This window comes from Ictidomys tridecemlineatus, chromosome 12, assembly GCF_052094955.1.
Source record: "Ictidomys tridecemlineatus isolate mIctTri1 chromosome 12, mIctTri1.hap1, whole genome shotgun sequence".
Taxonomy (NCBI): Eukaryota; Metazoa; Chordata; class Mammalia; order Rodentia; family Sciuridae; genus Ictidomys; species Ictidomys tridecemlineatus.
The window spans coordinates 28,134,062-28,278,240 of record NC_135488.1 but is presented as its reverse complement, the minus strand read 5'-3'; the positions used below and the strand labels follow the sequence as shown (position 1 = coordinate 28,278,240).

Here is a 144,179-nt window from a genome sequence, read left to right as displayed (position 1 = left end):
CCAAATTTTTTTTTTATTCACGTGATTTAAGTGGTTTAATCTAATTAGGTAAACAGCTGTTAATGATTGTTTTCAAGGGTGGTTAATAGATCTGTTTGCTTACTATTGTTTTTAAAGGTGATTAACAGATCTGTTTGTTTACTTTCACTTTTCCTTTTCATTATATTTAATAATTCTGTTCAGGATAATGTCTCTTTAACATCATTGCCAGAATTCCCATCTCCATCCCAGTGCCGGTGAAGACAAAGAAAACCAAACTACAGCTTCTATGATAGCTACCACAGTAAACTGTATAAACTGATGCATCAATGAATATAACTCAACAAGTAATGCTCAATCAAGGACTTGATTTACTTTGGGAGGAAATGGACATATTGATAGACTCCTCCGATTTGAACTGCCTGCAGAACTTGCCTGGACTATATATCAGTTGCATGCATTGTGAACTATCGTCTGGTGCAGCGAATTGTGGTACTGCTGGCATATTTTTGCTGATGGTGTCACCAGTGATGCAATTTCCTTGCCAGCGCACCCCATGTTAATTGTGGTAATGCTGACATCTTTGCTGATGGTGTCACCAGTGATGCAATTTTTCCAAAGGAGCCGTCAATTGGCTTGGTGTCGTGGCATTTCTGTATCTTCCTCCCTTCTACTAGTGATGGTCTAAAATTTGGGGGCCAACAGAGGTGAGGCAAGAACCTCACCCCCCCACTGGCACCAAGGTTAAATTTGGGGGCCAACAGAGGTGAGGCAAGAACCTCACCCCCCCACTGGTGCTTAGGCCTATCCACAAGCATGGCTGAATGCTGGACCGGTAGTCAGCGACGGGTTGATCTGATTGCAGTGGATTCAACCTAAGACAGGGGACTGACGCCTAGAGGTCAGTTCATCCGATGACGGGTAAGAACCATATGTTGAATTGGACAACCTACCAGGCACGGTCCTAAGCCACATTGCTTGTTGTTTAATTAATCAGAAGGGGGGAGATGCTGAGGGCCATTACCAAGTAGGAATGACGCATCGAAATTTCCTTGCCAAGCGTACCCCATGCTGCTTAGAGGACATTTGATGGGACATTGCATGCATGCTTTAATGAGGTGACCTTGCTCAAGGACCAAGGCAGATCCGGGTTTAGAGCTGATCAGGTTTGAGGAAGTAACCGGCTCCTTGAGTTTAAGGCGTTGCCAGTTTAAGATAATGGGTTTTAAGGAAGTTGGAAGTTGAAGATTATTGCTGGGATTAGGGTGTTCCTGCTGCTTGTTCCCATTGAGTTCTCGTGAGATAAAAATGGGATTTGGAGAGAGCCTCGTGGAGTAGGTGGTTTGTGCGGGAGACAGCAGAACGCGTTTGCCCCTGGACCTGTGTGGAGGCGGTGTGAGAGCTGGAATAAAGAATTGCTGTTTGAACCTACAAAGCTGTGAGTGCCTCGTGATTCTGGTGCCAAGCCGAGACATTGGCCTTGGCACATGACCACAGTAACTACATTATGTAGAACCACAAAAATAGAATCCTAGATACAATGAGTTATATTCTATGTATGTATAATATGCCAAAATATATTCTATCATCATGCATATCTAAAAAGAACAAATAAAAAAAACTATAGATTTATAGTCACCCACATGTACTCTGCATCACCAAACTAAAGCATGGATGGTAACACTGGATACTAGAAATCAAGAGCCTTCTCTGTGTCAGGCAGTATTCTTGATTCATTATTCACTTTGTCCTTATCTTTCAAATATCATGAGTCCTGATTGGAAGACTTCTGATCTTACAGATGAGTAAACTAAGTTTGAGGGATGACTGATTGTTCCAAGATCACTATCTATGCAGACTAAGGTTCTGACAATTAATTTGTGTGGTGTCCAATTTACTGTGTCATGTATCACAATACAAAGTCAGGATTTTATGTTTGTTTTGTTTTGTTTTGTTTTTTGTTTTTGTTTTATTTTGTACCCCCCCCCCTTGGAGGAGGAAACAAGAGGTAGAAATACAACAGGGCACCAAGAACCATCTGCATAAACTATCAATGTTAAAAACTTGATTGTGGTCATTGTTACACTGGTAAATAAGTATCTGCAAACATGACAATGTATGAATTATATGTGTATAGTTTACTGTATTTCAGTATTACCCTAATACAATTGTTTTAAATTTGAATGAAAGAAATAAATATATTCCTCAGAAAAAAACTATATATTTGGAAAGCATAGGAAAAGATGCTGAATATTATATGTCATTAAGAAATTACAGAGCAGCCACCACCATGAAGGTCAAGCTGTGCAGTTTTAGTGGGTACAAGATATACCCCATATACAGGAGTCACTATGCAAGGACTGATGGAAAGGTTTTCCAGTTTCTTAATGCAAAATATGAGTTGGCTTTCTTATCCAAGAGGAATCCTCAGCAGCTAAACTGTACTGTCCTCTACAGAAGAAAGCACAAAAAAAGCCAGTCAGAAGAAATTAAAAAGAAGAAAACCCAACCTGAAGCCAAATTTCAGAGGGCCATCACTGGTGCATTCCTTATGAATATCATGGCCAAGAGGAATCAGAAACCAGAAGTTTAAAAGGCTCAATGAAAGCAAGCTCTTAGGCTGCCAAGGAAGCAAAACAAACAAACAAACAAAAAGGCTAAGCAGGCATTTAAAAAGATGGCAATGGCTGCTGCTAAGACTCCCACAAAGGCAACACTTCAGAAAAAGACTGTGAAACCTGAGACGTTTTCTGCTCCCCAAGTTGGTGGAAAATGGTTAATTGGCAGATGAGATTTTAAAATAAAGATGTAACCCTTTTAATTGAAAAAATGTTAAAATAAGGCAATAAAGATGTATGATTTAATGCTAGCTTTGCTTTGATGTGTTTAGGACACACTACAGCGACTGAAAGTAGTGGAATCTTGCATAGATTTAATCCAAGTTTACTATTCAAATGCTCTTTTCCTGTCATTTATCTATCCATGACGGGCACATTTGTTTTTTTATTGGGTTTGACTTATACATTGGGACCCCCCTTCTCCCACCATTTGCTATTATCTGATTTGATGGTGCCAAAAATTGATAGCTGTATTAATCTCTTGCTCTCAGAAAAATAGCATCCCCCTTTCTATTTTGGCTATATATTCTGTCTCTGAAACCAGGGACACTGAATAAGAGTATATTTTACCTATTCCCAGTCCTAGTTTGTTGAGCTAGGACTTTTGAAAGAGCTGTGCCAAATAAAATAAAACTGCTCAGTAGCCTTATGATCAATAAATGTGTAATGAGATAAGAAATTATTATAATTTGTGAACAGGTTTGTACTCTATAGATGTCTTTATTATCTGCCCAACTGTGCTGAGTTGCAAGGATACAACAATGCATAAGCCATGTCTTAAACAAGCTTTCTCAAGGTAAAATTATGGTGCATGTCAACATTTTCTTCATCCCCAATTATCCAAGTTAATGGATTACTAATTTTCTTTCTTGTGCATGTAAAATTCAGGCATTATTCTAATTGTTGGGTATAATAAATAGGCTTGGGGAGAAAAAAAAGAAATTACAAATTAAACAGACTTATAAAAATTTATAAAATTTTATACCTGACAATATCAAAAGCTGTCAAAGATAGGGAACAAGAAGAACTCTCATACATTGCTGTTGAGATAGCAAAATTGGACAGCAACTCTGGAAGACAGTTTGGTAGCTTCTTAAAAATCACAATATACACTTAATATGGCCCGCTAATTGTATTTCTCAGTGTTAATTCGATGGAATTGAAAGCTATGTCCACATACAAGTGTCCACAAAACCAAGATACAAAGGTTCACAACTTCTTCACTCATGATTGCCAAGAAAAGGAAGCAGCTAAGAGAGATTTCAGTAGCCATTTACCTCTTATTAATGTAAACACTTTGATACATCCAAACACTGGAGGGTCACTCAAAAAATTTCATAAAATGAATTTACTATCAAACATGAATACACATGGAGGCATCATTAATACATATTGCCAGAAAGAATATATTGTCTAAAATGCCATATTCGTGTCATTCCAAATTTATGACATTCTGGAAAAGTCAAACATTAAAAATGGTAAACATTGCCAAGAAATCAGCCAGAGTAGATGTTAAAGAGGTGAATAACAGGAACTTTTGGCATGGTGAAGCTACTCTGAAAGATGCCATTATGATGAAAATTAACATTATTCTTTCTCAATGCTTTAAAAATTGTAAAATTTATTAATATACAACTAAATTATTGCCATTAATAATTATTTAGTACCATCACTATTGGCAAAATATTTTGATTTTGTACTTACATCAAATGTTTGTCAGTAATATACAAAAAAATATTAGTAGAAACTCTGAATAGGGAAGGCATATGGGAACATGGTCCTCTATGATTCATTTTTCTGTAAATCTACAACTCTCCTTAAAATAAAGTCTGTTCATTAAAACAATCAAAGAAGGCTTGGTGATATTTCTAGCCTCAAAAATATCTGGCCCTAGAACTGGCCCTCAACAATAATATTTGTACTGATAATTAATAATTTCCAAAAACCCCTTCTTTCTTTCTTTCTTTCTTTCTTTTTTGACATTTTTCTGCAAAGTTTTGCTGATCTTTTCCAACAAGAAATTCAAGAAAATCTATTTTTTTCTGTTTTAATTATCTTCTTAGAGAACAGTGAACATAAGCCCTTAGTGAATAAACTAGTACTTTACATTAAAAAGATGCTTATACATCAATAAAAATAATTATTTATCACTCTGCTCCACAGATAGTAAATCATAAAATACTAATAAAAAGATGTTCTAAACTTATTTTACTAAACTCATATTCATGAGAAAATTATCTGATATATTTTTTAAGTCCACCTCACTTCCAATACGCTACCTATAAAATGAGATTACTTTCTTTTTCTTACCCAATATACTTCTGGTTGAAATAAATGAAGATAGTCCAAGTAAAGGGGTTTGATGATACACATTAAGGGGCAGATAAATTGTGGGTGATATTACTGAGAAACACAGTCCTATTGATCAGATAAATAATAGGCATTTGGTGATACTGAGAGCTCCATAATCTTTCTTCATTTTTTAAAATAATACTTAACACTTCCCATGTTGATCTTCCAATTCTGAGCTATGGTAGTTACTAACACTAACCTACCAGAAACAGATAACATGGTCTGTGAGTCATATCTTTCCAGATCAAGTTCCATTATGCTCACAACAATATTTAGTAGAGTTGGACATGATCAGGGCCAGTCAGGACCTTCCCTTACATTTCTCAGACAAGGTTAACAGAGAAGAGGTTCTCATTTTGGTTTCTAGAATGGGAAATAGAAAATCCTGCATGACTGGCATCAATATTTTTTTCCACAGTTTTTAAACTACATGCTCATGGACAAGCTGGACTGTACAGTAGCTGAAGAAATTATCTTCAAGCACAGATTGGTTCATAATGACAATGTATATCTGCTAAATATTCAATATGATGAGGGTGAGAGAATGAGAAGATAGACTACAATGGAAAGGGGAAATTGAAAGAAAAACTGGCTGTCTCAGGAAGAAGGTGCTTTAACCTATCTCCATTCCCAAATGAGAAAAACCATTAGTTAAATTTCTTCCTTCCTTTCTCTCTTGTCTACTTTCTTCCTTCCTCATTTCATTGGTTATTTTCTTCTTTTTTCTCATTTTCCATCCCTTCCTTCATTTCTTTCTAAGAGAAGATGTCTCAGTTCATTCTTCATATTTACTTCTCAGAAACTAGTCATTTGGAAAATAAAGCTCTATGAGAAGCATATCCATTTATATAGGGTATCATTACTCTAAACTGTTTTCAATTGAAAGACCTGAAAATATATTGTAAGAGTATACACACTCACATGAAACATTAGTTTGGGATTTATAAAAATTTATATTCTTATACACCAAGCCATATATATCTGGGGTATAGTGAGAGGCCTTACATTGTTTTGCTAGGAACACACACACAAAAAAAAAAAAAAAAAAAGAAAAGAAAAAGAAAAAGAAACATGACAACAGAAATAAAAAACAAATTATTTTCTATCACATTACTGACTTTTCTGTAATAAAAGCAGTTTATGATAATTTAAAATTATTTTGTCTTTTCTTGAAAAATATTTAAACTTTCAAATGAATTTTTACTTATTTTTTACCCAAATACCAAAGAATGATTTTGTTCACTGAAAACTTTAAAGAAATATGTTTTTCAAAAACAATTTAAATTCATTTCATGAATGACAGCAGACTTTGGGTGTTCAAGTAAAGTAAGCATTTTCTTTTCTTTTCTTTGATGGATCTTTATTTATTCATTTATTTATATGTGGTGCTGAGAATAAAACCCAGTATCTCACACATGCTAGGCAAGTGCTCTACCACTGAGTCCCAACTTCATCCTCTACATATATACTTTTTGCTTGTATTATTGTACATAATAGTTGGGTTTGTTTTTACATAATCATAAATGCATGGGATATAATTTACTCCATGTCAGGCTCCAGTTCCTCCTCTTCTCTCCCTTCTCCTTCTCCCTATTCTCCTTCCTCTACTCTTAAAGTAAGCATTTTGTATAGAAGGTTTTTTTGGTAGTTTTAAAGAGAAAGGTAATTGGATCATCAGAGTACAACTTTGCCCCAAATATCTCAATCCATACATTGATATCAGGATGGCCAAAGCTTGGGAAAAAAAGAAAAATTTTCTTGAAGAAAACTCAAAGCCCTGGGTACCTACTTTGTACCCATGAGTCTTTCAGGCACTGAGTTACTATTCTAGATGTTAACCAGAGTTAAGGAATACTGCAGCATTATTCAAAGTGTAGCCATTTATCTGAGAAGACTTTCTGTTATTACTGAATTTATTCATGGGAAATTGTCATTTTCCTTTCTCAGTCATAGATGTGTGAAGAACAGTTTAACAAGTTCAACTTGACAGTTTCTTCTACCACAGCCTGGTTTATTAGTTTACCTTGAAATGAAGAATTTTTATTGAATTTATTAAAAATATGTGTGTAAACTATTGCCTTCTATTCTGTCCTCAGCAGCAAGAGAACTGATGGTCTATTTGCTTAACTTCATTGCTTTCTACAAAACATCTCTAGGCTTCACATTTGGATTTCCAGCTAAATTCAGCATGATGTTTATGATAGTGCTTCCCTTATTTTCCTATTTCTTAACACTGTGATCTTTTCTTATATTCTCCTACTTTACAAACACCTAAATATTTTACTATAGTAATTATCCAAATGTGTGTGCGTGCACGAAAATTGTTGATTCCACTTCTCATGGAACTTAGCTTTTAATTCAGAAGCATTTCATGATAGACATCCTGCTCCCATGGGACTCTGTCACTTTCCTTGAGTGATCCTCATGTGTTTTATTTATTTCAAAGCTTTTTACCTTTATTTCAGGAACATTATGTCAAGAGTATGAATAACATTAAATTCCATTGGAAATAAATTTGATAATATTGGAGAGTTAGATTATTAAAATATTTTACCCCATCATTTTATACTTCCATGTAGATACTCTGATAGAAATTATAGCTACTTTAAGTGTTTTTTGGATCAAAAATTTAAGATCTGGGCTAAAAACCTTGAGTAAAATACCCAAATTGGAGTCATGGCTGTGTTATTTAATGCAGTTTTACTAAGTGACCACAAAACTCTGGAGACACACACACACACACACATTTTTAAAGAAAGGAGTCTTGCAGGTGTCAGTCCTCTCCTGGCAAAAACAAAAAATGTTTAAAAATATATTGTTTTTTGACAACTAACATTTGTCAAAGCAAGCTAATGTTAGGGTAGTCATTTCTCCTCTAAAGCCTGAAGTCTTGAGTGTACTACATTGATTCTCCCAAGCCAGGTTTATCACAAGCCTAACAACTAAGATAAACCCAGTATCAGAGGAATTATCAGCCCAGTTCTACAAGAAGTTGAAAGAAGAATGAACACCAATTTTTCTAAAATTATTTTATGAAAAATAAAATAGCAAAACCTTCTAACCTCCTTCTATGAAACTATTATTAACCTGATGCAAAAACCAGATAAAGACAAATCAAGAAAAGAATATTTCAGACCAGTATTCCTGATGAACAAAAATGTAATAATTCTCATTAAAATTATGGCAAGCAACATACAAAATTATATTAAAAAGATATTACAACATGATTAGTAGGGTTTGTCCCAGTGATGCAGGGTTGGTTCAACACATGAAAATAAATAAACATTTTTCAAGTAAATAGATGTAAAGGCAAGAATCAGAAAATTATCTCAATAATTGCAGGAAAAACATTTGACTAAATACATGATCAAAACACTAGAAAACTATGTATAATAGAGATATATCTATAAAAGCTGTCTATCCTAAACACAAGGGAAACTTATTCTGAAAACAGAAAACTGGGAGAACAAAGGATTACAAACAGGAATGTGGACCCACAGCAAAACAAAAACAAAAACAAAAGAACAAAAGGGCAGGGGGCAGGGGTGTCAGAAGGACAGAAGGGGGTAGCCAGAGCAAGGAAAAGGCATAGTATTTTTTCTTCTTCTTCACATTTCTTTCAAAAACAAAAACAACACACATGCACACACAACTGTTTCTTCCCTATTAGAAACATAAATAAATAAAATAAAAGTCAGGCTGGAGGCTGCTCCCCAAGAGCCCGCTTACACAGGAGCAGCCAGGGCGCTCAGGTTTGTGCAACACAGGGAAGCATGGGCAACAGAGGTAGCTGGAGAAGGAACAGAGGCAGCATGAAGGGGGCGTCATTTGCTCAACCCGTAAGGAGCAGGGGGTCCAGCTTGTCAAAGTCCAGAGTGCCCTCTTCAAGTTCTGGGAACCCCAGGAGATATCCCTGGGGACCATGCTCTCTTCGTGTCCTGTGTCTTGGGCATCCTCAGGGAGGGGGTCGGCAGGGCCACATCCTCTTCAAGTACTGGGAGCCCAAGCCTCCCGCCACTAACCCGCCCCTCAAGAAGGGGGTCACACACACATCAAATAGAGCAGTAATCTCCAAGATATATGAAGAGCTAAACAATCTTGATGCCAAAAAAGAGACATAACCCATCAATAAATGGACTAAGGAACTGAACAGACACTTCATACAAGAAGAAATACAATTGATCAAAAAACATATAAAAAAGACCATCATTTTTAGCAATTAGAGAAATCCAAAACAAAACTATTTCAATACTTCATTTCACTAGAATGTAGTCATAATGGCAATTATCAAGAATACAAGCAATAATAGTGTTCATGAGGATATAGGAGAAAAAGTACACTCATACATTGCTGGTGGTCACATCAATGTAGAGTAGGTCATTTCACAATGTCTAAACTAGTGAACCAACCTAGCTCCCTTTAACAGAAGAATACATAAATAAAATGTGATATATATATATACACACACACATACACATATACATACACACACACACACAAATACACACACATATGTGTGTGTGGGGGTTGTGTGTGTATGGAATATTACTCAACCCTAAAAAGAATGAAATTATGCCACTTGCCAGCAAATGAATGGAAATTGAGGATACCATGCTAAGCTAAAAAACCAACAAAAAAGTTCCAAGTGCTGAATATTTTATCTGGTGTGCAGATGCTAATTCACAATCAAAGGGACTAGGGAAGATTAAATGCACTTTGGATTAGAAAGAGAAAAGAGTAGGGAGAAAAAGAGGTATGAGGTTTTGAAGGATAATGAAATGGATCAGATATTATTACCCTGCATACTTTTTTAATTACAAGACTGGTGTAATTCTACATCATGTACAACAAGAAAAACGAGAAGTTATACTCCATTTATGTATGCTGTGCCAATGCATTATACTATTATGTATAGATAATTGTAACAAATGCCAAAAAGATAGAATCAAACAAATTGCAAACTATAAAAATTAAAACACTGTTGTACTGAAATAGAAGGCAACGTACAGACCAATGCACAGAAATAAGAACAAGGATAAACCCAGAAATTTACTTCACAATCATCTTTAAGGAGGGGGTCAATAATACAGAATGGATAAAGGATAGTCTCTTTAACAAATGGTGCTGAGGACACTCTATGTCCACATGGGGAAGAAAGAAAACCAAGACTTTTCTTACACCATATCAAAACATCAAGTCAGAAAAAAAAAAAATATATATATATATATATATAACTGTGAGATGTGAGTCTGTAAAATTCCTGGAAGAAAATGCTTGGGTTTCATTTACTAATCTCTTCCCATCCTACTAAAGTGACAAATATAAACTTTACTCTGATTTGATCACTACACAGTGTTGCATGAATCAAAATATCATGCTGTACCACATAAGCAAATGAAGTTGCTATTTTTCAATCTAAATTTAAAAAAAAAGACAGAAAGAAGAGCATAAGTTTGTGAGCAAAATATAAAAGAAAACACAGAAGAAACACTTTACAACATTGCTTTAGGAAATGGTGCTTTGGCTATGACAGTAAAACGACAGAGGACAGAACCATAAACAGACTAGTATAATTTTATTAAACCAAAAGCTTCTGCACAGCACACTAATTCATGGACATGGAAATGATTTAACTGTTAGAATGATAGAAATTACTTACACATCACCTGAGAAGAGTATAAAGTCTAAAACACACACACAAAAATCCCTATGAAAACCAGTACAGGAGCTGGGCACATTGGGACATACCTTGAATACCAGTGGTTTGAGAAGCTGAGGTGGCAAGATCACAAGTTAAGAATCAGCCTCATCAAGTTAGCCAGGCACTAAGCAAGCAACTGAGTGAGATTGTATCTCTAAATTAAAAATAAATAAATAAATAAATAAAAACTCTGGGGATGTGGCTCAGTGGTTAAGTGCTGTGGATTCAATCCCTAGTGGCAAAAACAAAAGGAAACAGAGTAGTATGTTGTTTCCAAAGGAAGGTGGTTCAGGTAAAATGGGTGCTAATCTTCAATGAATATAAAAGTTTAATTGTATAAGATAAACAACTTCTAGATATTTGCAGAATACTTCTGTACTTACACTTTACAATACTATAATGTTCACTTATATATGTTTTCAGAGTACATATATCCTACTTAGTGTTCTTACTATTGTGCAAGAGAGGAATGAAGGAAGCAAGTGATGGAGGGAGGGAAGAATGTTGGAGAGAAAGGAGGAGGCAGAAGACAGAGAAAGGAGGCCTAGCCCCATGATGCTCTTCTACACAGTCAGGATTCCTTCTCAAAGTGGACCTGTCCTTTATTGAATATTGTGCTATTGCTATCATAATTTTTATTGATTATATCTTACTACTTACTTTTCATAAGTAAATTCAAAGAAGACAATGACCACAGGTATGAACACAGCACACAAATGTAACCTGCAGGTATATCGCATTTGGCCACCTCATGCATACTGAGATTTTATTCCCATCAACATAGAAGTCCAGTGGGCCAATGAAATATGGGAGCTAAGAGAAACTTGGGTACAATGTGACCATGTCCTATCCACATGTAAGTAAAAAAAGGGAAAATGATAAAACCCAGGGAGACCACACATTAATGTCCAACCAGAATTAGACTTAAATATAGAAAGAAGACAGCTTTGTTACTCAAGGTACTTCACTGTATCAGCCCATCTCTCCAGCTAAGGATAAGGGAAAATAGGGTGATCCACAGTCACTTTTCTTCCAGTTATTTCAAACTCATTAACAAACCAGGTGGACAAACTTTCACAGTTATCAAGGTGTAGTAAAAACAATTGCACTGGTTCTGTGTAACATATTCACTTCTTTGGTATTAATGAATCCAACATGTATGTACAAGCTCTACAATGTGACTTGTTAGTAAGTTTGCATTTAGAATTGATGTGGTATACTTAAAGATGAATGTTAGAAGTCTTACTAATAATTAAAAATGTTATAATAAAAAGGACAATTAAAAGACAGACAAACTGTACCATGATATATGAGTAGATCACAGAAGAAAGAAATAGATTTCTGTGGCATGATGTCAATGGCACAGGTCACCTGCTTTTAGACAGGGAGTCTAAGTTTTCATTTTGTATTGGACCTGAAAAATTACACGTTTCCCTAAAAATACCAGTAAAAAGGTGTATATTTCCCTGGAGAAAGTGCTGATTCTAGCATCTCGTAAGATAAATTAAAAATGAACATTAACATATGAAGGAGGAAGAGAAGAAAGAGTAGGAGGAGAGTCTCCCAAGGTGTCCCATATGTGGATTTCTGAAAAGTGACATAAGAACTAAGGTAAAAGATCCTGAAATAGTGAAAGTTAGAAAAATATGAGCAATAAAACAAAAACCTTTTACAATAAATTATAAGTGAAAGCAGCAAATGAGTATATATTTACTGATAAAACATAATAGACTTCATTGATAAAAAGTGATGGAAACAGACAACTCTTTTATATAGAAGAGTTCAAAACAATGCATAATAATAGCATCCCCTCCTACACGTGGAGCTTAGAATCTTTCTCATTTTATAGATGGGCAGTTTCAGTGACTTGATTGCAACAAATAATGAAGGAATAAGGAAAAAGTATTACATTCCCAAAGAATGAACCAGGCACAAATGACTTTTGACAATGGATGGACTGTAGCACTTTAAATATTTCAGTGACCATCAGGTAACCTCATCATGCTGTGACAACAAGGCATTACAAATCCATACTATTCTTTCCAAAATTATTATTACTTTTTAACAAATAACAATTTTATTTTCTCGAAGTTCTGGAGACTGGGATGCACAAGATGAAGATGCTAGCAGGTCCAGCTGTCTTGTGAAAACTTGAATACACATTCTTCTCATCAGTGCATGGAACAGTCTCCAAGACAAATCATAGGATAGGCCCCAAAATAAGTCTCAACACATGTTAAAATATCAAATTAATATCATGTAATTTTTCAGTAAAATGTAATAAAATTAGAAATTGATAACAAAAAATTATTTGGTTTATTTTTTATATATTTGTAGTTTCCAGTTTTTCACCTGCATTTGACTTCATTTTTTGCTTCCTGCAATTCTGTTGACAGTAAGTTGACATCATTAATATAAGACTTTGATTATTTGTGCCACAGTTGCCTTGAAAACATTGAAAATGGTTTAAAGATGAGCTATTTTTCCCCCACTGGCGAGAATTAACTCACCCAGTTCAAGGAAATAAAGATTTGACTTGGAATACAAACTGATATGTATAGCTTTACTTAAGATTAAATTTTATTTTATTTTTTTATTAGTTGCTCAAGACAATACAATGATCTTGACATATAACACATTTGATTCAAAAAGGGTATTAATTCTCATTTTTCCATGTGTACAGATTGCAGGATCACATTGGTTATACATCCATGTGTATACATACAGCAATCCTAGTGTCAGTTGTATTCTTCTGCCCTCCCTATGCCCCTCCCTTTTCCTCCCCTCCCATCACATCTCTCTACCCATTCTACTAGGACACTTATCTCTCTCTTTTTTTTTTCTTTCCTTCCCCCTCAAACCATCATATATGTCCATATATGTATTTTGTGAAACCATTCGGATCTCCCTCCATCTTCCATGCAATTGCCCTTCTCCCTCCCATTCCCTCCCACCTCTTTTTCTTCTTTTGTGGTAATCTTCTTTTCATGCCCTTCCTCCCTACTCTGTTTTGAGTCACCTCCCTTATATCAGAGAAGACATTCAGCATTTGTTTTTTAGGGATTGGCTAACTTCGCTTAGCACAATCTGCTCTAATGCCATCCATTTCCCTGAAAATGCAATGATTTTGTTATTTTTTAGTGCTGAGTAATATTCCATTGTGTATAAATGCCACTTTTTTTTATCCATTTATCTGTTGAAGGGCATCTAGGTTGGTTCCACAATCTAGCTATTGTGAATTGTGCTGCTATGAACATTGATGTAGCTGTGTCTCTGTAGTATGTTCTTTTTAGGTCTGTTGGGTATAGTCAGAGAAGGGGAATAGCTGGGTCAAATGGTGGTTTCATTTGTAGCTTTCCAAGGAATCTCCACTTATTTAATTAGTTTTCTTTACAGGTGATTGACAGTGACCATTTTCACAAGCAGGAAACAAACCATAAGAATACACTCTCCCTCAGTGTTGAGTGCCTACCTTTCAGTGATCAAATAGAATAATTAGTTTTAATTTGTTTTTAATTAACAAATATTTATTGCATATGTTAATGGAATTGAGCATAATAATTCCAAATGCATGGTACACAGTGATCATATCTAATTATCTATCTTCTACTTTCATCTCTTGCCCCATCATCCTTCCTACTATCCAGAAATTACTATGTGGCTTCCATATTTCTTTTAAAAAATCAACTTCAGGGTGTAGGTAGCAGACATGGTAATAGAAAAAAGATTTCTGCAGCCACAAATAAGCAATTGCAGGAATTATCTCTTTCCACATCTCAGAGATCATAAATGTTAACATCTGACTAAGTCTCCCTTTATCTCATTGTGCGTAATTAGAAAAACAATCTCCAGCTATTGCCTTCACTAAGCTGACCTTAATTTTTTCATAAATCATCCAATTGCCCTCAGTTCCCACAACCTAAAAACAGGGATTTCACTGAGATCATCATAAACCACTATGGTGCCAAATCTCAAGGTCTCTCCTTTGCCACCCTCTAGTTCACTTTCAGTGGTTTCCAGAACACAAGGTTCTGCCTTTCTTTTTAAATTCATCTCTTCAAGAAATCCATGTAATTACATTTCCCTGGTTTTCTATCTCCTTAACTGGATGCTCTCGCTTTCTGCCTTTTTCATAGACTTTTCTTCTCCATTGATAAATATAGGTTTCTCTGAGCTCTAACTCAGAAAAATGGTCCCTGTACTTCTATATATTCACCCACACCCAGGGTCATGCTCAGTCTCATGGCAGTATTTTCCAAATTCCTCTGCCTCCCAAATATTCATTTTCTTCCCAGTCCTCTCCTGTCACCTTCAGACATGTTCAATTGGATATCTAGAAGAAATCACAACATCAACACAAAAGCCTTCTTCAAGACTAGCACTCTTTTTTTGCCTCATGTTGTCTTTCTTCCCCATACAGGATTGGGTATCAGCAACTACCCTAGAGTTCTCAAGTCAAAAATTCAGCAATTGTCTTTGGTCTTTTCACCATTACACTCACCCCAAACCATCCCCAAACCTTGCTTATCTTAAAGACAATATTATAAACATATATGTATATGAGACAGAGAGATTCATATATTCAAAATTATAAATATATAAGTATATAATTATATGTATATTAAATATGTATAAAATATATAATTATAAATAAATAAATCAGGTTAAACTACTTTTATTCCTATTACCAAGTCATGCCATCATATTATATCATACATATTCTATTGGTAGTCATACCCATGGGGACAAGTTCTGCTAAATGGTCACAAATTCTCATATTAAGGAACTTAAAATCTGCTTTTGCCAAAAAAAAAAAAAAAAAAAAACACTGATTATTCACTTAGGCCTACAGATGGCCAATAAGTGAGATAAAACTTGACATCTCTGAGATATATTTATTCTATTTATTGGCTTATAATAATCACAGCATAGAAAAGAGAAAGAAATACCTGCAATATTAATAAGGACTTCTGAAACATCCCAGGCACAATAGGTGTAGGAAGAGGCCATGACTGAATTGAAACCCTTACCTCACTTCTGAATAAAATTTTTTAAAAAAATACACATGCCCAAATACACAGACACACACACACACATACACAGCACAAAAACATACATATATACACTGAGTAGTAAGTGTAATACTCCCTTCCTTACCTGGATGATTAATTTCATACATGCAATTAATGAAGATTTGTACGAAAAAAATGAAAGCTGCTTGTAAAACAAGTAGTAAAGGGCTTTCTAAATGTTTCATAACCAAGCCAACCAATAAGTAGGCAGACACTCTGGTGGACACTAGAAACCTAAATGGCTTTGCAGATGTGTAAATATTTATAATCAGTCTCATTTTATCTCTTTGTACAACAACAACAACAAAAACAAAACTACTACCACAATGTTCTACCATTTGTTCGATGGTACATGAAGCTAAAGCCTTAACAGTATTTTTACTTCATTAGATCATTCAAAATTAAACACTCTTTGGAGTTAATCTGCAAATTAAAAAAAAATAACCTCATAAAACTAAATTTTTTTTCATTTTATATCCTTTCACTTTTTGAATAAATATTATATTTATTCAAAAAGTGAAAGTATATATAATATTAAAAATAAAGCTAGATCACAAGTTAATAAGTGTATAGATATTTATCTGCTATCAAGTTAGAATGATTATTTCTCCATGAATTATGCTGTAATTGATAAAAATTAAGAAGCTTAATTTAATCTACCTCCCCATCCCTAGTACAAATTTCTCTCTAGCATTTCTGACACCTTTACCTATCATACTGTGTTCAATACTGCAAACTTCTGGAACATTTATGTAAAATGCTCCAAAAGTTTGGAACATTTTCTTAGTGGTATCTTCCAGAATGGTTCTATGAAACTCTGCACTACCATTTGCTCAGCCTAACAATTTCTTAAGATGATGAAATATTGATTCTTCATTTTTTTGTTTCACCCAAACTTGAAAAGCATCTGTTATGATTAAAATTAATATAAAGTGAATATATAAATTACTTTTCATAAATTACTAATGAAAAGTGATAGAAGCTGTCACATTTTCTAAGGTCATTAGTAATTTTAGAATTTTAAAACATGACTTTTACATATATTTCAGGTTTGTATTCCTGTTTCAATAACAAAAGTAGAAATACATGCTAAATAAGCTTAAAAACAGTCTGCATTAAACCACTGTTTTTGTAGACCTAGTTGGACAAATAAAAAACTGGGCTTAAAGAGGAGATTCCATGGGTTTTAAATTAGGGGAGAAAAAAGTGTATGCCACAATTACTTACATAATTTCAATTAAAATCTATTTAGCAAATTGTCTTAGAAATATCTTTTGTGAACATCAAAACAAAAAAGCTTCTTCTTATACTTACAAAAAAATTCTTCATAAATCTTTACATAAGTGCAGCCACTTGGCAGCAAAAATATATTTTACTCCAAGATTACATCATTTCATGATTTTTTTGAAATTATCATCCTTGACACCTTTGCATTCAGAATATTGTCTTTAGATTAAACATAACTAGTTTTTCAAAATACCAAATATTCTTGATAGCCACTTAAATATCCAAACAAAGAAAACCTGTCTACCATTATACAAATATATTGAATGTAAGATAGGCAAGAACACCTAATCACAAAGTGACGATTTTGTAATAGATTGCTACTATTAAACAAAAGTAAATAAAACTGTCATGATAAGATAAAAGAATAAATTAAAATAAGCTGTGATTACTGTTTTGTCATTAGAGAAAGGAATATCCATCATAGCTCAATAAAAATTGGAGGGAAAGCCCACAGCTTCACAAGTAAAGAACAGGCCTGATCAAATCACTACCTAAACATCTATCAAAGAATAGAACAATGGGCTGCAAAGAGAAGGCAAGTGCTTTTTTTTAAGTTCAGGGTATGCAATATACTGAAGAATAATATTACATGGGCACTGGGATAAAATAATTAAGCTATTCTCAAAACAGCTCTTTATTAAAGACTGAATTAGGACTATTAAGTGAGGATATTATTTTCAAATCATTGGTAGTCTTAATTTGATCACTTAATGTGCAAATGGTCCCAGCAAGTATAATCAAGTGTGTCTCAAACTTTAATGTTTAGAGCAAATTAAATTTTAAGGACACAGAGAAACCCAGGAAAATGTCATGCAAACATTGAGACAGAAGATGGCAATCTATATGTCAAAGAGTGCACCTCAAAGAAAATCATTCCAGCAATTACCTTGATATACAAATTCTAAAATTAGAACAAATAAATTTCTATGTAACCCCATCAGTGCATTGTCTTACATCAGCCCTGTGAAACTAATGCAGCCCATTTGGACACACATACACTGTCCCTTCCCCTGGCTGAATGAATGTACAACTGGATCACATCACCTTTAAACAGCATTGAAAGGCTGACCTACTGCAAGAAAAGACATTTCTTACTCGAATATTCTTCATGTATGAAAAAACACAGCTCCTTGCCTGATGGAGATATAGAGATTTGTGGTATGGCACACTAATACAAAATATATACTATTTTACCTCCTTAATTAATGTAACTCTTACTTCTCTTTGTGTCAAAACATTCCTGGTGAGTATGTTTGTATATAATTTTCATAAAAGAACTAGGAGGCCAATGGAATTTACTGGTACATGGGTTACCTAAGGCAGATGGCTAAAACAAAAACAGTAACATTACAAATGAAATATTCAGAGCCCAAAAAATACTGACATTGATGTGAATGTTATTTTTCTGTTATTTCTACTTGTATGTAATCTGAATATCACACCTATTCTGTTGTCAGGAGAAATAATACAGTCCAGATTAATTTGGAAAGGGCATGTAGGTCATTCAAGTGGTAAAGTTCTAAAAGTTTAGAGGATTCCCAATCATGGGTATTTGTTCTGGCATATTCTGACCAACTCCAGGTTTTTCCTGTGGAGACAATTCTCCAGAAGGCTCAGCTAACCTCAGACCACAGATATCATTGTGGGTTTTGTGGTGCACTTGCTCTTTCCACAGGAGACAGAATTAAAATGTAGCTTCTTGATGGTCTACAAGAAGCTCTGCAAAGAATTTGTCTTACATGTAGGACAGCAGTTAATCCTAACCATCATGGCTGTTTCCACAGGTGAAACTCCCACTGAAAATTTTTATACACAGATTAGAAATAGATGAATATATGCATAGGCCTCCATACATTGAATTACAGAATAAGGTCTTTGGATAATTATTTCAGTATAAAAACTAGAATCCAATATTTAAATATCCACCCTACCACACATGTCCCAATATAACCTAATTCTGCCATTGCAGGTGCCTGCAATTACTGCCCACCACTACACACACAGAGAGAAGGGGAAGGTCAAAAGACATTCCAGCTGTGATCCTAGATGAGGACGTGCCTGGATTGCTCTTCTCTGGATTGCTCTCTTATACCTGTAAATACCTCCTGATACCCTGGTGTGAAGGCTGAGACAACATGTAAATATGCTCAGGACATTTTTGTGCCTAGAACCATGGAAGGTTTGCATACATCATAAAAACATATTTTTCTCTTGTGCATCTCCATTTAAATGAGAGGAATAATGCACCCTCTCTGGAATGTGTGTGGTTGGTTACAGAGTTCTAAGTTCTATTTGGTTCTAATGCTGAATAATTGAGTCTGATTCTTCAAAGTTTCATCACCTAGGCCACTTCCTATACTAAGACCACGACAAAAGAGTGCTGAATTTTTGTTTTTTTATCTCTGTAAAAATACATAAATGGATATGGTCTTTTAGTCTCTTGGGAAGTTGTCAATACATCTTGTAAAAGAACTATAAGCCCAGTGGAGTTAACTGGTACATGGGCTACCTGGGGGTGGGAGCTAAAACAAAAACAGTAGCAACAGAAAAGAAATATTAAGTCCCCAATAAACCCTGACAATGATGAGTGCGCCCATTGGTGAAGGCTTCCAGCAGGCTCGGCAGGTTCCCTAGAGGAGACTTGGACCTGGATGGCAACATTAGAGCTTGATTTTTTTCTGAATTTCATCTGGAGGCAGAATGAAAGGATCAGAACAGAAGAGACATCAGAGAGCACAGACATGTGTACAAGCCAGCTGTCTCTGGGCTTCCTTGCTCTCATGTGAGGCATTTTTTAAGAGAAATACCTGTGGTTGTCACATGATGGCAGCATTGCACAGACCTAGGCAAACCTCTGCACTTTGTCTGGCTTCCCCCCCACCCTCACCTGGAACTTGGGCCCTGGGCACTCACCTGACTTTCCTCAAAAGTAAAAAAGAATCTGCCCAGGGGTGCATCCATAATTAAAGCTGGACACTCTGCACTTTACAAAGAAAAAAAATAGCATTATTAACTGCTCACCTCTGCCTGCTTGTTTTGATGCAAACAGAGCAGATCTGATTGAAAGCAGAGTTCTGTATCTTACTCCCCAAATATCAGGGTTGCAAAAAATTCACATATTACAGACAAGACTAATTGTAAAGAGAGGGTCAAGGGTCTCTCTCTTCAAAGAGAAAAAATATATATATTTGTCTTTCATTGTGAATTCAGGAAAACTAATTCCAGATTTTTCTAATTCTATGAATAACTCCATATATGTGCCAATAAATAAATAGCTGAACTTAATGCTAGCACAGACCCTTGGTCATGGCACCCTGATCCTCTCTGCCCTAGTTAAACCATGGGCTTCCTTGAGATTACCTGCGTCCTTGGATTCCTTCACCTGCATATCAATGCAACAGGGGTGCAGTCCCTTCTGCTCCTCTTTGCAGCATTCTGAACTTCTACCTCATTTTCAGGACTGAACACCTTTGCATACTCCACTTAGGGAGAGACTCAGGAAATTCTGGAATAAACCTAAAGACATTTCATTATCAGACAATGATGCTATCAATTTATTCCTATGTTCCTATTCGTTATTTTTAAATTTACGTTATTTTAGTTGTTCTTCTTAAGTAAATATGTCATAGAATTTATTTTGGTAAAATTAAACAATCACAGGAATTCCTATTTATGATTCATAATTTCCAGACACATGTGAAGAACTGCATTCGATCCTCAGCACCACAAAAAATAAATAAATAAAATAAATAAAGGTATTGTGTTCATTTATAATTATACTAATTTTGAATCTCATTGTTGTGGGTGGATATGATGGTGGAATTTATTTATATATTTATATATGCATACAACCTAATGTATGTTACATTCATTCTTCTGTCATTTCTATTCCTATCTATTCTATCTTTCTTGAATGCTTCTTTGGATAATCTACTGAACTTCTCCTCTTTCCCTCCCTCATTTATTGTGAATAAATGCTTTGGAAATGCCAGCAAAAACATTTCACCTATGGTTTTTTTGGATTCTCTTTTTTCACTTAGCATATAAGTCTCCATATCCATTTATTTACTGGCAATGTCATAGAGTCATTCTTCTTAATGGCGGAGTAATATTTTATTGTGTGTATATATACAACAATTTCTCTATTCATTGTCTGTTGATGGGCATCTAGCTTGGTCCCATAGCTTAGCTATTGTGAATTGGGTTGCTATAAACATTGGTGTGGCTGTGTCACTGTAGTATGCTAATATTAATTCCTTTGTATATATGCCAAAGAATGTAATAATTGGTTCAAAAATCCTAGTGTTTTTTTTTAATTTGCATACTGCATTCCACAGAGGTTACACAAATTTGAAGTCTCACCACAAGTTTTGAGTGTTTTCCTTCCCCCACATCCTCACCAAAATTTGCTTTTACTTATATTCTTGATAATTGACATCATAGTTAGTATGAGATGGTATTTAGTTTTAATTTGCATTTTTCTAATTTCTAGAGATGTTGCCTTCTCAGTGTTTTTCACTTTTGCTTCTCAGTAACAACATCCATTGTATTCTGGGAACCAGTTTTGCTTTATTTATAAAGTGGGGACAAGATTTCACTTGAAAGATTGACTGGGAAGTTTAAGGCACATGACCATGAGTCCAGGAATGACTTGTACACAGTTGTCTTGCCCATGATTATGAGAAAAAAATACATATGGGGAGAGAAGGGAAAAGGAAGAAGGGAGCAAAAAAGGAATGAAACATATTGGGGCCAAAAACCACACCTTTCCCAATGAAGTGTAGGTGAATGGAAACCAGGCCTGGTCCTCAGATCTTGGGGAGAGCGATGAGTTATTTCCCCAAAGACCAGTTCCTTAGCTAAGCCAAGCTTAGATTGGTAGCAATGTTCCCAAGATGCCCCCAGCTATGGTGTGCCATGTATCTCTGGAAGTAAAAACTTGAGGTAAGTATCTTCTTGAATTTTCAAGGTTAAATTAATGCAGCAAGCCTTTTGAGGCAATTTGGTCCAGGAGCTGAGTGTAATGCTGGCACAGACTCTTGGTCATGGCAGACATGACCCACACTACCCTTGTATTTTCTGGCCTGTAGAGGTAGCAGTCCCAACAAGGAAGGGGACCACAGCTCTAGTTTTATCCCAGTGTTAACAAGCAGCATGTCAAACTATGGCCTAACTATGGCCTTACAAAGAGCTGATGAAGGAACTCCCTGTGTGATTCTTCTGGCAAAGTGAGCAGCAAGAAGAGAGACAGAAAAACAGACACAGAAAACTGTGGCTGTGGAACATGGCAGATACTAGTGACCTTGAGTTCTCTTACAATACTGAAGAAGGAGCAAGATGTAATTGTATACCCCCTGAGGTCAGGGTCAGAGCTCAACCCCCAAGACACACAAACACATTCATTCTCATTGGAATATCTATTCTAAGCCTTAAAATTAAAAAAAAATTCTCAAGACCACATGCACTCTGCAAAATACAGTGTCATTCTTCTTGGTGTGGCACCTGCTATGAAGCAGGAGAGGTTAGGCACCTGGATGAGCTTCCTAGCATAAATTCTTAGGGACAGACGTTAAGGGCATGCAGGCCAGAGTTGGGTATCCCAGGCCACTCTGAGGCACTGAGTGGAAACAGGGATTAGACTTGGGTCATATCTTTCTATATTTGAATGCACTAGTCCAGAAGTTTACTAGGTGCACTATAGTTGTACATGAGTTGAAACATTTTGCTCAAGAAATGTAGCATTACCTAGCACAGTAGTAACTCATCACACATGCAATTAACTATTTTTTTACATATGAACATTATCTGAATTAAACAATCCATATTTTTAAACCATCATTCTTAGGTCTGCATAAGAGCCTTTAGAAGAGTTGCACCATAGATACTCAGCCATATTGCTATCTTGTATGATTAGGTTCCTTATAATTTTTAGCTATTCTAAAAATAATCTGTAAAATATAAACATTTTACTCCAAATAATAGAACAAGAAGTGAGTGTAAAGAAAGTATTCTTGGTTGGGGAATGATTTCTGTTCTCTCCCATCCCTTTACAACAAGATCACACTTTCTTGGTATTCTAGGTGTTTGGGAGAATATCTGTCCTTAAATTGTTTGGACCTCTGCTCCTTAGACTCTTTGTGTGTCTCACCCATACTCAGCTGTCTTTCTGGTGTAGTTGTACTGAGTTTGAATAGATGGGATGCATTAACCCCCTAAGGATGACCCTTAGCAAACTGAGAGAGGAGCCAGACTTAAACCCAGTTGTGAAACGGGGCTGAGCAGAAGGGAGCTAAGTGTCCAACTGTGAAAGAAAAGCCACAACCTGCCTTCTTGAAGACAAAATGACTTCATATTGATTTCTGAGACAGAGGAAATGTCCTTTATGTGCAGCCTTCTGGTTTAAGCAGTCACATGAAGCATTCTCCACCCACAGGATAAAAAGTCTTGGAGTCTTCAGGATGAGGGCAAGGTGTGGTGGGATTCTCTAGATCCTTTTGTTTTTCCAAGTTTTTTTTTTAATTTCTATTTTTATAGGATCATTAGCTACTAGGATGTCATGTGGTTCATCTGCTAGGTGAGAGAAAGTCATTATGACTACATGGCTGTTCTACAGAGACTAAACAATTTTAGAAGGAGAAGTTTTCACATTCTATCCTTAGAGAAAAGAGATCAATGTCATTTGTGATTGAAATAATCACAGTTGAATAAAAGAGAACCTTGCTCAAGGAATCAGGGGATATTGATCAAATACAGCTCTATCACAGCTGTTTGTGCAAGATAGTTAGACCAGGTCCCTGAGGAATGACTTTTTTCTCTTCACAGTGACTGGTATTTGTTCTTACTCTCAAAGGCCCTCCTTGATTTTGGGGTCGGTGGCCTCTGTGTCTTCCCCTGAAATTTGGTCTAAGACAGACATTTGTGCAGCAGGTAGGCAGAAGAAAAATGGGCAAATATGTGTATGGCCTAGCACTGCCTGGCTTCCTGGATAAACTGTGCAAACCTGGTGACTTCTTCCCAGGGCACTTAAAGCAATAATCACACTAAAGGTAAAATGGGAATTATAACATGATACAATGTTCAGGCAAAATAGTGCTAGAAGAAACCAAGGCCCCAGAATAAATTTATACACCTATAAAACTATGTGTTCAGAAACTAGGGTTGCAGTGGCCAGAACCTAGAGCCTGAGGATAAGGTGTAGAGACTTGGCCACATTTTGGGTAGGATAACATGGCATCCTGGTTTAGAGTAGCTGGTACTTCCTTAGACTTGCTCTTAGAGTGCAGAGAAAATTGCAAAAATGGAAAACTGCATGTGGAGGAGGAGCATAGGGGTCATTTGTGTTCTGGTGTGACCTGGTAACTCTAATCTTCCAAGTTGATTCTGAAGACCCTACCTCAGTTCTGGGATGATATTAAATGGTAAACAGATGGCTAGCCTTTCATTTAATACTTCTATCGAATTTTAAAACTATTTTTTTATTTGAGGCAAGCATTACTCATTTTGATTTAAAACTTCCACAAACACTTAAGGTTTTGAGGACATTTCTGTAAGTATAACAGGTAAGTTAACTTAAGAAAAATAAGTGAACAAAAAAACAATACTAATGCCAAAACTGCAAAGGTGGTGTGGGAATATATATGTGTATCAATCACTAGAAGGTATTAGTAGGCAGGAAGCCTCCCAAACTCAGGAACAAACTTACCAGTACAGGGCCTATGTGAAGTTCTATCAGGGAATCTTTATCTTTCCTGCTACCCCTCTTCCTCCTCTATGTCAATGAGAAGCTTCTTGTACTTGATAGAGACTAGCCTTGAGCTGGGAGGTCAAAACTGATTCAAAACAGTCTGGATTTGTCTTTATATTCAGGTCTACCACTTTCAAGGCCAGTGGCCTTTGACAGGAATTTTAACCCCCTCTGAGTTCTGTTTTCCTCATCTATTAAGTGGGAATGACCTGAGCCCTGAGTGCTTGAACAGTGTCATGAACTAACAGACTTCTCAGCTCCACAGTATAGACAATCGCTTCCCTGAGGATCAGAAGGGAGTCTAATGTGTTATTTGTCTCCAGTGTCTGTTTTCTTTTCTTCCAGAAATTGCTTGTGTTTTTTCCTGGGAATCTTTTTTTGAATTCCACTCCATGTGGGGTGAGTCAGACAGGTTACCCAGACCAGGAAGTCTTAGCATAAAGACCCCTGAACAAGCGGCTCTTAACCTGCCAAGTTGGTTTTAGCTGGTCTGGACATACTGTTCCAGAGACCACAAATAACTGTAGAAAGTGAGCATGGAAACCTTATTGCCCTGTAATGAAATGGGAAAATGAAATGGGAAGTGAGAAATGAAAGGACACTGATTCCTGAAATCAGCTGTGCCAAAGTCAGAACTACCTACTTTTACTTGTAAAAGAAAACAAATTTGGGGCCAGGTGCAGTAGCACATGCCTGTAATCCAAGTGGCCCTGGAGCCTGTGGAAGGAGCATCCTGAGTTCAAAGCCAGCCTCAGCAATACCACGGTATTAAGCAACTCTCTCTCTAAAAAAAAATTAAAAATAGGGCTGGGGATGTTGCTCAGTGGACAAATTAACTCTGAAAGTGTTTGTTTCTTTTACTGTATTAAACTCACATTTATAAGTGGGCATACATTTATAGCCAATAATTTGTTTTTAGTTTCAGGCAAATTCTTTACTAGTTCTGCAATGCATATTAAAACCACATCAACTGAGATACTTTTCTTGAGTGAGTAGAACAGGTAAAGCAAGGTTATTGTTTCCAGTTTCTTGAGTGTCCCATGAGCAGGGATAACTTCTGATTGGCTCTATGTACTAGTGGTTTGAATAGGCTGAACAGAATTTGTGGGTGGAGATCAGATCATTGCTTATTTCTAAACTAAGTGTCATTTATTGAGCCAAGCATTTACCAGAGCCCGCTATGCTGGAAATACTGATCCTCTGATGGAATACTTCTGGTTATCCAGTGCATAGCCTTACCATTTGTTTTGATGATTTTCTAGCATAAAACACCTCACATGCAAATCTTTATTTGAAAGTGATGAAAATGTGCATGTATCTTGTGGAGACATCTCATTCCTGCTCTCAAATACTGTGGATGATGACCATCCTAACCTCATTGGTTATTTGAACACAGAAGTGGGAACCAAAGATCTTTGCTGCACAGAAACTGGACTCAACCTTATCTCCTGGTGGTCCTAACTACTAGAGTATGAGGAAAAAAACAGCCACACAATTTAGCTTTATCTTAGCTGATCTTAGGTCTATCTTTTGGCTTTTCCTGAAAGAGCTGGAGACTACAACTCTGTAAATCTTGAAAGTGTAGCTGGAGCAAGTTTAATGTAGATCATGAGAACTTTTTAAATGTTTAGTGATATAAGGTTGGTGACTTCATATAAACTGAGACAGTAAGAAGGCCCCCCTTCAAACTCTAATTCTTGTAACTAAGTCAGAAAGATTTCAGATATTTCACTCAGAAAAGCAGGCATTAGTTTATTGAAGGGATAAACAGGGAAAGGGGACACTCTCATAGTAGATAATGGGTCTTCTGAAAGGGGAGAGAGACAGTGTGCCTTTCATGCAATCCACTTTTGTTGGGTATCCCAGAGAAGTTTCCAAAAAGTACCATCCAGGCCTACTACTTGACTTTGAACTGACAGCAGGATGACATCCAATTGTCAAGTCCCCACTGCTATGATAACTTTAGGTCACCTTGGCCAATGCAACTGATTCTCATTGGATTCTAAACCATAAATTCTTGAAAATTTTAGAGCTAGGAAAAAATATTTCTATCTCTCTGAGTTTAAGAATGTGGTACATGGAAAGAGTCACAAATGTTCCCTTCTTAAAGGTAACACAGCTTCCTCTTATGGACATTATTTTATACCTGATTTTCTCCTGCAGATAACAGTTAACTGAGGAATGTGATGTACCCTGACCACTTACGTCAGGCCGGGTTGCAGGTTAATTTCCTCATGATAGAAAAGCATGTGAGGGTCAGCACAGTGACCCCCACTTTTATAGAATTATTCCCTGAATCTCATGCTCTTCCCACGCAAATCTATCCTCTATCATTTAGCAAGAAGTAGTTTACCCTAAGTCATACTATGGTTGATCCTGCATCCCAAAGACTGGGTCCCAGACAAACATCAGTTTTACCAGAGAACTGGATAGAAATGTGAATTCTCAGGTTGCAGTTCAGCCTTATTATATGAGACTCAGACTGGCTCAAAAATTTTAATTTTAATTATCCATTCTGTTGCATGGTTGGGGCTTAGAATCTGTGCCCTGATTTAGTCTCTCCTTCAAAAACAATTTTTTTCAACACTTTACAAAATAAAAAAGTTATTATGACCTCACTAACTTACAGCTTAATGACTTGCATCCAAAATTGTATAGTTTCAGCCCTGATGAACAGACCCTGAGATTTAAGGGGCTGGGTGCATGGATCTCTACTGCTGAGATGTTCAGGGAATCCTGTTGCAATGACCCCATTAAGACCTTCAACCACAACACCCACAGCTAAGAATCAAATCCCTGTAAACATTTTAACTGTTACTTCTCTTCCAGAAATTGAAGCAATACCCAATCTCTTGTTTAAAAACTCTAAAGGGGGCTGGATTTGTGACTCAGTGGAAGTGTGTTCTCATAGCATGCATGAGGCACTGGGTTTGATCCTCAGCACCACATAGAAATAAAATTTAAATAAATTGCATCCACTTCAAACTAAAAACAAAATATTTTTAAAAATAAAAAAAAAGAATCTCTAAAGGCCGTGTTACTGCACTATAACCATGATTGGATGGACCATGGTTTTCTTAAATAACGATTCTGGATCATGATGTACAGATACCCACAGTTGCCTGATAAGACCACTAGATGATGAGCATGTTTTTTTGTTTTGCTTTGTTTTTCATTTTTGCCAAAGGAGGGCGCTCTGCAGGTGACTGGGGGCTTCTTTTGGTTGCTTCCATCATAGTCCCTGAAGTGTCCTGTGCTGAGGCAGGTTTTACTTCAGATTCTAAGAAGTTATATGAAGCTAGGGTCTTTGAATACAGTACTACTATAGTACTGTAGCTGCAAATTTATTTAGAATGGTACAGGTCCTCCTCACCATACAGGACAGGCAGACTATTTCCCCACAGACTGAAGTCCTGGTGGTGGCAGAGATATGGTCATAGGCGCTAATAATACCAATCTGGAGGAGAAAAGTAGAGACAATGTTTTCTTCTCCTGAAAAGTATAATCTGGTTTTATGAAAACCCAGAACATATGCCCTGCCTTTTTTGATGCTTTAACATGTTTATAAGGAAGGTAACTAAGAAGGTGAGAAGATATCTTGAATTTGAATCTTGGCGTACAAGCCTAGCTCTACTCCAAACTATTGTGGACTTTATCTGCTAATGTACCTCTTCTGCAACCCAAGTTTACAACAATGGTGCAACAGGAAAAGTGCCTGCACAATTCCCACAATCCAGGTGCAGTGCCCCTCCTTTCCACTCACCTCTGGCAGCCCTTTGTTCTCCCCAACTCTAAGAGGGGGAAGGCCTAACAGAAAGAAGGGGCTTCAGTGCCTCCTCATGAAAAAGATCAAGTAGTACAGGTTACAGATGTAGTTGCTCTGGCCCTTTTTAGATTTATAGATTTTTCCATTGCCCTAAGAGTGCCTTGAGTTTGTTTTAAACATATATAGAAGATGCACATAAACACATGCACTGTCACAGAGAACAGTTTTCTACAAGCAGTACAGAATAGGCATTTAGGAAGCTCCAGGGTTGGTCAGGAGATGAGGGTGTGGGAGATGATAGATAAAATGGGAAAGAGACTTCCTTGTATTTGTGCAGGAAGAAAAGATAAGACAGCATAAGTGGATTTAGGGGGTAGTATGTTATAATTTCAGTGAGCTTTAGGGGGCATGAGCCATCTCTGGTATTCTGGTTTCTGGACATGTCATGATTAGGTCAGACAAAGCTGACTTTGGATGCTGGGAGCATAATAGAAAGGATATTTGTAGTATGAAAATAATATTAGTTAATTTTCACATAAACAACTTGGGAAGATGGCTATTTCTAAGAATTAACTCTCTACAGAAGGTCATGACTGGGTGAAGTAGAGCATGCCTGGGTTTGGTGGTTCATGCCTATAAATCAAGGGATTCAGGGGACTGAAGCTGGTGGATTTTAAGTTCAGGGCCAGCTGGAATGATTTAGTGAGACCCTGGCTCACAGTGAAATTTACAAAAACACATCTAGGTATCTTCTTCCGGTATAGTAGAAAAGCTGTAGAATGCTCTTGAGTTAAATCTCCAGTACCTTCCTCTGCCCCCAACATACACACACCCATCAACACACATACACACAGTCAAAGAATTTATCCCCTTCATGGTCAGCAAAGCCCCATTGTCAAAGAAAGAGAGTCCAGGCTGTAAAAGGCTGTGGTAACACAAGTACATTCTATTTCCAGAAAAAAAAAAAGGAAATGACTCTGTAGGTCCCTCTAGAGGCTTGCTCTCTACTCCCTCAGGCAAGAACCTGTGTTTTTGATCATTTTTTTTTTTGCTTCTCTTACCCTATAGACCCTTGTGGGTGATTGCAGAGTAGCAGAACTTTTTGTTTTAATAGAGTATCTTCCAGTGAGGCATAAAGCTTGGCCAGCAGAGCAGAGAAATCTAATGCCTGTCAACAGTCTCTCCTCTGTCCTTTGATCCTCAATTTATCATCAGGTGATACCTGCCTGGGGCAAGCTCAGGATGTTTGGGACAAGGCAAACTACTAAGGTAGAGAGATGAGGACAGGGGCCTGGCTTAGAATCTCACTGGACCTTTTTTTTTCCCCCTCTGGTATAGCACCTTGGAAGGGGAAAGTGAAACACTGCACAGAAAATGGTGTAATGTGCAGGATCAGAAATCAAATGTTTTTATTGTAGATGACAAGATAATGTCCCAGGCCACCAGCTTCAGCATGGGGTTGCAGTTTCTGATCACCTGAATATGTGTGTGTGTGTGTGTGTGTGTGTGTGTGTGTGTGTGTGTGCGTACATGTGTGCACAGCTGGAAAGACTACATCCTCAATGGGGTTTCTGCTAAGGAAGAATCTTGTCTGATGTTCAAGTACAGGCATCTGGCTCAATATTGACAACTGACTTGAGACTGGTAAGGTTTGGGAAGGATGGTAGAACTCTTGGTCAGAATGTTAGTAGCACCACAATCAGGGCCAAATTAATAATTTTCCTGCCTTCAGGATTTAGGTTTCTTCTGATAATATTCTGTGTTTCTCCTTTTGCTCCTTCTTTTATTTTCTCTTTCCTCACTACTTGGAGACAATCATTGTGCTTAAAGCACTAGGGAGAAAATAATAAATTAGAAAAATACCATTTTTTTTCCAGCATGTATGATCTAACCCAGAGTTCCTGAGCCTAAGCATGGTTAAAATTAGAGACCAAAGACTTATTTTTGGCAAGGGGATTGCCAACCATGATGGTGTTTAGTAATCCTATTCCCTACCTTGAAAATAAAAAATGCCTCTAAAAGGCTCAATATCCACTGGGTGTAACCACTGCCATGGCTGAGAACTTCTGAGCAGTGAGGTATAAAGCTAAGTTCACACCTGCAGTGGAGTTTGCAAGGATGTCTCTGTGTCTTCTTGGGGTCTCTTTTATTTAGAGTTATGATCTTCCTAACTTCCTTAGCTTTGCCACATTATTGATATTTGTATGGTTTCTTTCCAGTATGAATTCTCTGGTGTTGTTCTTTTATTAAAAGCTTTGTCACCTTCTTTACATTTCTATGGGTTTTCTCCAGTGTGAATTCTCTGGTGTTGATTAAGTCATGAGTTTTTAGTCTGAATTGTGATCACTAAGTAACTATAGCTATTATCATTTTTTTAAAAAAAAAGGTTTTTAAATGTTGCAATTGTTCAGACTTATGCACAGAAAAAACCTGAGTCTGATGACCAAAAAAACTGAGTCTCTTTGTCTTTTTTTTTTTTTTTTGTACTTGGGATCAAACCAAAGTGCTCTTCAGCACTGAGCCACATCCCCAAATTTTTTTATTTAGAGTTAAGATCTTCCTAAGTAGCTTAGATTCTTGTGAAATTGCTGAGGCTGGTTCTGAAACTGTGATCCTCCATCCTCAGCCTCTCCTGCTGCTTGGATGAAAAGTGTGTAGCACAGTGCCCAGATGAAGACCGAGTCTTCCAGAATCCAGACAGAACCTGATGTACTGCAGTGGAAAAGATTTCCTCATACATTATTGACTGTTAAAAACATCGTTCCCTGGAAACAAGCACCTTGAGGAGCCGAGGATGGATTCTGGGAAAGATGTAACTATCTGAGCTTTCACAATGTGGCTTGGGACAGACATTTTTCATGGGTGAAACAACTGTACCCCTGTAAGTGTTACTGGCAGGAGGTTACTGGCTTTTCATTGACACCATTTTTAACAATTCTTATTTTTTTTTTCAAATATAACACAATCATTGATTTAAAAAGTGTGCAGGGTTGTGGTTTTCTTTTAAGAGAAAAAAGGGCAACTATGTTTCATCAGGAACTGGCTCAATGTTCTTAAAAACAGATGTCAGATATATGCAAGCAGAGCCACACATTGGTACAAAGACACACAGTGCTACCCCGGGTCTGCTACTAACTGCTATAGTATGTTTCCAGCTGGGAAATGGTAGTATGCTTTTTTCTCATATGTGCAAACTCTCTGGAGGATCAGGGGCTTAAAGTCATGGATGGAGTCTCAGGGCTTTCAGGGTCATAGACAGGCCTCCTGCTGTCTATTCAGTGTGAGAATTCACACCCACAATGATGTCTGAAGGGTGACAAAAATATCTTTTTCATGCTCTTTATGCCCATAAAATCCTGAGTAAAATTTAACTAACCTCAGAGCAAAAGACATTGACTTGCATGCTTGTCATCCAAGCAGCACAGGAGGCTGAGGCAATAGAACCACTAGTTCAAACCAAGCCTGAGTACTAAAAGTGAGGCCTTAACAACTCAGTGAAATTGTGCCTAGAAATAAATACAAACCAGGGCTAGGATGTGGCTTAGTGTTTGAGTGCCCCTGAATTAAATCTTCAGTATACCCCCAAAATAAAATAAATAAGACATTGACAAAGGAAAATGCTGTCCATCTGAGTTTATGGGAAAAACATTGATGTTATCATAGACTTCAGGCATAAGATGGTTTTATTAATATGTCAGTTTGACACAAGAGGCCTTTAAGTACAGAGATAGCTTTGGAAAAAAAAATATGATTTGAATTTAATCAATTAAAACAGAGAAACTGATGAAAGGACAAGTGAACCTGGTGAGCTCCACAGAAGGAAAAAGGGCCAAGGATACAACCATGCTGCGTGCCCACTTCCATGGGCTCCTGTGTAATGGCCAGTTGGGCAAGGGTTGGGGTTTCATGGAGTGAGCACTGCAGAGCTATCTCTGGACAATTGTAAGTTTTCTTTCCAGTATGACATTTCTGGTGACCAATGAGGTGTGATCTTACAACAAATGACTTTTACAGTCTATAGATTTGGAGAATTTTCTCAAGTATGAATGACCTATTTCTTGTTAACTCTGGAAGCACACTTAAATCTTTGCCACATTCTTAACATTGACATGGCTCTTATCCAGTATGAATATTTGGTGAATAATAATACTTTTCCTAGTAAAATAGCTTTGCCACATTCTTTGCATTTGTATGGTTTCTCCCCAGTATGAATTCTCTGGTGTTGATAAATGTGTGATCTTTGATAAAGAGCTTTGCCATATTCTTTACAATAGTATGACTTTTCCCCAGTATTAATTCTCTGGTGTCAAATAATGTATGATCTTTGGTTAAAAACTTTGCCACATTCTTTTCATTTGTATGGCTTTTCTTTTATATGAAGTCTCTGGTGTTGACTAAGGAGTGACTTTCAATGAGAAGCTTTGCGACATTATTGATATTTGTATGGTCTCTCCCCAGTATAAATTCTCTGGTGTTGAATTAGGTATAATCTTTTATTAAAAGCTTTGCCACATTCTTTACATTTGTATGTTTTTTCCAGTATGAATTTTCTGGCGTCCAGTAAGATGTGATTTTTGAATAAAAGCCTTTCCACATTATTTACATTTGTATGGCTTTTCTAGAGTATGAATTCTCTGGTGTAGAGTAAGGCTTAGTCTATAATTAAAAGCTTTGCCACATTCTTTACATTTGTATGGCATTACTCCAGTATGGATTCTCTGGTGTTCACTAAGGTGAGATTTTCGATTAAAAGCTTTGCCACATTCTGTACATTTGTATGGCTTTTCTCCAGTATGAATTCTCTGGTGTTGACTAAGGCTTACTTTATAATTAAAAGCTTTGCCACATTCTTTACATTTGTATGGCATTTCTCCAGTATGGATTCTCTGGTGTTCCCTAAGGTAAGATTTTGAATTAAAAGCTTTGCCACATTCTGTACATTTGTATGGCTTTTCCCCAGTATGGATTCTCTGGTGTTGAGTAAAGCTTGGTCTATAATTAAAAGCTTTGCCACATTCTGTACATTTGTATGGCTTTTCTCCAGTATGAATTCTCTGGTGTTGACTAAGGCTTACTCTATAATTAAAAGCTTTGCCACATTCTTTACATTTGTATGGCATTTCTCCAGTATGGATTCTCTGGTGTTCACTAAGGTGAGATTTTCGATTAAAAGCTTTGCCACATTCTGTACATTTGTATGGCTTTTCTCCAGTATGAATTCTCTGGTGTCTAGTAAGGCTTAGTTTATAATTAAAAGCTTTCCCACATTCTTTACATTTGTATGGCATTTCTCCAGTATGGATTCTCTGGTGTTCCCTAAGGTAAGATTTTGAATTAAAAGCTTTTCCACATTCTGTACATTTGTATGGCTTTTCCCCAGAATGGATTCTCTGGTGTTGAGTAAGGCCTGATTTTAGATTAAAATCTTTGCCACATTCTGTACATTTGTATGGCTTTTCTCCAGTATGAATTCTCTGGTGTTCACTAAGGTGATATTTTGAATTAAAAGCTTTGCCACATTCTTTACATTTGTATGGCTTTTCTCCAGTATGAATTCTCTGGTGTTGAGTAAGGCGTGGTTTTCGATTAAAAGCTTTGCCACATTCTGTACATTTGTATGGCTTTTCTCCAGTATGAATTCTCTGGTGTTGAGTAAGGCTTACTCTATAATTAAAAGCTTTGCCACATTCTTTACATTTGTATGGCTTTTCTCCAGTATGAATTCTCTGGTGTTGAGTAAGGCATGATTTTCGCATAAAAGCTTTGCCACATTCTGTACATTTGTATGGCTTTTCTCCAGTATGAATTCTCTGGTGTAGAGTAAGGCACGATTTTCGATTAAAAGCCTTGCCACATTCATTACATTTGTATGACATTTCTCCAGTATGAAGTCTCTGGTGTTCAGTAAGTTGTGATTTTCGATTAAAAGCTTTGGCACATTCTGTACATTTGTATGGCTTTTCTCCAGTATAAATTTTCTGGTGTTCAGTAAGGTGTGATTTTTGATTAAAACATTTCCCGATTTTCTCTCCAGTATGATTACTGTAGTGTTTAAAGATGTTTGAGCAACACTTAAAGACATTTTCACATTTCTTCAATTCGTAGGGTATATCTTCATTGTAAAGCCTATGGTTTTTAGTAATGGATGGAATTTGAGTAAAGTATTTTTCACATTCTTTACTTATGGAGGATTTATCACTGCTCTTATAAACAATTGAGGGATCTTTAAATGCTTTTACATATTTTTTAAACTTGTAGGGCTTCCCACCAAAATTAATTCTCTGGAGTTCAGGAATTCTTTTAGTTGTATTAAAAATGCTTTCAAATACCTTATATCTGTAATTTGTCTCTTGATTATGAAAGCTTGGATAAATAAATTTGGGGCATAGATTAAAAACTTTTTCACTTTTATCATTGTAAAGCTCTTTTAACTGATCACATGGGTGTTTTCTAGGATTTAAAAAAGAGTGAAATTTTAATGACTTTCACAGAATTTACATTGTTTTACACAAAATCTAATAAACCACTAATTACTTGGGGTAGAGATTGTCTCCAGGTCCTGAACAGAAATATTTGTGGATATTTACAAAATGGTGCATTTCAAATTATTCCACTTACTAACTAAAGAATGAAATTGATTACATAGAAAATTTTGTATCGTTTAAAGGAAGGGTATAATTACAAAATGCTGTGCAATTATATTTAAAAGCACACATGAGTCCTCAAATATGGCTGCCATATGTGTTGTTGTCTCTTTCCAGCTTAGCCAATCACCCATATCCCTACAGTTCCAACTTGCCTCAAACACACTATTGTTTGGTTTTAATTTGCGGGGAATCCTGCAGGCACTGGAACATAAACATGGCGCTTATGTGCCAGAGCATTTTCATTAAGCCAAAGACCAAACTGCATCTGAGCTGGGCTGCTCAATTTTCCAGCAAAAATATATATCACTGAGGATGTTGTTAAAATTCTTTCTATGTAACTAGCTCACTGAAATCAGTTAGAAAATACTTTGGATTTGTTGAAAACATATTCCTTGAGATGCACAGATGAGTAGTGCTAAGACCTGAGATTTAGTTCACTGGGGACATGTATAGGATCCAGGAAGTCTCTGGTTCTTATACTTGGAAAGTTTTTCTCATTGCATCCACAACCACAGAATGCATAGATATTTTGGGTATTCACTTGGAGTCAGGTCAAAATCTTTGTTGATATGAAAGATGAAGCAATGCATGTCAGATGGATCTACTGAACGATATCTATAAACTCTGCATGAATTTTTTTTTTTTTAAAAAGCATGGAATTTATTAGGAGAGAAAGACTGGTATCTGGGAACTCACAGTTGAAATCCAGCTAGTTTGAGACTATCCAATACATGTTATATACTACCTAGTTTTTTCTAAATTCAGCATGGCACTGGAGATGGTATCATTAGAGCCACATAGCCACAGCATCACAGAGGTGGGTGAGATTTGCCAGAATGCAAATCTACATGTCTAAAGAAAGAATTTTACTGTTAAAATTTTATTTCTACCTTTGATGTACACTCCCTTAAATAAAGAGTGGAAAAATTATCTAGTCATCTTTTCTTAGATCCTATGTGGTCTAGAGAATCTATAAGGTGCTTTACCTCTTTTATCATAAGTTATGGCCCTGTGTCATACTTCTTTATTATTTATTTCAGATATTCATTTTTTTTTCAGGTGGCTCATCACTTTCCAAGAAGGAAGTGACTCAGGTGGAATGCTTGAGGTCTCATGACATGGAGTGATTATGATAACTTGTGAGTCATAAACAGATAGTTAACTACACAAAGACTACTTCAAGTTGAATTAAAATTATAAATTTAAAAAGAAATGCCTACAATACTTACACCTTAAACATATTTAATTAATCAATAGTTCTTTTCAACAGAAAGTCCTAGTGAGGCTTATTACATCATTTCCATTTCTCCTTAATCTGAATATTTTTCTTGTCTCTAAGTAAAAATACTAAAATGATGAGACAATTTGTCTATATTGTGTAGAAAATCACCTTGTTATAACTTCATAAAACACATTAGAATATTGCAATTTTGTATTAGTGATCTGTAGACTTTTATCTAATGTGCAATCACATAGACATTATTAAAAGTTAAAGCATAACTGATTAATAAGCATTTTATTACTGTTTAGATTTTTTTCACTAAAATGCCCATTTCTATTCTAGTTTTATTTCTAAAGCTTCCAAAACTGGTTGAGTCTTTATTTTCCTGAAGGTATTTTAAAAACTCATCTTTATAATGGCCTGTAAACATTGAATGTATTTGTAGGTTGATACATGATTTTGCATTTGAAAATACTGTGCATTATAGTGGTTTTATACAAAATATTTTAAAATTACAATAATATACTTAAAAATTTGAACCAAACAAAAAGTGGCTGCCACAAGTTGAGGAGTCAGTCTTCTGAAATGTTTCTAATAATGTAACCTGATTAATTTGTAATTTTGTGTATAAATAATTTTCATTATTTTTTTCTCTTTATTAAAAATTTTCTGAACTTTCCTCTTTTTTTAATTTATATTTCTTGTTCAAAATTAAGTATATAACTCTCTTGGTATCCATACCTGCTCTTTATCAAGTTTTGCAAAAAATATTTTATTTCTTCTTCTTCTGAAAATTCTTGGTTTGGATTAGAAGTCATACCTGAAATAAATTAAAATAGCAAGTTATTCCACTTGCAACACTATGGGGAATAGACTCTGAAAATATATAAAAACTTATCAAGGTGGGGGAGGGGAATAGCCCCAGAACAGGATAATTTAAAGCAATTATTACTCAAGAAATATATAGAATTTACTATAATATGCTGACAAAAGCTGAGAGAACTTTGAAAATCATCTTTAAAGAATTTGTAGCACCACAGATGAGGACAACATTCAAACTGAGTGATATCACAATCACAGCCCTTTACTTCAACATATTTGAACTCCACCTGTGACTCAAATGTTGCAGAAAATAAATCTTTTATTTAGTTTTTTTTTTCTTTTTATCTTTTTGGGAAGTATTTTTTAGGATTAAACACAGTGATATTCTATCACTAAACTACATTCATAGACCTTTCAATGTTTATACTTTTTTTGAGACAGTTTATTACAACAATGCTAAAATTTATTTCAACCTGGCATTCCACTGCCGTAGATTCCCAATTATATGGAATTACATTTATATATCATTGCACATGACCTGTTTTTGTTTACATTGTGACTTCCAAATATTTTCCAAAATGACTATGATGATTTAGTTTAACATATTTTAAATAGAAAAATCTCAATGAAAATAATAGCTCACACAATAAAGAGTATAATCTACTCAAACAAACCAAAAGTTGAGAGTTGGAAATTTGATGTTGTTAATTATCTAAGCAATGCCCAATAACCTCTTGAACGATATTTATTAAACTAAATAAAAAATGTAAAAAATTGAAAAGAAATTCAGAAAAATAGGAACAGAAAAAGTAGAAATTATATACTAGAAATATTTATTTAAAAATGTCTCAGGCTGGGGATACATTTTAGATGGTAGATTGCTTGGCTCACATGAAAAAGGCTGGGCTTGATTCCCAACCCCCCCACTCCTCCCCAAACACAGTCTCATGAATTAAAAATTTGAGAAATAAAATATATCAAATGCTAAAATTAATTAAAAGATACAGGTAGTGTTGGACACAATCATGCATAACTTTAACCCCACCATCTTGGGAGGCTGAGACAGGAGGATCAGGAGTTCAAAGACTCAGGAATGATGAGGCACTAAGCACCTCAGTGAGAACCTGTCTCTAAGTGAAATACACAATACTGATGGTGTTGTAACTCAATGGTTGAGTGCTTCTGAGTTGAATTCTAAATAAATAAATAAATGAAAAAAGTTAATAAATTTATAATCAACTTTTAAAACTCTTTAAAAATAATTGACATCAAAAGATATAAAAAGAGAAATTTTATTTACAAAGATATTCTTTTATGATTAACAGTTGATTTCTTTGCAGAAGACGTCCAGAAAGGAATTGGGATATACAAGTATGTATGTTGAAAGAAAAAGAAAATATGAACCTACAATACTTTATCTACCAATACCATTTTTTTGAACTTTATGAAAAATACATCTTTAAAGATATGAAAATATTCAAAAATAGCTTTACTTCTTCACCAGCTGTAAGAGAAATAATCAGTGGAATATTTGCAATAAAATATTCTGCACAACAGAAATCATATAAAATTTGAAAGCTCTTGTGGAAAAGAAAAATATATACAAATACATATTTTATTACACTTTCATTGTTGTATGTAAAACATTTCATTCTACAATAGAATGTGGAAAACTAAAGCATAAAAATTATCATAAATATTTGCTAATTAGTATAAATTAGAAAAGCAGGTGTGACATCAATTACAACTCATGGCAACACATGTAAAAAAAACTGATTGTTTTAGAAAATCAATAAATTCAGATTAAAATGTAGTGCAAACTAAGTACTTTATTTTTTTCTTTAATTTTCCTTTAGTTATACATGACAGTAGAATGTATCTTCATATATCATACATTCACAAACTATAAAAATCTATTCTTTTGGTGATAAATTATGTGGAGTTACACTGGTTGTATATTCATTTAAGAATATAAGAATGTAATTTCCAATTTATTCTACTGTTTTTAGGCACTTAAATAATTACAAAGTAAATACAAAATAAACATCAAGGTTAAAAAAATAGAAAAAAGAAAATTATCACCATAAAAATGTATGAGCTACGCATTAAGGCATATTTTAATAGTAGAAAAAAATATAAGAAATCAACAAAACTTTAAAACTATAGAAGTTTTTCCTCATCACTAATTTCAATATCAATAAACAATTTGGAAAAAAAAACTAATCAAAACACAATATGACCAACAAGATTAAACTTAAAAATATGTTAACTATGTCAGATTTAAATCTACAAAAATTCTTTTTAGATATAAGGTCACAAGAAGATTAAAAACAAAAGGATAAAACAAATATTACTTTCAAAATTGTTGATAATATTTATATAAATAAGAGACAAAGTAGAATATTATATAAAAATAAATATGCCAAATCCTTAGAATACAATCATATGGAATATATATATAACTCAAATAATGATTTTCATCTACAGAAAGAAAAGACAAAATTCAACATCATAGAAATCAAAAACATAATAATAGGAGACATTAATCCCCAATTAATGCAAAGAATAAAAAATAGAATTGCATTATTACCCAAGGAATAAAAAAAAACCCTTCAAATAACATTAAAAACCATTTTGGTTTACAGAGGCAATATTCTCTGTAGTCTCTGGAATATTATTCCAAAGAAATCAGGTTAAACGCACAAAACAATTACAATATTGAAGTTGCATTCTAACATAACATAAAAACACAGAAATCAAAAGCAAAAGTGATATTTAAAATTTATGAATATGAGTTTAAAACCAAATTCAGCAATTAAGCAAGGCCCTAAGCAACTTATCTAGACAATGTAACAAAATTATATATAAAACAGCTGCCAGCCAGGCATGATAATACACACTTTTAATTCAAAAAGCTTGGGAGTCTGAGACAGCAGGATTGTGAGCTCAAATCCAGCCTCATCAAAACAAGGTGGTAAGCAACTGAAGGAGACCATGTTTCTAAATAAAATACAAAATGGGGCATGGGATGTAGCTCAGTGGGCAAGTGCCCCTAAGGTCAATCCCCAGTACCCTTCCCAAAAAAGGGGTGTAGATGTGGCTAAGAGGGTAAACACCTCTGATACAGAAAAAAAGCCTAAAGCATCCAAAGAAATCTATGAAGTCCATGTAATACCAATCAAAAAATCAATATTATTTTTGCACGTACAAAATAAGTTATTTAAACAATTCTATGGAATATTCTGTGTACATACATAACTACAAATATTAAAATAAAAAAAATGCTTCCCTATATAAATACAATAAATGTTACAATATTTAATAGAGCATTTTAACTTGAGGTTAAATGAAGAAGACATGAGTAATAAAACTAACATCACATCAATTAGCCCTCAACTTGATGGTCAAATAAAAATATATTTACAAATCTACTCTCATTAAAACAACATTCAGTAGAGACCAATGTGGCAAACCAATCAAATTACATTTTACATGACTACATGTAGGCAATTTGGAATAAAATATGAAAACTTTTAAAATTTTACAAAGATAAGAAATTGTATAATATTTATAATAATCAACTTTTAAGATAGTATATTAAGTGAAATAGTAATACCAATAAAAAAAAATACCAGGTAACTCTATGTATGAGAGAGATCTACTGTAGCCAAATATAGAAACCAAAAAGAATGGCATCAGGGATGAAAAGGTGAGACAAAGGATCACTTGTTTGGAGGAAAAAGAAACATACTTTTTATGTGACACACACATTCTAGAAAAATAAATCTTACAAAACAATTTATTTGAACACTACTGAGCAGTAAATTCAAAATATGTAAGACAGTAAGTTCAGAAAAGTTATACAGTGTACAGTTTTTATCAAAATTAAAAATTTGACAAATACATAAAAGATAAACAGAATTGGAAACATCTTTATGGTACCTTTAAAATACTAAAGTCTTACTCCTAGACAAAAGAACAGATTCATATATAGAGAGATAATGAATATGCCATTAATTCTAGCAACTTGGAAGAAAGGCTGAGGCATGGAAATAGAATTTAAGCTTCAGCCACTTAACAAGAGTCTATTGTAAACTGAAAGTCAAAAGGGCATGATGATGTAGCTCAGTATTATAAGAGTTCAATCCACTGTGTGTGTGTGTGTGTGTGTGTGTGTGTGTGTGTGTGTATGTATAAATATATAAACTTAAATACATTATATAATTAAGAACAAGAACTGAGTATAAACAATGTACTATATAAAATCATATATAAAAAGGGTTAATATTTATACATGTAAAAAAAATCATAGAAAACTTGATTGAAAATTGGAACACGGTTCACGTGCAGTTTAACTTCAACTAATGTTTACCTAAAGTGATAAATCATTATAATTTCTGTTCAATTATAACATATAGATATAGAAATAAAAACAATATCACGGATGTGAGAAAACCTAATGAACAATACTAAAGTTCTCTATAGAGTGAAACTCAAAAAATAAAAAATAAACCAAAAGAATTAGAAAAATGTAACCCACAAAATTCTGGATAATTGTATTACAATAGAAATATTTCTTTTTACTTTTTTTTGTAGTGATAGGTGGACAGAATGCATTTATTATATCTGTTTATTTTTATGTAGTCCTAATCATCAAACACAGTACCGCACACATGTGAGGAAAGCCCTCTGCCAGTAAACTACAGCCCTGGCTCTGAAAATTCTTCTTTAAACCACATTGATCAGCTATACTTACATAACCATTAGGAGCAGGTATTATGAAATGCTGCTATTTATTACATGGCAGAAAAATAATAATAAAATACATGTGCAATGTCAATTCCCTGCTTGAAAATGCTCTTCATCAGAGTGTTATCAACCTCAAATATGATCTCTGGCGCACAGCACCTGAGAATAAAAGAACTCTCTTTATAGATAAGCACAATGTTTCACTGAGCCTAAAACTGTCTACATAACAGTAGGTTTATACAATGGACTTTCTTGAGAGCTACACAAAACTCCTAACATTGCACATTACAACTTAGTATATAACTGAGAAATAAGGTGCATAATGTTGCTAAGTTGGTAACCTGCCTAGTAATAAAATGAACAATATGTAGTAGTGATGCCAATGAATTAAATTAACCTATTGATATGGGGCAGCTTGGCCTTCTTGCCATTATCCCACCTTTCCTGCCTCTTGAATCTTTTTTTTTTTTAAACAATGCTTTGTGTATTTGAATGTAGGGAGATCACTGGAGAACAAAAAAGAGCTTAAATAATTCATATGCATAATAAACACAGAGCATGCAATGCTCTTTAATTATTGCAACAGAAATAAACCTAGGCTTGAAAAAATTAATTTTTGTGTCAGATTTTAGCTTATCAATTAACATTTTTAAATGTGAATTCCTCTTTGACATTTGAACCTCTTATGTGTACTCTTTGCTTCATTGATTTCTACCCACTTTGATATATGTCTGCTGTCAATTTTCTCTTAAAATTTCAAGGTTATTTCTTTGGGGGAAAGAAAGGTGACCAAGGATAACTTACAGAGAGCAAGATGTTTTTGATGGAAAATGGAGTATGTCACATTTTGTTATTTTCTTCATAACTACAGAAGGCTTTTTAATATTTTCCTCCATATAAAAAAATAAAGAGAAAATACCCTTAAGATTCTACACAATTATTTTCCAAATCATTTTTTCGGACAAAAACACTAAAATACTTTGAAACCATTTTTATTCTCTACATTGTGAGCACTAATTAGAAATGATGATAAAGATAAAGAAAAATATTTAACACTTTCTTTTCTACAAAAACAAATGCCCAATCTTTGTCCTAAAAAACAAGAAACTAAAACGTTTTCATGCAAAATAGAAGCTGGCATAAGATACACTATACAGTTAAAAAATTAAATATTGGTTTTGAATTAGAAGTTCTGAATAAAATTTAGGCTCACCAATAAAGAGTAGGTGTCTACAGATCTCTAACATCACATCTCCATATAAAGTCTTCTGAGAAGGGTCCAGGCATTTCCATTCCTCTTCTGAAAAATCAATGACCACATCCCTTAATGTCAATGGTTCCTGAAGTAAAAATGAATAAATACACATCACATAAACCATATGATTCATGACAAAGTATTTAACTTCACAAAAATTTTAATGAGTTAAAAGAGAAGGTTTTCACATATGGTAGTGATGTCAACCGTTCAATAAGATACTTTTTTTATGGTGCTGGGGATTGAACCCAGGGCCTTGTGCATAAAATGGAAGCACTCTACCAACTGAGCTATAACCCCAGTGCCAATAATTTGTTATAAGCAGTAAAATTGGTGGATAAATTTGGTATAATGAAACCCAGGGAGCAGTGCATGAGAAGCAAAACACTGAAGCAAAAAAGTGGAGAAAATCCAACATAATTTCAAAGGATAAATAATAGTTGCAATTAGTTATTGAATATTCAAAAGAAGCACAACAAACAAAGCAATGATACTTGAAACATACATAGAAAAAACATAAGTAATAACTATACTTATACAACAGTGGTCACCTTAGCGTGTTGAAGACATAAGAGATCATTAAAGACACACCAAAACTTTCAACAGTCCACATATTTATTTGAATGGTTATCTCCAAAGTTGTCTATCTTCTCATTATTTAAACAAACCATAAATCTATACTATATTTAAAAAAATTATTTTTACTTCTGCAGACCACAATATCACAACTCACTTCTAAAACAATAAAATTTTTAATTTTCAAACTATTACAAAACACTTAGGTACTTGGGTCAACTTGAACTACATGGAACAAAGTTATATAACAAAAAATAAAAATAAAAAAAACACATTAAGTGAACAGACTGTTAATCTCTCAGTTCATAAGGAAACTGACACTTCAGGTTTAAAATTCCCAGATTTGTAAAACCACTCTCACTGTAAAACTGTATCCTCACCTGGCTCATTTCAAAGTAGAAAGTGAGAGAATACTAAGCAGTTAAGAACAAAAATTCTGAAAGGTGCTGGCACCCTAAATGCCTCCCTGACTACATAGAAATACATCTTTTTCCAGAGTCTCACTTATCACTAGTGAACCAACACATACATGAAGTTAGTTTAACATTCTGTGTGATGTCTTTCTTCTGAAACAGCATTATTTTTTTTTAATTAGAGATTTAACCCAGGAGCTCTCGACCCCTGAAATGCATTTCAAGAAGTTTTTATTTTTTTTTAATTGTGATAAATGGGCTTACAAAGTTGCTTAGGGTCTCTATATTACTGAGATTGGACTCAAATTTACTTTCTTCCTATCTCATTTTTTCACATCACTGTGATTACAGGTGTGTGCCACGACTCCTGACTCTGCAACCACTTTTGATACCAAATGTGTGAAAAACAACCAATATTTCAACAATTAATAGTCTCATAATTCAATTCTGATAACATCTAGTACATATCCCACAAGGCTGGTGTTATGCCTATAAAATTTTCTTAAATGAAGTGCCAGTTTCAAGTCACAGAATAGAATAATATTTATATTTATGATTCATTTCCTATAAATTAGGGGTCTCTACATCTACACAAACAAGTTACTTATTCTGATAAAAAAGAACACACTTATGTATACCCGCTTCTTATAAATTATATAAATAGGGAAGTTGACAATTGAAACCTTGCATATAATATAAAAAATGACAGAGGAAAATGGGACACCTTATAGGCCATTTTAGGAAATAACTGGTTGAAGATATTACCTCCAATTTTTCTGTTCTACTACAGAAGAGCTCCCTTCCCAATATGATTTAGAAGATCCTCACTATTTAAAATATGATGGTTTAGAAACTCAATCAGAATAGTCACATTGTTGTCCCTAAAAAAAAATTAATTGAACACTTTTATATTCAGGGGTAACAACAAAATATTTGTTTAAAAAAAAGTGAAACTTAAGTCTCTCCTTTATGTGAAACCCTTAGAATATTAAGCCATCTCATGTCAGCACAAAACAAATACACACAATTTTCTTAAAACTCCTAAGTATTTGTTGGCTTCAGGGTAAAGGAATCTTCATCTGGAATTTTGATTTATTTTTTGGTAAGGGGTCATTCTACAACTAAGATATATTCTAGGCATTTTATTTTTTTATTTATTTTTTATTTTTTGATACAGTATCTCACTAAGTTGCTACACTAAGCTTCAGGTTTGATCTTTCTTTCTCAACCTCCAGGTTGTTGTGATTACTGGCATGGCCTAATGTGCCCAGAATTTTATAAATTTTCTAACCTCCTTTTGTCCATTTTACTTTCACCTTACTAATTTGCTAATTTTCTATTAAAAAAAAAAAAAACCTTGACAGCCTAAGATTTTGGATGCATTCATATCTTATGTTTGATGAATTCGAAGTACTGCAATGTAGATTTAGAAAAAGAAAAGCTGCTTATTGCCTATCTCTGAATTTTTCTAACCTGACATTCTAGAAATAGCTCCACAGCAAGAAAAATTATAGCCATAGATACAACTAAGATCTTACTTAACCTTCAGTGATGTTCTTTTACAGGCTCAAAAAATTACCATAGTTTGAATACAATTTGATTTGAAATTTAACTCTATATTTTCTCTTTGGAAACTTTTTTTTAAACCTTTCAAATATTAGTGACAAATAACATTTTATATGTAATAAAAATATCAGAATAAGTGAGAGATGCTCAATTTATATAAAATTTATTTAAATATTTAGTGACCACCCCAAACATGAAGCACTACATTATATCTTCCAATTAGCATATTGGGAGTTTTTCCTTGAAGACATCTGCACAAACACAGTAGGATTTTTTTTTTCTAAATCCTTGCTACAGTTTATTCTCCTTTCAAATTATAAAAAAATCTTCCCTAGGTGAGTAAGAAAATGGAAGTCAAAAATCATATTTGCCTTTCTTTTCAGTTACAAAATCAATGTATCTGAGCAGCAATGTATTTCTGTGGAGCTGAACCTAACATTTGGGGAAAATAATATTAGTATTCCAATATTTGATGTTTACATGAATCCTATAAAAGATATCTCTATAATCTCTAGAGTATCTAGAGTATTCATCTAGTTAAACAAGGTGCCCCATTCCCTGACCACAAGGTAGTCTGTATGAAAAGAGGATTACACCCAGGTTGGTATTCTCTAGGTAATTCAACATGGGAGCTGTGGGCACCTTGGGTTAGCTTCATGTAATTTTTACACCATGGACACTCAAAGACATGGCAGACACTTAAAAGACATCATACTCTAAAGTTTCTTAAGGGGACCCCAAACTTGCTATCTATGCTTATGAAATACAAATAAACAAAAGGTTCAAAGATGTCTTTAATTTTAATACTAAAGATTAAACTCAGCAGTGTCTACACACTGAGAGACTTCCCCCTTCCCTTTTTATTTTTTATTCTCAATATATTGATCCTCTTGCTTCAGCCTCCTAAAATGCTGAGACTATGAACATGCATCTTCACACACAGAATTAGGTACAAATACTCTTTAAAGTGTTTCATGTTATAACTCCATGTTCCTTTCATGTAAAAGTACAACCATACACATGCACATACACACTCATTCACTTTTAAAAATTCCATCCGAAACCAAGGAAAAGATGAATTAAAACTATGTGTATTTGAAATGTTCCAGGAACCATACTTCATAATATAGTGAATTAGCTGAGAAAAGATGACATTTAGGAAAATCATGCTTACCACACATTTGGAAAATGCACTTTAAAAAGTGGGTGCCACCTGGTAAGAAAAGAGAAACTGAAAATTCCTTGGACCACAGCTCCTCCCAAATATGAATTATTTACATGAGTCAAAATTCTCGTGTCCTGATCCTGTCTATAACATCCACTCTAAAGGGGTGTAGGCAAGAAAACACAGAGTTACTTTCAGGCCAGGAAGAGGTCACCAATCTGGAACAGGACAAAAAAGTAGAATCCTCACAGTCAACCCCATTCTTAGGGCCAGAGGTGGCAGTATATTGAGCTTTATCAAATTTATAGTAGAGTTAAAAGATTAAAAAGGTGACATCAGGAAAGCCTAGTTTCTCACAATTAGTTTGGACTACTTTTACTCAACCCCTTTCTTCTGCTTCATAATGTCGAGCCCTGCAGACTTATCATTTTTAAAAATACTCGAGGGCCTGTGGTGGTGGCTCTGGTAGACTGCTTGCGTAGCATGCATGTGGCAATGGGTTCGATTCTCGGCCCCACATAAAAACAAACTAATGTATCCACCTACAACTAAAGATACATAAATAAATAAATAAATATTTTTTTAAAAAAATACCCTGAGAGTCAGAGGGAAAAGGCTTGTGACAGACACACCCAGGCATCACAAAACCTGGAGATGGATCAAGAGATCTGCCTGAGACACAGATGAATTTTCTCCCAGATTTTGAAGCCTACCCTCTATTATTTGGTTGTTGCTCTGATTCAATAATTATTACCCCCAATCACTTCTGATTGAATAATTTTTACCTGAATAGAGAAAATAACAACATCAGACTCCTCTGCCTCTGAGTGCCAGGTGAAACTATTTCAACTAAGGCTTTAGGACCCCAAAATAATGAACTATTATATTTCCTCTCAGACAAAGCCTTTTATGTACTAGAAGACCTGGCCATAGAATGGGACATAAATATTTAATGTTGAATATAAGGTCATATCAGGAACAATAATGCCAATAATAGATTGACAAATGCAAATAATATAGTGAGAATTACTTTACATATTTGGGTTTCAAAACCTTCATACTCTGGCTAAATGAGGCTTGTTTGGTTGTTTGGTTGGTTGGTTCCAGGGATAGACCCAGTGATGCATCATCGAGGATATCTCCAGTTGTTTTCATTTTTTCATTTTTTCCCCAAAAACTCACTAAGTCTTTGAGGCTGACCCTAAGCTTGTGATTAACTTTTGTTAGTTTTCTGAATCACCAGCATTACAGGTATGCACTCATCTCTTGTTCAGGAAATTTGATGCAGCTAGAGTTTAGAAAAAGTAGATAATCTTCTATAGCATCATACATAGTTTAAAAAATAAAATGATAAATATGTATAACTGAGCTTTTAGATATCATAAGTAAAACAAATAAATAATTATAATAATAAATGTCTATAAATTCTTATAATTTATGTTACAACAAATAATTTGTACTATACAATAATTTAAGATATAAAATAATTTAAAATTTTATTACATAAAATTATGATTATAATTTCTAGGAAAATTATTTATATTTTAACCCAATATTATTCATAACTTTATTATTCTAATAGAGAAACAAGGAAAATTGTTAGCTAACTACATGTGTTTTTCATTAAACTTTCAAATCTCACACTTCTTTCCACTTCTAATACTTCTCAAGGTAGACCAGCCATATTCCAAGAACTCTTTAGCCACATATGGCAAATGGCTGCGACATCAAAAGTATATATTAAGTGCTGTGGTTTCCTACACTGAAAAAAAATTTTAATGACTGAAACCCTCCTTTCTTATCAAAGTTGAGAAAACATGTTTTCCTTAACAATATTTCTCCTTTAAAGCAAATGAAAAAGAAATAATATTTTTAGACCCAGGAGGCTACTATGAGAGTTGCCTAAAGCCAGCCATTCTTTCAAACTTATAACTGTTATAGTAACTTTTCATATATTAAAGAACAAACAACTGATGATGCAAATCCAGGGGGAAGTGTCTTTATATATCTTCATGTCTGTATATACTTTTTAGTTGTGAACAAAAAGATTATATATTTTTTTTAATTTTTCCATTGGGCCTTCATCCTAGTGATCCAGCTATGGTTGTCTGGCTTATCTTTTGTTGTAGAGTATGCTGTGAGTAAAAGTACTAATAACATTTTCATGTCTATATGCATTTTGGCATTACTCAAAATTATTTTACAGATCTTTTAACATTAAATCAAGAAAAATAAATTCAGTGCTTCTTCCATGCCTAAATCTATGCAGTTAATTTGAAATTATTATGTTTTGAATTCTGGCTTCCTGTTTCTATTAAATGTATTTTAAGCTATCAAGTATTACAAACTACCAAAAAACTTACTAATTCATGATTCAAATGAACAGTTTTTGAGTAGGCCAAAATTATATTGACTTATCTGAGCTATTCTGTTTCCAGCAGAAATTTTACATGTGTATGTTCCACTATTTGACATGGTTACCCTGTTCCTGGAAGAGAGATGACTGTCCATTTTGGTCTTTTCATTCTCATCCACGTGGTCTCTTCTCCTTTATAATCCTAATATGAGCTTCTTTTTCTTCTTCTTAAGATGATGAAGTTTACAAAGATAAAAACTGGAAAAATTCAACATACTTTAGGTTTAAGCAAAATACCAGTAGGTTTCCATATTTACCCTCTTCTACTGCATGTAATATAATAGCCATACTTTTTATTCAAATATTGGCAAAGATATACTACCTCTTGATAAGGAGAGCTATAACAGAGAATTGCCAATTTGTTGGGATACAGTGAAGTATATGGAACTGGAGCTATTTTTGCATTGTATACTCTTTATTTTCTTTTCTTTTAGAGAATATTTGTATGTCTATTGTAAATTAATACAATTTTACAATACCACAGATAGTAAGAGGCTATTCAGGTTTTGAACTCAGAATCACAACTGTCTGTCTCAAAAACTCAAAGATTTTTTTAGATTATATAATCATGCTACATTTCTATGGCTCTTAATATAGTTCAATTGATAATGCTTGCATTGAATGTGAAAGACCCTGGGATAAATTCCTAGCACACACACAAAAAAAAAAAAAAAAAAAAAAACTAAATAAAACTTTTTGAGGATTCTATGAACTAAAAAATTACACCTCTGCTATAGAAGCACATTCTTTAGCTTTACATGTTTAACTACTTTTTACTATTCAAATACTTTCAAGAACACTCAAGTATTTTTTTAATAGGGTATAATTTGGGTAAATCAATTTGGACTGTGCTTTGAAAATTAAGCTAAATGATTCATTTTTATTTCTCAACATAATAGTAAAAATGTGCATAACATACAGTATATATTCAACGTAGTTTATTTATTTATTTTTTATTTTTTGGTATTCGTAGTCTATTGTAATTTTGAACCTAGTCTAAACCTAAACATTCTTTTTATGAAATAGCTTCTTGATATGAAAGCAAGGGAACAAGATAGATCTACTGAAAAAAATACTTTCTCACCAGTTTGTGTAAATACCTGAAAATTTAAGAAAATCATCTTAAAATAAATAAAATCACCTTTTATTATTTTCAACATGGCAAATCTGTTTACTATAAACCCCTACATGAAAGGGTGAAGTTGACAAATCCAAACAGCACACAAGGGAAACACAGAGACTTAAAGCATTTTTAACTGGAAACCAGTGGTTTCCAATTCTGTGTACAGGTACTTGAAGGGCTCTTTAATTTTAAAAAGAAAAAAAAAATGCATTAAAATAATATAATCCATAACCCTGGATTTCATATGCCTGGAGAAAAACCTAGAAAGATTGGGAAAAAATTACCATGTATAGTAAAACTAAAAAACACTACTTTAAATTAACATCTTTTAAAAAATGAGTTTCAAAGACACATAAGATATATGCGAATGAATTTAGCTAAACAATTTTTCAGTTTTTTGTTTTGTTCTGTTTTTAGCTATGGAAAGTACTTGTGATAATCAACTAACAAATAGAAAAAATTGTATTTTAAATAAAAATTCTGGAGATTCTTGTTATTTGGTACTGGTATTACAGCTTTACGTTTGAAGTGAGTAAGCACATTATGGCAGGAACACATGGCATAAAATTGCACCAGGTGTCAACAATTTTTTCCAAATACATACTCTACAAAGAACTAAACAATTCCCAATAGGCGTTACCTTCTAATGTTTTTACTAAATAAAACCACCTTAGAAACAGACCTCTAATACATGGACCATTATGAGGCAGTTATTTAAACCAAAGAACCTGTATTGTATTATTGATGTCCTTTGCATACACTGATCTTTGATAGTCATTTTTTCCCATTCAAGTCAGTTAAAAATTACTGGTAATTCACCAGGCACAGGACACAGTTATAAGTGTCTTGATCATGAAACACATCATTTTATCAAAGAATTTAATAGGAGACAATTATTAAAGAAAATTTCTTAAGCCATGGGTTGTGTTGCATGCCAATAATTCTACAATGAAGGTGTCTGGTACTGGTGGATTGCAAGTTCAATGACAGGCTTGGGAACATAGCAAGGTGTCATTTATGGATGTACTTTAAATTGTTCATTTAAACATTCAAGAACATTTGAGTTATCTCTTATATTGGACCATTAGGACTAGTGGGGCCATCAATAATTTTAAATAAATAATTATTCCATTCAGCTTATTCTTTCCTAGTATTTCAATGACACTATATTTTATTTTTACTGTTTGCTATGAAAATCATAATTTCCATTTTATCATTTCAACTTAATTAGAGTAAATATTATATCTGTTTACTAAATACAAACTAAAAACCTTACCACAGACTGTTTAATTTTCTTGAACCTTTTGTGCAATTACTATAAACATTAATGTACACATTGTATATCCCAAAATACACCATATAATTTTTGTACAAAAAATCATAGATTATTATAAAACAAAGAGAAACAAGTATCAATCATAAGACTAATAATTTATGCTATCCATGGTGGTACACACCTATAATTCCAGTGACTTGAAAGGATGAGGCAGGAAGATCACAAGGACAAATATTGCCTCTCTTACTTAGCAAGGCTCTAAGTCATTCAGCAAAACGCTATCTCTAATAAAAATATTAAAAAGGTGTGGGAGCTCGAGATACAGCTCAGTGCTTAAGTGTACCTAGGTTCAATCAATGGGACCAAAATAAAGATTTCTAATATATTATAAAACTTAGGCTGTACGGTAAAACTAACAGGATATATTATTCTTTGTACTGATTTTTTTATGTTCTACAAGATACTTTGCTCTCAGCTTTCTAAAGTTTTTAGGAAAGTGAATTCAAGAATTCCAAAGTCACTAAACACTACACAATTAGGAATATAGAGATCCTTTAATACCCCTGGTGAAAACTCTAAAACACATTAGAGATGAAAAACAGTTCTATTTGACCATTGTTAATTTAAGTCTTCACTCTCAAAATTGTATCTACACAATGAAAACACACTTTAGATAACATTCAGCCAGAAATTAACCACATAATACACATTAATCAGAAGCCCAAGTGCATTTGCTTTGTTGACTTTTTCATTTTCTCTAAAGTATCCTATTTTGACACACTTCATTTATGAGGACCTTGAAAATATCTACTTTTTAAGTTCTGTCATTACTCATTTGAGGAAAGAACAAAATTAATACAGCAAGAGATAAAAAGATCTTACTTCACCATATTAAAAACATTGGTGAGCATCCCACAAACCTACAATTCAGAAACAAACAAACAAAAAAAAGACCACTAAAGAGACACAAATACATCCACTCAGAGAAAGAAGTGAAAGAAACATGAAACAGTAAATTTCCTGTTCTCAATTAAGTAGATGACAAAAGCAATAAAGAATTCCTCCAATCTTTAAAACTAAAAACAAATATTTTCAAAAAGTTTGTCAGAATCAGCCCTACACATGAACACTGAAAAATATAAAATATACTCAAAAGTATTTTATAACAAAATACTTTATAAAGAATAAGTAATGAGAAGTTATATAAAATATAGAATACTTCCTAAAGTCACATCTACAGTAAGCAGAAGTTAAGAAATTAAAGGAAAAAAGTTTAAATACTGAAAAATTTGAAGAATTTTCTTTAACAAGCTGCTGTTTCTGTTTCTGAGAATATGATTGGCAGCTTTCAATTATAATTTGCAAATATATGCACAACCTGAACAACAACTATTTATATTTGATACTTACCACTTTAGCATAATTCTGTTTGGTCACATCATCAATTAAACTTGCAAAAAAATCCCTAGATTCTCATTGCTACAAAAGGAAATAATCACAAATATAACAGTTTAAAATAATAGAAAGTCATTCTTTTATAGACATGGATGTTTTTATTATCACAACAGAGAATTAATATCAAAGTATTAGCAAAGCCACACTCTTTCCACAAACTCTTGAAGAGAATAATTTTAGGTTCTAATGGCTATTGGTCTCTTTTCTGTGGTTACATGTTTCCCTTCTTTTTGTAGTGATGCAGCCTTCAAAAGAGTAAAGAGAGACAAACTCTCTGTAACTATATCTATCTATCTATCTATCTATCTATCTAAACATTTGTAACCACAGAAAAGAGACCAGTAGCCATTAGAATCTAAAATGATTTTAGATAGATAGATATACATATGGATAGATATAGGAATAGATAATAGAGTGTGAGAGAGTGCACATGGTGCTGTCACAGTAAGTTATGACATTCAAACTTCATAGAATCTGAGAACTGTAGAAATATAGAATGCAGATGCTGCATTGAGTTAGTTTATTCTTGCAGAGAATAATTGAAAGAATCACACAAAAGGATATTTTATGCACAGTGGATGAAAAAAGAGAGGGAACACAGAGCCAGGAGAATGTAGCAAAAACAGGTTAATTATTCACAAAAGTGAGTGTAATGGGTGAAAAATGTGACATTATACACTGTCTCTAGATGCAGAGCAGAGGACAGCACCATGTCCAGAATGCCGGTCTTATTTGTTTTTTCTTGGAACCCTGGAAACTCTCTCAATACCATGGGGCATTGAATTATTCCAACTAATACTCTATTCATACTTTCTGTCTGTCCTTGGTCATCCTCTTACAATAAGCATGCATGATACTTATTTGAAAACTGGTAAAGGAGAAACTACATCAGTGAGTTCTTTTACTTAATTTTAAAAAATTTCCCCTGTATATTTCCATGGATTTATGAACCTAAATGGCATTTTTAATATTTTAGAATGAGGAACACTCAGTGATCAAAGCTAAAATATAAATTGGGAGAAAATACTTGCAAAGTACATATGTAGCAAAAAAATGATATGACAGAATGAAAGTGGAGTTATATTTGTGAATAAAAAAAAGACATATCAAAAGAGTATGTTACAGGAAAAAAAATTTATAAATCCACTTAATAAAAGAAGAAATATTCAACCATCACATAAATTTTCAAAAAAAAAAGAGTATAAATCACTACAACTGAGACAAGTTCACACTAAAGCAAATTCACTATTGCATACCAATCAGGAAGGAAAACATGAAAAAGAAGGGGAAAAAAAGATTGAAATTACAAACATGCTAATTTATTAGAATTGTCAAATCCTTTTCTTTGCCATGCAAAAATTAGAGCCTTGTTGAAAAATTTATTTGGTACTGCCTAAATAGGTAAACATTAATGAGTCATCAGTTCTATTCCTGGGCAACAAAATATTCTGAATGTTTAAACAGGTAATTGCCACTGCAGTTTTAATCATGAAAATAGACTGCATCTGCCATGACCTTCTACATTCCAGATTCCCTAACTCAAGGCCCTGGTTACCAAGATTCCCATAAGCCTATGCCCAGTACAACAACAATGTCAGAGTAAAGCATAAGGAATGTGGCATAGTTGAGAATCAAGGATCTGAACCTAGACACAATGGAAGAAAATGCAAACTAGAGAGAGTATAAGAAAAAGTGGTGAGTGAGTAAAAGAATGGATCTGAGGAGGAAGAAGAAACTGTGAACTGTGTATTAGATGAGAAAAACCTTCATCCCAAGTGAGAGAAAACAAGACATATTGTGGCAGCATAATATTTACCCCAGTGGCCTCATATTTAGAAATTCCTAAAAACTAGAACTTAAAGGTGTAACAGTGTAATCAAACAAGTATGCAACACATCTGGCTTCCTGCCCCTACCAGAGATGTCACAATCTTTTTCTTTAAGACTACTAATTTCTTCCTCTCCAGGCACTGCTCATTTAACTTAAATCTGTTGTTGCTCCACTTCTGGGCCTGTTCCATTTAAGCTCCCTCAGATATTCTCCAGTAACTCATACCGATTTTTTTTTCTTTAAACAATCCCACCAAATTCTTATACTCTTGTAATGTCTCATACCTGAACTCTTAATGCGCTATCCCTGACATTTTGAGCTACCCCTCTTTTATTGTGACTCCTGAATCACCCTCCAATTAGTTCCACCAACAAAGCTTTAAGCATATTTGGTGTAAGATTGTGTTTCCTACACAATGCATTACATATTTTACTCATTTTTATATAATTAAATAAATAAATGGTCTCACTCCTGTATATATTAATTATTTTAAAGAATAATACATTTAAAAAAAGTTGGAATGGAAAAGATGAAGTTACCACTAGGGTGACTGGAGGGTATATTAAAAGCAATAGGAAATGAAGCTCTTCTCTGTAGCATCATTAATGTTCTATTTATTAATAGAAATAGTAGTTCCATAGTAGGTTCCACTTTTAATAATTCATTGATCTGTAAAGTTTTGGTTGCATCATTAAATAAGATCAAATTATTTCACAAAAGGTGGTGGAAAAGAGACTAAAAAAGGGCACTAGAAACTACTTTGGGGTAATGAATGAATTAATTCATTAATTCATTTATTCATTATTGAGTTGAAATGTGGTAAAGTGCTTGCCTCACATGCATAAGTCCCTGGATTCTATTACCAGGACCAAAGAAAAAAATTTGTAAACTTTTTGAAAATTTGTTAATTTGTAAATGTTTTTGGAAATTAGACACATTTTGAAAAATATGTCTGAGTTATGGTTAAAAAGTAATTACACTATTAAATTATGAATTAAATATAAAACTAAGAATTCATTAGCTGTATATCAGTCTCAATATTTTGGGAAAGGATATTTTTATAGGTAGAGAGTAGAGGAAAAATACTAACAAAGAAGTAATATTTAAAGATATTAACAGTGAATATCGCATAGAAATTAGCAGTAATTCCAAAAGTTGCATTGAGAATACAACTAAAATTAAAAGAATTCTGGTAAATTTTACAAGTAAAATTTTATGTATTAGTAAAATTTTAAAGTATTATTTATGTATTATATACTTTTAAAATGTATGGTGTGTATAATGATGCCTCATTTAATGATGCGGATGCATTCTGGAAAATGCACCATAAGATGATTTTGTTATTTTGCTCTTGATGCAGGGTACTTACATAATTCTAGATGATATACACCACTATATACCTAGGTTATTATTTAGCCATTAGAGTACATAAAACATTGTGCAACACATGACTGTAGGATTTAAAATGAGCTACATATTTAACTCATTATTCTGTATAATTACATAAATAAATCATAAATATAGATCTCATAATGAGGTGAAAAATTAGCCCTGTGGAACTAAAGATATAATATTTAAAAAGACTCTTGCAATTTACACAATGATAACACACAGAAATTGAACTACAATAAAGCGGAAAAAATGACTTTTCCAAAGAAATTTGCATAAAAATGGAGTATCTAAATAAAAAAAATGCCATTGTATCATTTCTTGGTATGACTTAATAAAGCATTCACAGGTAAAAATAATAATAATAATTTAATATAAAAGAAAAATATAAAATATGCAAAGTTTTTATAAGAAAGAAATTTATATAGTGTATCTAGTGGTGGTGACTGTAAAACCAGCTATTTAGAAGGAAAATGAAGAAAAATTTCAAAATCAAAATTAGCTTAAGCATCTTACTGAGATGCTTACTCAAAATAAACTTGACATACGACTGTCAATGTGCCTGAGTAATATGGTACACCTTTCTTTTATTATCTAAAATAATAAAATAATAATATTAACAGACATAGGTATGGTTGTTTGTTTCCAAAGTTAAATGTTACCTTTATAGCAAAACAGATTGTCACATTCATAGAACTAAGAATACAGAAAAAATGATACTTATCTATGTTCATGCAGGGGCATCCATGGGCTTAAAACCCTGAGATCGGGACAGAGAAGTTAAATCACAAATAATTCGGTTTATGCATTTATGGGTGTTCAGCACACAAAGAGCTCCAGTCTCCAGCTTGTCTGTCTAAAAATTTTATGACAGCCAACTTTTCCCAGCAGGAAATTTTTTCTTCACTGACTGATGTAATCTCTTAACATCTTCCATTCAATGGAAGAAAAAGTCCAGAGTTCTGAATTTGAGGTCCTGCTTATCAGACATATAGAAAGCACAGGAGAAAAAAGCAACTCAGTCAGTTACCTATATACCAGCAAAACTTTTATGCAGAGAAAAAAAATACATCTGGATTTGGGATTCTCTCTTGATGATCATACCAATAAGTACCACAAAATCTGAAGAGATCCCATGCATCCAGAACAAAGCTGTTCACATATGCTCCAATTCATGGCTGAAGATACCATGATTGGATAGGACAGAATGTTCAGAATTTGAGCTGCTGATGTTTTTCCCACTGAATTGGCCAAAGGAGACTAAGAATGAACTTCTCTATATGATGATTCATTTTTGCATGAAGTCTGCTGGACAATTCCCATCTACTAAAACCACTTCCAGCCATAGTAATTGCTGTTTGAAATGTCTTTCAAAAAGAGTCTCCCTTTCTAGTATACAGATACAGTCTCAAAACCGTGCACAGTCATTATTGCCTGGCTTTCAGGGTGATTGCATTCTCTCTATAGATTATTTTTATTATCTGGGTAGAAGCACAATCTGGTTTTCCTGAGCATTGAGAAGGAAGTCTAGAAATGAATCTGAAAGAATGACAAGCTCCAGAAATTAAAACTCAAGTAGATAGTGTAAGGCATACCTTTTGTACTTATCATATGTTGGATTGAACAATTATAACCCAAGAGCAACTGAATATAAACTGCTGCCCCTTAGTCTGAATCCACTGAGCCTACTATCCAAATGACAGGAGATGACACCACCTCCAGGAATGAATGAGGTCAGAAGATGTCAAGATAGGCAGGTTCTTGGGTACATTTACTTCACTTTTCTTTTAAGGTGATTAGAATTGTGTACAGATAACAGCTTCTTTAAAAGGCAAGTTTTTTCCAAAAGTGATGGAGTCTAGCCATGCAGTAGTATATTTAAATTAAACCTTTTATATAGGATAATATCAATGTATGAATTATATGCATACTTATTGTAAATTATTGGAAACCATATAATGGGCAATAACTTTTTTGTATTTAACTTTTCTGATCTATTTTCTAAAAAGGCAGTTAGAGCTCTCAACTGGGAAGTAACCCCCTAATGTCCAATACAAATAGTGTTAGGCACAGGTGTAGTTTTTAAGTATTTTAATATATACAATTAAAAACGACATAGTTGAAAATTATTTTAAACACAAAATTGAATATATCAAGAGTAGTATTATTATGTGACAAATATATAATTACTAATAAAGAAGATATATGTATTTAGAACTAAATTCTCACAACTCCCTCTATTTTAAGGCTCTAGAACATCTTAATTCATAGTGGTTACATTCAGTTTTGAGAATATGGCTACTCTGGCCTTGGCGAATCAAAGAGCCTGAGCCCCTTCATTCTATGCAAGAGGTGGGAGAATACACTTTTTAATCAATACTTTTCCACAAAACCAAATAGCAAAAGTGGCACTACCCTAAAAAAGAGAAGGAAGACAAAACAGACAGGGTCCAAAAGAGAATGATGTTATTTCAATTTGATGCTGAACACAAACTTATTGCCATTTCAGATGTCAGGCAGCATAAAAGAGAATAGAGAGTTCCAAGAGTTGGATGTCTCATTTTGGTATATCTATTCACAGCCTTGACTCTAAAACTTAAATATATTAAAGACAAACATCTTATTTTGCAATTTAGCCTTTCACCTAATGCCTAGGATGTGATAATGTTTCCTCATTTGATATGAAGTACTATGAGAGTTTTAGCATCAATGTGATGTATACATGCCTGCATAAGCTAATAGCACCTCAATAATGGTCTGGACTTAAATTAGGGAAAAAGAAAAACAGTACCAATAAGGCAACTGCTGTTTTCCACAGAATTTTCTCAAAGTATGACAGAATCCTGGTTTCCAATTATAATTGATAGATGAGTCAGCCTAGAGATTATTAGATGATAATTGGTCTTCAATTAATTCATGCTGGCCTTATCTGATTTTTCATGGTAGAAACAGTTAGCTGATGACTGCTTAACTTCAGAGGGTAAGCTATCATCCTCACCAGAAGCACCTTAATTCTCTGCTTTGATAATTCCTCCTCTAATGTGGGCTTGTTATTTTGTACACAACAGGATTTGAAAAGCAAAATCAAAAGAAATAAAGACCTTTTGATTGTAGGTACCATACTATTCACTTTCATCTTTATTGGTTTCTATGAGCCACAATAAATTAAAAAAAAAAAAGCCAGGCACAGTGGTGCATGACCAAAATCCAAGTGGCTTAGGAGACTGAGGCAGGAGGATTGTTAAAAAAAAGTTTAAACTGTGCCTCAGAAATGTCAAGGAACTAAGAACCTCAGTAAGACCCTGTCTAAAATAAAATACAAAATAGGGCTGGGGATGTGGCTCCGTAGCCTAGTGCTGCTGAGGTCAATCCCTAGTACTCCATACCCCCACAAAAAACAAAAGAAAGAAAAAGGAAGGAAGAAGGGAAGGAAGGAAGGAAGGAAGAAAAGAAGGAAGAAAGGAAGGAAGGAGAAAAGAAAGAAGGAAAGAAAGAAAAGAAAGAAGGAAGGAGATAGGGAGGAAAGAAAAGAAAAGAAAGAAATATTAGATCTTGGACTTGAAAACAGATTCTGCATTTTAACAGGTCAAGATAAAAAACACAATACCTAGTTTATAAGTACAGAAAAGAAGAAATAATTGCTTATATCATGCACTCTATAGCATACTACCCTATTTTATACATGAAGCTTATATAATGATTTGAAGAAAATAAATGTGTTCAAGTATCCACAGCTATTAAGCAGACTAGATAGAATTCAGAATCAACTATGCATGTGACTCTAAATCCCCCAAATTTTCACTAGACCACATACCACATTCAAATTCTCTTACTCTTTGAGGTTTTGAATAAAGACATACCAGAAAAACAGGATCTTTGTCCATATTATGTATATTACTGATGGAAATAATATACTCAAGAGTGTTCTTCTGAAGCTTCTAAAAAGGACTTGGAATAATTTTTGAGTAATGGCTGAAGTCTCAATTTAGAAAATCAATAATCACTAATACATTTTCATGAAAATACTACAATGCATTCCACAGGAATGGTGATAAAATTTTCTTTAGAAATTCTAGAAAGAATACTTCATCTGTTTCCCAAAAGTGCTAAAAATAAAAATTTGAAAACCCATAAAAGAGAGTGTAGCAGAACCCAGTGCTTCTAAATAAGATACCAAAGAATGCACTAGAACTCTCTGATGAGATTATTATCTGGGTCTTTTTGTATAAGAACATGAAGCTACATGGAACTTGTATCAATACAAAATGATTTTTAAATGACATAAATTGGAAGTAAATTCCATGATTATGATATATATGCATTGATAGGATAACATCTTAAATTTAATTGCAAGAATAATTCTAAATATTTAATGAAAAGAAATGCAAATATTAGTTTTAGTTAAAAAATATGAATACAAATTAATGGAAAACAAATAATAATTTAAATAAAAATCAATTCTACAACACTCATGATGTAAGTGAAGCCACCCCTGTCACAAGAGTGGATCCTGGTATAGAGATGAAAATTCAGTGTCAGCTATTAACTAAAGAGGCCACATTTATCCTAAAGTTTTTTGATTACTAACACTTCTGTTAATAAGTGAGAATAATTTCCAATAATACAGGTGAAAAATATTGCATCACTGTGAAATACTTAAACTAACCAAGAATGGTAGCACAAACCTAATATTCCAGTTGCTCAAGAGGCTGAGATAGAAAAACAATAAGTTCAAAGATAGTATCAGGAACCTAGTGAGGCTCTAAACAACTTTGAGAAATTCTGTCTCTTAAAAAAAAATAAAAAGGTAGGGCTGGGGATGTGGCTCAGGCGGTGGCGCGCTAGCCTGGCATGCATGCAGCCCGGGTTCGATCCTCAGTACCACATACCAAGAAAATGTTGTGTCCACCAAGAACTAAACTCTCTTTAAAAAAAATAAAATCAAAAAATAAATAAAAAGGTATAGGAATGTGGATCAGTGGTGCAGTGCCCCTGGGTTCAACCCCAGGTACAAAACAACAAAAAAAATTTTTTTGAAGTATTATGCTTCAATTTTTCTCACTAGTTGTTCTTTTTTATGTCTCATAAAATTAAGTAAAAATTATCTATTGTTACATAATATATCTTATTGACATTGATATATCCTATCACCTTAAGCATCATAATTATTTGAATATTCAGGTAGTACATATATGAACAAGATCGGACAATACAACAATGAAAAAAAAAACTGAAAGCCTATAAGTAAACTTCACACTTCTAGTCAATTTAATTTTGAAAATTTTGTTAGAAATATTAAGTGGAGAATAAGTAGTCTATGCCTTAAGCAAGATTGATATAAATGCATATTTATGTTTCAAGTTATGTTATTTGATTTATAGATGACATTATGTACAATATTTAATATGATATGTATCTTACACAAGAATATGAGTTAACATTATAAAACTTAAGAAAATAACAATTACATATTTCTAAATCAGATTTAACTGTGAAGTCTTAGTTATGCTTCCAAAGTAAAAATAAGAAATAATAAATAGGACTTGAAACAATTTCTGTACAAAAAATCACCTCAACATGAAAGTGAAGACATAATTATGAAGTTTTCCTTTTTGTTTTCAAAGAAGTATTTGTTCCAGTTTTTCACATTGGCTAGATGGCAGTCAATCCTCCTTATTAAGAAGCTTATAGAGCCCACAGCCTATATATATATATATATATACACACACACACATACACACACACATACATATATATAATTTTTAGGATCTCACACTCCAATGCCAAAATTCACCCTTCATAATTACCCCACAATAAGAGACTCAACCATTGAAAGATGTTATACATCCCAGAGACCCTCAAAATTTTTAAGCTGTTAAATCAATAATAAGTCCTAAGATCTAGATTACTTCATAGCACTTGACATGTACAAATTTCTGACACAGTTCTAATTTGTTTTTGTGAGACTGTTGAATAAACCACTGTGTGTTTATTTTCCACAGCGTTCTGTTGTTCCTTTTGCCTATCCAAATACAACTATTTTACATTACGTAAAAAAAAAAAAAATTAACATTTGCAAAAAATAGCCTAAAATGGATCAATATGGAAAAGAAAAATAGGTCATTATGCAGAAAATTGAAAATCTCATTCCTCTTTGATATAAAAGTAAAATTACCTTGGTGGTGTTTTGGTACAATAAAGAATTGCTAGATGAACAAGCATTTACCTCTGAAATATACCAAAAGTAATTAGAAATGTGTTAAGACTGTCATTCATATAGGAATATTTATTGCTGGACTATTCATAAGAACCAAAATGTAAAATCAATGCAAGGTAAATAGATAAATGGAAACATGTAAATCCTTACAGTAGAATATTACTCAGCAATATTATCTTTCTGTTACTAGGAATTGAACTCTGGGCCTCACACAGGCTAGAAAAGCACTCTACCTCTGAGCTATTATCCCAGCAATATTGAGCAAGTATGTTTCACGAGAGCACTAAATGTTACAATAAATGTGTACATGGAAACCTTAAGCTAATTGAAAGTAAGCAGAAAAACTGTAATGAGTTTAACAATTAATATTATATGTAATTTTCTGAGCAAGTAAATTCAAGAATCAAAAACACATATTAGTCATTGCCAAGAGCTTTCTGAAAAAGAAAAAAGAAAAAAAAAAGAAAAGAAAAATCTGCTAGTGGGCACTAATTTCTTTTCATCTAAAATAGTTTCTGAAACTAAATTTTAGAATGGTATACATGTGAATATGCTAAATGATAAAGAATTACATCCTGGAAATATTTATAAAGTTAATTTTATGTTCACATGTTCTTTGCAGGAATTAAAAGATAAATAATTTATGGAATGTATAAAGCAGTCAAAATTCTAGCCAGTAAAATAGAAAAATAAAAATGTAACTGATTATTTTTCAAAAAGAAACTGAGTTTTCATTATGAGATCCCTTACATTTATGTGAATATACTGTGGCTTTTTTAATTTTCATTTTTACTTTATAATTTTTAGTAAGTATATAAGAAAACTATGTCTATACATCAACCACTATTGTAAAGTTGTCTAGTTTTTAATATTCTTATGTTAATAAATATTTATTTATTTATTTTATTTTTTTTGTGTGTGTGTGCATGCACTGATGGAGATCAAACCCAAGATCTTTCACAAGCATAGCAGGTGTTTCACTGTTTTGCCACAACCCATATACAAATGTATGTTTTTAATCATGGTGTTCTTTCTCTCTCTCTCTCTCTCTCTCTCTCCAAAACCCATGTACAAACATATATTTTTAATCTTGGTTGCCTATCTCTCTCTCTCTCTTTCTCTCTCTCCTTTTGTCTCTCTCCATTTCTGTCTTTGTCTCTCTCTCTCTCTCTCTCTCTCTCTCTCTCTCTCTCTCTCTCTCTCTCTCCCTTAATTTCTAGCTTTCTCTCACTCTCTCTGTTTTGCATTTTTAGAAACAGAGGGCACGTTGTGGTCATATACCAATGAATTACATCCCTAATCATTTTGATTATTTTTTATAATGGCATACAGTTTTTCTAAGTGTATTAGGCTGGCCTCCAATTTATAATCCTCCTGCCTCAGCCCTCAGTCTTGGGATTACAGGTATGTCTTGCAATATCTGTCTCTTTTTGAAAGGATATCTAATGCCAATTGTTAACTTTGTATTATCAACATTTCTTATTGCTAAAATTAACATTTATTATGTTCTAATGAACATTCTGCTAATAATCTATTGATTGTTGTTGCTGTTTTATGAGTGAATAAGTATTTTACATGATTAATTACTGTCTTCTAATACTTCACACATATGCTTTCTTGTATTGCCTATTTATTTTATATAGAATATAAACTTGATCTCCCTGCTGATTAGTGTTCTCAGTCTCACACACTCCTCAGTTCTCTGGGTTCCTCAGCCTCCTCAATCCCGCTTTAAGTTAAGTGTCAGCAATCTTCTTATCTATGCTTGTGCATATGTTCTGGGTCTTATTCTAACATAGCAAGGCACAGGTCTGTGTTAAATCAAACAAAAATCATCTATATCTCATGGCCATGTTTTCAGACAGAAGAAACTATGCATAGGGACAGTCAGATTTATGAAAAAGGAGTCACAAGGCATTTACTAAAAGACAAAATGAAAACTGAGAAATAAGTTCCTGAGGATAAAGTTCCCTGATGTTATTTACACATATATGAGTAATACACAATTTATCATACATCTGTAAAACTGGCAATTTTGGAAGCTGAGGCCAGAGGATTACAAATATAAAGCCAGGTAAGCAAGGTCATTCTCTTTCCAATTGTGCTCTTTTAAAATCTAATAAATGTAGGGGGGCAGTGGAACACTATTGTAATTAAAGAAATGTTGAAGGTTGAGTCAGGAGGATTGCAAGTTGGAGTCCAACTTCAACAACTTAGTGATGTCCTATGCAACATAGAGAGACCATGTCTTAAAATTGAAAATACTCAGGCTGTGACTCATTGGTACAGTGTAAATGGGGTCAATCACCAAAACCCCTAAAATAACTAATACCTGAAATTTGTTAAAAATGAATTAATTTTCTAATAGTTCTTTAAATTACAAAATTAGCACTTAGTTCTTAGGTGAAAAAAAATCTGCACTAAATGTTGGTTAGCCTCAATTTTAATTTCTACTTGAAGGAGATGAATTAAATTTGCAAATGAAAGGTACATGATATATATTGTAAATAACTGAAGAATTATAATCCTCTGAGACCAGGATATATACATTACTTTTAGTTCATTATCCAGATTAATGAAGCCTAATTATTATAATAGTATGGGTTTAATAACCAGTGTTATTTATATATATATATATATATATATATATATATATACATGCTTTGTGGATGGACTTTTATTCATTTATTTATGTATATGTGATGCTGAGAATTGAACCTAGTACCTCACTTGCTCAGCAAACACCAGGCATGATGGTGTACATCTATAATTTTAGTAAGTTGTGATGGTGAGGCCAACCAATAAGAACAAGACTCCTTGTTATGATGGTGAATTTCTGTAATAAGAAGTAGCTCAGAAGGCAAAAGCAGGTAATTCTCAAGGTTAAAGGCAACCACAGAAATTTAACAACAAAAAAAAGTTTTTGAACTAACTCAGTGGTTAAGTTTCTCTGGGTTTAATTACTGATACTAATGAAAGTACAAAACAAATTGGACAACATAAGCAGACATGATTTTGCTCAATTATAAAGCACTGATAGATTTGATCCCCATTACAAAGAAAAATAAAAATAAGAAGAATAAAATAAAGATCCACATATTTACTTATGTCAACTCCAGAATACAATTAAAAAATAACCAATTAATTAAATAATTAATTAATCAATCAGTGCCTTAGTTAAGTTGGTGGGCTTACAGAATTCAGAACAGAGCATTGCTCCTACATATTCACTAAGAAAAAACCTGGATTAAATGAAATTGAATGATAGTTTCTCCTCAGCCCATATGAGGGCTGATTTCCACTGGTGAATAACTAATGTGGCACTAAGTACATGCCAGACTAGAAGATACACATCCTGAGGCCTTTGGTTGAATTCTAAAAAAAAAGTGTAAATTAGTAGAAATTAAACCAGGATTTTTATACAAAGCCAAATGTGTATGTGTGTGTGTGTGTGTGTGATGAATAAAAATATTAAACACTAACATCTGAGACACTCTCTATTTTTCACATGTTTTTCTTTAGAAACCCCAAAATATGTGTCAAATAATATAAAGAAGAATACTTAGAATGCTTTCCACATAGTGTGAGTTTTTTTTTTTAATTTTTGAGGTACTAGAGACATATTCTAAATATGCAGTTTTATATGTTGCTTTCAATATCCATTAAGAAAGTAGAAAATGTTTATTTTTATTGCCTTTTATACTTTTCTTTGTACCTTTATTTCTCTATTTTCTTGAGCTACATTTCTGGACCAGAAATTATAAATAGATTTTTTTTTCCTGTTCATTAGTTCTGCTGGGCAAAACGTTCATGTATATCATCATGCTTTCATGCTAAAGGTCTCTCAAAAGATCATATTTTAAAGAATGTACACTGAGTAAATTATGAGCTGTTTCTAATGGACACATTGTGGTAACATATTAATTACTAAAACAACTCAAAATCGCCTATGAAGTTGGCACACTACTATGTTCTTTACAGGCTTATCAGATGTGATGATAACCTGAATAAATACAATTAAATGATTCTATTTTGAATGAATCTAAACTTTGTCTTTGGCTTACTGATCATAAAATGACAAATTTGAGTACAAAAACTAAAATGTGTGTCTGAAACTAGCTACATTGGGGTCATATAAGATTGAAGAAATATAAGCTTATTTATTTTTAGTTACAAGATAGCTATAAAAATATTAAATGCTGAAAAAAATATTAAATTTTTGTAGTTACAAGATAGCTACAAAAATATTAAATTATATATTATGTTAGTACCAATAATATGACACTAACATGTATATATATATATTTAATTTAGTAAGTATAACAGAAAAATTAAAGAGAAACATTACCCCCATAAAAAAAATTACTACTACTATAATAGTTTAATATAATGAATGGAAATATATTTCTGTAAGTGCAACATAGTTGTATTTGCAAGTTTAAAATGACATCAAATTAAAACATACAAGATCTAGCTGGGTAAAATGGCTTAAGCCTATAATCCCAGTAGCTCTGGAGACTGAGGATGGAGGATTTCAATTTCAAAGCTATGCTCAGCAACAAGGCACTAAGCAAATCTGTGAGGCCCTGACACTGAATAAAATACAAAATAGGTCAGGGTATGAGGCTCAGTACTCCAGTACCACTGAGTTTAGTTTCTAGTTATCCCCACCACCAATCAGAGACTTTGATGGGAAACTTTGAAGAAATTAATATCAGTGAGGTAGAAAATTAGAGAATGGGACTATAAAATTAAGCAAATTACATTCTCTTGATGAAACAAATGATAGGAAACTAGCCAACAAATTGACCAAGTTTAAATTGAGTAGGTTAAAAAGGTAAAAATGTAACAGCCAATCTCCAAAACATAAAATAAGAATGATCAGAATATATATAATAGTAGAAAACCTCATTTTGTGAAAATCAGTGTTTTTAGTTCCAAATAATACAATGTATCCCTATTAGACTCATGAGAAAATAATAGTTAAGATAGAAGTTATTAGAAGTAACTAAAAGCAAAGAGAACATGTGAGTGTCTAACATGAAAAGAATAGTTTATTAAAGAACACCAATAAGATACATCACAAAGTAACTGGCATTTCTCCCTCTCCCTCTCCTAGTGCTAGGGATTGAACCCAGGAATTGTGCATGCAAGGCAAGCACTCTACCAACTGAGCTATACCCAGCCCTGGAAACTGGTACTGAAAAATGAATCACAAATACACTTACATACTATTCAGAAATTTAATGCTGCTTCTTCAACCTGTTTCTGACACTCTTAAAAGGCAAGGAAGTTTCAATCATGTTTTATAGCAACTTTGTTCAATGTTCTCTTAATTACTACTTAATGCTGATCACATTATCATGATGGAAATTTGAATACATATATTTAATTTGCAGTAATTCCTGATTTTAGTATGGCTAAAAAAAGAATTAAGTCAATTATTGAAATGAAATTACCAGAAATTATTTTTATAATTATGGATTATTTAAATACAAGACTTTCACAGTGTGAGTGATGGTGAGTATATGAATTTTTATCAAAGTGATGAAATAGCCATACTTCCTATAAAAGTCTAAGAGAAAACTATTCCTTGCATTTTCTCAAATCTCGTAGCTTCTAGTATTCTTTAGCTTGTGACCACAAATTCTTCTCTTCTGAGTTGTTGGAGTACTCAAAACACAAAAGTTAGGCAAACTTTCTCACAGGGAAGATGATAGTAACGTAGCAGGTAAATACCCTTAATTCCCACAGGGTCTGAGAACCATATTATATGATATGGAAGACCCTCCAATAGACTGACTATTCCAAACATTGTTTGCAAAGATAGAAAAAAGTCAGTTCATTGAACAAAATGAGTGAAGTGGGTTTGTGCATCTGCAGATGATAATAGTTGTAAAAGAGCAACAAAAGTAAGTTCAGAACTGGGCATTACAAGACATAGCTGACAAAATCCTGAAAACAAAACAAAACAAAAAAAAAAACAACAAAAATTCAGAAAGCACTTTACCCAGCTAAGCTTATTTGAGAGAATCAAATTCAGATGAACAGCAGAGGAAAGAGGCATACCCAAAGGGACATAACAGTATCTATTTTTATTAAATTTTATTATTATTCCCCATAATTATAGAGTTCTGTATCACCTCAATTACTACTTTCTTCATCTTTTATGTGTTATCATTACCTTATACATACAACTCATGTACACTGAATTTACCTCTGCATTTATGAGCTCATCATTTACCTTTTTCTCTGTTTAACTGTATATGTATGTTTATATTTTTATCCCACATTTCCAGGATTCTGCCATTAAAATTTCTTTGATATCACCTCCATGAAATTCATTTTTCTCATTTCAGTTCAGTACATCTAAATGTTCTATTCCATGTAGTTGGGAATGATGGGGCTATTGAAGGTCTTTCTTAATTTACTAATTATCAACTAGAGTTAAAGATCAACCTTGGTGCCGCCAGAGGATTTAATTCTCATTCACCTTTCTTATACATAGTGTTTTATTTTTTATGCAAGCACCAGTAACTGTATTTAAAAGGTGAGTAGAAGATTATAATATGGACATGGTGCTTTAGAGGTCCCCAAATCTCTAGGGTGGTGGTTCTGACACCACCTTACCAATAAAGCCTCTTGATTGCATTCCACATCGGACACTGGTACTATGCTTCCACTGAAAGTGATTCATTAGTTATGAATATTGTTCTTTTTCTGTTCTCAATACTCTTGAAATGTGGGGATTTGTGATTGGTTTAGAATCATATTTTTCAACACACTTATCATAGACGCATTTGATAACAAGAGACACACATATCTAAGAAGAAGAAAGAAGAGAAAGAAGACCATTTATCAATCCTAAAGAGGTAACAGAATAAACTCTGGGAATAAAATAGTAGTCATCTTATAAATTTGTTTCAAAAAATATTTTAGATGGTAATATATTTCTGCATTAGAAAAGAGTGATGTAAATGCAATTTCAATTATTAGAGTTGTGACTGATTTTTTAAAGAGAATATCAAAAGCTGTATGCAGTGGTGCATCCCTATAATTCTGGAGTCTTCTGAGGCTATGGGTGAAAGATCACTAGTTCAAAGGCAACAACCTCAGCAACTTAGTGAGGCTCTAACAAACTCCCGAAAACCTTTTTTCCATACAAAATATTTTATAAAGGGCTGAGGATGTTTCTTAGCAGAAAAGCATTTTTGGGTTCAATCTGTAATATTAAAGAGAGAAAGAGAGAGAAATAGAGAGAGAGAGAGAGAGAGAGAGAGAGAGAGAGAGAGGGGGGTGGGGTGGGGTGATAATCAGTGAAACTTTCAGGGTAAAGGATTTAAACAATTTTAAAACAATAGTGAGATTGTTGATGAAAACCCATCTACATTTATTAAATGTTGAATTCAGAAATTAGTATGCTCTCAAATATATACAAGTGAGAAAGGAGTCCTATTTTAGGTGTAAATAGGAACAAAGAGGAGATTTGACACAGCTTTTAATTGACCCAGATGCCCACTTTAGTTTGTGATTGGAATTATGCTCATGAGATAGATCCTTAAGCTGTTTAAAATAATGTATTTTATCAAGTATTTATAAAACAAGATTAAGATCTAATATAAATCAGGCTTGGCAAGGGGGAAATTGTTCAAATAATAAGTATATACATAAACACATAAACCAATATTAGATAAGTTAAAATTCAGGATATTTATGCCATTATATAATCACTAGGAATGTAAAAACGATGACAAGAAAAAAGTGAGTAAATAAAGAAACAAATAAATAATTGAATGAATGAATAAATAACTAAAAAGTACAAAGATGTAAAGTGACTGAAATTGTAAAAGAGAGCTTGTAACCTTGAAAAAGTGTAAAGGTACTTCGATATGGTATTCTACTTACTGAGCATAACTTATGAACTGTCAATCCCACTTCTAGATGGGAAAAGTTAAAAACAGAACCCACTCACCTGACTCTTTTACTTGGGTATAGTGCAACAGTTACCTTTTTCCTTCTCCCCAAATTTTATTGCTGCTTCCAAGAACACTACCCCTGTAACCTCATAATGCCATTGTAGACTTGTTGCATCTGAACCCTTCTGCTGCTCAAGTTTTTTTTCATTGATCTTTTTCTCCCTACCCTCATATATTCCACAATTTTTAATGTGTTTATTTTCAGTTGTAGTTGAACACAATATCTTTATTTTATTTATTTATTTTTATGTGGTGCTGATGATCAAACACAGGGCCTCTTATGTGCTAGGTCAAAAATGTAGAGCTGAGCCAAAAACACAGCCCCTCCACCAATACTTTAAAAAAATAATAATAATGTCACCTACATACTTAGCATCCACCAGTCTTTTATTCTGCTCCATTTATTTTCTGCTTTGTTCATGAATAATTTTGAGATTTTTTTCCATTCAGACATCAATAGTCCAGAGGGCTCAGAATTGGGGGTAAATTTTACAGAATATTAGAGGTCAATTACACAACATTAAAACTTTATATAGTGGAATGCACCTAAATCTGAGGATAAAAAGAAAATCTACAGACTTCACTAGTTAAAATAAAACATCTAAAATTCATGAAAATGAATAATTTTGAAAAGACAATTTCATAAAAAGGAGAGTAAATGGCAGAACATACTAAGCAAAAGCAAAATTTTCACAACACAAAAAATGTACATCTGTGTAGAGTGACATGTGTGGGTGCTTCCAAAAGACAAATTAAATTGAAAGAGATATGATTAATTTGAGATGTAGCAATAAAATATTAATTGTATATAAAAGTAATATATATGTACCTGTACCAAATATGCCTCATTTAATAATAGGTATACATTGCAAAAAAAGAACTTTAAAATTTTAACTTTTTTTTAAATTTATTTTATTTATTTTTATATGTCATAGAGAATACTGACATCTAGAATTTTGTATTGCCAAATGTTCAGGCTACATATTATATTTACTTTAAGCACATCACTGAACAAGATGAATTTTATCACACATTGTTGGACAATATGAACTTATAGAAATAATTAGATACCTTATAATAAAATGAATAAATAGATGTGTGTAAGTAACACAGAACCTTTATTAAGAAAAAGAAAATGAAACAAAACAAAACAAACAACAAGAAACTTGGAATTTAGAGAAAGTTTGCAGTGCATTGCAGAAATAGAAATATGACATTCTTTCCAAAAAAATCATTGGGACAAGAAATTATTTGGGGGAAAAACTATATTATATGCTTTATTAATACCAGAAGAAACTCATTTTCAGAAGTATAATACACTTCAATATAAAAATAAAATATATCTGTGGATGGTATTACACAAATAATCTCAATGACTTGGGAGGTAGAAGCTGAAGAACCAAAAGTTCAAAGAAAGCCTCGTCAACACAGAAAGGCCATGACCACCATGAGGAAGTTTCTGTCTCAAAATAAAATATTGAATGGCCTGGGTATGTAGCTGTGGCTTAAGGGTATACCACCCCTAGATTCAATAACCCATATATATCTGCAAAAGTTACTATAACAAGGAATTTATGCTAGGTGTGGTGGCACATGCCTGCAATCCCAAAACTCTGAAGACTGAAGCAGGAGGATTGTGAGTTCAATGTCAACCACAACAAAAATAGTCACTAAATAGCCCAGTGAGACTGTCACTATATAAAATTTTAAATAATCCTAGGAATATGATTCATTTGTCAGTTGCCCCTGCATTCAATCCCCAGCATGAATAAAAGGGATTTATATTGAAATTGTCATAGTACTTGCCTCTAATGCCATCTATTTGGAAGACTAAGGCAGAAAGGTTAAAATTTCAAGGTTAGCTTGGCCACTTGCCAACAACCTGTCTCTATATAAATAGATTTTTAATTTTTTGAGTTCTTTGTATACTCTGGATATTAGGGCTCTATCTGAAGTGTGAGGAGTAAAAATTTGTTCCCATGATGTAGGCTCCCTATTTACCTCTCTTATTGTTTCTCTTGCTGAGAGAAAAAAAAATTAAACAATAAGATAACAAATAACCCAATCAACAAATGGGCCAAGGACCTGAACAGACACTTCTCAGAGGAGGATATACAATCAATCAACAAGTACATGAAAAAATGCTCACCATCTCTAGCAGTCAGAGAAATGCAAATCAAAACCACCCTAAGATACCATCTCACTCCAGTATGATTGACAGCCATTATGAAGACAAACAAAAACAAGTGCTGGCAAGGATGTGGGGAAAAGGGTACTCTTCTACATTGCTGGTTGGACTGCAAATTGGTGCGGCCAATTGGAAAGCAGTATGGAGATTCCTGGGAAAGCTGGGAATGGAACCACCATTTAACCCAGCTATTGCCCTTATCAGACTATTTCCTGAAGACCTTAAAAGAGCATACTACAAAAATACTGCCACATCCATGTTCATAGCAACACAATTCACAATAGCTAGACTTTGGAACCAACCGAGATGCCCTTCAATAGATGAATGGATAAAAAAAAAAATGTGGCATTTATAAACAACGGAGTATTACGCAGCACTAAAAAAAGACAAAATCATGGAATTTGCAGGGAAATGGATGGCATTAGAGCAGATTATGCTATGTGAAGCAAGCCAATCTCTAAAAAACAAATGCCAAATGTCTTCTTTAATATAATGAGAGCAACTAAGAACAGAGCAGGGAGGAAGAGCAGGAGGATAAGATTAACATTAAACAGAGACAATGAGGTGGAAGGGAAAGGGAGAGAAAAGGGAAATTGCATGGAAATAGAAGGAGACCCTCATGTTTATACAAAATTACATATAAGAGGTTGTGTGGAGAATGGAAAAAAAATAAGGAGAGAAATGAATTACAGTAGATGGGGTAGAGAGAGAAGATGGAAGGGGAGGGGAGGAGGGATAGTAGAGGATAGGAAAGGTAGCAGAATACAACAGTTACTAAGATGGCATTATGTAAAAATGTGGATGTGTAACCGATGTGATTCTGCAATCTGTATTTGGGGTAAAAGTGGGAGTTCATAACCCACTTGAATCTAATGTATGAAATATGATATGTCAAGAGCTTTGTAATGTTTTGAACAACCAATAAAAAAAAGAAAATAAAAAAATATAAAAATAAATAGATTTTTAAAAAATGCCTGGGGATGTTGATGAGTGTAATGGCAACTTTGGTTTAAATCTTAAGAACCACAAAACAGAGCAGTTATTTATTTTCAGAAAGTTACGTAAATATGGTAAAAATTATAAATTGGGCAACATTAAGAAATAAACTTTTTTTGTTCAGTGGTACAAAGATGGGCTGGAGTTCTGGATCAGTGGCAGATCACTCACCTGGCACATATGAGACCCTCGATTCCATCCTCAGCACCACATAAAAATAAATAGCATAAGGGTATTTTTTTCAGCCACAACTAAGAGTCTCGACAAAAGAGTTCAATGTAGATAAATTTTCAATTTCAATGTTGCCCTGTTTTAATTGGCCAATGGCTGGGATGAAATCAGCACTCCAGGTACTTTACACCCACTTTCTGGTTTCTCACAAACATGTATCCAGTAGAGTAGTTTGTTAAAAAAAAAAGAAAAACATGTAAACAAGGCCTCTTTGCCTGGAGCTGGTGCTTCACACATCTGTTTACATTTCTAAGATAAGAGAAGTTACCAATTTGGCTCCCTAGTAATAGCAGGCAGGAGAAGCAAAGAAAGGGGAGAAGAATCTCTCCCCTTCTCAGGTGCAATCCTTAAAGGGTTAACTTGCTGAGAAAAGTGAAAGAAAAAAAACTGCTTTTATGTGAACTTCTGCAGACTGTGAGCTTCTGAGCACTCCACTTATATGCTGGGTATAGAACTTTGAAGCTACCCAAACTTGGAGTTAAGGTGTTTGATTGAGTATACGAAAAGCTATGCCCTCTGAACCTGGCTGTAGCCAAAGAAAACTGTTTCCTGTTATCTCCCATGACTTGCATCATTTGTCCCCACAACATAATTTTATTCAGTTTAATTGACAGAACAAAATATTGCATAAGTATTATATACAGGTGATATCTGTGTAACACATTATATAGAGAGAGGCTTTTAAGGAAAATATGTGCAATTTATCACAAAACAAAAATTTACAGAGGACATAAAATGTTCCACTGTACACACCATGTGTGTAAATAAAACTCATAATTACAAAGAAAACCATTTATCTCACTTTAATGTATAATATTTTCCCATTAAAATTTTAGTATGCATTAATTGTTCTTTTGAAATTTATGTAGAAATATGTAAAATAGCCAAAAACCTTCTATTTTTAAGACCAAATAAAGTTGCTATTGTTTTGTGACATTAATGTATACTATGAAACTGTATTGCAATAATACAAACAAATGAATCATAAATTATCCAAATCTGAATCCACACAAATATGTCAGTTTTTTGCATTGTTAAGAGCAATAGGAAGACCTAAATAAAAACTATCAATATGAAAAATAATATTAGACATGAATAGTAAAATTATCCAATATGAAGTTGGAATTTGGGACAAGTAGCACAATTTACAAGTAGAGTGTGTGTGTGCAGAAATTGCAAGGTACTTGGTTCCAAACTTAGAAACACAATTTATAAAAGGCATATGTTAATGGGGGATGATGTTAAAAATAAGGCAGAATATTAAAATTCTAGAGTTTTCCTCCATCTAAAAATATAATTAATAAAAAGCTACTCATGTTCTGAGTGTCTCTTTCACAAAGTTATAAATGAATAGAGAGACTGAAATACATTCAGCAATTTAGAAAATATTTACCTTAAATCAGAATGAAAATCTGGGGTACACTGAGTATTAGCCCAGTCTTGAGCAAATTAACCGCGTATGAGAACAAATCCCCAATGGCCACTATCACCCACAGTAAACAGAAGTGTGGAAATAGTGATACAGAAGTGTCTAAGCCACAGAATGTATGGTGATTTCTAGGGGCAATGAAAGCCTCTGCAGTGTTTTATCAACTGGGATCAAGGCCAAATATCAAAGTTGTTATTTATCTCAAGAAAACATTTGCCAACATATTTTCCCAATTGCTGTTGCTTTCAGATGATATTCTCCCTAGATTTTATTGTGGATATAATAGGAGAAAATACAATAACCCCCCTGGTATCCTGAGTAAAATTCTAGCAGTTCATGAGCCCAGCCCCAACCCTGCTAACTCCAGTAATAAAGCCTGAACTACCAATTGCTCCTAGGAGGAGTTTGCTTGTATACTAAATTTCTAAACTTAAACATCTTTTGTTCAAGTTACTATGTTTTGAACTTCTAAGCTCTGGAAGCAAAAGAGACTGAGAATGTGCAAGTCTACATAGACTGAAAACCAATAAATTACATTGTATTTCTCTCACCTTTATGGACTATGATAACAAATATGAGAAATCAGAAACCACAAATCTGTTTATTCAAATAAATCTTTACAGAACACTCCTACACTGGCTACTTCACATAAACTTGCCTCAGGAATTAAATGTATGAATTCAATCAATTTTCTGTGCCCTCTGCAATGCTCCTAAAATGTCTTTAGGTAAAATCTGAGAGCCAAGGGAGGTGGCAGAGGACTGTAATCCCAGAGGTTTATAATTGTGACTTGAAAGACACTCTCGGCTTCTTAGCAAGCCTCTAAGTAACTTAGTTAGACATTGTCTTAATATAAAACATAAAAAGGACTGGGGATGTGGCTTTGTGGTTTGCACTCCTGGGTTTATCTCCCAGTGCAAAACCAACTAAGGTGAACAATTTCTGAAAGATTACAATTATGCCAGTGTACATATACATGTAAAAATATTAGTGAAAATTAATATAGTTTTTGAAAACAGTGTTCAAAAGCTCAAGATAAAAATGACATATAATCCACTAATAATAATTTTGGGTAGAAAAGCAAGGCTGCATATGCCTATACTCCAGTGGCTCAGGAGTACAGCAAGAGAGAATCTCAAGCTTAAGAACAGTCTCAGCAATTTGGCAAGGTTGTAACCAAATGAGATGCTGTCTCCAAAAAAGGGAAACAGGTTAGTGTATAGCACAGTGACAAAGTGCCCATGGGTTAATCTATAGTGACCAAACTAATAATAATAATAATAGTAATAATATTAAAAAATCTGGCTAAAAATGCCATATAATCCAGTAATAATATTTCTGGGTATACATCTAAATGAATTGGAAAACTTTTCTCAAAGAAATAACAGCAATTCCATTTTTATTGTAGCTTTATTCACAGTATCTAATTAAAAATAAATAAAATGCCAGCCAGGCATGGTGGGAAATACCTCTAATCCCAGGGGCTTGGGAGTTTGAGGCAGAGGATGGAGAGTTCAAAGCAGCCTCAGCAATGGTAAGGCACTAAGCAACTCTTTCCAAAGAAAATGTAAAATAGGGCTGGAGATGAGGTTAAGTGGTGGAGTGCCTCTGAGTTTAATTTCTAGTATGCACCCCCCAAAAAAAATATCTTTTTAGATGAAAGGAACATCAAAAGATTCATTCCAGCTTCATAGCACTGAACTAATCCCCTTAGATGCTACACTTATAGTTCAAACTGATCTCTAGAAGACAAGACTCAGATAATGATATTTTCTAAATAGGCTAAGAGACATTGATATCTGTGGACACCTTATGTCAGACTGTTCTAAAACTAAGGACTTGGCAAATATGGGAGGTTTGAATGAGAACACAACACAGAGTTAAGTTCTTTAAAGGGGAATCTTAACTCACACTGTGATATCTGAAACCACAGTTGGAGATAAAATTAGATTCTTTGCTTTACTGATTTCTGGGTTATTAATTCAATCCAAACAGATATGGAAAAAGTATTAAAGCTACTGGTTAATGTCTATGTAAAACAGGTTATTAAAAATGTATCAGGTTAGGACTGGGGTTTCAGCTCAGTAACAGAGTGCTTGCCTAGCATGTTGAGTCACTGGGTTCAATCCTCAGATCCACATATCAATAAGTAAAATCAAAGTCCATTGATAACTATTTTTTTTTAAATGTACCAGGTTCCTCACATGGCTTTTGATGTTCAGATTCACTATGTACTCTAGCCCTTGTGATTAAACTTCCTTATAGTTTAAATCAAGTCCAGTCCCATCTTTATTTTCCTCCACACTAGGACAAAGATGTTTGCTGGAAATGTTTGGAATGCTTCTACAGGTCATTTTAATAAAGTGGTCTTACATATATGGAGTAAAAAACATCAATTAAGGTCCCATTACATTTTTTAAAAGTCTTTAATTGGGACTGTGAGGATGGCCTTAGCCCTGAGCTTAAACAACTCCATTTTAAAAACTCCAGTTTGAAACATGCAGTCACACCAGGCACACCCAAAGAGTCTTCCAGTATGGCCTAAAAAAAAAAAAAAAGTTACTTCCCCTTAACCTGATAAAGAGAGTGAAATATCTGGCAGGCTATATTTGCCTGATAACAGAGAAAGACAAGAAAATCAGAGTGGAGACCACAAGACCACAAGTTTCTGACCCCAGGGTAAATAATGTCATGGAGAAATCCCATGATAGATAATAAGAATTGAAAGAGAGGTTAAAAGCCCCCAAATTTAGTATAAATAATAGAGCTAATGAGCAGGGATTTAGCCAGCAGAAACTAGGATGCACTCAAGCTGAGAGCCTGATGAGGACCTGACATACCATCACTTGTCATTGTTCTTCTGATCCTCTGCATGATTTTCTCATCTCTCAAACTCTACCACTTCATCTGAATTTTGGTGAAAGCCACAACTTCTCCAAAGGTTCTCTCCTCAACATGCTGTCCACTCCAAGCCAGGAGAAGCCTGCCTTGGTTCTGGATCTGGTCACCATGGTCTGAGTGAGTGTGCATCTGCTGGACTAAAAGCCTAAGGCTTAATAATTTTGTTATTACATTTAAACTTAGTACACAGAGGGAATGTCTATCACTAGCCTGTCATGATTAAGTGACTTTTGCAGTGTTTAGAATTAATCTAGAATTCTTAGCAGTAAATTAATCAACCTATTTTTTTTGCTGGGAATGAATTATGTCTACTGCAGGGCCAAGCATTCAGGATCGTTATTTTCTTGAATAAGAACCTATAGAGTATAAATACATTTGTAAAGGTCTGGCGAATCGTCAGAGGGAGAGACCACCCAAGAGACTGACTCCATGCAATTGGCAAAAGGGGATATTTATTGGGGATCCATTCCAGCGGGCTGGGACTCTGTGCTCACTCAAGGAGGGAGAGCAGCTCAGAGCCCAGAGCAAAGGTCAAGCAGACCTTAAGTACACTTTTTGGAGAGGGCAGGTGGGCTTTGCATACATCAGAACAAATCATCATGAGGCGTGGGGAAATTGAACAACAACTCTGAGACGTGATTGGCAAATTCATTGGTGAGAACAGCTCGGGCAGGGGTGATTGGTCATTCCTGGGGGGGGGGGTGTACACATTCAAACTTATTGGTTCAGGCCCTGTGACAAACTGCACAGGACCCTAGGCTAAATGGCTAGTAGGGTGTTGTCTTAACTATCTCAGGAATCTGGGTGTAACAGAGGAACTCAATAATACCTAATCTTTTCATTTTAATTCAAGCCTTCCAGCTTAGAAACTTTACCCTTTCACATAGAGCAATTTGAGTGAATAAAGCATTGAAAGGGGCAGAAGAATTTGGACATTTTTTATTTCTCTCCTTTACTGCATATGTTGCAATTTTGCCCCTGGCGACTGGGACACATTGACTATATTATTTTATTAAGAAAAATGTCATCATTTTTAATGTCATCTTATTTTTTTCTGCTTTTTTCTTATGTGAAAGTCCCACAAGGATAAAGCAAAATCTTTTATAATTGCCATCCAGTTCTTGGAGAAAAAAAAATACAAATAAAGCATCCCTTTAAAACAAAACATGGGAAAAAATAATTATGTTGAAACTAAAGTTTTGAGATGAAACTAAATTTCCCATTTAACCAATTTTCTCTGGGATCTTGTCTCACAAGTTTTGAAGAATAAAATCTATGGACACTCCGTGAAGGTAATAGTAAAAAGAATAGGATTTATTTTAGCAAGAAGAAATACAATTCCCAAAATGTGGAAGAGGGCGTGATAGCACAAGAACCCATTTTTTCTGTGTCAGGTTCGAAGTTTAAATATGTTTTTGGCAGAGCATTGGTTAAAATCTATTTAAAATGAGTATTGAAAAAGACATTCTTATTACCAACTAGGCTGAAGTTTGTCCTTTTGGTATCCCATCCTCCTTCCAGTGATTTCCAATTGGGTTCACCCCAAAAACAAAGAATTTGGTTGAAGGTATTCCCACAAGTGAATCTCAAAAGTTCTTTCAATTTTAATAGGCCTTAATGGTGCTCATTAACATATCTATCCATTAACCTTCAGGTGTGGTTAAATAAGATGTCCATTGTCATTTACTATCTATTTTATTTTATTTTATTTTTTCTCAATCAAGTTGAGCAAGAAACCTGCTTTTGAGAATTTAAAGAGAGCTGGAAATTTTGGATTTAATCTCAGACCTATAAATAGCTAAACTATCAGATAGCCATTCAGGATTTGAGTTACTTCTTAGTCTACATTTAAAAAGCTCAGCAGGCATGAGGATGCTGAGTTCAAAACCAGCTTGAGCAAGTTAGTGAGGTTCTAAGAAACTCAGTGAGACCTTGTCTCTACATAAATATATAGAAAAAGGTTGAGAATGTGGGTCAGTAGAAAAACACCCCTGGGAATAATTCATGGTCTAAAATAAATAAACATGTATACAACAACAATAAACACTTAGGAGGAACAAGAACAGGGGTCCCTAAAAAAGCCACAGCTTCTCTCACACAGGAACACAACTAATGAAGTTGGGGTCTTCTTCTGATGACTATCCCAGTCTTCACCACATATTCTGGGGACATGCTGAGATAATGTCACACAGATGCCCACATAGGAATTCAGGAAGGCCCTGAAAATACCATACAATTATGGAACAAAATACTTGAGGTCTCAAATACTGATCTAAGCTCCACTATAGTAGTCAGATAAAACTAAAGGCCAAGCTGCCAAGGAGAGACCTTCTACCCACCAGACTCTGGAGACAATTATGAGGAGTTTCCAGCCACCATTGCCAATCCCACTGGCTTCAAACAGCCTCCCTACTCAGTCTCAAAATAAGAACACACACTTACCATTTCCTGGATTTCAGGATGCTTAGTGTTCCCCTTATATTTTTTTCAGCTCCAGTGTAGCACAGAAACCTGAAAGCATAGAAATGGATTCAATGAATGGTAGACTCCAAAATAAAAGGAATAGAACACTGTGGAAGTCTGCCCCCTCATCACTGGCTGTGTCTTGATTTGACAGTTCTCACCCAAGAGACAGATTGGAAAGGGCTTCAGGAACTTCCTCCAAAATTGAGGCTGGTAGTGACACCACTGGTAACTGGTGACAAGTCTTACTTTCCCACATGTTGAAGTTTGAACATTAGAGAAGCATGTTCAGGCAAGCATACAAAGCAGGGTTTATTTAGAAAAGAGTAACATAGACTTCTCCCACAAGGGAGAAGTGGGACGGAAAGGGTAAAGTTTCTAAGCTGGAAAGCTTGAATTAAAATGTAAAAGATTAGGTATTATTAAATTCCTCTGTTACACCCAGATTCCTGAGATAGTTAAGACAATGCCCTACTGGCCATTTAGCCTAGGGCCCTCTGCAGTTTGTCACAGGGCCTTAACCAATCAGTTTGAATGACCAATCACCCCTGCCCGACCTGTTCCCACCAATGAATGTGCCAATCACATCTCAGAGTTGTTGTTCAATATTCCCACGCCTCATGATGATTTGTTCTGATGTATGCAAAGCCTCCTGCCCTCCTCAAAAAGTGTACTTAAGCTCTGCTTGAACCTCTCCTCAGGGCTCTGGGCCGCTCTCTCTTCCTGAGTGAGCCTTGAGCCTCAGTGCGCTGAATTAGGATCCTCTTCAATAAACTCACTCCTGCCCATTGCATGAAGCTGGTCTCTTGTGGTCTCTTTCTCCAAGGATTCGCCAGATCCTTACAGGACATAGCTGGTATCAGGGTATCTCAAGAAGCAAGGTGTTCTGCCCTTTTTATATGTCCTAGGCTTCCTTTGTTCTCTTGCCTTTGCCCCCTTATCTTTCTCCTTCCTGAGGATATGTCTAGGCCTCAAAATGCTTGATGGGATGGCCTAAAGTTGGGAAATAGGTGGGTTTAAGGGGGGAGGGCAGGATGGAGTACAAGGACACATTAAAAATCTTATAGCTCTCTGTAGGGAGGGGAAATTCCTGGGGCAGGTTACCTTGGCAACATGTTGGAGCAGGGGCAGTTTCCTGATAATATCCCTCAGGGGATAGTCTCCAACTTTCCAAATTCACTCAAAATTGGCTTCCTAAATTTAACCTGATTTGATTTACATATCTACACTTTCTGTTTAATACAGTAGGCCTACTGTTTGAGTGATAGTGAATTTCATCCAGATCAGAATCAAATAAGGACACAAAGACAGGTTTTTGTTTGCTCTGTTTTTGTAGATCAAACACTGGGGATCCACAACATGAAGGGGTGCATGCCTGTAATCCAAGCAACTGGAGAGGCTGAGGCAGGAGGACAGTGAGTAAAAAGCAAGTCTCAGCAATGGCAAGGCACTAAGAACCTCACTGAGATTGTAAGGATCCAGCGAAGCGTTGGAGGAAGAGACCACACAAGAGACTGACTTCTTGCAATTGGCAAAGGGGATTTATTAATTCAGTATGCCGAGGTTCCAGGCTCACTCAGGAAGATAGTGCAGCACAGAGCCCAGAGCAGAGGTCAAGCAGAGCTTAAGTACACTTTTTGGAGAGGGCGAGGGGGGGGCTTTGTATACATCAGAACAAATCATCATGAGGCGCAGGAAAATTGAACAACAACTCTGAGACATGATTAGTACATTCAGTGGCATTAATAGGCTAGGCATGGGTGATTGGTAACTTCTAAGCGGGGTACATATTCAAACTGATTGGATTTGGGGCCTGGTTGCCTACGTGCCGAGCTACTCAGAGCCCTTAGCTATTAAACAACCAGAGGATCAGGAGGAACATTTACTGGGCAGTTCGCATATTGTCCTAACAGCTACAGGGATTATAGGTTCTAGGGGTACCAGTTCGGATATTGTCCTAACATCTACAGGGATTATAGGTTCTGGGGGTAGCAGAGGAATTTTAACAATACCTAGTCTTTCACTTTTTTACCCAAGTTCTGCAGCTTGGAAACTTTACAATGCCGGGTCTTTTACACTTTAACTCAGGCTTTGCAGCTTAGAATCAGCTTAGAAATTTTCCTTCACAAGATGACATGTTTAAATAAAATAGAAATAGGGCTGTGAATGTGGTCTCAGTGGTCATGTGCCCCTGAGTTCAATTGTCATTAGAAAAAAAAAAAAAAAACTGGAGATCAGATCCATGGGTATTATTCACTACAAAGTCCCAGGACCACAGATAAAGAGACTGAAGGATTAATAGAAACATAGATAGAGTCCTGGAGAAGGGTCTCAAATTCTTCTCTGATGGCTTTTCAAGTAACTGATATTACAATATTACAGGCATGCCTCACAGCCTTGGAATCTTTTTATTTATTTAATTGTTTATTTATTTATTTGTTTGTTTGTTTTGCTGTGAATTGCATTAAATGCCTTAGGATAAAATTATTTCATGGCAGAGTTTCCTCTCAATATTTAGATCTAGCCCAGACAGAAGTTCATTTATATAAAAATTAAGTATCACAATTACTTTAAAATTTTATTTAATATTTCTGTTCTCTGGCCTTATGAGAAAGGGCTTGAGACTTCAACTCATAAGTAATTCCCTGAGGCAGCTTTGTCCCTACTCCTCTACAAAAAAATGGGGCAAAAATAAAATTTCAAAGTTTCTAGTTTAATAAAATAAACAAGAGATGAACAGTGCCATGTCTCTAGATCTCTCAGTATTCCAGAACCTAGAGGATAAGGAATTAAAAATAAATTATTTGCAATTTTGCCTTGAGCATAATAATAGAATTATGATGTCTGTTTTTTCTTTGGTATGGGGTACTATTAGAATATTAGCACAAATCACAGGCATTATGTCTATATAGATTTTTTTTCTTCAATTCAATACAGTTCATTAACAGAGTCAACTTCAAATTTAAATGAAGAATACTTTAATTATTATTTCCAGTGTCCAGCCCTAGCAGGAATCCAGGGGTCCTGAAGTATGAATGGCATTAGGTACTGAAGGATATGTGGCCTCAGCAAAAGAAGAGGAGACAGGATGACAGGCTGAAAGTTACAAGCAGCCTTCAGAAGGATCTGAGGCCCATAGAGGGGACTTTATTTTTATACCTTTTTTTACAGGTATTTATTCATGTAGTTAAAATAGCATCAAAGCCCAAAACTTATTTCATTTACATAATTTTCAAGAGTTGCAATCTTTTCTGACATATATTAACTTCATAAGATATTGAACACATTGTTTAAAATATGTTCCTGTAACCTTTGCCAATCATGATTAAGCTTTTACATTTTCACTTCAATCACTAAGTACTAGACTATGCAACTTGACTACCTGTATCATGACCTATTATTAACTTTTAACTTTAAAGCATACCTATTATTATTGGTAAACTTTTTTGCTTCTGAACTAAAGTCCTAGTAATACACACTTAAAAAGAGTGAAAGCCTATTACTTAAAAGCCTACTACTCTGAACTGACTTTAAAATATATCTATATAAAATTTTACGTTATTTTGTTTTTCCAAACTAATTTTCTTTTTTTCACATGACCTATTTAACTGCTTTTTGAAAAAGTTTCTTTGGCCCTTCATCAAATTATGAATTCTTATCTCCTTATAATTTTTAATTAAAGAGCAGGCTCTGCACTTCAACTCATTTGCTATTACTATTAACTATGTGTTTCCTATTTTCATCATGAATTCCTGTGTAGGGCAAAGAAGGCTCTGTTAGTAAAAGGAATGTATGTTGGATAGGTTGTGGCTTTAGAATGAGGGGCTTAGTGTAAATTGTTAAGCTTTTCTCAGGAACCTTGATTTGCAATCTTTTCCCTGTGAATATCTTAAGAAATAACAGTATTGTTTGTATTGTCAGAGATACTAAAATACATCTAAAGACATATCTTATTTGTATCCTTAATCTCATTCTGGGAATTTTCCTGCAATCTCAGGACACATGTACTTTTATTATTGACTGTTGTATGCCCTATTATCTATCTCATGAGTATCATAAACAAAACACTAAAAATTACCCATGGTGGTGCAGCCCTGCCACAGAATCCACTACACTGTGACCCAGTCAGACAGGAGGTGCAGGAACATCTTCACCACACTGTCTATAAGATACCAGGTATTTTCCACATAGAAACTAGCTGGTATCTTGTGATTGAATTGTGGCATCCAGTCAATAGTGAGTAAATTATTTATCTGTCATTGGATAACAAGTCATACTAAATGTATTCACTCACTGGACCCCTGAGCCAAACCTCAAGCCCTATTTTGTATTTTATTTTGATAAAAATTCTCACTGAGTTGCTTAACACCTCATCTTTGTTGAGCTAAAATTGAACTCATTATCCTCCTGCTTCAGCCTTCTAAGATACTGGGATTACAGGAGTGCATCATTGCACCAGCTCTGTTCACATATTTAATGCCAGCATTCCCTCTTTGCCTTATCAACTGTTTCTTTTTTCTATTGTTCATTTCAAATAAATGCAGTATTCTCCAAGAACTGGATGTCAGATTAAAGATTTTGGTTTCTCTTTGTGAGGATTTCACATGAGAGAAAAGCAGACAAGTGTAACTTGACAGTTTGAAAAATAAGAACAATTTGTCTCTGCTCTTTGTCTTCCCAGGTACAGAAACCTTATCACAATATCTGATTTGAAATTCTTCCTTTAAGAATTTCTGGTGTGATTTGTCCTCATTCTAACCTCCTATATTGTCCTATTTGTGGGTTTCATAACTGCTTAACTAAAGGTTTGAACAGCCACCATGTCTAAATTTTTTTGGAGGGCCTAGTGAATATCATCCCCTGTGTCTTTTCCCTCTAGAGAGCAGTATAAACTATGAAGTGAAGGTACTCCAGGGAGTCTCTGATAGCCCTTAGGGTAGCAAGGATCTTTTAGTGATACAGGGCTGGGGCACTCTGAAAAACTGAGATAGAATGAAGACCACCCCCCTTCAAATGCAGACTTTTTTTTTTAATCAAGATATATGTTTCCAAACTTATCAATCAGAGTGGCAGGCAATGAGTTTATTAGAAGTGATGTGAAGGAGGAAAAGAAAAAAGTGTGTTCTCTCTAAAAAGATAATAGCATGGGTCTCTTGAACTTCAGTTTTTTTGAAGATCTAAAAAAAGATCGCAAAAAATCTTGACTTTGAACTGACAGTAGGATAACATAAAACTCTCAAGTATCCTCTGCCATGACAACTTTAGGTTAATTAGGCTCATGTTCACCATTTCTAATTGAATTATTAAGCACTAATTCCAGGAAACCCCTTTGAAATAAAAAATTTTATTTACATTCCAGTCCTCAGTGGGTCATGTTCTTCTCCTGTAGATCCTCAACACCACATAAAAATAAGTAAATAAATTAAAGGTATTGTGTCCATCTAAAAAAAACTAACACCAGAAAACTGGGCACACAGGGGCAAGCCTATAATCCCAGCTGCCCAGGAGACAGAGGCAGTAGAGTGAGAAGTTCAAGGCAAACTTCAGCAACTGAGACCCTGCCCCAAAATAAAAAGGACTGGGGATGTAGTTCAGTAGCAGAGCATCCCTGAGTTCAATCCCTGCCACTGCAAAAAAGCAAAAGAAAGTACAAAAAAAAAATAACACTTAGGATTTGCTCTCAGAAATTATTCCACAGATTTCAACAAAGTAAGGTACCCCAAACATTAGTTTCTGCTAGTTCCTCTTTTTTAAATCTTTATTTATTTATTTTTATGTGGTGCTAAGGATTGAACCTCGTGCCTCATATGTGAGGGAAACACTCTACCAATGAGCTACAGCACACTTCTCTGTGCTTCAATATTGTTATGTCTCAGGGAGGAAATAATTTAAATCACAATCTTCAAAGAAGCATATTTTATGTATAAAATTTTTTAAATATGGTAAAATAAATAATTAAATCACATGCAGAGAGTAAATGAGAAAAAGAAGTAATGAATAAAGAGAGGAAAGATCAATATATAAACAACAGAAAAAAGTAGAGAAAATAGAGAAAAAATAAACTAATTAAATGCTGGTTCTTGGGCTGGGGTATAACTCAGTAGTACGGTGTGTCTTTACCATGTGTAAGGCCCTGGCTTGATCCCAAGCACACACACACACATAAAAAATAAATAAAAAATTTAAAAAAATAAATAAATAAAACACTGGTTCTTTGAGAAGACAGAAAAAAAAAAGTGGAAACCTCCAGTTAGGCTAATGAGGGAAAAAAGAGAGAATATACATATTACTAATATCAGGAAAGAAAAGATGATATCACCACAGTTTGTAGAGTTATGAAAAGGACATATGCCAATAAATCCATCAACCTAAATAAAAACAACAAATTTCTAAAAAGATACCACCAAACTCACCTACAATGAAAACCTGAATTGAGTAGTCACAGGTTTATATTTAAGAGAATTGGTAGCTTGAAAATCTTCCCTTAAAATTTTTTTCAGATCCAGATAGCTTCACTGGAAAATTCCAACAAATATGTAGGGAAAAAAAAATTATACCAATTCTATAAAAAAACTGAAAAGGAGGAAATACTTCCTAACATATTCTGAGGCCAACATTAACCTGCTATCGAAGCCAGACAATGACATTACAAGAGGTTGTGATACCTCTCATGAACACAGGTGCAAAATCCTATACAAAATTGTGGGGAGAGTGAGGGGTTGTAAAAAGGGATAGAACCCAGGGCTTCACACATGCTAAGATAATGTTCTAATATGGCTAGGCTAATGCCACATCCTCAGTCCTTTTTATTTTGATACAGGGTCTCACTTAGTTACCTATCATAGCCTTGAACTTGTGAATCTCCTGCCTCAGAGTAGCTGGGGTTATAAGTGTATGTCACCACATCCAGTTCCCAAACAAAATTTAAATGAATTAAATACAATAATATATAAAATGAATAATACCTCATGACTAAATGAGATTCATGGTAATATTTAAAAGCTGGTTTGCCATTCAAAACATATTGCACATCATTATATTAGCAAACAAATAATAACAATCCAATACCCATTCTTCGTTCAAAAACAACAACAATAAAAACCTTAGGAATACAACAGTCTCATTCTGATAAAAAGAATCCACAAAATAAACCTATATTTAACAGCACACATAATTTTAAAAAGATTGAATGTTTTTCTTTTAATATAAGGAACAAGATAAGGATGACCACTCCCATCATTTCTATCCAACAATATACCAGAGATTCTGCTTACTTAATAAGGCAAAAAAAAAAAATTGACATTCAAGTGAGAAAGGAAGAATTCAAGCTATATTTTTAAATGATGAGATTATCTATATAGGAAAATCCAATGAAATATACCCCCCAAAAAAAACTACTGCTAGAAGGTGAGTTTGGCAAAGCTGCATGATACAAGACCTAGATACAGAACTGAATTGTTCTGTTGGTAATGAAAAATTTTATATTGAATTTTTTAAACATACTATAATAATATCAAAAATGTCAAATATTTAAGACAAATTTGAAAGGGATATGAAAGACTTCTACTTTAAAAGATTGCTAAGAGAAATTAAAGAAAATCTAAACAAATGGGAAGAAATAACATGTTCATTTGTTGGAAGACTCAATGATGTTAAGAAGTCAATTCTCTCCAAGTTGATTCATAGATCCAATATCTCAGAATCCCAGCAGGCTGTTTTGTATGAACAGGTAAGCTGATTATAAACTTCCAATGCATATGCAAAGGACCCAGAACAGTCCAAAGAACTTTGCAAAAAAAAAAAAAATCATAAGACAAACACTATTACAAAGATAAAGTAATTCAGACAATGTGGTACTGATATAAAGATAAACAAGTAGATCATGGTACAAAATAGAGGCCAAAATAGATCCATGTACACAGAAAACTTCCTTTGTCAATAGTACAAAGGCAATTTAGCAAAGAGACAATGTTCATTTTTAACAAATGTTGCTTGAAAACTAACAACCCATATATAATAACTGATGAATTTTTACTCCTGCCTTGTACCACATACAGAAATTAACTCAAAATGGGTCATATTCCTAAGTGTAAAACCTAAATCAATAAACCTCCTCAAGGAAACAGGAGCTAACTTCTGTGACTTGGGGTTAGGCAAAGAGTTCTTATATATGATACCAAAAGTGCATTAAAGAACAATTAGTAAATTGAATTTCATCAAAATTAAGAACATCTGTTTTTTGAAAGAGACTGCTAGGGGAATGTAAAACATGTCAGACTGGGACAAAATATCATAAATCTGATAAAGAATTTGTATCCAGTATATAAAAAGAACTTTTAAAACAATAAATAAGAAAACCAAATACCCCAATAAATAATAGCATACAAGATTTGATACTTTACCAAAGAATGGCAAATAAGCACGTGAAAATATGCTCAACATCATCATCAGCCAATAGGAAAATACAAATTAATATGACAATGAGGGGCTGGGGTTGTGACTCAGTGGCACAGCACTTGCCTTGCACATATGAGGCACTCAGTTCAATCTTCAAGACTGGATAAAAATAAATTTAAAAAATAAAGGTATTGTGTACATCTGCAACTAAAAAAATATTTTAAAAATCACAATGAGGTAATACTATGTATCTATTAGAGGAATAAAATTTAAAAAGACTACCACAGTAAGTATTTAAGATGGAGACTTGGGGCAACTGATTCTTCACTCACTGCTGGTAGGAATGTAAAAGGAAATGACAACTTGAAAACAGTTTTGCAGTTTTAAAAATTAAAAATACCCTACCACATCGTCTATTTATATCACTTCTGGGTATTTTCCAAAGAGAAAAGCGAGCATAAATCCACACAAAGATCTGTAATACAGTTGTTCAGATATATTTAGTTCTAAGAGCCAAAAGCTGAAAACACCCAAATGGCTGTCAATGTTGAACAGATACATGCATACAATGGAATACTTTGAGCACTCAAAAGAATAAACAACTGGTATAATCAGAAACAGAGACAAATCTCAAAATAATTACACTGAGTGAAAGAGCCAAAAAAAAAAAAAGAGTACATGTGATATAATTTAATTTACATAACACACTAGAATAAGTAAACTAACCTATAGTGACAGCAGATCAGTAGGTTGCCTGGAGAAAGGGACAGAGGACCATGAGGAGAGAAAAACATAGAAATTTGGGGTGGTGATGGATCTTTTCATTCTCCTCATTGTTATGATGGTTTCTTGGGTGTAAATATGTGTCAAAAGCGATTAAATCATACACTTTAAACATGAAGTTTATTGGATGTCAATTATATCTCAATAAAACTGTCTTTAAAAAGAGCTACCTGAATTATATAATATCAATTTTACATTGTCCCTTTTCTGTTAGCATACCGAAAATTTTCACTGTAGCAAACTTACTCATGTAACTGCTTCAAATACACCTTTTCCTTTGACATTTACTCTATATAAACACGACTGTAAAAGTAAATTACTGGATTATGGATGTGGCTCAAGTGGTAATGTGCTCACCTAGCATGGGTGCGGTGCTGGCTTTGATCCTCAGGACCACATAAAAATGAAATAAAGATGTTGTATTAACCAAAACCTATAAAATAAATATTAAAAAATTTTCTCCCTCCCTCCCTCTTCCTCCCTCTCTCTCTCTCTCTCTCTCCCTCTTCCTCCCTCTCTCTCTCTCTCTCTCTCTCTTAAAAAAAAAAAAAAAACCTAAATTACTATTGGATAGAAAAGTTAACAAATTGATCTCCCTGAATTGCACAGTTGTCTGTTTACTGGCTTCAAATGAAGTCTGAATGTTTAGCTAAACTCTCAGTACTTAAGGCTCAGTCACTGAATACTGAAAACACTGTGTTGGAAAGCAGCCCTGAAGCAATTCATTAATTCAAATAAATGTTTACTGTACATGTGCTCTCTTTATGTTATGGTTAAAAGGGCTGGATTTTTTGCAGAATGGACAGTACCAAATTACAAAGTTATTCCATGTCTTTTTTGGAATAATTTGTAATGTTTAGCAACACTTAAATCACATAATGAAAGAAGAGCAATGGAAGCAGACCACAGACGGCCAAGAACAGTGACTCTACTAATTAAAGGTTAAAATAATAAATTTCAATAACATGACTGAAGAACTGTATACTAACAGCTTAGAATTCCAAAATGACAAGTATCTCTCATATCTTAAGTGAACTCAGAACAAAGATTAAAAATTACTTCCACACACAGCAAGTATGGAGTCTGCCAGCTCTAAGTAGTCATTCTGGCTTAGAAATATAAAAAGATATGAAAAGACAGACCCCAAATTATTATTTTTTTAAATACCAATGAAAAATAGAAAGTTTTAAGTAAATTCTCTAACAGTTGGTATCAAAAATAATATTCTGTAACAGCATATTCTTCATTACTGAACTCAGCTAACTGGACCAAGAATGGAAATTACTATATTTTATAGAAGATACAAGCTTAATTATTCACCACAAATAGAACCATCCATAGCTCTGCCATAATATACAAGACCTTTTACAGCATAGCAAGGGCAGCCATTTGAAAACCTTACACTATCTTTTTTTCTTGCAATGATACTGCCCTTTAAGGTTGTTTATCTAAAAGAACTCAACATCTCCTTCATTTGTGTACAATGAAATGAGGCATTTTCTTCTGTCATGTATAACTGATTATAACTAATGAATAATTTTAAAAAAGAACCCAGGAACTCATGCCAGGTACCCAAAAAATCTATAAAAATCACTTGTTAGTGGTAACTGTGGATGGTATGTGCTTCAGATTCCCTTAAAAATTTACTCTTCTTCTAAATTTGTTCAGATTCTTCAAAACTGTGATGTTTTGTGTTCTCAAAGGTATAATTTTGCTAAACAATGAGCTTTTAATGAATTTTGACTGACATGATTTCTCTACATGTCTTTCAAACACATCATACCCAAATTCATATCTACATTAAACATTATTAATCCTAAGTGTTCAGTAACCATGGAATCTAGACATGAGTTCTGCAAGCACAATATCCAAGTATTCTTATCTTCACTGAGAAGTAATATGCACTAAACAAAAGATGAAGAAGACAACCATAGTATTCAGTTATTGCATCTTCTATTTATTGATTTTTTGTAGTTTTACAAATGAAAATTGTTTGCTTTAGGTAAATTGGTAAAAAAAACAAGCAAAGACATTTAACCACTTATAATTAAAATTATGAAATATTACATCTCATCTCTGATACTGATTGTAATTAATATTGTGAAATAACAATACAGCTTGAGTTCCACTGAAGCTAAGAGCCAAATTGTGGTTCCTCGACACCTCCACTGTCAATTACTGCCCTCCTGTAGCATTTTAATTTGAAAAAAACCACTGTATCTTACAGTAATTTAAAAAGCTGAGATGCTATAACTTAATTTGAATTCTTAGAAATGTCAATTACAACTTGCTAAAAGACACTGCTGCATCTGAAAATTTTTTGGCAAAAAAAGTAAATTTTAAAAGGCTCACATATACTGCAGGGAATAGAAAGATTTGAGACAATAAACATAATTGTTTAAAACACATTGGTAGGCTGGGGTTGTGGCTCACCAATAGAGCACTCACGCAGCACATGAGAGGCCCTGGGTTCAGTCCTCAGCACCATATAAAAATAAATAAAGGTATTGTGTCCAACTACAACTACAAAAAGAAATAAATATTTTAAAAATTTGTCTTCAATATTCCAGGGTTCTACATGCATGGATTTGACCAACTGCAGATAAAAAATATTTGGGAAAAAAATGCTTTTGTTCTGAACATGTACAGACTTTTTGGAGGGTCATTATTCTCTAAATAATAAAACATCACAATTATTTACACCATATTTATACTATATTAGATATTATAAATAATCTAGAGATGATAGAGAGTACTTGGAACAATGGGTATAATTTACATGCAAATATTATATCATTTTATATAAGAGAGTTTAGCATCTGCAGATTTTGGTGTCCAAGGAGGGTTCTGAAGCCAATTTCCCACATACACCAAGGGACAAACAAATATGCAACTGACTATGATATTGTGTTATATGATAGGGTGGTAGGACAAAAATATTTAGCCTCTAAGTTAATAATACTATATTTTTGCCTTAATTTTTAAAAGAAACAAACAGCCTCTCCCAAGTAGGAGAGTAATATTACTAATTTATATAAACACAATTATGATTTTATGAAATTTAAATAATAAAAATTATGGCATACTTAAGCTAAAAATAATTTGGCTTTACTGAATATGGAGTGAAGACAGAATTAGAAGCACAGTCATCTTAAAATTAAAGAGTAAAAATATCAAAGTTGAATTCCATTCTAGACTGGCATTCCAATAACTATTAAGAGATAAGAATCAGGAGTCAGATTTCAAGATGCCAAAATATGAAATCAGTAATCATTTTATTTTTGAATAAAAAATGGAACTACATTAACTTCTGCTACTTAGAATACACAATCTTGACATCAACTGAATTCTTACTTTTAAGGTGAACTTTCAGTCCTTTCCATTTACAAATAAGACCTGATTTATTAAGTTCCCTGATTTGTATCTCTAGAGTAGATCACAGCACATTCTCATACTACAATATATATTGTTCCAAGTGTTTTATAAACATCTTTTGTGAGAATTTACAGAAGTGATCTGAAATCACTTCCAAGATTTCATCCTATAACTCAGTTATTCTTAAAAAAAAAATAGAGTTTCTCTGCCTTATTACTTTCATTTCCCTATTTATCAAAAGTCTGATTCTAATCTGCCCGTCACACACACACACAAAATCACTGGCAGGATTATCAACAGATAATTACTGGCATTAAATTCTAGGCAGGGCAAAAAGGCACAATTTGGTTACTTAGACATGAAAATTACAGGTCCACACCACAACTGAACTTTCATAAAAGTCTTTTAGCCAATAAGAATAAATCTCACGACTTATCAATCACTTAGCTCTACATGGGGCTCCTTAATCTATATTTCTTGATCAAATGATCCATCCCGTGCCTGCTATGCATGGCCACCTATATGCATTCATTCACAGATGTGCCAAGTACAGTAATGCTAGGCTCTGGAAGTCATAGCAAAGAAAATAGCTAGTTCCTAGAGAGGCTTCTATTAGTGAATAGAGTAAAGTGAATAGTCACAGGAACATAATATCTGGACAAGCACATCCCAACTAAGCTGGTCTAAAAGTGAACTCGGTTTACTTCATGCATTCTAGTCTACTCACTTGTGAACCTTGATCTTGCACAGAAATGCTAGCATCACAGGCTACTCAGGCCACAAACTTCTGACGTATTCTCAACCTTTTGCTTCAAATCTTAATAACTGCCCAAGCCAGATTGAATTAAAAAAAAAAAAAAAAAAAAAAAAAAAAAAAAAAGATGGCTCTGCTCCACAATGCTTCCCAAATTCTGGGAATGCTAGTGATGATAGCAAGGAGTTCCCAGTAAAGCTTCTGCCTTAGCAGAAGGCAATAAAATCAAGCCTACAAGTAATCTTGGGGGCTGGGGTTGTGGCTCAGTGATAAAGAACATGTCTAGCATATGTAAGCCACCAGGTTTGATTCTCAAAACCACATAAACAAAATAAAGTTCATCAACAACTAAAAAATATATATATATTTAAAAAAAAAAAGAGTGCTCTTGGGATTTTAAAAAGCACAGCTGGGAGGAGACCCTCTTTTCTCCCTCTTGTTGGAGAGCCTGAGGATGACCCCTGCTCTGTCACTTTTAACCCCAAGGGCCTAAAATCTTGCTGGCTTCTGTGGCATTTCATTCCTTTGAAACTTTCTTCAGAAATATTTCTTCTTTAGTAATCTTCCTTTTAACTTATGATGGTTGATTGCAGCCAAGCATCCAGATTTGCATGTTCAAAAATTTCCAGTCTGTGTATTCACCTCAACCATCAGTACACTAGCTCAGGTCCTCATTGGCACTTATCTGAACTAGTCAAACATCCCCACAATTCTCTTAGTTCTAGTCCTCACAACCACCATCTGTGATACAATAACAGGAAAAACCATGTTCCCCACACACACTCAAACTCATCAATAGCTCTGCATTATTAAAGAAAGATCTAAAATCTTTAATAGGACTCACCCCACTCTCTATACACAATCTTCTCTCCAGCCAAACAGCTGTTCCTCCTTGACTCACATTTTAGCTCTGACTACCCAGAACTGCTTGGCTTTGGGCTGGATCTCAGAAATCCTCACCCACCACACTGAATTAATTAGTAAGTAGGAAGTTCCCATTCTTGAAAACCTGAAGAAATCAAAGAAAAGTGGCTTTCTTCAGGTTTGTTCCTGTGTATCAAAGTCATCACAATGATATCTACATTTCATTACATCGATATCCATAAATATTGCTGTTACAGATAACTGGTGCCAATGTACACAACACACACAGCAGCAAGTATCTGAACGGAAGAATCAAAGATTATAACAAAAGGTTCTGATCATCCATGCATCTCTGCAGACAGAGCACCAGCACTGACTTGCTGGGGGGATTTCTCACCCAGACAGTGCCCCTTATCCTCTACTGGCACCACAACCCTCTGTAGAAATCCGTAGCCTGGCACATGACCTCTTGTTTCTAAAGGACAGGACCATGTCCCCAGCATTCCTGGATCTCCAAGCCCAGTAAAGTCCTCAGAATACATTAGACACCTATAAATATTTACAGAATAATATGTGCATTCTGAATAAGCAGAACACTCAAAGTCATTTTCTGATTTTAAAGAGGGCACTAGATATCAGGTTTGAAATCTTGGGCTTCTCCAATTAATTTCATGAAAATATTTGAAAACACATTATTTTTAATATATCTAACCCATTGTGTAGTTAATGAAATGACCATTATTTCTATAGAAAAAATTTAATGGGAGATTTGAGAAATAAAATTTTAGGTTTTTTAACTTATAGAAAATTTCAGGGAAACTGCATAAGGAGACAAAAAAACTGGTAAATTAGACTCCAATAAAAAATCTACATGCTTCATAAGAAGTGAAAAGACTATAGAATAAGAAAAATTTTATACTTCACATATCTGATAAGAGTACATTTGTGTATATCCAAAATACATAAGAACTATTACAACTGAACAAGAAAAGAACAGCTCAATTTTAAAATGGGCAAAGGATCTGAATAGTCATTTGTCTAAGAAAGATAAACAATGGCAAACAATTACATGAAAATATTCAATTTCATTAGTTATCAGGGAAATCCAAATCAAAACCACAATGAGATGCCACTTCATACCCATTAGGATGACTACTATGGAAAAATACCATGGCAAAGTGTTGGCAAGTATATGGAGAAATGGAATCTTCAAACATTGCTGATGGGAATGTAAAATGGTAGAGTCACTTTATAAAACAGTCTGGCAGAGTTACTTATGGCCAATAAATTTCACTCCTCAGTATCTACTCAAAAGAAAACATAAGTCAACTCAAAAACAAAAATATTCACAGCAGCATGATCATAAGAACCATAAAGTGCAATCACCCAAATATCCATCAAATAATAAATGGATAAACAAACTGCAGTGTATCCATATAACAGAACACTATTTAGCAATAAAAAAGAAATAAAGTACTGTTATGTGCTACCTCAAAAACAGGCTAAGAAGCCAGACACAAAGGGCCATATATTGAATGATTACATTTATATAACAAGTCCAGAACAAGTAAATCCAAAAAAAGAGAAAGGAGATTCATAGCTACATGGAGCAAGAGTGAATGGAATGTGATTACTAAAGGGTATGGGTCTTCTTTGGAGGTGATAAAAGTGTTTCAGAATTAGACAGAAGGATAGGCACACAACTATGTGAATATACTAAAACTCAGTGAATTGCACATTTCAGGAGTGACCTTGATGATAATGTGAATTATATATCAATAAAGCTGTTATTTTTTAAAATGGCTACACAAAGTTATATAGTAACACCTCTGCACAAGGCTCTGGTGAATCACTCTGCCTGTGACAGAATAATCTGTCATAAAAACATACAATCTGTTAAAATGAGGAAATAATCTATGTTCCTACCAATAAATCTCTATTGCAACCAATCATGAAACCATATATAAAGTAAAAAGAGCAAAGAACAAAATAGAATGCAATTCACAATTAGCTGGCAGGTTACAGAATGAAACTAACCAAGGACTACAAAAAGAAAAATGTTTATTAAGACTATCCAGTTCTTATCAATTACATGGATATAAACAAGTCAAAATCCTGTATACTCATAAAAAAAAAATCTGGCAGCTTCTTTATTGGCACATAGCAAGGAAAAACAAGCATTCTCTCCCATAACCAAATTAACATCCCACAGAAGGTCTGTTTGTACTTGGCAGCATGAACCTTTCATTTCAGAGTGCTGCTAAATTAAACAAGCCTATGTTGTATTGAACACAATGAGCCAGACACCCTGGCATGCTCCTAGACTTCATTAGTTGATGCTGAGGAACATTAAAAATAAAAAGGATAGTATGAATTAGGGCAAGGGTGGCAAGAGAATCGAGTTATTGTCAGTCTTTTCAACATTTCCATTATCTAGAATACAACAATGAAAACAGTCTAACAACTTTCTTCTTTTTTTTTTTTTCTTTTTTAGTGGAACTGAGGATTGAATGAAACATGGATGTACTATAAAGGGGCTAAACCCCCAGACCTTTTTATTTTAATACATGGTCTCACTAAGTTGCTGAAGCTGGCCTTATACTATTGATCTTCCTGTTGCAGCCTCTGAAGTCCAATACAATTTTCTAAGATTCTACCAATACGCTTCTCTGTATGCATTACCCTTCTCAGTATGCATAAGAAAGCACTGGAACTTAGATAGAGAAATCTGAATTCAAGTGATAATTTTTTGTTTGTTTGTTTTTATTTTTTTAAACCTGCTAGCTACATACCCAAGGACAAATTTCACAATTTTACTGAGTCCTTGTTGTTTTGAGAACAAAATGAAGTAAAAATGCACACAAAAAGCACAGTGCAATGCTCAATCCAAGCCCACCACAAAAATCCTCACTGTTCACAACTCTGCACAGCAAATACTCATTTCAGAACTTATACCAGAGTAGGAGTGATTAATACTGGCCATCCTTCTAACTTGTAAACATCTAAAAATCTATGAAGATTTAATACTGAATGAATAATCTTCCTCCTCCATTCCCCTCCCACATAGGTTTTTTAAAAGCTATCAATAAAGTCTCTAAAAATATTAAATCACAGCATGACACAAAGCATTCATTCACCTAAATGGTATTTAAAAGTACTGAACTGAGAGAAAAACATAGAGAGGAACACTCTATTAGAAAGAAATGCCTATTTTGCAGTGCAATAATTGGTAATCTTCCCATAGAGATTGATGCAATATGATTATAATTTCCAAGTGTCAGTAATCTGTTTTTAAGGTAAAGAAAAAAGAAGTGGGATGGTTTCAACCACCAAGAAAAGATGTGAGAAGATATTTTTTCTCATTGACAGCAATTAATGTTTGAGTGATGGCTGCTAGAATGTTCAGACTGAAAAACTTTGTTATATTAGAACAGACTGAAATATATCTAAAACAAAACACAGGGGGTTTAACATGTACAAACACAATCTGCACCTAAGTGTCCTCTCTAAACAAACCAAAGAAGGAAAAGCTTGTGTGAAATTCCAATTGCACTGCTATAGATAAGGTGTGGAGAGGGGGATAGTGGTTTTCAGCCATATTCCCATGCTGGATGTCCAATTAAAGACAGCATCTAGACTCTGTAGTAATAGACTTCCTCTGCCTAGCTCCACACAAATTTGCATTATGTCACTCACTGGACAAAACTTTCAGGGTTAGGAGGGAGGAAATTTCTCAGGGGGATGGGATGTTCAGAACATTGGGAGTTTCACTAAGCTCTGAAATCATTATGGACCTTGTGCCCCAAAGCTACTGTTATTCCCTCCTCTTTCTAAAACTCCACTCATAAGACTTTGAGTTAACAGTGCCCCTTAGGGAGATCTGGTCAGTTGCAGAGTCCACAAAAGGAAACTCTAAGTGGCTCTCATCTACACTGTACACCAGCACTTGGCATCTCTCCTGCCACTGCAGCTCAGTACTACCACCTTGATTGCAAAGCTGTTTTATCTCAAAGAGTACAAAGTCTCAAATTCTTCACAGGAAGACTGAACTTCTCTGTCTACCCAACTTTCCAATCAAATGATCACTTACTATGCCAGTCTAAATTAAGCTTTATGCCTAATATAGAAAGAAACTATTTTAAATGCACAAAATCCAACCCATGTAATATGTAATGAAGTCTTTTTTTTATAGTTGTAGAAGAACATAATTAATTGATTGATTGATTGATTTTTGTGCTGAGGATCAAACCCAATGCTTCACACATGCCAGGAAGGCACTCTACCACTGAGCCACAAACCAAGAACTGTAATAAAGTCTTAATATCTATTTAAATGTAGTATAAAAATTTTAACAAATGCAGCTAACAGGAGAAATAAAGGATAAAGCCTTCATTTTAATTACAACTTCTATTTAATCCCTCACTTTTCAGGAATATTTTTAGTAGGCATTAGGGCACAAATTAAAGAAATGAACTCATCAGTATAATAAAAGGCACTGTATAAACAAATTCCTCTACTGCCACAGAAAAGAGATTCAAGAACCTCAAACTTCAAGATTTTAGGAACAAATAAGATTACATCATTAGCCACAATAAGATCCCAGAAGGAAAACCTCAGAAAAAACTCATTAATCTTGCCCAATAATGAAGACTCAATAATTTCAAGTCTGCCTTGATTTAATTTTGGACTATGTATTAAGAAATAATGACTCAAAAAAATAAAATACTTGGGAATCAACAAAAGAGGTGAAAGATTTATACAATGAAAACTACAGAACCCTAAAAAGAGAAGTAGAAGAAGATCTTAGAAGATGGAAAAATATACCCTGTTCATGGATAGGCAGAACTAACATTATCAAAATGGCGATATTACCAAAAGTTCTCTATAGGTTTAATGCAATGCCAATCAAAATCCCAATGGCATTTCTTGTAGAAATAGATAAAGCAGTCATGAAATTCATATGGAAAAATAAAAGACCCAGAATAGCAAAAGCAATTTTAAGCAGGAAGTGTGAATCAGGTGGTATAGCGATACCAGATTTCAAACTATATTACAGAGCAATAGTAACAAAAACAGGATGGTACTGGTACCAAAACAGGCGAGTGGACAAATGGTATAGAATAGAGGACACAGAGACTAATCCACAAAGTTACAACTATCTTATATTTGAAAAAGGGGCTAAAAGCATGCAATGGAGGAAGGATAGCATCTTCAACAAATGGTGTTGAGGAAACTGGAAATCCATATGCAAAAAAATGAAACTGAATCCCTTCCTCTCGCCATGCACAAAAGTTAACTCTAAATGGATCAAGGAGCTTGATCTCAAATCAGAGACTCTGCATCTGAGAGAAGAAAAAGTTGGCTCCGATCTACATATTGTGGGGTCGGGCTCCAAATTTCTTAATAGGACACCCATAGCACAAGAGTTAATAACAAGAATCAACAAATGGGACTTACTTAAACTAAAAAGTTTTTTCTCAGCAAGAGAAACAATAAAAGAGGTAAATAGGGAGCCTACAGCCTGGGAACAAATTTTTACTCCTCACACTTCAGATAGAGCCCTAATATCCAGAGTATACAAAGAACTCAAAAAATTAGACAATAAGATAACAAATAACCCATCAACAAATGGGCCAAGGATCTGAACAGACACTTCTCAGAGGAGGACATATAATCAATCAACAAGTACATGTAAAAATGCTCACCATCTCTAGCAGTCAGAGAAATGCAAATCAAAACCACCCTGAGATACCATCTCACTCCAGTAAGATTGGCAGCCACTATGAAGTCAAACAACAACAAGTGCTGGCGAGGATGTGGAGAAAAGGGTACTCTTGTACATTGCTGGTGGGACTGCAAATTGGTGCGGCCAATTTGGAAAACAGTTTGGAGATTCCTGGGAAATCTGGGAATGGAACCACCATTTGACCCTGCTATTGCCCTACTCGGACTATTCCCTGAAGACCTTAAAAGAGCATGCTACAGGGATGCTGCCATATCGATGTTCATAGCAGCACAATTCACAATAGCTAGACTGTGGAACCAACCCAGATGCCCTTCAATAGATGAATGGATAAAAAAAATGTGGCATCTTTACACAATGGAGTACTATGCAGCAATAAAAAATGACAAAATCATAGAATTTGCAGGAAAATGGATGGCACTAGAGCAGATTATGCTTAGTGAAGCTAGTCAATCCCTAAAAAACAAATACCAAATGTCTTCTTTGATATAATGAGAGCAACTATGAACAGAGCAAGGAGAAAGAGCAGGAAGAAAAGACTAACATTTAACGGAGTCATGAGATGGGAGGGAAAGGGAGAGAAAAGAGAAATTGCATGGAAATGAAGGGAGACCCTCATAGCTATACAAAATTACATATAAGAGGTTGTGAGGGGAATGGGAAAATAACCAAGGAGAGTAATGAATTACAGTAGATGGGGTAGAGAGAGAAGAAGGGAGGGGAGGGGAGGGGGGATAGTACGGGATAGGAAAGGTAGCAGAATACAACAATTACTAATTGGGCATTATGTAAAATTGTGGATGTATAACCGACGTGATTCTGCAAACTGCATTTGGGGTAAAATTGGGAGTTCATAACCCACTTCAATCTAATGTATGAAATATGATATGTCAAGAGCTTTGTAATGTTGTGAACAACCAATAAAAAAAATTAAAAAAAATAAAAAATAAATAAAAAAAAAGAAATAATGGCTGGGGGCTAGTGTTATGGCTTGTTGTACAGTGCTTGCCTTGCACATGCAGGGCTGTGGGTTCAATACTAAGCATCACATATAAATCAATAAAGGTATTGTGTCCAACTAAAACTAAAAAATGAATATTAAAAAAAACAATTGCTAGGCAAATTAAAGTGCAAATAAAAATTGCTAGAGGATTATTTGATTTTAAGATTTTTACATGAAAAATTACTTCTGCAATAATACTAATTAAAACTAGTTACATTTATTCTTTAGAATCCTGTATTCCAATAGAAATAAACTATACAAAATATAGAATAAAACACTGGTTAAATCTATTATATCATTAATTTTTCCATCTCTCTGTTTACTTTGGCTGTGCAAAACTGGTTTAGGAGTCAGAAAAACTTCACAGACAGGTCTCAGAAAAAGACTTATTCATTCTACTCAAATACTGGCAATCTAATTCCCTGCTTTTATTTTTAAAAAAATGTAAACCATACAATTATATTTACTTTATTTGTGGGGTGGGCATTTACTTTATCCTTATTTTCAAACAACATATTGTGAAAAATATTGCCATGCCTATACTGGGAAACATAAACAGATCTTAAACAAAATCCAGCAGCATACCTAGTTTAAATACTTACTCTGCCCATAATGAAAAAAAAAAAACATTTAAAATACATGGCTTATGTGATTTAAAAATTGACTAGAATGTAGTACAAATCAAATTTTGAAACATAGTACCATCAAATGAAATAGTAGCAAGTGCCATAGAGTTAATCACATCTAAATTAAATGAAACTATGTTAGTCTTCTCTAAATTAAAATGTATGGGTATTGACTTTCACATCTTTAACCTAATAATAAATACATATCAACCACTGGGAGATTGAGGCTTAGGCAGGAGGATCCTAAGTTCATGGCCAGCCTTAGGAACCTAGTGAGGCCGTAAGCAACTTAGCAAGGCCCTATCTCAAAATAAAAAATTAATATACAAAAGGGTGGAGATGTGCTTCTGTGGTAAAGTGCCCCTAGATTTAATCCCCAGTACCAAAAAATTAATCAAAAAAGTAAATAATGATTTGGGTGTCTGTGGAAGCCCACGAGGTAGGTAGGTACTCAGTGATGAATAAAATCTGGTGAATAAATCACCAGTTGGACCATATGGTCCCAACCTGGGGGTACTCTGTAGAAAATGTTTATTGAAGTGAAAACAAAAGCCCCCTCAGGAAAGGCAATCAAGATGTACTTTATATATAGAATACAGTTTAATGTTTTTTTATTAAGCCAAAGAATAAACAGTAGGTTAATGACAAAGTTGTGAATCTGCTTCATGTGAGGCCATCCTTATATGTAACTCTTATTTGATTGAAATAAAATCTAAAGCAAATATAAAATTAAAAATCATATTTACATCAGGATGTGATAAAATCTTTTGGACAGAAGAAATACACATAGGTTTAATACACATAGGTTTACACATGAACACACAATCACATAGTTTACATGACTCAAAAACACTATATTATCAACCAATTATGGAAATAATATTCTGTATGCTATTCAGCCATTGGTATCCATGTTTGAAAATTGTTAAAAAATTTATTTTGAAAGTTACTTTAGGCTTCTCTTCAGTGAATAAAACACAAAAATACTGTTCTTTGCAGAGGAAAACATTCTGTATTCAAAACAATTATAGCTTATTAGGTTTTCAATTTTTTTTTTAATATTTACTTTTTATGTGGACACAATGTCTTTATTTTAATTTAATGTGGCGCTGAGGATTGAACCCAGTGCCTCATACATGCCAGGCTAGCACACTACCACTTGAGCCACATCCCAAACCTCAAGTTTTCAAATATTAATATTGATTTAAAATCAAGGCAAAAGACAAAAAAAAACTCAATATATTTAAATATTTGCATCACATTTATGCCTAAGAATGTCTGACACATAAGAGTCACAAGTATGTAAATAAGGAGAGAATTCTCTGTTAATAAGAATATTGAATGAAAGAAATCTTTGAATAACACAAGGTTTCCTTCAATAGTTGAATACAGTGGAACAGACCTGTTATCCCAGAAACTCAGGAGACTGAGGCAGGAGGATCACAAGTTCAAGGACAGCCTCAGCAACTTAGCGAGGCCCTGTCTCAAAATAATAAAATAAAATATAAATAAAAGGTTCTGGGAATCTAATTTACTGGTGAGGTGCCCCTGGGTTAAATCCCCAATACCAACTAAAAACATGTTATCTCAAAAATGTACTTTTTCTTACCTATTAGATTAGCAAAAATTAAAAAGATTAACAAAACTTGGTATGAGCAAGGGTTTTGAAAATAAGATTCCCATGGTCATTGAAGGGGATAGTTTTTACAGATAATAGCTTAGCCATAGTTATCAATATTTAAAACATATATAATATTTGACCTGGAAGTTATACCTCTAAAAAGATAAATGAATAAGTATACTATCATCAACATACCATTATTCACAAGAAAGAAAAACAAGTAACAATGTAAATGGTTATCAAAGGAGTAGATAGATAAAGTATGATGCCTCTAAATGATGGAAAACTAGGCAGCAAAGGGCTGGGGTTGTAGCTCAGTGGTAGAGCACTGGCCTGGCACCTGTGAATAACAGGGTTTGATTCTCAGCACTGCATATATAAATAAAGATCTACTGACAAATAAAAAAAAATAATTAAAAAAAATAAAACTAGGCAGCCAGTTAATTGATCACCCATGATTATGCACATCAGTTTCAACTCACAATTAGAGATATATAAAACATATTAAAAATGACCACATAGCTTCATATAGAGAGAAAATGCTATTTATTGAGTCTTTTATACTGCTATTTATTTAAAGTCTTCTGTATACTTTTATATCCATCAATAAGTTTCCAAACATGAGTTAATGGTGGCCATTTCTTTGTGAAGGAATTGAGGGCTTACTATTTTTATTATGTTGTTTTTATGGGTAGAAATTTTTCTAATTATTATAATAAAAAATCACAACAAACTTTTAAGATAAAGAAGTGCCTCTATATCACCAGAATTACTTTAAGTCTTATCAACCTCCAATTTAAGAGGAAAAAATTCATTGAATGTTGCTAGATGTAACACAGGATCTCCTTCTCAGAACCACACTTTAAAATGACAAGATAATAGAAATTAAAATATTAGAGTCTAAGAGATAGGCAAAGACAAACATCATTATTCAGACAGCTCACATTATTGGCATCCACCTTACCACCCACAGGTTCTATGAACTGAAACACTCCTAAAAAAAATATCCCTTTACAACTTAAAGAAGCAGAATAAATAATAATAATAAATAAAGAATTTTTAAGATGTAAAATCATTAAACACTTATCACAGTGAAAATATTTTAATTATTTTCCTGTCTTACATTCTTTCTAGCACTTGAAAAAAAAAGTTTGCAGAAGTTAAATAGATTTTAGATATATACATTTAATCTGATGTTTATTTCTTTTAGATTATTGTTTTTCTGGGACTAGACAAAATAGTTCAAAAGTACTCATGGAAAAATAAGCAAGCAAGAATTCCCAGGAATATGAAAAGCAACAAGGGGAAACTAGTTTTAAAAGATGTTAAAACTTCTATAAAACCAATAATTTGATGCTGGTGTATGAAGAAAAAGACTAATAGAATACAAACCGCAGAGATACCCCAATACATCCAAAAGTTAACAATACCATAAGAGTATTCAAAGAAAGGCTCTAATATCAACAGGTGAAAATACCAGGCACACAGAAAAAGATAAAGTTGAACCTATGCATCATTCTCAACACCAGAAAAAATCCTAGTTTGAACATTTAAATATAAAAGTGATACCATAAAAGTACTTAAAGAAACCATGGGCAAATTCTAAAAATCTTGGAGGCCTTTCAGTGACTTAAAATCCAGATACCTGGGCTGGAGCTGTAGCTCAGTGGTAGAGTGCTTGCCTAGCACTTGTGAGGCACTGGGTTCAATCCTCAGCACCACATAGAAATAAAGAAAAATTTTTTAAAAATATCAAGATACCATAATGAGTAATATAAACTGTAGAATTCAAAGAAAAAAATGTAAGGCTTCTGTATCTCAAAATATGTGAAGGTAAATAATAAATAAGTGAAAATTTGGGGAAAAACCACAATTCATATCACACAGGGCTAATCTCTACAATTTATAAATTTCTAGAAATTGATAAGGGGAAAAAAGCAATTTGAAACAAAAATGTGAAAAAACACATGAATAGAGAATTTACAGAAAAAGAAGTAAAACTAGTTTTTAAGCATAGGAGCTCAACCTCATTAATAGTGATAGCAATGTACATTAAAACAACTCTATATTGATAATTCTCATCCATCAAACTGTTAGCAAATTCAAGGGTTGTAAAGGCACAGTACATTGGAAAGGCCCCAGAAAAACAGGAACTCTCTCATACACTTCAATCTGCCCTCCTGTATCTGTGGTATTCAAACTGGATTTGAAAAATTTTAAAAAATTATCATGCAGAACACATACTAACTTTTTTCCTTGCCATTAGTCCATAAATAATACAGTGTAACAACTATTTACATGGCATTAATATTGTATTAGGTCTTTTAAGCAATCTAAAGATGATTTAAAAGTATGCAGATGTACATAGGTTATATGCAAATACTTTGCTTTTTATATAATAGACTCAAGAATCCTTGAATCTCAGTATCCACAAAGGGGTCCTCAAACCAATCCTCCAAGGATAAGGAGGAGCGACTGTACTTTTGGGAGTTTAAAATGGCGCAACACTTAAGAAAGGAAGTATTTAACAAGCCATAAATGTCCTGCCCACTGGCACAGTGATCCCACTTTTAGGAATGCATCCCACAGATGTACCTGCATATGTAAAATGATATATATACAAGCTGTTTCACCACAGTATGGTTTTTGATAAACCTAGAGAAGACCCACATACCCACAAGGGTGGCTGGTTAAGTAAACAAGGCACTTAATAGATGCTGTTTAAACACAGATTTTTTTTAAAAAGTGTTTTCTATAAACAAAGATTATATTCTTTCTAAATAAATACTAATAGGAAAAGATCTCAAGAGCATATAAAGAAAAAGCCATGGGACAGAATTAGTTACATATTATGCTACAGTTTATATAAAAAGAATATAGTACACTGGCATTTCTCCAACTATAAAAGGAAACAATTGACATCTATGGGAAATAAATTAAAGGAGGTTATCCAAGAAAGAGGGGTGAAGGGGGGGAGGGGCAAAGCAGACACCTATAGATAAGACTTAAAAACAAGCTTTAAATAGATTTTTATATAGATTTTTTGCTCTGAAATTAGATGCTGAAAAGCAATCTTGGTGTGCTTATTACAAAAAATATGCTTTTTCCCCCTTCAATCAAGTTAAAGGATATGATAATCTGTTTTAAAAAAGCTATTTGAAGGAGTAAGAAATTAGGGAAGCAGTAGGATCCCAAGTTTGAGACTGCTTCAACAGCTTCAGAATATCCCTTTTCAAGAAGGGAAAAAAGGGTTATAACTCAGTGGTAGAGCGCCTATGGGTTCAATCCAATCCCTGTAAGTAACCCAGGCCCTAAGTGATGACATGAATGTATATTCTATGCAACTCAGACATGCTATCATACACACTGCTGTCACTGCCCAACTCTTTTCTAACATCAAACTTCTAAAATGATTCTAGTGTTGTCAACATTTCTAATTTGAATTCCCATAAAACACAGACAAGATTTTGTGACAGGAAACAACTTTGCCTCCCAAGATTCTAGAATAATTGACAAGACCATGTCTATGTTATATGTCAGACACTTCAGGAAAAAAAAAATTCCTAGAAAAAAGTTGTTTGTCACCCCTTTCTTGTTAAAATTAAGTAGATAATGGATATGTTCTTAATAGTATTCTCAAAGAGTCAGAAATGTCCTTAAGAAAAATTTTTAGTTATCAAAGAGTTTGGGGGACACCTTGGGGCATTTAGTATTTGGGAGCCAGGATCTAGGCTTCACACAATGCTTGGGTGGGATGGATCTGTATCATCAAGATTCATCATGGTCAAAAGAATTTTGATCTTAAAATGGTTTAATCAATCCCACTTTAAGTGAGCATTTCTTTAAAACATAAAATTTAAAAATTAAAAAAAAAATTTAAAAAGACATAATAATTAAAGCTTTTATAGGAAACCCCACAGCTTGCCTCTAATTATGTAAGACAAAGTAGTAAGGGATGATTCAGCAGAATAAGGAAACTGTCTGAAAATTAGTGCTCGTTTCTTTACACTACACATTAAGGCAACATAAATTTAATAATGAGTATGCATAGAGTAGTATATATGCTAACAGTATAAGATAGCAGATAAATTTCACCTTAATGAATCCAAAAATTTCAATCTTGTTAATACTTTACTCTTATTACTAGCAATTGAAGGAACACATTACTGTTCCTTTAAGTAATAGTACCTCAAAGCACAAGACACAAAGGATGTCCTGTGACATAGTGGGTAAAGGGATCCATGGAAGGGTCATAATATGATCTGTGGGTAGACTGAGGCACCCTGTAATTTACCTTGACATGTCATCCCTACTTCAATCTAGCCTTTCCTTTTTATTAGCTTAAATAAAGTTATCCCATCACTAAGTGTTTTCTCCCTAGTTTCCATCTTCATCTCCCTCTTTGATTTTTTTGTTTGAACTAGATCCTAATAACACTCAAACTTCTTGATTGGCAGCAGGTGCAAGCACTCAAAAGCATGCTGTTTTCCACCACAGCTGAAAGTTCTGGTTATTAGTGAGACAGCATGCATATCATACATTGTTCTTTCCTTATTTCTCTTTTACATGTAAGTGAAAGTATCATACCCACTTTCACTTATGTGTGTAGGTAGGTTTTCTGATTTAGGAACCTCACTGCTCAGTAGTGAAGTGGGTTCTACAAATGCTCAACACCAAACCCAGGGGCCTTGTTTCTGTGGTTGACAACCAATTGTTCCAGGCTAGAATCACGTGCTTCAATGGGAATCAAACTTTATTTTGCCTGAGGCAAGCCTTGGGCTAGTGACCCCACACCTAGTGTTCAAAGGTCACTCTATGCCCACCTCTTCTTTCTCACACAGGACCAAATGACAGATTAGGGGTGGAAGACCTTCCAGGAATTGAACAAAAGGCTTGAAAAATCCCTTTCCCAATGAATTCACATACCATGCTGCATCTAATTTCAGAGTGGGTCTGACACACCATCTGCAGCCCCACCAGGACCCCAGGAAACCAGCTGCAAGCACTGCTTGGAGAAGGACCTGAGGCAAGGAAGGGACACAAACCTGTGCAAGTATTGGGAGCCCCATTCCACCACATCCAAGCAGTGCAACTTTGGGCAGGGCGCTTTACCTCTCTGTGCAGCCCTAGCATGAAAGTGAACAAGTTAAGTGCCTGGCAAACAGCAAAGTGAGCCAATTATGGCCTGCAGTGCCAAACCCACCGCCCTGGGAGACTGAGGTGGGTCCGGGGTCCATCCGAGCGCGAGATCTGACTGGCCAGGGGGAACTGGCCCAAGGCCCAGCCGCCCCACCCTGCACCATCAGGTATGGCGCCGACTTTCAGCCCCAGGCCCTGCTGGACTGCCTCCAAAGAGCTGGCCACCCACCCGCCCCGCTCTCCTTGCCAGGGGATGGGTCTCTGCGGCTTTCACCCTCTTCAGCTCCCAATAGCCGCCGCCACCACCGCCACCGCCACCGCCACCTCTGCCCACGGCCCGCTGCTCACCTCTCCTCCTGTATCCTCTGCAACCACTAAGGCCAGCGCTGTGAGATCTCGCGAGACTTTGGTCCTCCCCTCACTACTCCGCCCTCACCACTGTGCAAACCTAGCCTGGAACTAGCTTGGCCCCTCCCCTTTACACCGCCCACCGCGCCTGAGGGTCAGTACTAGCCATTCTTGCAACCTTCTCTCCATATCCCCATCCCTGAATCCACTCCACCCACCCCATGACCCCAAAGGATTAAAACCCAGGTGCTAGGCAGCACCTCTGTTTTATGTGGCCCATCAGTGTTTTTGCGCATGCGCCTGCCCAGGCCCTGAACCTGGGAGCCTCAGCCCGCATGGTAAAAATAGTAATCATAGCAGCTGAGAACTTTAACAACACCCCTTGGATCCTCACAACTGCCCTAAGAGGGTATTACCATCCTCCCTATTTCACAGAGGAAAAATTAGCTTGGCAAGATTAAGCAATGGGCTCCAAGTCATACAGCTGGGAAGTGGCAAGAGCCCACATTAGAATCTGGGCTCCTCTGGAGCCCAAACCAGTGCCCTCCATGAAAACCCCTAGGCCCTATCCCTGCTTGCTCCAAGGGCACTGCCTCTTAGCTCAAGTCTTCACTCCCCATCCCATCCCTGGCCCCAATGTTCACCAAAGTAAACAGAGACACGCCTAGGAGGTCATCTGCTAAAATCCCCCGATCTTGATAAAATTGTTATCAATAAAATGTTTCAGCTTCATTGCATGAATTTCCTAAGGCCACCCTGTGCTATTTTTTGTGCAGGATCCAGAAAATGATGAGACTGTATTGAATTCTGTAGTCTCCTTGGATATGCCATTCCATCATACTTTGATGATACAAAGTATGATGGAATGGCATAGAGGAGATAGAATATACATGATGTTAGGGAGAAGACACATGGCATTTCTTCCCAGGGGAAATCGTAATAATTGTTTCTAAAGAAGAGGAGCTAAAATTTATTGAAGGTATATATTCTTCCAGTCCTGGAGATGAAGAAACTTGCAAAAGTGTTCATAGTTAGTCAGAATTTGAACCTGAGTCTGAATTTGATCCTGTTCCACAAGCAGCATAGTCTACTTATTTTGGGTCAGGTTCTGTAAAATCATGAGCCTTTAAGGTTCAATTTACCCCTTTGTTGGAGTCTTCCTTACATGATAATTATGTCTGTTAGAAAATGCAGTCCCACTCACCCTCCAAGATAGTTCACTCTCCAGGAAATAATTCTGCTATATGAGCCAGAGCATATGAGTCCCCTTCTACATATCAACCCAACCCAATCCACCAGCTGAAAGAGTGGGTCAGGAGACAAAATCACATGAAAGGGGCAGCTACAAGGTGCCTAGCACAGCTCCAAGTGCTGTCCACTCACTAACACATTTAGTCTGATAATTCAGTATCAGTTAGGATAAGCAGCACTGGGCTGACAGCAGCAGGAGTTGAAGCAAGGGAAGACTCCTGGCATATGGCACTCCAGGGAAGCAAAGGAGAAGCCATCCTTAGTTCATCGGGCCAAGCCTCCATGTGGTTTGGGGCATTTTTCTTTGAAGCTTAGCCTCAAGTACTTTTCTCCAGCCCTACCAATGATTCTTGGGATGCCTAACATCTTCTAGTGCACTAACCTTTCTACTTAAAGCAGCTAGTATTTCTACCCAAGAACACTGGCCTCTCATAAGCCATTAGAGCCCAGGATATTTTGGGGAAGTTTGCTAGAGACAATGGTAATAGAAAATTTATCTGCTTTAAGAGAGAGCCCCAGGCAGATGAGGTGGAACATGCCTGTATTCCCAGCTACTTGGAAGGCTGAGCTAGGAGGATGGCAAGTTTAAAGTTAGCCTATGCAACTTAGTGAGACCATATCTCAATATAAATGCTTTCCAAAAGGGCTGGAGATGTAGCTTAGTAGTAAAGTGCACATGCAAGATCATGGTTCAATCCCCATACTGCAAAATGAAGTTAGATAGATAGATAAATAGAGAGAGAGAGAGAGAGAGAGAGAGAGAGAGAGAGAGAGAGAGAGAGAGAATATGCAGGAAGCCTGTACATCTCCTTTACTTAGCTTATTCATGTGTTTAAACCAACTCCACTTGGCTTCTCTGTTTCTTACAGCCCAAACATTCACACTGGGTCAGGCAGGAAGACAGCAATTGGTGGGGGATAGACATGCATCGTCCCTGCCAGGTGGAGCCACCCGAATTTGTGTGCTATCTTCTAAAGTAGCCCTCTCCTCATCAGTCCTACTCAGGTAAGTGCTGTCTGGTTCTAAGCACTCAATTTGAGAAAGAACCTCTTTCCTTTGTCTCTCACATCTTTTGATTGCCTCTTTGATGGGTATAAATGGTATTTTACTTTCCCAGCTCACACATCTGGTAAGTGGCAGAGCTGAAAGTCTGGATACCATCCAGATTCCAGGCTTTCAACCACCAAGTTTAATGCCATATACCATCTAGACTCATTAATTTTTTAAAAAAAAAGGCAAAACAAAAAAATAGGGCCCTGAGACTAACCAGAAAAACAAAAAAATCTCAAATTCCACTTCATATTTTCTATTTGGCTTCGAACTCACCTCGTAAGTATTGCTGTGAAATAAAGTTGGTGGTGCCAATTTTGTAGAGGCTAGTAGTCATTTGCACTGCTCACCAATGACTTTTGGCTCTCCACCTTCTGGGCACCTGCAGGATTGACTTCCTGGTCACGTGACTAGTCCTGACCAAAGAGTGTACATGGAAGGAGTTTGTGCCATTTCTGGGTGGAGCATTTAATGCTAGTGAGAGAGGAGCCTGAGATATGTCTTTCTGATAGGACAAACAATAATGCCCGTGATCGTGTTTTCTCCATTGAGAAAACTATCAACCAAACCAAACTATCATTGTTGCATAATGTGAGCAAAACACAGATCTTTTTGATTTTAAGCCATTGAAATTTGGGGGTTAATAACTATCATAGCCTGCTGTAGTCTATCCTGACTGATGCAACTGGCCTCCTATATCCATAGTTTCACCAGTTGAGGATCAAATACTTTCTTTAAAAAAACTGCTTTGAGGGCTGGGGCTATAGCTCAGTGGCAGAGTGTTTGCCTAGTATGTGTGAGGCACAGGGTTTTACCCTTACACTGCATAAAATAAACAAACAAAATAAAGGCATGCTGTTCATTGACAATTACAAAAATAATTAAAAAAAAAACTGCATTTATGGGATGTGGTGATGGCTCAGTTGTAGAGCACTTGCCTAGCATATGTGAGGAACTGGGTTTGATTCTCAGTCTCACATTTAAAAAAAATAGATAAAACCAACAAATAAAATAAAGGTATTGTGTCCATATGTAAATAAAAATACTTTAAAAACTGCATTTATACTGAACATGTATAGAAATTTCTTCTTGTCATTATTTCCTAAACAATACAGTATAACAACTATTTTCATATAATTTACATTGTACTATGTTTATAAGTAATTTAGAGGTGATTCAAAATGTACCAAAAAATATGTATAGGTTATTCAAATATGTACTTTGTATAAAGTGAAGAACATTCATTGATTTGGGAATCCAGGAGAGGTCCTGAAACCAGTCCCTCTAGGATACCAAGGGACAATTGTACATACAGTATGATTGTTTTCTCATTGATTCAAACATTTTTCTGCCAAGCTGGTAAAGAGTAAAAGCTCAAGCCACATTCCTGAAGGTCCCAGTTTAATACATCTGGGATGGGGAACAGACCTGTGCACTGTCTGGTATGCCCAGCCAATTCTAATGGTCTAGCAAGGTTGAGATTCCTGCATGGCTACATCTTGTGATGGTAGATTAAAATATGGTGTCTACCCTTGAGGGATACCTAGACTGGGAGGACAAGCCCAGAGCCAGAAAAATTACACTACTAACACGGAAAATGACCTGAAATATGCAAAAGTAAGTAAGAATATATAAGCAATTGATGAAAACTAAAGTTATACATGTAATAGAAAGTAGATATGCTTCCTGGCAAATCCATTCGTCAACTCTGTGACCACAAGACCAGGTACCCAAGCTGTCAGCTTAACATGGAGACTATTATCTGTCACTATACTTTTCAGTTATGTAAAACAAAGCTTAGAAAAGCTCTAAAGATGTGGCCCAGATTCAAAATAGTTAGCAGAGAGCTAAATTGGACTCCAGATCCAGGCTTTTATCTATCTAGGGCCCAAGGACTTGGCTGATTTATTTACGGTCCCTGCTTCTCTTCCAGATTTCTTTCTTGTTTCCCCTTTTACCTTTAACCATGTATTCTGACCGCATTAAACTGCCTGTCACTGCAGGCTCATACCATTCCACTTACTGCACACTGCAGTGCTTTGGCTCCAGCTGTCCTGTCTGTCTGGCATGCCTTCCCTCAATCCTCTCCACCTTGTTTCTGAACCCCAGCCAGGTTATTGAATACTTGATTGGCTGGCCCCATCCTTGGTGCTATGACTGCCCCCAACAGCAATTCCTTTACTGGCTGACTTAGCATCTCCATCATTAGGTTGCAGTTGGGTCTCAGTTTCCTTTCTCTGAGTCATGTAACTAGCATTGGGGACACTGTGCTAAAGCACCAGCCATGACCCCGTGAATGCTTAACTCAGCTAAATCACATTCCTACAACCCACAAGACAGATCCTTTCAACAAGACCACACAGTGAAATATTTATGAAATGCCTTTGTTTTCTGGTAATTTTGTGACCACTGTACAATTCTCCACCTTTGTGAATCTCAGTTGTCAGAAGTAAAGTAGAACTAATGGGAGTAACTGCCTCATGGTTGTGAGAATTTATTAAGATGTAAACTTGAGTGCCTTGCCTGGTTCATAAGGGAGACATGAACTAAATCCCAACCACCTTGGTTGTTATGAGTATCTTCTTATTTCAACACTGCTATTATCTCTACTCAGCATACTCCCATAGATGTCATCATTAATATTATCACTCATACTTCCAACCATGTCTAAGTGACTGTGCTAAACATTCCTTCCTAGAATGCATAGTATCCTCAGAATCCTCAAAATGTATTCTTCACAGTCTTGTAATGTTTGGGTGTCCCAATCATAAATTATCTCCCTGGTACCTCCAGGAATCTCTCCAGTGCATTTTTGGGAAGTCTGTAGCTGCCAGACAGTTCCATTCAGACTATCTGGATATGGCTAAGAAAACATAGGTTCTCTTTAGCCTCCCACTTTCACTGACATTCTTCTCACTATGGGTGTTTCCAATTCATTTATGGTCAGCCCAGGCCACTGTGGAGATGGCCCCTATGTCTCCCTATGGAAGGATCAGGATGGCAGTCAAACAGGCCTGTGGGCTTCTGAAATCATTGATAACTCTAAAAGGAATAATACCTGCACAAAGCTTATTTTTTTTCTTACTAGAAGAAACTCTAATAATGGGGATTTTAGTTGGGAATAATAATGCCCTCAGAGTGATCTAATCTTGTCCCCCTTCCCTCCTCATCTTTCACATATCTGAAGCACAGTAGGCAAAATTGGGGTTTTGGTGAGCATTTCCAGTTGAGATTGCCTGTTGAATGAGTCTGGGCTATTATAAAATGACAAGAAAACAGATCCTTTCCTCACTACCCAAATGTCATCAGAACAGGAAACCTTTGAGGGAAAACAAAGCTTAAGCTACAGAATAAAGAAAAAATGGAATATTGACTTTTCTGATTGGAAAGATTCTGAAGACCCAAGCTTTGAGTGGTGTTTGCTGAGACCCCACACTGAGATGAACACCCAGAGGGCATGTGAAAAATAAAGGAGAGACCCATTTGTAGGAAGAAAAGAAAACAGCAGGTATGTTAACATTGTTGGTATGAGAAGAGACCAGAAATCAATGAAGAGATAAAGAGGTGGCCCAAGAGGCAACTTGCCTCCAGGAAGGTCAATGACCAAAGTGAGAAGGCCTCAGATTGGGAATTTTTCCCAGAGGGATGGAGTGAGAAAAAGCTTTTTTGTTTTGTTTTGTTTTGTTTCAGAACCTTGTTGACACACAATGGCTTAAATAAATGTTTATTCCCATCTCATCTGACTCATTTTGCTGGAACAATGAGCTTACATTCCACAGCCTGGACTGACCCTCCTGTACCTCACTACTGATAAAGCATAAAGGGTATGATTAGTGCTTTTTGCATGAAGAAGGACCATGAAATTAGCTGGCTTCTCTTTTGTGTAGCTTCTGACAGCAATATATAGCAATTTATCTTGTATTCTTGTGTCAGCCATTTCTAGGGGCAAAAAAAGTTTGGGAGGCATGATCGAGGAACATTTTTCACAATTTAGCAATATGTAAGCAACAGCCTTTCAAAGTAAAAAAAAAAAAGGAAGAACGAATTCCACAGTTACAAGTAAGGAAAGAGGACATTAGATGGGTGCAGTAGTGCGGGCCTGTGATTTCAACTACTCAGAAAGCTGAGGCAGCAGGATCGAAAGTTTGAGACCAATCTAAGCAATTTAATGAGACCCTGTCCCAAAATAAAATAAAAAAGGCTAGAGAGGTAGCCCAGTGGTAGAATGTCCCCGAGTTCAATCTGAGTACAAAAAAAAAAAAAAAAAAAAGATGGCATTAGGATGAACACTGTGGTAAAGAATTGAAATTAGTAGTATCATTATAAACTAAAGCTTTTTAATGAAAGGAAAAAGAAAACAAATAAAAAGAGATGTATGTGTATGCATGCATTTATAGACATAACATAGTTCCAAATTCTGAACACTAAGAGGACTTAGAACTCTTGTTCCATAGAAATGAGCAGGACAGATCTCCACCCAGATCTGGATTCTAAATACTATTCTCCAATAATACAGACTTGAAGAAATTGTTGCTCCCAGAAATGGAGCAGGAAAAATGTAAAATAATCCTGGAACACCTTGTGGTGTCAGAAAATAGAGAGATACTTAATAAGGAATAGGGGCTTAATTTTTTTTTAAATGGTAAATTATAATTACATATATCAGGATGATTCCTTGTAACATATATGTAATGATTGCAGCATAAATTGGTTGATTTGATAGGGACTTATTGAAAAGATACAGAAACCAATATGAAAGAGTTTCCAATAGCCAAAGTTGGAACATTTTGAGAAACTAACTATAGTATTGGACTATAAGTCATAGAATTAAATAGATAACCATAAGTCCATATGAATAGAAAAAAATAAGAAAGAAAAGAATAGAGAGAGTTGTTTCCTTAAAGATAATTACAGTTTATAAATAAAGAAAGGATAAGTGAAATAAAAATAAAATAACCTTTAGGAAACCATAATAATAAGTGTTATGGGTAAGATCTATGAATGGATGCCAAAAATGTAAGTGAGCAAAAACATTTTTTTCCTCTAGTATGGGAATTTAATCTAGGGCCTCATGCATGACACACCAGTATTCTACCACTGAGCCACATCCCCTAAATAAGTAAAAATTGAGAGAGAAATAAGATATTTACAAGGTATGTTTCCCAAGATATTTATTAATCACAAAGGCAGAAATAGTAAGTTTATAATAAGAAATCCAAGAAGCATCACAAGATTGAAATTAATATCACTCTAACCAGTCATGTTGATGTATCCCCCTTCCCACCAAATAATCCCATAAGGACCTTTCACCTCTGTGGCATCTCCCAACCAAATCATAAGTAAACACCAAACCCAAGAGGAGAGACCTTGTGCAAAACATCTGACTAGCATCTTTTAAAAGGATCATGGTCATAAAAGACTAGAGAGACTGAGGCACTGCCATAGACTTGAAGAGACTAAGGAGTCATTATGACTAAATGCAACACAAGATCCCAGTCAGAAACAAGACCTTAAAGGAAAATTGGTGAAATTCAAATAAAGTCTATAGATTAGTTGATAGTTTTATAACCAGGATTTTGTCTTTGTTTTGATAGTTGTACTATAATTATTTATTTATGTATTTGTATTGAGGATTGAAGCCAGGAGGATTGTATTGCTTGGCCACTGAGGGAAAACCCTATCCCTTTTTATTTTATTTATTTATTTATTTGAGACAAGGTCTTGCTAAGTTTCTTAGGGCCTTGCTTACTTGCTGAGGCTAGCCTCAAGCTTGATATCCACCTGCCTTACCCCCTTGAGTTTCTGGGATTACAGGAATTCACCCTTGTGCCCAGCCTAGTTAATCTTTTTAAGAGTTAATATGAGTGGAAACGGGGTGAAGGGACTGCAGGAATATTCTGTGATTTTGTAGAGGGCGAAAAATACTTTAAACAACACCAATACAAAACCCTTGGTTAATAATGATAGAATTGAGAAGTGAGCTTCACACCAGCATTTTAGGTTAGGTGTGTGTGAGGGCATGTGACATAGTTCACATCAGTGGGCAAGTAAATCTCTCTCCTGCTCTTTTTCCCTGGCAAAACCTGATGTGAGGGCAGGAGACCAAATCAGAGGGTGTTTCTCAGCATAGCTAGATCATCAGAAGAGAGAGGTGCAAAGAGAAGTCCAGAGCAGACTTTGAAATTAGGGAGTTTAAAAGAAACAAATTGTTCTGATAAGGGAAACAGTGGAGGAGAATATTGGGGAAGGGCAGGGAATATAAAAGTTGGAAAGGGACAGAAGTTCAGGGAGCTTTGAAAAAAGATTCCTAGCATTCACAACTTATACAAGTTGTTTGCATTAAAAACTCCTTCCATATCCCCAGACCTTTGTAAAGTCTGCTGCACATACAAGCTTGGTGTCTGTATCCATGGGTCTCTATGTCTATTAATTTGTATATGTTTGTGTATGTCTAACTATGTCAGTGTCTATAAGTATGTTTGTCTATATTTTTATGTTTTTTTTTTGTTCTGTGAGGCAGTCCATATCTCTGTGTGTACATTTGTTTGTCTTTATTTCTATTTATTTGAGTCCATCCATAAGAGTGCATCTCTGTGTGTATATTTTTGAGCCTGTATGTCTTCTTTTTGTGTGTATGTGTGTGTATTGGAAATCTCAGCAAAGGACTGATTTCTTGTGACAATGGATTTACATACAAAGTCACAGGACTCAGAGGACCAACAAGACATCAGCCAAGACAGAAGGAAATTGAGCCCTAGGTATCATAAGAATGTAAGGTCTTAGGAATTCAATGACATCTTTGCATAGGCATTGGAATTTCCCCCAGGCACTTGGAATGCTGGTGGGGGTGGAGTTTCATGTCAGTAATAGCTAGAGACTTCAGAGGGCAGGATGACCCTACTCCAAGTCAGCTTACTCTGTATTATCTCCATTTCACAGGTAGGGAAACTGAGTCTCACAACAGCACTTTGATGAGACTGAAGAGAAACAGCCAGCTGATGAGCCAGCAGAGGCCTCTGGGTGAATTGAACACAGTGAACTGCAGTGAGGAAAATCAGCATCCGATCTATTTTCTTTCAGTCTTTCTGATAATAAAGTCTCTTGGGCATAGTCCATCTGCAACACCTCTCTCTTACTGCTAGTGTTTCTTTTTTATCAGTCAACACATGCTAGGAGCATCACAATCTCAGGATACAACCAAACATATTCTTCCATAAATGTGCAAAATGACTGCTCTGCAGATATGTGATGTTACAATCATAGCACACCCTGTCCCACCCCTCCAAAAAAAGAACAAGTCTGGTTGGATTCTTAGATAACTTGGCTGTCTTATCTACATAAACTTAATGACAGGGCAGATACTATTTTTTTTCCATTTAGGAGACATTTTAATTTTGATAATAATTTTGGGAATAAAACATGAATCATTCAATTCACTAAAAACCATTTAACATCTGTAGGCCTCCTGAGCTCCTAAAAAACTTTAAAATAAATTTTATGTATTTTTTAGTTGTAGATGGACACAATACCTTGTTTTTTTAAATTTAATTTTTATGTGGTGCTTAGGATTGAACTCAGTACCTCACACATGCTCAGCAAGTGCTCTACCAGTTTTCCAAAATTTTTTTTTGAGATTTGTGCCATGAGAAGTAAATTCAAGAGAGTTTCTGTTTGTTTGTGTAATTTTTTTATTTTAGAAATATTCAAGGCTATGAAAGAGTTACAAGAACAGCAAATAATCTTTTATACACTAGATTTGACAGCTATTATTTCTGACAAATTTACCTTGTAAGCTCTTGTGTGTGCATGCCTCTCTTTCTGTACGTATTTATATGTGTATAGGTATATGTATATGCACATGCATATTACACACACACACTATTTTAAAGCATTGAGATTCCAATGTTAGAATATTTAGTTCTAAATATTTCAAGTATTTCCTAAGACCAGGGACATTCCTTTGTATAACCACAATATGGTTACCAAATTCAGGAATGTAATGTGGACACCATGATATTATCCAACATATAATCTATAGTCAAATCTTCTGGTTGTCCCAATGAAGTCATTTTCAATAATTTTATTTTTTTCTGATGCACAACCAATTAGGAATCAGATTACACATATTTTTCATTTAACCTGGAATAGTTCCTCAGTCTTTCTTAATCCTTAGGACCTTGATCACAGCCTATTTTTAACAAAGAGAAAGCAAGCTTCACATTTGGAGTCTTGAGCTCATCACAATATCCAGCTAGAATGCCATAGATTTTAGTTTTCTGAGTATGTATCTTCCAATTATCATCTATTTATAGAAAGTGACATGAGTTTCTACTTTTGGGGAGTAATTTATGGTGTCTTTTAAAACTCTGCTTTAAAAGTAAAATATTTAAGGGAAAATACTAGAGAAATAAAAAAGCAGGCAAGTAAGTCAGCCACATTTTCTCAGCCTCAGCACTATTAGCACTTGAGGCCACAGAATTCTGTTTCATGGAGTGTCCTTCATATTGTAGAATATTCTTCAGTGTTCCTGGCCAATACCTACTAGAGGCCAGTAGCATTCCCCCACTCTCTCTCTAGTTATGACAGCCAAATATGCATGCAGATATTACCAAATATCACCTTGGAGGCAAACTTACCCAGCTGAGAGCCATTGACCTAGCCAAAAGATGTGAGTGGAGGGTGAGTTGATGCAGGAGCTCACAGATCTTGGAGAAAAGTACTCGCTTCTGTCCAGTTCAGTTCAAGCCATGTTGATCAATCACTGGCCAAATGTCTTGCCCTGTGCAAAGCCCTGGAGAGACAAATAGGCAGGAAATAGTCTAGTTCTTCAAGAGATTCCCTGAATTAAGCAGCAGGCAGGGGGTGTGTAAGAGGAAGAAATAATTAACCAAGAGGAAGGAGCTGTGAAAAACTATAACATAACCTGGAATTAGATCTTCTTATTAAGCCTCCTCACTCTCTTTTTTTTTCTTTTTAAAGAGAGAGTGAGAGAGGAGAGAGAGAGAGAGAGAGAGAGAGAGAGAGAGAGAGAGAGAGAGAGAGAGAGAGAATTTTTAATATTTATTTTTCAGTTCTCGGCGAACACAACATCTTTGTTGGTATGTGGTGCTGAGGATCGAACCCGGGCCGCACGCATGCCAGGCGAGCTACCGCTTGAGCCACATCCCCAGCCCAAGCCTCCTCACTCTCAAAAGAGCTCTCTTCTGGCCCAAGTAATTGTTTCTAAAACATGAATCAGATCATGTCAGTCCTCTGAAGAAAAGCTTTCACCTTCCCACTACACTTAGAACCAAATAACTTTCAACTCCTTGTGGGACCTGCACCATCTAGCTCCTTTCTCCCTTTTGGCCTTAATTTTTTTTGCTCTCTTTTGGTCTTGAGCTGCAACTACCCTGGGCCTCTGTCTCCTGAGATTTCCCCATGATCATTTCCAAACAAAGTTCTTTGCATTGTGATGTTCTCTATGTGGAAAAGTGTCCCAAGTATTTTCAGGGTTGGCTCCTGGTCACAGAGGTTCAAATGTCACTTTCCCTGACTACCTTTTGCACTGAATCCCTCTAACCAATTACCCCCTGTAAATTTCTTCCATGGTACTTTCTGTATCAGGCACTGTTGGTAGTGGACATGACTTCCAATGAAACTGCTCTTCTTTTTTTGTGGCCAGCTGGGCAGAGGTGGCCCATGAGAGATGCAGAAATCTGCTTACCCTACCTGATATAGACACTGTCTCCACCTCTTTACCTCCTGCTGAAGTACAGGAATGAGGACAGGAGAGGAGGTGTTTGAACACTGCAGGACCCCAGGGAGAATGCAAATTTCAGAGCCACATATCCAGTACCAGCATCCTCCTATCTTCTACTCCAGGGAGAAAATCAAAGGCCTAGGGTGTGAGCCATGATAATCAGGTTATCTTCTACTTGCCTCCAAAAGCATACCTAACTAAAATACTATTTGAAATTACTGTGAATTTTGTTGCTTGCTTTAATATGTGTGTATGCATTTAATAAATATGTGTATATAAATTTTAATTGGCACATAATTGTCCATGTTTATGGGGTCTAGTGTGACATTATGATACATGTATACAATGCATGGTGATTAGGTCAGGGAAATTGGTATAGCCATCACCTCAAACATTTATTATTTCTTTCTACTGGAAGCATTACAAGTCCTCTCTAGTGGCTATTTTGAAATATGCAATTGAATGTGGTCAAGCATAGTTACCCCACCATGTCCTGAAATATTAGATGTGATTGTTGCTGTCCTGCAAGCCTGTACCCATTAACCATCCTCTCCCATTTCTTGCCCCCAGTTTTTTGGCTTTTGTGCATATCCCACCCCTAGGCAGGATGAGGAAGACCTGTCTTACTTATTTACTGCTACATCTTTGGCCCCTGGGCACAGAGTTAACTCAGGATAGAGTTCCACAGCTACTTACCTACATGTTCTCTAATTCATCTCATGTATAAAATAAGAATCATCACAGCACCTTGAAATATTTTGAGGACTGAATGAACAAATCTGCATATAGCACTTAGTGCAGCACGTGGCACCCTGTCATTGCTCAAAGAATTGCTAGTATTTGTTGACTTAATGAACTAATTAATGTATGGAGAAAGGGTTCTTTCTCTGCTTGCTTTTTAAGCCCCATGTCCTTTGGCTCTCTCTTTCTCTTCAAATCAAAGTTGTTTTACTTGGTGCTGACAAGTCAGGCTATTGATTAAGAAACATGACCACACAGTGAGAAGAAATTCACACCTCTTACTTTTAGCTGCTGGATCAGCACTTGCTGGAGGTTGAGAAGAGACAAGCATTGCAAATAGAAGAACAGGGTCCATATAGCCCAGGCCAGGAAGTGCTGGAAATGAAATTTAATAAGCTGCTTTGCTTTTGCACACAATGGGATGGGTAGAATTTAGCCAATAATTGCCTGACAAAAATCACTTGGATGTCAAGTGAAGGTTATAGGGACAGAGATTCAAAAATGTAGTGGGGAAGGCTGAAACCCATCTGAACCTAAGAAATATACTTATTCTTAACTCAACAGAATATTAAGCACCTACTCTGTGTGATGTAGACAAGGATCTGGCAGAGAAACAATAAGGGGATTCCCACAGAGATTCCCACAGACTCCGCTGACTTTCTTTCATAATAGCCTTGCCACCAAGTAGACACTAATTCAAAATTTTAGATCCCATTTGGCTTAGTTCATGATCAGTATTACTGCCACTAACTAATAGTTCCAGTACTTACTCTGTACTAGGCACTCTGCTGAGACCACTTTACCAACTGTGGTCAGGGACACTTGCTAGAAACCTAACCAGCATCTATTTCCTTCTTCCTTACTAGAACAAAAACTCACTTTTATTCAAGGTGGCACCAAATAACAAAAATCCCTCCAAAACTGGCACTCAAACTTTGTCACTAGCATCCAAACACATGTGTGAGTGGGACTTAGACATTTTATTTCACCCCAGGAGTCAGTGAGGTGAGGGTTAATGTTATTCTTATTTTACAGCCAAGCATACTGAGGTTTAGAGATTAAATGAAATGTCATATGTCATACAGCTTCCTGCTGGTGAAGATCGGATGTGAATCCAAGCCATCTGTTCTTCTGGTCTATTCTTATTTGAACAGATAGCATATATATGCACAATGGCATTTAGTCCTCTCAAGAACATCAATGGGCAGGGTAACTGGTAAAATTTTCTGATACCTGCCATGGTATGTTCTCTGATCATCTGACATCTTCCCTGGGGTCACCTCTCTGGCAGCTTCAAAGGCTAGCCCCTCTCCAGCCCAGTGGAGCCTGGAGTATGGAAGAAGAAGAAGAGACAGGTGGGGAAGTGGTCAGATTTTAGATGTTCATCTAGGCAGAACTCCTAGCAGAAGATTGCAGATAGAGGGCATGGAAAAGTCAGAAGCAGAGAAGATTTGGCATCATTTCCTATGTGAAATTCTGACTAGGGACAATGTCAAAATATAATCAGCATACAGTGTGATTAGGCAGAATGAGAGTTTGCAGTTTGCATCCAAAATTTTCTAGAAATTTCCATGTGTCTGAAGAGGGACACAGAAAGAAACTGATTGTGGAAGTGAGACTAACAGGAGTTGCTGTGGGAGGGGTGAAGTGGCTCTGAGACTGCAAGTTACAAGGTGACCAGAGATGACCAAGAGAAAATGGGTGAAGCAACAAGTTTTCTAGCAGAAAATTAGCACCAGAAAGGTAGGGCTGGTCAACTTGGAGGTGCCAGGAGTGGACTGGGTGGACCATCACTGTCTAGAAGTCCAGCAGCTGTAGGACCTGCAACTGTAGCCTGCTGAACCAGTGACAGAGGGCAAGGAGGTCACTGTCCCAGAGACTGGCAAAGGCTTACAGAGCAGTAGCTTGAGGCATTGGATTCTCTTCCACAGGCCCACACCATCTTGGTGAAACTAGAAAAAAGGAAGGAATTCTGAAACAATGGAGTCTTTTGGTGAAAAGACCTCTTAAACCAAAGGAATATGGGTCACGGAGTAACCATTTTCATTCAAGTTCTAGTTGCTCTCAACAGAGGGTTTAGTCTGGGATGAATACTGGGGGAGTCACAGACCTCCAGAAGTAGCTTAGTTCCACACACTCAAGCTGTGGGGAGAGCGTGCTTTTGATGGGTCCTGCCGTGGCAGATACTGCCTTCCTCCAGGTCTCCCAGACAAACAAAGTGGAAGGCACCATGGAAATACACAACTGTCTCTGGGCCTCAGTATTTTCATTTTTCCAATGGGAACCAAGGTCACCTCCCAGTGTTAACAGGACTGATGAGGGGCAGAGCCATGGAGCAGCTTGGCAAAGTCACAGGCTAGACAGTGAACCTCTATTTTCATTTTCACTTCCATCCTTTTGGCTTCCTATGGACACTGTCAAAGTTGTGCCTGGAGCCAGCTGGGACCAGGGAGGGGACTCAGTGACTGCAAAAGGATTGACAAGCTTCATTTTAATGCTCAAGTTGTACCATATCACCAGGAGGTGTTCATGGATACTTAGTAAACTGATTGAATGAATAAATGAATAATTATGGAAGTCATAGACATCAATGATGTCCAGCGAGGCTCTGATGTGCTTTTGGTGGGATTACCTAAGTAGCAAAGGCAGTCATTTTTCAACCTCAGTTTGAATAACACCTTCTGCGAGAGGACTCCCCTGATACCCTCATCAGATATAAGTGCCCACTTTGCACTCTTCTCTACCCTTCCCCCATATACTAGATGGTTCATTGTGGTTTTCACTTGACTTCAAATTCTTAGAACTCCCTGATACCCTCGTCAGGTATAAGTGCCCACTTTGCACTCTTCTCTACCCTTCCCTTATATACTAGATGGTTCATTGTGGTTTTCACTTGACCTTGAGTTCTTAGAGACAAGGTTACATCTTATTTAATTTTCCTGCATCCCTAGCACAGGGTCTAGACCAATGAAATAACAAGAACATTTTATTAAGTGTTTTTCAGGTACCAGGCATTGTTCTAAGTGCTTTAGCTATCAATATGCTTGACTACCTGAATATCAGGTTCCAGGGTGACATTCTCATGCCATTGTACAGGTAAGAACACTGAGGCTCAGAGGAGGTAAGAAGCCTGATATTTCTTCCAGCTTTCTGCATCCTTCTCTATCAGACAGCCTAATTCTTGAGGTTTGAGAACAGTATGAAAATCCCAGTGATGGGACAGTCTGTCTATCTGACTGGGTAGGTGTATAGAAAGAGAGAACAATAAAGAGACAGCACATGTTAGCAGCTGACAACCCTGCCACATGTCAGACACAATGCATTCTCTGTCACAGAACTAAAACACTGAGACCACACCAGGAGCAGTGCTTCTGAATGGAGATTGTTTTTGGGGGGCACTACAGGAACCATCTGCTAGTAGATTCAGAACAAATGGGTACACGTATATGCTGTTAGGGCTATGATATTTCTTGCAGGAATACCAGGGAAAACAAAACCAAGGTAATGTCTCAAAACCTCAGCAACAAACATGGAAATGTGCAGAAGTGAGCTCATGTGGAATAGAGACAGTAACACAACAATATCGACACCCACAACCAAGAGTAAAAAAAAGTTCAACACCCTGTTGGCACATCCAGTTTCAAAAATAGAACAAAATAGGGCCACAATCTTGCTTTTTGAGGGAACTCCTGAAATCTCCCAGAGGATCTGTTCTTTCATAAACCTTTCCTGCCCACACCTCTTGTTACCCATAAATCTTACTCTCTACATGGCAAGGGAGCCTGAAGAGCTTGGAGATTTACTGGAGCAAATAACTTTGCAAAAACAATGTATCCCATAAACAATTCTGGTGGAAAGCATCCAGCCCCATACAATAGAGCTAATCTTCTGGTCACACATTTCCCATCTGGTTTATTAGCATGGACGCCGCTTCCTTCCAGGTGGAGGCAAAAGCCACTTAGCCTGCATGTCAAAAAACAACAATGCTTGGCAGATTCTCTACTCATGTGGAGTTCAAAAGGCAGAAATTCAGAAGCATGGAGCAGCTCTTTCTTCCCTACTTTCTTTTCTTAAAGAATCACTGCAAATTTGAGGGCAGGGTGACATATTGATGCATATAGCTTTGTGGGCCATGATTCTGACTTCTACTTTAGCTCTATCACTGATTAGCCCTGTACTATGAGGCAAGGGATTTAACTTCCCAGAAGTATAATTTCCCATTGTTCAAGAGAAATTGTGTATAGATGCCTAAACCCACTGGTGCTTGGTAAGGTGTAAAATCAAACTGTTGAGTGGTACTGTTAGCACAACAATGACAAGTGTTGTTGAGAATGTGGAGAAATTAGAAGATTTGTTCCCTGGGTAGTAATGTAGAAAGGTGAGTGCGCTTGAAAACAGCATAAAGGTTCATCAAGGAATTAATAACAGAACTGCCATGTTGCCCATCAATGCTATTTTTGGGATATATGTTTGGAAGAACTGAAAAAAAAATTATACACCTGTGTATATAGCAACATTTTCTAAAATAGCCGAGGTATGGAAACAACATAAAATTCCATCTATAGACAAATAAGGAAAAAAAATATGGTATATGCATACAATGAAATATTATGCAAACTTGGAAAGGAGGAAATCCTGTCACATACCACAATTTAGATGTACATAGAGTTCACTATGCTGAGATAAAGCCAGATGCGAAAAATACAAATATGTACTATGTACACATCTTTATGTATCTTAAGTAGGCAAATTTCTACAACAAAAACAATTGTAGCATCCAGGGGCTGAAGAAGGCAAATGGAGAGCTATTGAATGAATGTGGGTTTCAGTTTTGCAAAAGGAAGAAGTACTAGAGATCTGTTCCACTACAATGTGAATATAGTTAACACTACTGAACTGGTCACTTTAAAGATGGCTACATTGGGAAATTTGATGTGTTTTTTAACCAAAAATAAAAATAATAAAAATATATTTTTTTTATGTTTCAGATTGGCAAAATTTAAAATGCCTGGCTGACGGGAGAGTTGGTTATATCAAAGAGAAATGGAAACATTCCTACTCTGTGAATAGCTGTGAAATTCATGTGACTATTCTAAGGGGCAATTCATAATTAGATACACACATTCTACAACCCAGCAATTTCTTTTCTCATTATTTATCGTAGGGCAGGTACAAAGATTTTCACTGTTATAAGAACAAAAGTTGGAGACGATCTAAATGACCATTAATAGGGCAAAGGATAAAGAAAAATGGCAAATACTCACAAATTAATAAAGGAATCAGATCTATACCAATGTATATCTCAAAAACATATTATTGAGTAAAGAAAACAGGTTATACAATAACACAGACAGCATGCCACTCAAAATAATGCAGAAGATTAAACGTATAAACTTCTAGTGTACCAGTCTTGAGATGCTCCCAGTGATCCCTGATAATTATGCCTTTGTGGAGCTCTTTCTACAGTGAATAAAGCTCAGCTGTATCTTACTCATTCCACAGAGACCTAATAGGGTTCTATGATTGTGGCTTCCAAGGCTAAATATAAGATATGCTGCTACCATGTTGCTCTCTGGTTTTTCCTATTGCTCATTCTGAAGGAAGTCAGCCACCACACTGTGAAGATGCTCAGGCAGGCTGGGCAGAGGCCTGGAAGATAAAGAACTGAGGGCTCCTGCCAACTGCCAGCACAACCGGGAGCCACCTTAGAGGTGAATGAACAAGTACAAGTGAAGCCTTCAGATGACAGCAACCTTAGGAGAGAGCATGAATCAGAAACACCCACCTAAGTCATTATTGAGTTCCTGAACCTACAAACTTTGGTATATCAAAGGTGCATTTTTTAGTACTTAGAGTTTGAGGGTGATTTGTTACACAGCAATAGGTAACCCATATATTTATGGTTACCACCTAAGGGTCTGTGCCTGCGGCCTGCTTTCCATTTGTACCACTAAGTGTCAAAAAGATGTTAAAGACACATTACTATCAAGCTGAACACTTCCTTCTTCAAGTACTCAGAAAAATGGATAGTTCTCTAAGTTTGATTTCTCTTTTGACATGAAGTCATCTTCACCAGTAGCAGCAGCCCATGCTTTGGACAATGCTTATTTGATCTGTTATTGACTGAATTCCATGCCTTTAACATTCAGATGTTGAAGTCATGACCCAAATATCTCATGATTTGGAGACAGGGTCTTTAAAGAGATAATTTATTTAAAATTAGGTCATCAGGATTTGCCCAATACAAGTTATCAGTATAAGAAAAGATTAGGGGGCTGGTGTTATGGCTCAGTGGTAGAGCACTTGTTTCACACTTGCAAGACCCTGGGTTCAATCCTCAGCAACACATAAATAAATAAATAAATAGTAAATGAATAAATAAAAAAATAAAGTTTAAAAATAAAACAAAAGATTAGTACATAGGTGCACTGCAAGAGAAAACTATGTTAACACAGGGAAGATGCTTAGAGTACCTATAAGAAGGGTGAGAGGCCTCAGGAGAAACCAACACTTCTGACCCATAGGTCTTGGACTTCTGGCTTCCAGAACAGTGAGAAAATAAATTTTCTTTGTGTAAGCTACCCAGTTTGTAGTCCTTTGTTTATGACAGCCCAGACAATGAATGCACAATCCAACACCCTTGCTTCATACCTGATGACCTTAGGTCCAGAGGTAGAAGTGACTTAGCTAAAGAAACAGGGAAAACAGAAAGCAGAAGCACAGAGAGCCCATGTTTTCTTATCTCAAGTGTGGTTTCTCCATTAGGTGAGCCCAAGGCCCAAATGTGGAAAAGATATCTCAGGATACACTGTCAGCACCAATTTAGCTCCTCGTTCATTCCTATTCTTGATGGCAAAAATTGTTCCAAATGTTGAAGCTGTTTGGTCCCCTATGGAGACATAATGTGGACTAACCTTGTTAAACACAGGTTCCCATAGAGAAAATGAAGGGGAAAAGCAGTAGAAAGTAATGGAAGAAGCAGATAAGGAAAAACTGTTTATCTTCCTTGCTGTCATGAATTGTAGCAGCAGAAATGAGAGAAATAAGGAGAGAGAGTAGACACTAACTTCCAGATGTATAGGTAAGTCTAAACAGGTTCTGAGATTCTCTGAACATAGCAAAACACCTGTGTCCAGAGTCCTGTAACAAGTTCTGGTTATATTTTGTGCTTCTTGCAGCTTCCAGTCAGGTCTTCAGGTACAAGACTTCTTGCAGAAATAGCACTGTGTTTGCCCATTTGTCCAGTTGGAGGAGCCAGCCTCCACCTCCTCACTTTTTGGGAGAATGGCAATGCTGAAAGATGTCAAAAACATCTCACCACCTTTTTTTCTGGCCTGGAAAGTGCAACTCCTGGTCTGGTCTGCATGGAATACTAAGTAAATAATAATTGTGGACAACAGCCACTCTGAGCAAATAAAAAGTTGTATTTGGAGACTGAGGTGAGCAAGTACACACCTGGACTGTTTGATAAAGGCCATTTGTAGCTCCCAGGAGGCTGAATAGTAAGTTTGAAATGAGCAAATGCTCTTCAGTAAGAACCCAGACTCCCTTGCCTGACAAGTGTGCAGACAGACCTCAGACCCCTCCTAGGCCTTGAATTCTTGATCATCAGAATTCTTGATGAGATGGGTATGAGTGCCAGGCTGAGGTTGAGGATTAGATTCAGCTGGGTGAACCCCTCCTCTCCCTGGTTCATCACTCTTTAGCCCCTTCTGGAACAGTATCTCATCACCAGAAGCATGATCTTCCCAGAGAACACTTCCCTGTCAAGCACCTAGATGGTGAAGATGGTGATGGAGCAGGGAGTGGGGCAGTGGTTATGCAAATAAAATGTGGCAAATGAAGTGTTTCTATTGTTGTTTTCTTTTGCCATGGTGAGATTTGTCCTCAGGCTTTGTGTTTGCTATGCAAGTCCTCTACCACTGAGCCTCACCTCCTTACCCTGAAAATATTGTTTTATTGGAATGCCATCAGGCATTCAGTTATTATATATTGCAGATTTGAGGCTATTATCACAGAAAAAATTTGCTTCACAAAGCCTAAAGTTTTCATGATGTGGCCCTCTGAAGAAATATTTCCCTGATATAATTTTAATATCACCAAATATATTGGCAGGTTTGTGGAACAGGAAACCCTATGTGCAATTCACCAGCAGCATTCGGGTTAATTTGAGAGTCAAATATTTTGAGTAATAATCAACTGGTAATGAAAATTAAAATTTATTTATGAATAAATTTTTGTAACCAGGTAGAGTGCCAGTGTGGCAGGCAGCTTCTTTCTGCAACTTGGCAAGTTGTTAGAAGTATTAGAACAAAATGAACTTAAGATGTGTTAACAAACTAGAGCTTTAAATGTGCTTTGTATTTGAAATAATACATATTCTATTAATCTCACCTTATTTTCAAAAATGATTACATACTACATTATTTTACAGATATAAAAACTGAAGGCTTAAAGAGTACTTAGACAATTTCTAAAAAAATTTGTAATAAATATTCTTTACATGTCTATATGTAATTTATCAGTATAAATCTTTTTATAAATGAATATATACCGACAAAATCAGAATATATGCAAAAGATCCTTCTTCATGTGTTTTTTATATAAAATACACACATTTTGGTCTGGGGTTGTGCCTCAGTGGTAGAGGGCTTACCTAGCATGAGTGAGGCACTGGGCTTTATTCACAGCACCGTGCATCAATAAAGAAAATAAAGGGTCATTGACAACTAAAAATGTATTAAAAAGAAAAAAAATACACATTTTTATATTATAGATATAATACATGTCTTTAACATGAAAACCCCAAAGGTAATAATGAAAACCACTACAAGTACTGGTCAGATATTCCTCCTCTAACAGAAAACAGAGCTTCCAGCTAATTCTAGCTCTGGAACAAGAAAATAAATGATGTGCTTGAAACATTTTGTTTTGCAAGAAAGTCAAATGTACTCCAGGATGAATTGGACACATCAAAAAGATGTGTAATCAGCTTGAAATTGCAGTTGCTGTCTACATCTGTCTGGGGTGAGAGAGTACCAAAATGATAAGCTTTTTCTTATTGCCCTCTTTTGGTTGGTTTTTCTATTTTTGGTTATGTAGAATCAATGAAAAAAATCATCATTTGGCTATCCCAATAGTAATAATTTGACACAAGGAGGAATCATCAATGAAATATTAATTCTAGTAGGTGAAATTTTAGGGACAAAGGATATATTTATAAACTCCCAAAGTATCTCCACACAAAATATTTATGAACTATAAAGTGTAAATAAATACAATGTTTACCATGGACCAACCTGGCAGATACTACTTAACCAAATAATTAGTAAACAATAACCAGAGATGGAACCAACTGACACTGTATATCTCCATAGTGTCTTGTGCCTGTGTTATTGAGGCCCCATATATTTGCTTACATTTAAGTAGAGGTTGACTCTAGATCCTAGACAATATGTCCAAAATTACTAGAGGCTGATCATAATTTTTGACCATGTCTTTCAGTGCTTCCAGAATATTCTCTAGTGTAAGAACTAGGAATTGCATACATGATGGTCTTCTTCTAATGGCATAACCTGAATCTACTCATGAGAAAACATCATGATTCTAATTTGAAGGAAAATCTACAGAATGACTACTGACATAAACCATTCAAAAATTAAGAGGTGTCTTGAATAGCCCATAGATACTCAGGAACCGTCCCAGATTTAAAAAAAAAATAAAAGAAAAAGACCACTGGACACAATGAATAATTGATATTCAAATTTTCCCAAACTAAATTTATTTTTTTCTTAGACAATTGTTAAAATAACGTCAAATTTTGAATAAGATTTGTAGAGTGAATATTCATAAGATAGTTTCCCTATTTTGATCATTGCACCATATTTATAGAAGATAACTTCTCATTTTTAGAAAATGTGAATATTTAGGAATAAAAAGACATTGTGTGCATCTTGCAAATGGCTCACAGATAAAAACTCTTATGTACCTATACTTATCTAGAAATGGAAAAGAAGAGATAAAACCAGTTAACAAAATAATAACATTTGGGTAATGTTTCTTAGAAATTCTTTTCACTACTGTTTTAAATCTTCTATAAATCTGAAATTGTCAAAATAGAACATTTCTGAAAGAAAAATAAATTTTTAAAATATTAATAATTAACAGCATACTCATTAAAATAAACCACGAATTTGTATAGGTTTAATAAATGAACAAATTTTATGGTGAATAATTAACAAAGGCATTTATAGTCTCAAACTATCTCCCCACAAAAAATAATTACAAAGTAAAATCCTGCAATACCACCTTAATTACTAAGATTAACATCAGCAGTAATGATGATATTATAGGTCACATGATGTGATTCAAAGAGAAAATCACAGAATTGATTCTGTGATACTCTTGCGAAAAAACATGTAATCTAGTTCCAATCATAAAAAAAACCAGAAATCTATCTTAAGCACATTTTATGAGCTTTCTCCCTGAAAAGTTTCAAGGTCATGAAAGTTAGGAAAAGACTAAGGAATATTTAAATCTGAAGGCATCTATAAAATACAACAATTAAGATAATTTTATGGCTCTGAAAGAAATATTTTTATAAAGGACAATATCAGGCTACTAGAAAAACATGAAAATAATCTGAGGATTAAGTGGTTGAAGGCATTATGATAAAATGTATGAGTATTGATTTGAGAAACAGCATTTGCTTAATGTTTTTTTTTTCTCTTTATAAAATCGTGGAAAATATTTGTGAAGTTGTAGGTTCTACTATAAATTACTTTTGTCCACTGAAGCATTTTAAAGTAAATTACTAATATATGCCATATTTTGTGATATTTTTATTATTTCCTACAAGTCAGAACATGCTAGATAACAAAATAACCTTTATAATGAAACTGATATTATTAACAAGTATACTGTTACTTGTTAATATTTGAAAAATTCATTCATCATGAATGAAGACTGTATTGTCTTTATCTAGCATGTTCTGACTTGTAGAAAATACTAAAAATATCATGAATGATAGTATATGTTAGCAATTTAATTTAAAATGCTTCAGCAGGCAAAATTACTTTATATTAGAACCTGTACATTTACTATTATTTCCCAAAATTGTGTAAACAAAGAGAAATAAAAAAAATTAAGCAAATATTTTTTCTTATTAGGAAAAATTCTTAAGTCAGTGCCTCAAATTAAAATTATAAAATATTAAGGATTGTATGTTTGATGGCAGTATAATAATTTTAATACATTTATCCACTAGTGAATATAATAGTAACCAGTATACCAAAATAATGTTGCCTAATTCTCTGGATCCATATTCCGTGATATATTTTTATAATACAAATAATCCATCATTAATGTGATATTTATATCTATCAAATTAGTGTTGACAATTTGGTTGTTGAATTGAGTGTAAATGCTAGCATTTAGATAGTTTGAAAGCATGTCTTAGTAAAAACTGGGTTTGCAATTGCATTTCAAATTTTCTTATAGATGTAAATAATTTTCATATTTTGAATATTTTATCATATATACGATACACACATCCATTTCAATAAATTTTTATATCATACATTTTATAAACAATTTAAATATTATGTCAACAGTCTAAAAACACAATATTAGCTTTCATGTATTTTTTCTTAAAATTTTGTATATCCTTATGATGTTTCCAAAAGCACATCTTTTCTTGGCTTATTAGTAAATTTTAAGGCAGAATCTCCCATGGTCAGGATTCAAATTCTGCAGCAAGTGAAGAGAAAAAGAATTATATTTTTGCCTCGAAGATTTTCTAAGTATGAATCAGTGAAGATATTGAGAACTTTTCATTGTTTATAAGAATGAAAAAATAGATATGTAGGTCCACAATATAAAATTGAAAAGCAATATACCCATATTTTCATACACAGTTATCATTATGACAAAGTATTAGAGCTTTGGGTTTTCCACCCTTTATGCATAAATTTGACAACCATATTCTAGGGTATTCTGGCAAGCACTGGAATGACAACATGGAAATGATAATGGACACCCCTTACCAGTCATATACCATAGCTTGAAAAGCAGGCAAGCAGGCAAATTTCATACAGAGTCATTGGCATTATGACAGGGATAATACTGGAACACTTAGAAGGGACTTCTGTCCCAAATTTGTGTCAGTGTTTTAGTTCCTTTAGTGAAAGTTATATGTCACTTAACATCTGAAGGAAAAGGAGAAATTGTGACAGAGAGGTAAGAGGTGCATGGAGACACCAAGATGAGAAATAACACTTATGGAATCACAGTGGAACAGTGTCACTAGAGTCTAGAGTAAAGTGACAGTAAGAAAGTGAGAGGAGACAGGCTTAATAACCTGACAAAAATCCAAGTGATTTGAGCATTTTAATTTTTGGCTAAGAAATTTCATACTTTTCTTGAGGGCAACATGTAAACTAACAATGAAGTCAGGACAGGGTATTTTAAATGCATAACTGTTACTAGGTCAGTAACAGTCATACATTTTGGCCAGAAACAACAGAAAATGGGTTATGCCATTTTTTTTTTTCACAAAAAAATTCAGCCTATAGTCTGACAGTTTCATAGTGGAAAAGGAGCAAAAAAAGGCAGTTTCAAATTTAAGATATTTGATTTTGATTTTCAGACTTGGAAAAAAATACATAGCTCTTTAATTGTAATTGATTTCTTCTCAGAAGTTAATGACCAGCATTTTTTAAGCATTTGGCCAATTTTAGATGTGTACTTTATGAGAAATGTGTGAAAATACTTCCAACTCTTAATATAAATATCACCATGTAGAGTGTTCTTTGTATAAAAGCTGTTTTCTTACTAATTCCCTCCAAAGAGTCTAAAATAGATTACTAAACATGGTAAGTATGTCGTTGTGATAACAATAAGGTGACATCCAATTCCTTTACAATTTTGATGTGAAAAAAAATGATTTTGACTGACAGAATTCCCATTCCTGTCTTTCTCTTATTCTGTTCTATTTTTCAAGGAAATTATTTTAAACAAAATTTTTACTGGTGCATTTAATTATACATAATAGTGGAATTGATTATGAAATATTCACAGACAAACATAAAATAATTTATCACTCTTCCTCTCTAGTATTTTTCTCCTTTCCTCTTTTGTGGCATTCTGCAGTGATTAAGGAGACATATCTTTGTATCTTGATAGAAGAATGTTATTTAAACTCTCACAATAAGGCTAGCATGATATAGAAAATAGAAAATTAATGTTCCACAAGGAAATGTAGAAGTATTAGATTAATTTTTAAATAAACTAGCTTATGAATAAGTAAAAAAAAATCACTTTCTCCCAGAAATACTATGGAAAAAGAGTTGCCCTCCAAAATCTCCCTTTACATTGTGTCTACATTCACACACAATGTATCATTCTTTTGTAAATGGTAAATTATCTCATTTTTTTCTGGTAAGAACTAATAAGAAGAACTTATACTTGCATCATGCATAACAACTAAATTTCATGCTCTTTTTGTTCATGGTCATCCAATTTCATGACTCAAGCACTTCAGATCTGATTCTCTCATTTTTTCAGAAAGGTATTCATGTAAGCTAAGTAACTGAAATATATATATATATATGTATATATATATATATATATAGAGAGAGAGAGAGAGAGAGATAGATATATATCAGCTATTAAATTACATTATAATTTATATAATACAATTATTTCTGTCACACTATTTAATTTCAGTGTTGTTTTTTTAAAGCTTAGATTTGTTCTCCTGTAGTTTTTTTAGGTCAAATGGCAAATAAAAAAATAAGACTGAGGCCACATTTCCACAGGTATGCACGATTTTACTGTGTGCTAAGAAGATCATCAAAACACCATGGAAGCAGGGTGTGATGACACATTCCTATAATTGCAGTGGCTTAAGAAGTAGAGACAGAAGGGTCTTGAGTTCAAAGCCAGCCTCAGAAATGGTGAGCCTCTAAGCAACTCAGTGAGACTCTTGAGTTTTGTATTTTATTTCTAAATAAAATACAAAATAGGCCTGGGTATGTGGCTCAATAATTGAGTGCCCCTGGGTTCAATCCCTTTTACAAAAAAAAAAAATGGAAATAGCATGGAATCTCTAAACCAACGTGCATTAAAATGGGTATTCAAACAACAATGACAGACAATGAAAGCAAGATGTTATCTTTAATTTGTTCTTTTTCAAGCAGATATTTCATTGTTACAATATTACCTCTGAATAAAATTTTTCAAATATTATAGAAATATCTTTAAATGGATTAAAAATAGTTAAATATTTTTTCAGCTCTTAAAAATATAGCTCATCATTGCTGGAATAATATTTGACTTGTTCAAATGAAGTCTTAGTATAAAGAAAATCACCTGGTTGTACTGAAGGGCTCCTGTTACACAATGCAACCATAACCTTAACCCTAAAACTAACCCAACCCAAATCAGTTGGGGACAACACTCAGTATAGAATAGTGGAATGAATCTGATAATTTTTTTTCTAGGTATGTATATGAACATACCACAGTAAATTTCATCTTAATGTGTATTCATAATGTATAATTTTAAAAAATTTAAAAACTACAAATATGTGTAAGATCAGTAGAGCAGAAGAAAGAGAACACAGGGATGAAGCAGGGGAGATAAAGTGAAAGTACTGGTCACTTAATTGGAGCACAATATATTTTATGCTTATGTCAAAATTAACCTCAATTTTATCTATATATAAAATCATTTTTTAAATTTTCATGAAATAAAAGAATAATTTAAAAAGTTGTCATAAAAGTAAGTGGAGGGATTGTGGCTCAGTGGTAGAGTACTTGCCTACACGTGCTAGGCACTAGGTTCAATTCTCAATATAAAATGAATAAACAAAATAAAAACATTATGTCCATCTACAATTAAATAAAATATTTTTTAAAAAAGAGTAGGTGGAAATTCTAAGTAAGTGGGCACAACACTGAAAAGAATCAGAACAGAGGTAGTGCATGTAATTATGGGTTCGTAATTTTTCTAAAGCAGTGTACTTATTTCTAGGGGGCTTCAAACTTGCAATTAAAGCAATGTAGGTGAAAGAGAGACATAAATCAGAGATGTATGGTGTGGCAGGTAACAATGCTGCCTTCTTGAAAGATTCTCCTTGGAAGACTCTTGAGGAAGCCTTTAGAAATATTGGTATTTTAAAGATAAATATAGCAGATGATGTATACATTATTTTAGCTTACTACCAAAGCCATTTTATTGTGTCGGTTTCCTTAAATATATGCAACTAGAAAATCTTACTAAGACTAGAAAGATTCATATTTAGTGAACTAGTTTAAGGACTTCAAGAATATTCCTTGAAGATTTTTTCAAGAATTTTCCTGCATATTCTACTTATTACCTAGGTAAATTAAGCATTTGGCACTGAGACAATTCAAAGCAACAACCACTGGTGCAGAATAAGATAGCTGGGTTGGTGATCAAGATATATTAAAACTGCTGCCAAGAAAGTTGGATCATGAATTTGTTACCAGGGCTTCAAGAGACTCCTTCCCATTTATTCTGTCATTTACAGGCCCCAACACTGACCACGAGAATATTTTTAACCACTTTGCATGTTATACTTCCCTTCATCCCCATGATTATGTTTCCCTTCATCACAAGTATTACAATGTAGAGAGGAAAAACTATATAGAACATTTTGTCTCTATGTACATGTAAGGATAATATCAAAGATTAAAATAAAAAGCAGTTAATATATCAGGAATTAGAATGTTCTCAGAGTGTAGTTTATAGCAACACTGGACACTTAAGTTTTAAGTTATAAACTTTCAAAATTGTGAAACTTGTTCATGTTTCCACGTAGAAGCAGTTTTGTCACAATATAACTATCTGAATTAAAAAACTTCAAAAACACTTAACTAAAAGTTTAATAGACCAGATTACATATAGGAGAACAGTAGGGGAACAAAGCTTGATAGTTTGCTTCCAGATGTAAAATGCAAAGGTGGGTGAAAGATAAACTTTCCTAACATTAATTCCACAAATTATATTATCTAGTTACTTTTGCATGCTACTGATCTCATGAACCTGTCTCAAAGTTATGCAGTATAGACAAATTAAGGAGACTAAGTTGCTCTCTTTCATTCTAGGTTTTGACATACTTTTCAAATTTGGATTTTTCTATATAGAAGTGCCTATACTCTTTCAGTTGTATTTTCTAGAATTTTCAGTTTAGATTCCAGATTTCTAATACTGAGTTCCATCTGACTTCTTATTGAAGCAAAATTAGTCTTTTTTAACTGCTCTGAAATTTATGCAGCTACTGATTGTGCCTAAAGAAAATAAAAAGAATATATTTTTTTAAAAAATTAGAACCCAATTATTATGTATTTATTTCATTTAGTTCTGAGTAAAAAATTCAGACAGCAATTTTTAAATGTGAAGAAAAAAGATGCCAGACTTTAAACTTCTCTCATCTCTCTCTCAATTACATTAAATAAGAACTAATAATTAAATTCTTCCTCTCCTCTTTTTCCTCCACATTTTTTGCCCTCCTCCTCCTCCCTATCCCCCTCCCCCCTGGTGCCTCCTCCTCCTTCTTTCTATTGCAAATGGAACCCAGGTCCTTGCACAAGCTAGGCTAGCTATGTACCATTGGAAAGTGATCTCAGTCATGAATCATTCTCATGTTAGTACTTAGATCATCTGACAATTTAAAGAATAATAGAATCAATTCAAAATATAAAAGTTGAAAAATTTAACCTAACAATTCAAAAGTATATTATATTTCTGCATCACATTTTTTTCTTTCCTCCTCATAGTTTTATTTATGCCCACTATTATCAAGTATCCAACAGTTATCTGATGAATATAATTACTCAGATGGAATTAGCTATAAGAATGATGTAAACTGAGGTATTTTAAGGTTTAACAAATGTTTTCTTCCTCTTAGAAATCTACACAACAACTTTCCTCAAGAGATATAGAATACACATGTAATGTATATGTCCAAAATATAATTTACAAAACACACTGGATCAAAACACACTGCAGATAAATAAGATAGCCTATAAAACCAGAAGTATTTATTTTTACTTCTCCTCTAAATTCCATCTTGCTCATTGTTCAATGTCACATTCCTACCATACTTCTTGGCCTCATTTTACTCCAGTGCTCTGTGTGTGCCTTGGGAAGTATATAACATTTTCTTCCAACTTCTTTTGACTTCTCTCTTTTTTTTTCAAATTTATCTTGTATACTCCCCCCCCCAAAGAAAACAAGTTCTGCATAAAAAAGTCATATTTATTTTCAATTGTAAATATTGTAAATGCTTTGAAGATACATTGTCCATCTTTGTAGTAAGATCATATATCTGCATGAATAAAATAAGTATGAAATAACACAACATGAAAATAAGGTATTTAAAATATTTGACACAAACTGAAACAACAAATTTTACATAAATTCAATTGCAACAAAACATAATTTATACCAGCATTTTGATGAGTAGATTAAGTGTCTATACTAAGATATATTAGCTTTTCAGTTGGTCGAGAATTACAGATCTATAAATTCCAATTCTGGCATAATAAATGTTGGGGAAATCTATATAGAAGATTTTTTCAAATACTAACAAAAGTATGAACATTCTACAGATGAATTCACTATTGGATTATGTTAATTTAATTTTATGTTTTGTCACTGAAATAGAATAAAAGACTTGACAGGTCAATCTACTAACAAAAATTATTGGTTGATATCAAATAATAATTTTGTTTAAAGAATATTAGTCAGTAATATTTTCCATTCATTCTAGAATAGGTGTGAACATTAAATAGTACTCTAACCTTGAGTGAATTTTTTGCTCAATAAGATAATCACCATGCAAATACTGTTGGTGAAAGAAAAGTCAGAGAAAGTGCATGAAAAGAAAAATTTACTTTTATGTGAGCTCTGAGTAAAAGAGATAAAGTCAACAAAAACAGGCAATACAGAAAGCACAACATAAGTATGACAGAGATATGGTACTGCAAATTGGTGCAAAAACTCTGAAAAGAAGTATGGAGAGTCCTCAGCAATCTTGAAATGTAGCCACCGTTTGACCCACTTATCTAACTCCTTGGTTTACACACAAAATCTTTAATATCATCATACTACAGGGATGCAGCCACAACAATGTCTGTAGCAGCTCAAATCACAATAATTAAGCTATTAAACCAAATGAGGTTTCCTTTAATAGAAGAATGGATTTTTAAAAATGTGTCATATACACACAATGGAATATTACTCAGCTTAGAGAAAGAATGAAATTATGGCATTTGCCAATAAATGAATAGAACTGGAGATTAACATGCTAAGTGAAATAAGCCAATCCCCCATATCCAAAGGCTGGAAGTTGTCTCTCATAAGTGGATGCTAACACACAGTAAGGAATTCAGGAGAAAAGAATAGAATTTCATTGGATTAAACAAAAGGGATGGGAGTGAGAATGAATACAGAGAAAACAGTAGAATAAATATGACACGACTTTCCTATTTTCACATATGAATACGTGACCAGTGTAACTCCACATTATGTATAAATAAAATAATGTGAAGTTATACTCCATGTATTTATATGTGAAAATACAGTCTACTGACACATATATGTAAAAATAAAAATAAATAAATAAGTAAATTAATATTGTTTACATTTATAAATAACTAAAAAGTATATTGGTAGTTTTCCAGGACTTTGGAAGTGTAGGGATTAAAAAACTGAAGGCTAAATGGTTTCAGGCTTCTTTTAAAAATATAAAAATGTTCTAAAAATTAACTGTTTAAATGGTTATATAACTCTGTTAATGAACTAAGAGACACTGAATTTTACATGTTAAATGGGTGAATTGGATGTGCATTACATATATCATAAAAATGCCTTTTAAGAGATCAACTGAAAAAAAATCTTAGCTAACATTTTTAATTTCTAGTTTGGAATATCAGTCCAGAAATAATACAAATATTTATATGCTTTCATAATGTATCTAGAATAAAACAAAAAGAAACAGCCCAAGTTTTTCAATAATTAAACAATAACCTAAAATATACCTGCATTTTGAGAAATGCATAAAACCTTTTTGTACACCTTTTTTTAAAAAATTAATTTATCAATTACCTGCAGATTCTCTATAGATGCACAAAAATGAAAGTAAAAGTAACAGAATTTTCTGAAACATTCTATTAAAAAGTACCTCTGATTTAATTTTTCTTATTGTAACATGAAAGTAGAGATAGCATTAAAAGCTTCTGGGTTATAGAAAAAAGTCTCAGCTTTCCTCAGATTAGATATTTTAATAAAAGATGCATGAGTTTGTAAGACAAAAATTCCAAAATACAATTTTAAGTGTAAGAAATAAATGCAGTATAAAGATCCCCATATATAATAAAATCAATTATAATTAAAATATAAAGAAAGCTGTTCATTGAAATTACTATCTCAGAACATTTTTTATTACTTAAGTAGATGTAGATTTACAGTTGACATGTTCAATTTTAGACATACTTGTCATTTGTCTTAGTGTCTTCATTAAATCCTGTCTTTGTCTTTCAAATTTATGTGAAAATGTGGTAAATCTTTTAGTGAAAACTCTGATACAAATGGTAATTTCATGTTATCAGTCTCACAACTATCTGATATTTCTGTTAATGATTTTGTTACTCATTTCACTTTAAAAGTATATTAATAACATTTTGTAATTATGTTTACTCTGAAAAATATCATTACTTATATGTTTATTCTCTTTTTTTTTTTTTACATGTTTGTACACTCCTGTTTATTTCTGAATTCCCTTAGGGAAGGTTGTGTACTCCTGCCTAACAACTATCACATTCCTTAGACAACAGGGTCAAACCCTGTATCTCTACATACTGCCCTTGATAATGTTGTAATGTTTAACAACCTACTGAATTCTCAATGAGAAATGGTTACACAGGTCTCATTGGTGGTGGTGAATTCTGCAGAGGTTATAATCCTTCTCTTATTAGAAGCTCAAATTAATACCCCACATCCTCACATCTTTAAACTTTGCTAAAATAATTCCAATATACATTCATGAATCTTTGATACAATAATTCCAATATACTTTCACAAAGAATAAAGGAGACCCTAGGTAACCTGGTTTCCACCTCACTGCCTGTCCATATCTTCTAGAATTCTCACTGGTCCTCACACCACTCCTACTATACATAAACCCTGCCACCCTCATTAGTCTGGACATGGGGGTTCAGTGACAAATTAATGAAATTTAGATAGCTACAATTATCTTTCTACTTAAAGACACTATATAAATTTCAGAATAGAAAATGGGCCATGAAATGAAGAAAACTATTAGCAAGTTATCATGGATATATGCAATAAATTACAGATGAAAAAATTTTGGTTTTGCTACAATTCATCACATCAGTCCCAATTTACTACAATGACATATAGATGCTTTTAAAGAGGTGGACAAGACATGAATGAAAACAAAAAATATCAGGACAGTTATTTTCAGATTTAAGTTGAATTGAAATGACTAAAAATAAATTTACCAATTAGATATATATAAAAATAGCAAAGAAAGTCTATTACATAATACAGCATCTACATTTCAGTTCAACTGGGAAATTTGGAATGAACAATCAAAGTAACTAATTTAATTGAAACTAGGTATGAGCATTTCCATTATCTGTTTCATTGTGATCTTAAAGTATGGCAATGAGAACACATTAAAATTGTAATTCAGTGATAGAATGTAGCTCATTGGTAGAATATGTGTAAACTTTGGGTTGAATAAACAGCACCAAAATTAGATATTGTTTCAACATTATTGATACCATATTACTAATGTCAGTGTATACATCTACAAAAAATCTGTAACTCAATCTCTTAAATTTTTTTTTAATGAGAGAATTTATTTATTTATTATTTTTTAGTTTTCGATGGACACAATATCTTTGTTTGTATGTGGTGCTGAGGATCGAACCCGGGCCGCACATATGCCAGGCGAGCACTCTACCGCTTGAACCACATCCCCAGCCCTCTCTTAAATCTTTATAAGAAACATAATTTCTTAAATTGAGGGATCTGTCAGGCCCAAGGTTCAAAAAAATTTCCTCCTTTTTAAATATTAAAATCCATCTAAGTCTTTTGTGTTTAGTTGGCATATGAGTAACTATAGATATTTTAAAATATGTACACAGAGTGTAAGAATCAGAATAGGGAAATTGGAAGGCTTAGCACTTCAAACACAGATTGGTTGTGCTGTGAATGATGCCTAAATTATATTTGCTGGAAAACAGGTTGTACTCTTTTGATATAGAAAACACAGTTTTAATATCTACACTTTTTATATTCATCAAGATTCAACATTTTAGCCATAAGCAGGTATCACTTTGAATATTCCTTCGAAGACCCTTTATACAGTTAACTTGCTTGATACTTCCTCTGCTTTCTCCTTTCCATATTGATCCAGTTGTTCTTTTAAATGATTGGTTTTATTGATTAATTCCAAATATTTGTTTTCCAGCATGAGATGATATCTTTCATTCTGAGCTTGAAGTTTTTTTATAACTATTATGTTATAAGTATATTATAATTTGGGTTTGAATATTAATAACTCTATCTTTTTATTGTCACCTTTGTTCTGATAGTCATGCAATTGGTCTTCACACAATGTAGTTTCGCTTTGTAGTTTAGGTACCTTCTCTCTAGAAGCTTCCTGCTTTCTGAGGTGTTCATTCCTTTTTCTTTGTTCATTTTGATACCGGTGTTCCATCCACTTCAGTTGGCACTGTCTTTGTTTTAGGTGTCTGTTTACCTGTTCTGTAGCCAAAGTCATTACTCTCAGAGTACCTCTTGTCTGACATGGCTTGTTTTCTAGGTCATTTTTTTTTCAGACTTTGGAACCTGTTGGAAAGA

At 34.7% G+C, this 144,179-nt stretch overlaps 1 protein-coding gene, 2 long non-coding RNA genes and 1 pseudogene across 3 annotated transcripts; 2 read left to right on the top strand and 2 right to left on the bottom strand.

The window, feature by feature from the left end:
- The first annotated feature begins 2,230 nt into the window (after positions 1 to 2,230).
- Positions 2,231 to 2,770, top strand: LOC144368936 (large ribosomal subunit protein eL24 pseudogene; annotated as a pseudogene).
- Positions 2,771 to 33,114: 30,344 nt separating this feature from the next.
- On the bottom strand, positions 33,115 to 55,224 carry LOC144368935 (uncharacterized). The gene is made up of 4 exons (XM_078027890.1): positions 55,120 to 55,224; positions 43,173 to 43,299; positions 37,130 to 37,208; positions 33,115 to 34,969 (listed from the first exon to the last, which is right to left on the bottom strand). Exons 1-4 carry the CDS (start codon positions 55,222 to 55,224, stop codon positions 33,115 to 33,117), a joined length of 2,166 nt encoding a protein of 721 aa, XP_077884016.1.
- A 22,973-nt stretch (positions 55,225 to 78,197) lies between these two features.
- On the bottom strand, positions 78,198 to 109,095 carry LOC144369567 (uncharacterized). Its single transcript, XR_013429352.1, has 3 exons — positions 109,036 to 109,095; positions 80,804 to 80,872; positions 78,198 to 78,498 (listed from the first exon to the last, which is right to left on the bottom strand). It is a non-coding gene; the product is annotated as an uncharacterized LOC144369567 (long non-coding RNA).
- A 6,269-nt stretch (positions 109,096 to 115,364) lies between these two features.
- On the top strand, positions 115,365 to 118,900 carry LOC144369566 (uncharacterized). Its single transcript, XR_013429351.1, has 2 exons — positions 115,365 to 115,602; positions 118,718 to 118,900. It is a non-coding gene; the product is annotated as an uncharacterized LOC144369566 (long non-coding RNA).
- The last annotated feature ends 25,279 nt before the right edge of the window (positions 118,901 to 144,179 follow it).

Excerpts from the sequence above, each read along its gene's own strand:
- LOC144368935 (XM_078027890.1), bottom strand. The coding sequence starts at position 55,224 with ATGGAACAGGCCCAGAAGTGGAGCAACAACAGATTTAAGTTAAATGAG. Across the intron at positions 37,209-43,172 it reads TAGACACCTACTCTTTATTG|GTATGACTTCTAATCCAAAC; the intron begins GTGAGCCTAAAT and ends AATTTATTTCAG. Across the intron at positions 34,970-37,129 it reads CAAAACTTGATAAAGAGCAG|AAAACACCCATGTGATCAGT; the intron begins GTATGGATACCA and ends TTTAAATCCTAG.